Here is a 116,694-nt window from a genome sequence, read left to right as displayed (position 1 = left end):
TTCAGTTTGCAGATTTTAATACAGAGTGGTATACCTACTAATGACTTGGATTAGTAGGAAAGTTACGTAACGCGTTGATGTCTTTTATATGAAAGATATTTGGCAACATCCGCAATTATAAAACAATGAAACCGTTATACTCGTATGACTATAATATTATATTTTTTTTTGTGTCTTAATAGAAATATATATTTTTTTAATTTTAAGTCAATTCTTCTTCTATTTTTGATAATTAATTATTTGAGAACTGTGACCATCATGTACACGGTTTGCAAGGGTGTACCCTCTTTAGTACTGCCGACGATAATTTTAAATTGTGTTAGATTAATTGAAAATGTATAAATGATTAGTACAGTAAATGGTGACTTTAGCTATACTTGTATGTGGTGTGTGTTTGTTGCAGGTAGTATGGTGCGGGATCGCGCGGAGGCGGCGCGGCGGCGGGTGTGGGCGCGATGAGCGCGTTGTTCCCGCCGCACGCGCCGCCGCCGTCCGCCGCCGAGGCGCTGTCCTCGCTGCTGTGGCAGCCCTACGAGTGCCGCTCGCCGCCAGCACTCGCGCGCTCGCGCACGGATGGCGCGCTGGCGCCGCGCGGGGGCGGGGGGCAGCCGGCCGCGTGCGCCCCCCAGTCGCCGAACGGCGGTCGTCATGCGCGCGCGTCATACCGCGCGATCACTCCCCGCCACGAGATGCGGCTGCCCGTGCCGGCGCCCGCCCAGCTTCGCAAGTCGGACTCGGTCTCGGTGCGCGTGCCGGGCGAGCCGAGCCGACCGAACGTGTCCAGTGTGAACATAGTGCAGGTGCAAGATGCGCCCATCGGGCGTAACGTGAACAGTGCCGTGCAGACGGAGCGCGAGCGGAGTGTAGCGAGCGCAGAGTGCCAGACTGAGGAGCCACGGCGGCGGCGCGCGCGCCGGCCGCGGCGGCCCGAGCCGGCCGAGTGCGTGCCGCCGCCGCCGTACAGCACGCTGCCGCCGCCAGTACCGCACGCGCCGCCCGTGCTGGCGCCGCTGCCGCCGCTGCACCCGCACCCGCACCAGCCGCCGCACCCGCCGCCGCCCATCATCGCGCCGCAGCTGCCCGCGCCCAGGTTCCCCTTCCAGCCGATTCCGCTCAGGTGAGCGTCGCCATCATGCTCTAACACACCCAACACACAATACTTCAACGAGAAAATACAGCCGCTGCCCAGGTGCGCAAGCGAATGTAAACAAAGCTCCATATGTCAGCGATCGAAATAAAACGCAAACGATTAGGTTCCTCAGTCGGGCATGTTAACGACACTCGCGGATGTGGAGAAAGGCAGCTCGCTCCATTGTGAGATATTACCTACATACTACGATGCAGCGTCTAGTATACCTACCGTGACATATGAATACGACATAAATAGTGCCTCGCGAGTCGTAATGAGGCGTACAGCGGTATACTTCTCGTGCGATTTCGTGGCATCGCGCGTTTAAGTCTTTTGTTCGAGGGCTCCATTCTCCTGCAACTCGGGAGTTAATAAACTTTTGAATGGCCATTATACGCTCATGCATTGAAACAGTTACTGTCGTTGCATAATTGTTTCAATAAGCATATTTACTTCGTAACGTTACCATTCTCGTCATGAAGCATTCGTACAAGTAATTACCAGCTGACATAAATATTGTTGTTGAATATTTTTACGTGGAAAGTAATTGCTGGTTGTTGCTTCGAAATATGATAGCAGTAGATCCAACGATCTAAGTAGGAAACAGAAAGTAGTTGGTGAAAAGTGGAGCGGCAGCGTCGCGACCTTGGGAATGAAAGCTGCCGAATATCGTCATTTGAATGCCGAGTGGCGCCCGCGCTCGACACCGCACTGCTAACATCGTGATCTGATTATGCAAATTAACTCAATGTTTGGACTTCTTAAGCACAGATTTAAGATCCCGTACAAAGTGCACAGTTCTTTGTTCGTGTTATTTATGTTTACATTTCAGTTTCATACAATCTTCTGGTACTTATAATGGAGATTTGAATTAAAAATAGAAAACAAACTGACAATAATGGTGAACCCTACGTCTTTATCTCGATTGTTTTATTTATACTCAACTAGCAACTTCCCGCAATTTCATTCGTGATTATTTGATTTACCCCTTTCATTACATCGTAAAGAATATTTCATTTAATTATCAAGATGATTTAAGTAGTTACTTGACCAACCAGTGGCTCTATTGCAAAAACTGAGGGTCTATAAGGCAAAATTGAAGCAATTCGTCTACATAATAATAATGCATATATTTGACACTTGTGCATATAAAGTAAGTGCGCAATGTAAATCAAAAAGTATATTGCTGTTTTAGATGAAATGTTTCAATGTGATCTTTTAACCACCTAACCTTTAACATTTTTTTTATTATTGTCCACATAATAACATAATAACAGCCTCCGTGGTCTAGTGGTTAGAGCGTTAGGCTCACGATCTGGAGGTCCGGGTTCGATTCCCGATGGGGACATTGTCGAAATCACTTTGTGAGACTGTCCTTTGTTTGGTAAGGACTTTTCAGGCTTGAATCACCTGATTGTCCGAAAAAGTAAGATGATTCCGTGCTTCGGAGGGCACGTTAAGCCGTTGGTCCCGGCTAGTAGCCGTTAAAACACCTCCACCAACCCGCATTGGAGCAGCGTGGTGGAGTATGCTCCATACCCCCTCCGGTTGATTGAGGGGAGGCCTGTGCCCAGCAGTGGGACGTATATAGGCAGTTTTATGAGTTTATATAGGTACCTGCTAATAACTAATATAAGTTACAAAGTACGCAACGATGTTGAAGCTAGTTGACGATTGAATTATTTTTGCAATGATTATGGTCAATAATTGTTTCGGTCACGCCACAGTTGGCGTGTGGACGACCTTCTTATGTAAACGGATTGTCTTACATGTTACTGGCGAGGCCAACGGACGCATCTCAATACATTAATTGCTCGGCTCTTTCGTGTACGTACCGCACGTGCTAAACATTGGATAACGAGGTACATTGGTCTCAGTAATTGGAAGTTGAAGGTTTAACTTATCATTATCGTCAGAATTGCGTGATTTAAAAAGCAATATGTAACAATTTGTTTATAACCATTTCATAAAAAATACTTATCCTTTCAACAATCTGTTCAGCAGAATGATATGAATCTTATGGTTACTTTAAAAAAATCTCTAAAAGGAATTTCTGTTATTCGGCATAAAAAAATTCTCGTTTAATTAGGACAGTTTACCGCTAAAAACTTAACAAGATACGAGAATCTTTAACAAGTGTACAAGTGGCGGTATAATTAAACGGGTTGAGTAAATACTCTAATCGCTAGACAGGTCGCCAGTAGGGTTGTGGGTGCGACTGGTTGCCGTCTGTCGGCTCTGCGGTTGAAAGTGGTGGCGCGGACTGGTTTACAAATCACAACCTCTCTACTCCTATGCAACATACACCATATACCTACACCATCTATATGCCAAGTAATCAGCTTTCGAGATGCTCGTGTTACCAAGCTTGAAACTGGCAGCTTAGATTATAACTACCTAGACTCAATTTGCTGCTTTCCTTTTGCTTTCGAACAAAACTAAAATAAATTGATTAATAATTTAGTTTATTTTCATGACTTTCCGAAACAAAACTTGGAATGTTGGCCATTAGGGACATGTTTTTGTAAACAATTTGAAATGTTTTATAAAAAGAAATTGGAGTTGTGTATCAATGGAAACTGGTTAATGTAAACTATTAAATTCTTATCGAAATCCGATTGCCGAAAATATTTATAAATCGAAGCAGACGAAAGCGAAAGCCATCGCCAAAACTGGCTTTCATGCGCACCTTAATCCGAAGAGGACGATCGTAACATGCAAATGAAGGAGTAAAGAGTTCACAACTTTAGAATAGAGAAACAGTAAATAGAGGAAAGTTGCAAAACACACACACAAACAATGTAACAATAAGGTAACAGAGTATAATTACGGCCCGCGCGCAGCCCAGATCTCCCTTTTTTAAACGTGTCACGTCCATACTCTTAGAAACTGTTTATTGAAAAACAATGTTACTGATACAAATACAACTACTATAGACTTTTAACGAGTTTTATATTGTTGGCTAAGTACGGGTTGGTTGCGTAGGTCGATAATATTGATCTGCACAGATGCTCATTGACCTGTGGGTTGAAAGATAGTGCATTTTGCACAATACGTAAGTACAATATACTATACTAGATTTTTTAAATCAATACTTAGAGAAAACCAGTCTGTGATTTGGAGTCCCTTAGGTAGATCGACAGACTTTGAAAGATAAATGATATACGTAAATAGTATGAAATAAATTTAAAAAAAAATGCAAGTTCTCGGCAATGGTTGAATGTATCTACTGCTATTAGGCTACGATAGGAAGATTTCAACACAAAAGAGTATTATGGATAGCAATATAACAATGCTCATTTTAGGATGAAATGTGCAGTTAAAGCAACTCCATAACCTTGGTCAAATCACATTAATGCAAAGTGGGTGCTTCGGTTCATCGTAAAACGGCGGTCTTATATAAAATTGTGAGAAAATTGTCTTCCAACAGGTTCGCCACGCCTGCATTTTTAAACATTAATTACTTTCCATTAGGTTTTATTTTTCATGTTCATTGCCATTATTTGCTTTAGTATAGTGCGTGATTAATATTTAATATACATGGTAATATTCCCATACAAGTATTTTAATTTCACGCCATTTACTTTCTCTATTTCTATGCTATAACTTCACGTAGCGGTTATTAAAGCCAATCAAAACTTTGTATACATTTTCTCATGAGGTCGGTATAGCACGTTTCACATTAGAGTATTGTGGTGCAACCGAAATTAGCCAAGTGCTGTAAACAGAGTTGTCCTTCAAACGGTTGTCGGTCAATACCGCTGGCTTGCGAAACGCTGCGTGTGCGCCGAGCTGCCGACGACGTGCGGTGAGAATTGTGCCTCGGCGCATCCGCGCTACATGCCGCGTTATTTAGAACTTGGCCTGGAATAAGGACTGTAACTAGATTACACGCTTACATCGCCTAGAACTGTGTTTAATGTTCTACATATATGTAATGGGTACGTGAGTTGTCCAACGAGTAACGAAGTAATACGAAAACAAACTTGCTTGCCACTTGTTACTGATTAGTTGAAAGTTTACAATTATATTTCTGTCTCGTCATCATGTATATTGACATCATTTTCAGAAATATATATATATATATTAGCAACATATATATTGTAAATACATTCAATAGGGAGACCAAATAATATATTAGCAACATATATATTATATGAGTAATCAAAACTTAAAACCGGTTAAATATTATTTTCTTGCCACTGAACTTACTTTGTTATACCCAGCATTTTATTCAGAAGTTCAGTGCCCTTTGGTCCCAATCACATTGTTGCTGTACCAAATTCGATGTTACAAAGTTAATGAACGTTTCAATCTGGCTGTCGAACAATCGCCATTGAACTTCTAAACAACATAACTTATTTATTGAGGGCAGCGATACGGAAGTTCTATTCCAAGATTCCACACTTCCTTGAATGTTAAGCTTACAAATATACTTGCACCTCGCGTGGTTGGCGCTCTGCCAACATCCTAATGGCCCGGGACTAGCGCCAAAGCCGCCAGAAAATGCTCCGGTCTTCGCCATTGGAAACTAAAGTTGTAGCACGAAGTGGATTGACTTAATCTTCACTTTCAGTATTCAATAACATCGGGCCATTGTGAATGTTAAACGATTTTCATGATTTATAGTTGTAGAAAGGCGTTTGAGGTCATATGTGAGAATGCTCGCTTGGAGCAATCGATTATAATGTCGCTTTAAATATGTTGCGATTTCTTATGTTGAAATTGTTGTTCATCATATTCTATTAAAGTTTTTTAATAAAAATGTATTAAGCACTATTCCATTTTGGCATCCAACAGACTGACAAATCAACTTTATACCTCTTAGAGACAGTATTACGAGGGCCAACTTTCCCTCAAAAACATCGTCGACAACAAAACATTTTGAAGTCTGGTCGCGGTTTGCTCCCAGTTCAAGATGCTCGGCTGAAGCCTGAGAGCCAATTTACGACCTTGCTGCGGATCCAATTTGTGAGTGCATTGTCCGCTAGTACTCGCCTTTAAGCCTTTTTCATCTGTTCACAAATGCCACTAAATGTTGTGCTTTTGTATTGTAAAAGTTGATAAATAAAACAAGAATTTCCTGTTAGAGATGAACTCGACCTGTAGTAAAAAGAAATCAAATGCTACACATAAATGACAAACACAAATACAGGCTATAGTTCACACTTCTACAAATCTATTATATTATGTAAAGTTGTAAAACTCATAACTTAAGTGCTTTTGAATAAGCCTAGACTTCACGTAGTAAATAATAAAACAAAGTTCAAGACACAGCGCACAGGCACAAACCCTCCAAGGAATTCACCTCAAACTTGTACATTATTAATTGCCGATATCGATTACGACTTTATAGGTCACCATCTACAACAAAACGTGAGAAGACTCGGAAAAAAATCAAATAATTAATACAGTTACTGAAACGGTATCTACTTTCCGTATTTTAATTCAGGTTTTTCTTCGAACGAGTTTATTACTCGACTTGTTTTAAATCGGTCATAGGTACGCGAAAAATCAGTTCATATTCAGTAGGGTACTTAACGGATTTCTGAGTCCAGTTTAATATTAATGGGGTATACCAGTTCATACATTAACACAGGCCTGCCATCCGTGTTATCGCAGATGGTAGAGCACCACGTCGTCAGAAAATATCTTGCAGAAGTAGCCATAGGTACGTCCTTTAGACTGGGCTCCCCTTATTAATAGGAGGGTTTGAAGCATACTCCAGTTTTATTTTTGTCCCAGTCCACGCTTGACACACAGTACTTCATAACACACACATATACGGGGTAAGCAGAGGCTATGGAATTCCATTGGCTTCATCTTCACACACTTCTCTTGCTTCCTCCTCATTCATCAATCGTACTGAACCTTTACTGCTTACTTTACTTATTTTTGTTAGTACTTCATAACAACGAATGAAAACTGTATGCATTGTATGTAGGTATACTTTGATTAATAGAGAGGCTAGATTGAAAGTTATTTGGCCTCAGGTTGTCGAAACTCAGCTTTGTTGTGGCTGCGGCCGCTTGCGAAATCCTGACATAAATATTGAATTGTTATTAGGGTATTCGGTCTATTTCATAGTTCTGTCTCCGGTAATAATAGTAGTGATTGAATTCCAAAATGATTGGAAGATTTGACTCACAGAATTGTTTCTTTAGCATCTGTTTTAGAGAAGTGTGTTTATAATTTTGTGTATTAGTGATGTCAATGTTTTTATTTTCTAATGCCAATTAATCTATTATTCGTGCATTTGATAAGTTACTATAAAAACTTATCGTAAACGAAAAATGGGTGCGATCAAAATATTCCTTTCTTTCTTGAAAATACTAGTAAAAATGAGTTTCAAAAGAAATAAAAATGTACTTACAAAGTTACAATAAGTAAGATTCCGAAAATCCATTTAAGCGTAAACTTTTATAGCTGGAGCGAAATGCTAGCAGGTTAGAGTATTCTCGATTGTGTCGAGCGGAGTGAAAGTGTTGACTGTCGCAACACCTTCAATAGCCAAGGCGAGTAAGTAAGCCAGCTTTACGCTTTGTCAACTGTAATTGAATTTACTGTCTGAAATCTATGTGAGAAAGAATAAGTAAGGTACCTACATACTTTTTGCAATAATACTCTACATTCGATTTTTGGTTTTTCTTTTATTTTGACTACGAAACCTGAGAGTCAGTGATTTATTATAGTAGGCGCAGAAATATGATATTAGACTCATTTTTAATTAGATAAAAGATAAGTTTTTGGACGGTCATCGGTCAGGACCCTTGGGCATATTGCAAACGATTATGACAGCTGATAAAACCTTATGTTTTCTAATGTCAGTCTCATGCATTTTTATCACGGTCACTGTTGATTGTCATAATCGTTAATAACTTAGGACCACCTAATAACTTATTTACCTTTTTGTCAATATTTATTCATCATCATCAATTTAAGAGCCACGCTCTTGACGCTGTAGCATTTTTCATTCCAGTCTATCAAAGGCCAATTCCTTGACTTCCCAATAAGACACGACGTTAAGCTTTTCTTTAATCTGTTCCATGTAAGCTCTTCTTGGTCTTCCTCTTCCTCTCTTTCCTTCCTCCTCCAACACCACATTTCAAAGGCCTCGAGTCTCTCTCTGTACTTCTGTGTCAGTGTCCAAGTTTCACATCCATAGAGGGATATACCCCATACGAAGGTTTTGACACATCTTTTTTTGATTGCTTTGGCAATTTTGGACTTGAAATATTACTAGGTGATATTTATTACTAGGTTTGAAATCAAAAGGAAGAAAAATAACAGAATTAACTCATCGTCTGCAATAAGTACTAAACATGGAATGAACCCTTTTAATCCTGTATTATATAAAACAACAGGAAAGCCAATTAGTTCGTAGAATAAGGGGAAGGAAAATGTTCGACCATTATCAAACATTTACCAATAAACAACTATATGAAGTGTTTGTGGTTATTAAAATTATACAAAATATTAATTCCTGAAAGTTATAAGCGTTCATTACTGTGTAGATACAATTTCGAACAGGGTGGGATCGCAATTGTGGTTCGACAACAAACCTCTCTTAATTATTGAAAGGCTTTGTATCGAATTAATTGGACGAGGGATACTATTTCCCAAAACGGAATGGTTGTATTAGAGGAATGTGGTAATGACGCTTATGAGCATTTCGTCAGTATAATAGTAGTAGACACACACGGCGTGTTCGTTTCATTGCAAGCTTAATTGGATATTCCGTATTGCCCAGGGTTGATAGACCATTGGACAACACAATGCACAATTCGCGACGAGATTTTTCCGATAACATTACCGTATTTGTCACGTTTGCCTTACAGAATATGATTTTGAAAAGTAATATAATGATATCTTCTGATAAGACTTGTGACAATGGAGATGAAACGATGTTTGGAACATAATATAACAAAAATACTTTATTGCACACACAGGAAATACAAAAGAAAAGAAAAATAGAAAAAGTACAACAAATAGCCTTATTGCTAAGTAGCAATCTCTTCCAAGCAACCTTTGAATGTAGGAGATATTTAATATTAAGTATATGATAATGTTTATATGCATTTCTAAGTGTTTGAGCTTGTATTATGATATGAAAAAAAATTATTTCGTTTTATTGGAACGCACTAAAAATGAGCTATCGAAGGAATATTTGTGCTTTCTTCGTGACAGCCCTATAGGTGCGACCATCGCACGCAATGTGGACATTCACATGAAAACCAAATGAAGCGGCTGTAAGTTGTCACAGCTCATCAACCTTTATATCATTACCTTTGATTTCTATTTACATTATTTGTGTCGTCAAATATTTGATAGCATTCGGCAGGCTCAGTTGTTTTTGGTTGTTTCCATAGTAACGTGGCAATGCTTTGTATTATAAATAATAATGGATATTATAATTTACATTTTCCCTGCCTGTGATTCCAGTAAAGGATAACACAGTAATATTTTGTAGATGTCATAAAAACAATTATTTTTACTAGAACGAGCTTTGTGTTTCATGTAACGATTACCAACCTACTCATACATATTATACAGCGTGTTAGTTACATCTTAACGAATATTAATGGGGATGATTCCGTTGATGATTCTTCTTCTTTGCGAATCGATGGCGATCGATACTATATTTTTGCTGACCAATAGTTGGCCACGCTTATGGCATTGTCAGTGGCTTCGTGAAGGTCTTTAATAGTGCAGGTGTTAGGGCACTTTGGACAGCACAAAAGGTGAGCCATAGTTTGTGGTGATACTCCACACTCGCACTCATCGCAACCATTCAAAAGGAAATTCCACATGATATGAATTCAGAATCATCCCTTTCAGTTTTCATTACGATGTCACTTACACCCCGTACAAGTACGCACAGGTAACCATACAACTAGGTATGGTTGTTAGTAACACCGTAACGAATACTGATGGAGATGATTCAGACTATATGATTTTGAGTTGATATCAAGTGAAATTTCCTTTTGGAAAATTCATGAAAATTTTAGTGCTTTTTTAATTATTTTCAGTTCCATACTTTTGCGACGGAAAAATCCACTTTATATCAACTCAGAATTATGGTCTGAATCATCCCTCAACGTTTTCGTTACGATGTTACTTACACGTATTAAGTTTATTATGTGGAATACCCATAATTAAAAGAAAATGACTTCATTGTTCAACACACTAATATTATAGTGCGTGTATATACACTGTACTCGGATTTGCCTCATAAAGCAAACATTAAATCGCTGAGTATAACTGTAATTGTCTGTGTTTCATGAACAATGCAATCGAGCTAGTTAAATTCTATTGCAAATCTATCGATATTTGCTTCCGGGTTAACATAATATATCTGTGCGTTTTATATGTACACACGGAAGTTATTTGGCTACTAAGCAACAATTATGTAAAGTATAATTACGTATATTTTATGCGGTGCTGGAACTATCAAAATGTTACTTATCAAAACATTCGGCGATATATCTACTCTAGCCGGCTTTGTTAAAATTGAATAAGACAATGATATTCGAATGTTACAGAATTACGCAACAGCATGTAGGTACACTGCATAGATACGATCCATACGTGCCACGTAATCCATCGCTTTTAGTATTATCCAGCCTGTTACATTACACAATAGACATTAAACACTTTCATTTATGTTATCTAAGTACTTCGTTAACACAAAAACCTAAGGGATTGTGACACGAATTTTAACAGACTAATGTAAGCTCGTTTTTGAAATAAGTAGGCTGTGTGACGTGTTACGAAACAGTTTCAACTCTTTGTTATTATTGTAAAAGCGAGGGAATTTTGTTCGATATCTTTCACTTGGATTCACTCGGGCCATTATGTAAATTACCAGCGTCCGCGATGGTAATGATGGGTCAGCGATGGAATCACGCGTCCGACCAAATTGACACAGCTATCATATAATGACGGCGTGAACTTTGCTCGCAGGAATGCCATCTACTGACAGATATTGCGTTCTGTAACTTCTCCACGTAATTCTATTGTTAAGAGTGATGAAGAAATCATAGCAAATTACACTTTCGAAATACCATTTCACTGTTACAAACGGAACGTCTCAATGAATTACCTACTATTATCGATGTATAGGAACTTGTTCCGAGCACGACCGTTGATAAAATGCATTGCTTATCAAAACCACATTTTAAACGATATTGAATGTTTGCGATAATGCTCGAATAAATTATTCGGTTCGACAGTGAAACGGATCTCGGCTGACATTTCGTTTAGTGGCCTCGTATTGCTGACCCGCGTGCTGTACATCAAACTTATCCATGCGGCTACAAAGACTCTTATTTGCTGCACAATAGCAACTATTATAGGTCAGTTTGGAGGCTAAATGCAAGTGTAGGCGCGCCTAGTGCCGATCGCCACAAACCGTGTGCAATTTGTGTCTATGACGAAATACACGCCTGCTGTTGTTCTAGGTCTTCAGTGCTACACGACCGGTGACTAAATACTCGTAATTTTAAGATTGTTATCATTAGGAATTAAGCCACCTTTAAGTAATTTTATACTCTATTAATTTTATATTTATAATAAAAAATATAACTTGTAATAATTTCATATATAATGATAATTTGAAGGTTGGTACCATTTATAAGGATTGGGAAAGGCGAGGTGTGATACTCGACGTATACTTGCTAAGTAATATTAGAATAGTACTTGCACAGTTAGCGGTTAACCAATTGTGTTGCATGGTTTCCATCTCTATTCACATTCTACGCTTTTGATAACCACACAGAACATATCCGCTATAAAACTTTATTACTCATACGTCTTTGTAGTATAATTTGTATTTTTTTTATGGAACAGTATACAGGGTGTTAGTGACGTCGTAACGAAAACTTTGAGGGTTGATTCAGGCCATGATTCTGAGTTGATATCAAGTGGAATTTTCCGTCGCAAAATTCATGAAATTTTGAGTTTTGTTTTTAATTATTTTCAATTCCATACTGTGCTTTAAGCTGCATAGAACCCAAATTTCAATAAAAAAAACAATAATGACAAATTTTTGAAAATTTTCAATGTAATGGAGACAACAATTTTGCAGTATCCGTAATCAGCTGCTCGAACGGGCCAACGGCCACAAGCACCGCGCGCCGTGCGCCCCGCTCCGTACGCCCCACTCCGCACGCCCCGCTCCGCACTCCGGCAGCGGCGCGGCGGCGGCGCAGCGGCGGCGCAGCCTACAAAGTAGGCACTACGAACCGATCCTATTTCTTTCTCTGTCTATCGTAAATTATAAATTTATTTTATTCTTATTCTTAAATGGACGGATAATCGACAGGCATAAAATTCACACAACACGTCAATTTTAAGCAGAAACCTAAAACAACCGACAGAATTAAGTTGACAGCACACGTCAAACGGTTTGCATACCAGCGAGATACCTTTTTGATTCGGCCGGGTTATTCATTCATTTACTCATAGGAATCGGGGCCATTATCTACCTAAAACAGTTGAAACAGTAAATAATTGTATTCTTTGTTGTCATTAGAATACCTAACAACCAACTAACACAACCACCACAGATTAGGTAATTAGTTACTTACTACGTCAATCATCCACCAACTCAGTATGTAAGTACCTACGCAAAACCTCGCTACACAATAATCGAGCGAGGTCGCGTCTAGAATTGGGCGGACACTCCGCCAGAGTGTTGCCTATCGATATTCTATCGATAGGTACCTAGTTAAAAAAAAAACAATAGTAGGTACCTATCGATAGATCTCTTATATCAATACCTACCATTATTGTTACAAAGCAAGACTATCGACTATCGCTAGTATCGATCTAAATGTACTATCACTACTTTCGATAGTTTAGACAATTTTCAAGTTCAACAATTGATAATCTACCTATCGATAGTTCGGCAACTCCGCCGCGTAGGCAATGTCGGCATGTTCAAAGAAAAAAATTGTCCAAGAGGAGTGACCTTATTTTTTCTTGTTACATGTTGGTACCGAGGTAAATAAGTACTAAGTTATTCGTGGTTTTAAATCTCATTGTTAAATCATCAGTAAAGAACTAATTAAACCTATCCTGTTCTGTGTACAATACCTATTCATGTAACAGCTACGTACCTACTTACATAAGTAGTAGACGGGAGCAATGGCTTAACGTGCCTTCCGAAGCACAAATCATTTTACTTTCGGACAATCAGGTGATCAACCTGTAACGTCCTAACCAACGGCCTTATAAACAGATTTTTATGATATGTCCCCACCGGAATAGGAACCCGGACCCTCCACATCATGAGCCCATCGCTCAACCACTGGACCACATAGGCCAAGAAGGTTCTAAGACATAATTAAAGGATCCTGGGACGCAAGACCTCCGAGTTAGGGCTTGTTTGATCTATCTTGATGAATACTCGGCCGTGAATAGCCGCACGGATCAAGGGCAACGCGCGCCAATAAAGTAGGCATTACGAACAGATACTAGGTATTTCTTTGAGTTGATAGGTATCAAGTAGAATTTCCTGTCGCAAAATTCATAAAAATTTTAGATATTTTCAGTCCCATATTGTGTTTTAAGCTGCATAGAACCCACACTTAAAATAAACAAATAAAAATTACTAATTATTAAATTTTATCAATGTCATCAATAATAATAATAACGTATCTACAACTTCAGCTATGCACAGGTGAATAGCCGGCGCACGGGTCAAGGGCAACGCGCGCCAATAAAGTAGGCATTCCGAACAGATACTATTTCTTTCTCTGTCACTTGCGCCATAAACATACTTCTCTCTCTCTTTCTAGTCGTCGGCTCGACTCGGCCGCGGCCGGCGCGTCGTCGGCGCCTTTGATGCTTTGCGCTAACGCCGCGCGCTTCCGTTCAGTCGAATACTAACCTAGACCCGAATCGCGTGATGTTTTTCGAGGATATTTTTTTTCGTGGTTGTGAGTGTTTTGTGTTTGTTTTATTCTGTAAATGAGTAGTGCCGACTATGATGATGGATCACCATTTACTGCGCAAAAGTATGGAAGATTGTTGATGTGTTATTAAAGAGCAAGGTTTTGTGTTTGTGAGTGCGTGTGATACCTACCTACCGCGGAGGAAACGCGATGTTGCATACCTACGTGACGTGATATGTTCTAGGGTAGGTACCTACCTAGATACTTCATCCGAAGGAATAACAATTAAGGTAAGGTAAGAGTAGGGTTTTTATTGTTAATAAGTTAGGAACATTTTAATAACTGGTAGGTAGGTACCATGTGTGAAAAATCGTGGTAGTAGGTGTTCTACTTCAACAAACTCAACAATTTTTAAACGTTGAACCACTAAACATCTAAATACAAGAGAATGAAAACTCCTACCTAGATATCAACATCGTATTACGCACGCGTAACGTAGCCGCGCGTAGGTTTAGCGTCTGTGTGGCGCGTTGTTCGACTTACATTGCGGCACAGTAAAAATTGAAAATCTTAATTAGACATTTGCGACAAGAAAAACACCCACCATCGTTTTTAGTACAATCAAATAGGCGTTCCATTTTTTTTTTCGTTACGATGTCACTAACACCCTGTATAATTTATATTTTTTTATGTATGGCTATCGAGGCTACGCAAATATATCGTAAACGGAAATAAAGCGTTATAAAGCGATACGATTCAAAAGACATTATTTAATATCGAGAGAGGATTTTGAAATAAAAACGGTGAAGTATAATTTAGCTATATGTATATAAATTATATTCATCGATACAGTAGTATTACGTAATATATAATCCATACAAGTGGAAACTTTTTGAATAAAGATAAACGTGCAGCTACTTTTGGTGGTCCTTGCAATAAAAATGTTAACAAATCTGAAATTCTTGGTGGACTACTTCGACTTTCCCAGTAAATAAAATTTTAATTTAGAACCGTCTTCTCTGGTAATGTATGGACCTAATAAATGCATTTAGAGTAGCTAAATTATTATAATTGAAATTCCCCGTGGAACTAATGAGTATTACGTGTACAAATCCGATAGTATAATTGACGTCAGTTCGCTGTTACCGCGCCGAAATTGTCAAATTCTTGCAGTAAACCCGTAACCAATTATTTAGTCACAATGGTAATTCTGCTATTCTGAAATCAAGAGTAAGTTGACGAGTACGCGAACAAAGAAAACGGAACACTTGGGTAGCTACAAAATACAATGCAATAACTTAAAAGGAATAAAAACGCAGCTGCCTCATTCCAATCAGTCATAACTGAAGCAGTGTCGGGTTGTGATGTTTGATTTTTGTTGCTTCCCATTAGCATGGCGATCCTTTGAGGAACAAAGAGGCTATTAGCCGGTGCTGTTGAAAGATAAACAATCCAAGTCTCAGAATGACTAAGCATTGATATACCACGCCAGTTAGATAGCAACTGCTGACAACGTGCCTGTCAGGAATCTCAGAATGGAGTCTGAACTAAAAATTGTATTGCCTGATTATGTATTGCGTGCAGAAACAGCGAAATCTGTTATATATACACTAGCTTGAATTCTGTAACAGAATTATGGTTCATTCGATTTTAAATTTGAAATATAGTGTTTGAAAATAAATATAAATTTTATTGTTCCTATTACATAATACGTACTTCCCAGATATATGTATAATGAGGTCTATCGTGATCACAAACCACGTGTGAGAAGCAGATTGTATAATACCAGCAGAATGGTGATGCAGTTGTTGTGCGCTTAAGCTTCAGCCGGGCCGAAATAAGTACCTTACATGAGAATACGTAATATTAATCTGGCCCTCTTCATTAATTAATCAAGAACGGAAATCCATTGCTGTATGATTATATATACAGAACGTTCATTTTTCTGAAACCCTGGGAAGAACTGCGCGATAAGTTCTACATGAAAAGTTCGTATAAGATAAAAATCAATAGATGGCGGTACGAAATAATTATTGACAAGCAAACGTGAAGTTGGTGAATAATTGCACTAATTACTATCTGATATTACTTTAATAACACAATTTATTACAAGTACATTGTATTCAGCATTTCATTTGCTGTATAACTCGATTGAATATTAAATGAGACCATTTATACTGTGGGAACTGAGGCTATAGAAGACGAAGATTAGCTTTGACGTCCGGGCTTGGCATTGATGGGTCAGATTTGTAAGTTATTACTGGTTTGATTGGAAATATAGTTTCTATTAATGACTGCGGGGAATTAGTTCGAATTACTTCAGCTCAAAACGTTCATGTAACGAAATAATTTAGTTCGAACATATTTTTTGATAAGTCACGCAATTATGTACTCGTTCGATTTTTGTGATTACGTTACTGGTAATTTATTATAATTACCATTTACGTTAATTAACTAAATAGTTATTATTTCAAATTATATTGAAAACGTAATTAAATGTCTTTTATGAAGTTAACTACATGTCAATAATTTTGTGGAAATTAATTTATATAATGTAAATCCATATTATTATCTCGTATCATGTTTTGATGTTGATGTTTTTAACTGAATAGGTATCTTTATTATCCGATTTTAAAATATACTTCGTAAATGTAATACGTTAAGGTATTGTACCAGGAATATTAGAGAAGTTGCAGTCAGTTTTGGTCTTTTGAATATTTAAATTAATTACCTAAGGGTTTTTAGCGAAAGTTGATGCCAGAGAAAGACCGAGAAGGACTTACGATGACCAAATTGGAGATGTCCTTAGAAAAGGTTTAGTACGATCTACTCTGAACCGGCGTGCGTGTATGAAGCATTTGATGAATGTGGAGGAAGCAAGAGAAGTGTGTCAGGACCGAAGCAAATGGAATTCTATAGTCTCTGCTTACCCCGGTGGGAAATAGGCGTGAGTTTATGTATGTATGTACGGGTTTTTAAGTATAAACCGTATAGTTAAGAGAAGTTTACCTCATTTTTCAGGAAAACGACTATTATCCTGTGGTCAAAAGTCACGCTACATTGTATGTTACTATGTGACAATGTGTCATTGTTTGTAAAAATATGTCTATTTTCCTTTCTGGAAATACTAAAGAATTAAATATAACTTTATAATATATAGGTTCTAATGTTCATTTATATATTATTATCAAATTCCCTGAAATAGCCTGACGACGTGAAGCTTTACCACATACAGGGTGTTAGTGACATCATAACGAATACTAAAGGGGATGACTCAGACCATATCGCCGCCTATAAAGTGACCTAAGAAGCTAGTAAACAGCTTAATCGCGACGACAGAACAGTTATGATAACAATTATGCACTTACTAGACTTTCATGTTGATTATGATATCTTCATTCATCTGTTCCCAGTTCAGTCAGGTTAACATAGATTCTGCTTCGCTTATCGGTCTGATATCGTTACCTGTTAACATAAATTATAATATGATTCCTTCTGCATGGAATCACCAAGTACCTCTGTCTATCTTGAGAAACACAATAATTATAAGTTACTTTGTCTATCTTGCAATTCGTGGTCACCACATAGCGTGGTATGTCTAACACAATGTAGACTGGCTTCGGGCAACACCCACTCCACCTGATATATCAATATCGGCGGACAATGCCATGACCCGGTCGAACAGAAACCGCAATGGAGTCCATATTGAACAACTTACAATAGATCCAAAGGCTCACCTGTATAACACCAACACCACATGTGAGATACAAGTTGGCTGTATACCACGTTACAGCCTGAGACAGTCATCTTCCCCGGGGGAAACCCAATGATGAACATTGGGTGAACCACATTTATAATAAGCATTGCAAATAAGTCCTGCATATAAGCACCGACAGATCCATACATCTACCTCCAGTGTATGTCTCTTAGACAAAGTAACATCTAGGGATATAGCACCAATAAGAACCATGGAGTAATAAACTACTAAGAAACTATTCTAAGGTACTTAGCTTTCAATACATATCTGGACTCCCTCTTTCAACACATATTAATTTCACATCTCAAAATTATATCTTCACGTGGGAAGTTTGAACTTGTGAAAAACAGTTAGGTAACCATAGCAACTAGATAACGATATCAGAGACAACTTACCATAGACTAATCAGTATTGCTATATTACAATATGTACATCTCGCGGAAACGCCGCGACACTCCCGCCGGGAACAATTAGAGTTGTAAGGTAATCATTAAATTGCGTGTCCATTCCCTTATCTTTTGAAGGGCTCGAACCGCTGCAGTCCGTCTTGGTCTATTTATTTCAGGTTGTTGTTCCAATGATTCATTGTCCATTATTTTATCATCATCATTTATTAACTCATTAAGTCTGTTATCATTCTCATTTTCATTCTCAGTCACTGCCGTTTTATTTGTCACATTCAAAATATCATAAGTTCTTTCTATGTCTTCAGCATTTGTAGTTTTATTGTTGTTGCATGTATCTATATGTATATCATCTACGTCTTCTGTCGCAACATCAGGTGTATTCACTGACTGATCCGAAGGCAACCAAAGGGGTTCTGAATTCTTGGTAGTATCTTGAGGTACTGGATCATATTGTTCCTCATCTTCGGCTTCCAGAGGATACAAGTGCGCAATAGATCGCGTAAAGATAGAGTTTCCTACTTTAACTTGAGCTACTCTAACCAATCCATCAGAGCCTTTGATCAAAGAGATAATTTTCCCGACTTTCCAACCTTCACGGTTTTTATCTCCTTTGATTTGAACTATCTGGCCTTCTTGCGGATTTAACTTAGAAGTCACACGTGGTTGTTTAAGCGAGTGATTATATCTCTCACGTAGACTTGGTAAGTAGCGATTTTGAAACATTTCTTCGAACTCTTGTAGTATTGTACGAGCCTTCTTCCATCCTTTAATTAAGTTGGTCTTCGTTGATGTACCTTGTATTGGTAGTCCATTCTGCGCGGTCTCCATTATGAGACATCTCCCAGGTTGAAGAAAATCAGATGGTTTCAAAATAAACTCTAGTTCTGCATCAACAGAGGTTAAAGGTCGCGTGTTTAATACAGCTTCTATTTCTTTTACTATCGTTAACAGTTGACTATCATTCAATAGGTGTTTTTGTAGTGTTCTACGCATACAATGTTTCACTAGTCCTACTAGTCGTTCATAGAAAGCTCCAAACCAAGGCGCAAGTTCGGGTATAAATCGCCATTTTATCTTATTTTGAACACAGTATGGTTTAGACACTATGTCAGATATCAATTTGAAGTGTAAGGCATTGTCAGAAGTAATAAGTTCTGGTACTCCTCTAGTAGAACACATTCGCCTAAAAGCGGATAGTCCTTCTTCAGCTGATAAATCTTGCACAACTTCTAAGTGTATAGCTCTAACTGCAAGGCATGTAAATAGACATATCCATCTTTTGCTGGTACCTGTCTCTGTTTTGACCAATACAGGTCCTAGATAATCTACTCCAGTAAACGTAAAGGCTTTGCTATAATTAACCCTTTCATATGGCAACGCAGGTGTGGGTGGTAGTTTGAAGGGTCCACCGCCATGCTTCGAACAACGTGGACATTTCTTTAAGATCTTCAAAACTTGTCTCTTGCCTTGCGGTATCCAGTAGGTTTGCCGAATTATACTTAGTGTATGACTAGCACCAACGTGGTAGTTCCTTTCATGTGTATCTTTGATTACTTTATTGGTAAAGTTACAATCCTTAGGTATTATCATAGGATACCTCTTATCAAATGACCAGTTGGCATTCCTAAACCTGCCCTTGCATCGTAAGATACCATCTACATCCTTGAACAATCCAAGGTTACGACTGAGACTTGTTTCTTTACCATTCACTTCCTCTTTAAAATATTCTGACTGTATTTTTCTAATTTCTTCCAGTGTATTATGTGAGTCAGTTTCTATTCCTCGTTCCATTAACTGGTGGTCGTCATGAGAGTTATCTTCATTCTCTACAACAATTGACTCAGGGATCTTATCTTGTACATCATCAGTACTCGTCAGATCCTCCCCAATCAAAAAAATTGTATCACTCCTTGTATGTGTAGGCCAAGTATTCGGATCTTGAAGTAGAAAGTCTGGTCCTGTCAACCACTTTCTTCCGTCTTCGATAGAATTCGTTGGTCTAGTAGCTGCATCAGCTGGATTAAGTTCTGACGGTACGTATCTGACAATCAAGTTTTTATTACGTTTTATCTCTTCGATCCTCCTTGACACAAATGGAGTCAATAGCTTATTCGAGTTGAACCAATCAATGACAATCTGACTATCAGTCCATAGCACTTGCTTGCTTACATTCAAATTAATGAATTTAGTTACATATTGTATCAGACGACTTCCAATTAATGCTCCAAGTAACTCCAGACGTGGTATTTTCAAATGTTCTTGATCTTTGATTGGTACGAGACGAGATTTGCCAATCACAAAACTCTTCTCATCTTCTCCAACTACATAAACCACTGCTGCATAAGCTCTGGTTGAAGAGTCCGTAAAGCAATGTATTTCACAGTCGTTACTCTGCGCATTTTTCAGGTAACATCTATCTAGACTTACTTCCTCAATTTCATTCAAATGTTGTTTGATGTCAACCCATTTATCAACAATATCTTTGGGTAATGGTGAGTCCCATTTTATTTTCATTTTCCATAAATCTTGTAAAAGTAATTTTGCTGATAGAAGTGCTGGTACGGCATAGCCACATGGATCATACACAGATGCAACGCTTTTTAGGATACCTCTCTTAGTATTTGTGTTATCCTTTGCACATGTTTTGATGTGAAGTGTATCATCTTCTAGGTGCCAGTTTGAACCCAGTATTTTAACTATTTGATTTGAAGAAATATCTGGAACTTGTCGCATAAAATCTTTTGAATTAGAACTCCAATCTCTCAAGTTCATAGAAATCTGTTGAAATGTTTCCTTAGAGACACGATATAGTTCCAAAGCCTTTTCTGTATCATTTGTTCCGGTAATGACATTATCCACATATATGTGATCTGCTAGATTTCTTACATTCTCGTTGTCAGAGCTTGACAAATGGTGTTTTATAGTGGCATTTAGTATAAATGGACTTGAAATAACTCCAAACGGAACTCTACAAAATCTATACTGTATTATATTGTCATCGGTTGGTTCTTTGTTAGGGTCTTTGATCCACAGGAATCTGGTTACGTCTCTATCTTCTGCTTGAAGGCCTACTTGAAGAAAGGCCTTTTCAACATCAGCCGACATAGCCACCTTGTTTGACCTGAAGCTAATGATCAAACCAGTGAGGTCTCCTATCATTGATGGTCCTCTGTACAAACACTCGTTCAAGCTCTTTTCGCCATTAATTTTTGCGGAGGCGTCGTAGACTACGCGGCCTCGTTTTCCGTTTTGGTGTACCATATGATGTGGTAAATAATGTACAGGATGAGTTGTTTTATTAGAAGCTAAAGGTTCGACAGCTTCTATAACTTTGGCATCCAACTGCTCTTTGAGGATCTCATAGTAGGTATCGAGGGTCTCAGTATCCGATCGTTTCAATAAACTTTTTAATCTACCAATTGCGAGACCATAATTCGATGGAAGTTCGGGAGGGTAGTGCATCCAAGGCCATTTTACTTGGTATCTCCCATCTTCAAACTGGGCAGTTTTATTGAAATGATGAACTGCTTCCTCTTCCAGTGTGGACTTTGGTGAATCGGTAATCCCTATCGACTCTAAATCCCATAAGAGTTTTATGTTTCCACTTTCTAACGGTAGATCAGGTGGATCCAGTTTAACTTCACACGAAGATTGGAAATATGTCAGTACCGACAGTTGTTCACTTAACTTGTTCGGTATTTTACCAGAAAGAATCCAACCAAATTCAGAATCAACCAAGTACAAGCCTTCCTTGATGCACATCTTCTTTGTAGATATGATGGTGAAATAGTAGTCATTTCCGAGTAGAATGTCGATGCGGTCTGATAATGAACCATCATCAGCGAGTGGATATTTTTCTTGGGTACTCGAGTCCAGTAATTCCTTGTCAGGCTGTGAAACTCCGTGCGATATTGAAGGTACAACATTGGCGTAAAAGGTTTTAATTGATTTGTCTCGTGTAACGATTGCCAATTTAACTAGAGGGCTTTCCAGTTCGTGAGGTTTCTGAGATCCAAATGTAAATATCGCCAAATTATTTTCCTCTACAACTTGAAGATTCAGCTCTTCAGCGATCCCTCGAGTGACGTAACTTCGTTGGCTACCACAATCGAGCAAAATCCGACAGGTCTTAAGAATATCACGACCTTGAACCGCAGCTACCGCTGTCTGCAATACCGTAGATCCATCTCTCATATGCAGTACGCTCGTATTCTCTTTTACTTTGTATTGAAGTCTCTTCGGACATAATGCTTTATTATGGAAACCAAACCGTCCACAATATTGGCAATTTTTCTTTTTATTGCAGTCACGTACTAAGTGACCAGTTTTAAAACAGCTAAAACATCTATTTCTGGCTTTTAATTTTGCTTTCCTTTCATCAATTGCAGTAACTTTATTACATTCACCTTTGTGATCTCCATCACAAAATACACATGACCATTTCTCCTTTTTGCCTCCATGAAATTTATTATTTCTTTCTCCATTAGAATCGAATTTCCTTTTAGTTGGTTTATTATTTGGTCTTGAATTCCAAGAAGACGAACTAGGATTCGCAGTGTTCCATTGCCTCTTATAGTGATTTGTTCCATTAGAGTTATAATTTGTTCTTGGATTATTGGCCTCGTTCACATGTAATGTTTCCACCGTATATGGTGATGTCTCGTTTGAAGTATTCACTTGAGTAACTCTGTTCGCTTCTTCCTTCGCTGATATTACTATGGAGAGTTGTTTTAATATCTCTTCTATCGAGTTTGTTGCCTCAGCATCCAATCTCATTTTGATTTCGTAAATAATATCAGTAGGAAATTTTTCCATAATAAGGTATTGAATCTGATTGGTATTAGTATTTTCCTTCATAGACTGAAGTATTCTAAGGTGCCTTGAGACTTCGTCTAAGGTTTGTCGACTCTCTTGTATATTTCCAGCTCTTTTAATCATGGTAAGTGCCTTATGGTGAGCATATATGATCTCACTGTCTTTCCCATATCTTGCTTTTAAGGTATCAACTGCAAGTTTATAACTACGGTTTGTTGTATCAAATCCATCTACAAGTCTTGCCGCATCTCCCTTGAGTGAGCTCTTGAGATAAAGCAGCTTGTCCACATCATTTAAATTTCTTCGTCTTATATTAGACGTGAACTGATCCCAAAATGAATGCCATTCGAGCAGATTTCCGCTGAATTCGGGTAATTTCAAATCCGGTAACTTGCTATAACTTGATGATTTATTAACTTCTGTCGAGGTTGAAGGTTGATCCGCTTGAATTTTCAGCTTGGCGTCCAACTCTGCCAAGACTTCTTCTCCTTGTAGTTGATAAGTAGTGAAATCTGATATCTCATCAGGGTCAGGGTTATTGCATATTTTGAAATAGTTATATAGTTCACATGTAAAGCGTGACAATATGGCTGTAAGTTTAGTTTTTATAATTTGTGCCTTTTCTAGATTATGCTGATCTATTGAGATCTTACAAAAGCAGTGACCTTGATCAGTTAAGTTCCTTATTTCTTGGACAAATTTGGATAACCTGTTTATCAGTATTTCTTCCATTATTAGACATGAATTCCTGAAAACAAGTTCAACAGTGCACCAATGTACAGAACATATTATACATTGATGTAATGTACAAACACATACACAAAGGAAAAACCTATAAGGTAATTATTTAATTAAATATCTATACTGTCACATAAACATCAATAACAAATTATAGTATTCAATAGTATTTAACTTTAAAGTACTCTTATCAGTAGATAAGATTAAAGTATTAATAAGAAGTATTTGCTAATAACTTCCCCTTAACATGAACGAATCCATACATTTACATACATTCTAAAGTTTGGTAGGTATTTCACTTTAAAACATTTACTTCATACTCTGCCTACCCTCTTAGGAATACATCACGTAATGTATATAGAATAGCGTCATAAAATTACTATCCCACTGATACATACATAAAGTTAACTTTTCGTGTGCGTTCGAGATGTTTCTGCCATATTAGAAACAATGTTTCACATACCTTATATTCGTTTTGGTAACAATCAGTAGGTAGGTAGGTATATTTGCCGCGTACCCACAGCTGCAATCGAACTGGATCAGTATTCGACTATCCACTCATAACCGCTTATTATAAGTTTCCAATAAACTGCGGTGTTCACCTGTTAATAATAACGTAAAACATTGTAGACTATGACCGTTTTTCTTACAAAGATTCCCGACAAAATCATAATTATTTCAGTCGATTCTGTATAACTTGTTTACACTGAACGGAATCAAGTCAACTAGAAATCTAATTCAATACATACTTATTGAATATACACAACTTATCGAAATTACACTATTATCTTCAAACTAAAAGATATTTCTTTTCACGTAGATCGACCTAAACTTTCAATTGTTTTTCAAAACAAATGAAGTTAGCTTTGTTCGTAAGTATCAAGACTTCGTTATCATATAAGAAAAGTAAAAAATCTCAAAATTAGCAAGCGAAAACTAATAAAATTATTTACAATAATACTCACCAGTGTATGACACACAAAATTAATCACTTTAAATAAGTTGACACTAATTATTAACAAATTTTATAGAATTTTTCACTTCCAACACCTCCGTATAGAAACCACAAAGGGCAAAAATAAAAATGTCCGCCATTGCTCTTATGTTGGTAAACCTGCGGTCAGCCGAGAAAATGTCTGATGGATATTTTCTTTTTAAATATTACTTACGTTACAAACACGTAATAATCTTAAACTTAAATTAGCTTAAAATTAATAACAATATTTACTCTTAATAATAGATGCTTATTTCAGAGATAAAGATATTCATAGTCGTACATACTTTCAGTGGAACATTCGCCATGTTGGTAATAAGCACGTTCCCGCAAACCGTTCTTATTCCGGTACATTTTGATTTCTGACAAATATTTGGAATTAAATATATATGTGTGACTTAATTCCAAACATAGTATAAAAATACTAATAACAATATTAACATCAAGCATATCATGGGACGGACCTTATTTACTAGTTAGCTAAGAAATAGTTGTTCACGTACTATTCAGTTTGTTTAGTTACTTGACCTGGCAACAGATGGCGTTATGAGTCACAACTTTCAATTATTTTATAAAAAATTTAAAGTTTTCAGTAATGTCAGTGCATAATTGTATCATATTCATTTCGGATTCAACCCAATATATCTAAACATAAACTATCCCAGCATCTCCACCAAATATCGCCGCCTATAAAGTGACCTAAGAAGCTAGTAAACAGCTTAATCGCGACGACAGAACAGTTATGATAACAATTATGCACTTACTAGACTTTCATGTTGATTATGATATCTTCATTCATCTGTTCCCAGTTCAGTCAGGTTAACATAGATTCTGCTTCGCTTATCGGTCTGATATCGTTACCTGTTAACATAAATTATAATATGATTCCTTCTGCATGGAATCACCAAGTACCTCTGTCTATCTTGAGAAACACAATAATTATAAGTTACTTTGTCTATCTTGCAATTCGTGGTCACCACATAGCGTGGTATGTCTAACACAATGTAGACTGGCTTCGGGCAACACCCACTCCACCTGATATATCAATATCGGCGGACAATGCCATGACCCGGTCGAACAGAAACCGCAATGGAGTCCATATTGAACAACTTACAATAGATCCAAAGGCTCACCTGTATAACACCAACACCACATGTGAGATACAAGTTGGCTGTATACCACGTTACAGCCTGAGACAGTCATCTTCCCCGGGGGAAACCCAATGATGAACATTGGGTGAACCACATTTATAATAAGCATTGCAAATAAGTCCTGCATATAAGCACCGACAGATCCATACATCTACCTCCAGTGTATGTCTCTTAGACAAAGTAACATCTAGGGATATAGCACCAATAAGAACCATGGAGTAATAAACTACTAAGAAACTATTCTAAGGTACTTAGCTTTCAATACATATCTGGACTCCCTCTTTCAACACATATTAATTTCACATCTCAAAATTATATCTTCACGTGGGAAGTTTGAACTTGTGAAAAACAGTTAGGTAACCATAGCAACTAGATAACGATATCAGAGACAACTTACCATAGACTAATCAGTATTGCTATATTACAATATGTACATCTCGCGGAAACGCCGCGACAGACCATGATTCTGAGTTGATATCAAGTGGAATTTTCCGTCGCAAAAGTATGGAACGGAAAATAATAAAAAAAACACTAAAATTATTAGATATGAACTCAGAATCATGGTCTGTAGGATCCCCTTCGTTTTTGTTACGATGTCACTATATCTATTTGTATGGCTACTTGTATGTACTTGTACAGGGTGTAACTGACATAGTAACCAATACGGAGAGGGATTATTCAGCTCATTATTCTGAGTTAATTATCAAGTGGAAGCCTATTGTAAAAGTATAGAATTGAAAATAATTAAAAAAAAAACGCAGAGAAAAAGAAAATAATTGTGCGATGGAAAATTCCACTTGTCATTAATTCAGAATCATGGTCATCATCCCTCTCAGTATTCGTTACGATGTGATTAACAGCCTGTATAGGTAGTATTCTATACTAAATTAAAATAATTAAATAAAAAAAAAATGCCTAATTTTAATCAGTGTATCTTACAGGGTCGTTAGAGTCATAAACGTTGAACCTTGCATGCTTCCTTTGTCTAATCTAAGTTCTACATCTCCTTCACACATGCATTTTATTTTGATACAGGAAAAATTAAAACAGTCGAATAACATTATTACATACATATATAAACTCACGCCTATTTCCCACCGGGGTAAGCAGAGACTACAGAATTCCATTTGCTTCGATCCTAACACATTTCTCTTGCTTCCTGCACATTCATCAATCGCTTCATACACGCACGTCGGTTCAGAGTAAAACGTACTGAACCTTTTCTAAGGACATCATTACTAACATTATTTTACTTTTGTAATTTATTTCTATTGTAATAGAGTGACATGATAAGGCACCCAACTATCGCTTATTACTTAACAGATACCTTAATATTACCTAACATAACACACATTACACTAAGACAAAATATATATTTTCAATATTAATTCAACGCATCGATTTACTAAGTATTTGCAAGATATTAGTAAAGTTCACTAACATTTCAATAACTTGGGAAATTGTGGCTACATTTCTCATTGAACAATACATTTCGCCCCGATTGTGGCGTCAAATGATTTATGCTTATATTAATTGAGGGGGTTGCCTATCTGGCCATGTTGGGGGATTTAAAATTATTTCATTGTCTTCTAACGACTGGTATTCTGAGTGTCAGGGCTTGTCGAACTTCCCACAGGGTTCGTGTCGATGTTCTTTGTTGTCGGCATTGTAATACAATAAAATTTTTAACAAAAAAAAACCGACTTCAAACGCAAAACTAAAAAGCAATAAATAAATTTACTTCGCACAAAGTAATTAGTACGTATTTTCAATTAGTTAATTAGTTTTATAAATTTGAAGCCGGTGCCAAGGAAATGCTACAACGAAGTACCGATTCTTATATTTTTCAATACTGATTGTTTTGTAATTTTTTGTTTGACATTGTTTTGTAATTGCTTTGATATAGGTATTAAACAATATTGTGTACATTGTAATTTGATATTGTAGTAGGGTTGTTGTAGCATTTACTTGGCACCGACTTCAGATTTATAAAATTAATTAACTAATTGAAAATACGTACTAATTACTTTGTGCGAAGTAAATTTATTTATTGCTTTTTAGTTTTGCGTTTGAAGTCGGTTTTTTTTTGTTAAAAATTTTATTTTATTTTACGATTTTAAGTGATGGTTAGACTGAGCAAGGATGCAGACAGACAGATTTTCTGATTTATATTGATATATAATAATATATGATTAGTAGTGATCACAATTATTATTGATGAACATGTTTACACACACACACACACACACTCACACACGCGCACACGCACACGAGCACACGCGCACGTACACACGCACACACACAGACACACGCACACACACACACACACACACACACACACACACACACACACACACGCACGCACACACACACACGCACACACACACACACACATACACACATGTGGTTGTCAGTGGAAGCTGCTATCATACACACTCACGCACACATATAGATACAGTAGATTTCGCGTGGTTCGCTCGCTGCTAAAGCAGCTCGCGTGTCCTGTTTATTCGAAACTGTCCCTCTTCGTATGGCGGCCATCTTGTTTTTCCGCCATTTTGTTTTTTTTCACCGGCGACAGAATTTGACCAAGATTTAAATGGGTGTCGTGGAAACAAACAAAATCCAGGTGCAATAGGTTTGCCAGGCCGTAGGATGTCTCCCTGATTGGGAGCAGTTTTCAAAGATGACGTTCCGATCACACCCCTATACATCATTTTTACCCCCAAGACATTTTCTGGAAAAACAAAATTTTGTATGGCGGCCATCTTGTTTTTTCGCCATTTTGTATTTTTTTCACCGGCCATTAAATTCGACCAAGATTTAAATAGGTTTCGTGAAAGAAAAATTGGTTCAGGTGTGATAGTTTCGCCAGGCCGTAGGGTGTCACCCTGATGCGGAGCAGTTTTCGAAAATCGGGAAGTATTTCCATACTTAACATGACGATCCGATCACAACCCCGATATATATTTTATATCGCGAGACATTTTCTGAAAAAACAAAATTGTGTATGGCGGCCATCTTGTTTTTCCGCCATTTTGTTTTTTTTTTACGCGCTATGGAATTTGACCAAGATTTAAATAAGTGCTCTGAAAGAAATATTGGTTCACGTGCGATAGTTTTGCCAGGCCGTAGAGTATCTCTCTGATGCGGAGCAGTTTTTGGTGACCAGAAAGTATTTCCGTAGTCTACATGACGTTTTGAGTAAGCGCCCCATACATTATTTTTACCCAAACGGGCTTCTTCCAAAATCGACAAAATTTTGTATGGCGGCCATCTTTTTTTTCCGCCATTTTGTTTTTTTGCACCGGCGATTGAATTTGATCAAGATTTAAATACGTTTCGTGAAAGAAAAATTGCTCCAGGTTGTATAGTTTTGCCAGGCCATAGGGTATCTCCCTGATGCTGACCAGTTTTCGAAGGTCGGGAAGTTTTTCCGAAGCCTAAAGATCGATCCGATCAATATGACTTTACAAACGCACTAGTCGCTCCTACGATTTTTGAAAATTCCCCTCGATTTCTCTGGTCTTCCATCATCAGATCCTGACTTCCTTGACATGGGACCCCCTTGGGTATATCTCCTTTCAAACAAAAAAAGAATTATCAAAATCGGTTCATATACGACGAAGATATGCCCGAACAAACATAAAAAAAAAAAAAAAAAAAAAAAAAAAAAAAATATACGGTCGAATTGAGAACCTCCTCCTTTTTTGAAGTCGGTAAAAACATCGTATTGATTATATTCTCTTTGTACAAAACTAATAAATTATGTCAAAGGGTGGAAGAAGTGCGTTGTCTTTTTAATTGGACTGTCATCTTCAAAAAAGTTTCTTTAATTTATAAAAGCCTAGCGTCTCTTTACAAATAATAAAAAATCTAAAACTCGGTCACTATCTTATTATGCGTCTGTGTCATGAACTTTCAGCTTAGAGAAGGCATAACGTGTATAAACTCTATTTCTTATACCTATATACAGTAACCACACTATTATAATTCCCTCCTACAGTAGCAGCAAGTAATAAAAGGAACTCTGTAACCTACGTACGTGCGCGAGAGCTCAAATTAATTAACATTTGTGGTCTCCAAAATGAGGTCGAGTATTCACTCGAAGTTTAGAATTCCATTAACAAGTCAGTTTTTCGTGAATTTTGAATTGCATTTCCGAGCATAAAAGAGAATGAACTTGTACAAAATATTTATATTCATTTACATGTTTTATATTGCGATGATGATTTTCTTTTAATTTAATATTATGATTAAGTATAGGAATTCTTGGTCAAAATACAATAATTTTATATTATGTTGTTTACCCAATTTGCCCACCCACGGTTCATTGGTAGCTACTTCGAGCTTTGAGCGAAAGTAGTACATTCACGTCATTAGAAGCTACTGGTACAAGTTTCTTGACATCGTAATTTTAGCAAACACATAACTGTAAATGTACGTCTCAATAAAATAAAATATTTTTCTGAAAATGAAGTTACATTTTTCGAATAGATTTTGCTGAGGAGAAATCTATGAAAGTGATACAGGCAAAAAGTTCTCTCATCTTTTTGTGGACTTGAGTATTCTGCAATAAATAACGTTGCGGGTTCCGTCGTCGTCGGCCCGGCTGAGCATAATAATTCCAAGAAGACGTTCGCTAGTTTTTCGTCTCTCAACCGTATATAGGCCAAATACAATCGCGCTTTGAAAGAGTACACAATAAATCCTCGAGCTCAGTCACATAGTGGAAATGTAGCGGGCAGACTCTAGAGATGTGAAGAAAAATCTTAAGCCGTACTTTCTTGCGGTAAGTATAGTAATTTAAAACTATTAGTCCACTAGTGGTCATCATACGTAATCTCTTTGTTCAAAGTTTACTCTCCGGTTTATACATAATCTATAAGGGTCCCAAGTACCCCTCATATATTTCATCTCACGGGATCTTGTATCAATGGGCCTTAATGGTATGGACACGGGCTTTTGTGCAGGCTCCCCCGTCCCACCCCAGCCCAATTTTAGCAAAGTCAATGTCCCTTATCTCACACCTCACCATCCCGATACTAAAGCAAGGGAACACAACGTGGTTAAGAGAAACAATTAAGTTCGGGTTCTACCATATTGAATATTATTCGTGGTAAATACCAAATAGGGTTGCGAGTATTGTATCCTTGTTTTGACCCTTTGTTTAGTTCGGGGTGATGTCGTTAATCATCTTTTATGTGAAACGATACATATTTGTGAATGAAATGAGACGAATTTCTAGAGCATGTATAAATCGCGTGCCTTATGAAATGGGTAGTTTCCTAAGTCAAAGATAAATTATGAAATTCTGATTACTAAATAAACACAAAGGTGACAAATGACGTGTTTTTTCTAGTTAACTTATTTATGAATTTTAATACAGAAAAATGTAATAATAAGTACGACATTTTGTCACGTTTTTCTATGACGTTACAGGTTGCTTTTTCATACGAATACCACAGGTACTTAAGTAGTAATTTCATGTCTTGACGTTTAGTAAAAAGTAACTGATTTGACTAGTTGGAAACTACCCTATTGTACCTACAGTGAAAAAAGTTGTAGGTGTAAGCAAAAAATGTAGTACCTTTATAATATGAACATCCTTCGCGCCCTCGGGTCTCGCTTGCGGCCATTTTTCCAGGTTGAATGTGATCAAATCTTGTTACGATCCGAGGGATCCCAAATTTCCGACACAGGAAAATGTACCTACATTTCATAGACGGGTTATTTACAATCCGAATGTTCGTATCAAATGCGAGTTTTATTCCCTTGTCCGCTATTAAACGGTTGAACAATACTTCTATTATTCCTTATTCTACGCTTCTAATACGAGTATTATATATTTTTCTATTTATTTTTAAGAATTGGGTAGTTTCCTAGGTCAAAGAAAAAATACGAAATTCTGATCACTAAATAAAGACAGATCTAAAGGTGTCAAAAAGGTTTCTTTCTGCGAATTATAATAAAGAAAAATGAGTGCAACATTTTGTCACGTTTTTCTATGACGTCGCAGGTAGCGTTTTCATACAAATTCCATAAAATAATTTCGCGTTTTGACGTTTAGTAAAAAGTGACTGATTTTGACTAGTTGAAAACTGCCCTATTGTAAGATTCGAGGTTGCACGCTTTTTCTACATCATATAGATGATTATTTGATGGAAGAGAATGTCGAACAAGATCTAAAATGTCAGTGTTGTCTTCGAGCTGTAATATTAATTAAAATCGACCTTTACGTTGCACAATGTGGCCCCAAATGCACGGTGCATAGAGATTACTACTTTCATAAGCAAGCACAGTAGATACGATACGAAACAATAATTCAGACAAATACTTGGGATAAAACATTTTTATTGTTTATAAGAAATTCGAATAAATTGTTTAGGGAAATAATTAGAAAGAAACAAAAAAGATTTATTCATTAGTAAGTACCTACTTGCCAGATGAGAAAAGAAAAACTATCTTCATTATTAATATTCTCGTTAAAATAATACATCTTTGCAGAAAGCTAAGTTCGGTACTATAACTAAGTAAGTAGGTAAGAACCTAGTATTAGAGTAGCTTGTATGATTGTAGTATGGAACTTGTTTCTGTGAACCACTTAGTGGGTTGAGTTAAACTGATTAATACAATGCAATATAGATGAACTGGTGAGTGGAAGCAATACGATTTCAATAATTAACTTACTAGGTAATTGAAGCTTTCGATAATGGTGGCCATAAATTTCGGTTTAATTGTCTGTTACGTAAATGATTTCGCGTGCTGCATTTGTTTCATGGTCATTGAAATGATTATGATAATTTGGTGCTGATTCCAGTACACACCCTCTAATTTTATTTCAAGTTATGCCTGTCATTTTCTTATCCGTCAAAAAGGAAAGGGACAGGTAATCGACAGGTATAAAATTTATGTAAAACACGTCAATTTTCAATCTCCTGTCCTTTTCCTTTTCGGTGGGTAAAAATAAAATTAGGAGGTATCTGTAGGAATCGGGGCTAATATATTATAATGCATCAATATTAATATGTGTGTATAGTGACGCGTTTCTGTTACTTGTGTTGATAGTGCAAGTTAAGCAACAACGTCGTCAGCGGCTCTTTCATCAGCAGTGCACGCGACAAAAAGCTCTGAAAACTCAGTAGGGTAAACATAGTAAAATCACGTGGTTCGCCGCACCAACCGGTAGAAAGTAGCTTACCTCCTGAGCCACTCTTCATTCAGCCACATCAGACAGGTTTCAACTCGTTCAACGCACACCAACACAGCCTACCAGGCCAAACAAATGACAATTTTAGCAAGACCTCTGACATTCTCATGTTGTTTTCTTCATAAGTCGAATACGATGAAAACCCCAAGGAGGAAGTAAGATGTCTCGGCTCTTGTAATGCTGGTGTTTGGTATAAACAACGTTCACGCCGCTCAAACCAACTTAGACAAGGTAGTGGTCATATACCACGTAATGTTGAAACTAAACTTTAAGATTATACAAAGTCTTTGTTACATTTGCAACGAAACAAAAGATGAAATCCACAAATAGGATACTTTCATCTCGTTTCTAGACTTAGAAGTAGAAATAACATTATGCAAGTTTTTCTAATGTTTGCTTTACGAATAACAAAGAATATTCTATCCAGCTACACACGTTTAGTTCGTGTTTACTAAAAGAAGGAAAAAGTCGTGGATTTCATTTTATAGCACATTGTCTTGTCTACTTTTGTATTAAATAACTGTCTTTTAAATGTTAACTAAACGTAGAAATTATTTTTCCTGGCACAACGTGGGAATAAATAACTATCTTCTGATTATGATTTAAAATCGAAGTGTTCTATGTTGTACCACACGTTTATTTAACTTTAAATAGGGTGATAGAGGTATGGTTTTTTACCACATGGATTCGTTTTTATGTTTATCCAACATTATTTACAAAAGGTGCAAAAGTCCAATCAGTTTCTTGCAAAGTAATAAATTAACTGGTTGCACTTAAGACCTTCTAGTTACATGTCTCTGTAATAGACCAAAAGCCACCAAATTATGACAACTAATGGTTCATAATATCACAACTGTTTACAAGTAATTCGCTGGATTCAGTGACTGCACTTTTACTCTTTGATTGTACGTACAACACAAGATAATTAATATGTATGTATGTATTAGAGTGCCTTTTGAGAAAAAATATATAATAACCATCGTAAAAAATACAACGTACTTAATCAATGGGCGCCGTGTCATAAAAACTGCACAATATTTTACCTCTATATCTAAAAAAATATCAAAAAATGCTTAACCGGAAACCTAGTGTAATATTTATCATTATGTTTGTGACGTAGTGTCTGTACGATTCCCGATCCTCGTTGCGGGTGCGCAGGTCAGCGTTTTTTTTATGCCGAACTGGTTTCTGTATTGATAAAAGCATGAGTCAGGCGCGTCTGCGATCAAAAGATGTTCTACGTATTTGTTTACGACTTACATAATGAATTCAGCTTTGGAGACGGTTCCGAGAAACGATTAGAAAGTATTTTTTTCGGGCAAATATTTTGGTCAATCTCATTCAGAGCGTTTTGAAATGTTTGCGAATGTTGTAGTACAACTTATTTTTGATTTTTCATAGAATTAAAGGTGTTGATTCCTGTACACAATCTAATTTTATTTTTAGTTAAACCTGTCAGTTTCTTATCCACCGAAAAGGAAAGGATCTATCGAATCGGGGCCACTATCTATTTTTTAAACCCTACTAAGTCCTAAACTTAACTAAATTGATTTAAAATTAAACATGTTTGAAACATTCACTTACATACAGGTAGAGCATTATATAACGATACTTAAATCCGTATAAAGACGGTATAAACACAATACGTTTGTAATTAAAATCAATAAACTGGAGGTACAACTCCCGTTTAATTATACCGAAATACTCGAACAATGCTGTAATAGGTAGTATGCAATTTATCTGGCTGTAACATTTAAGAGTAAGAGAAAGGAAACAAATATTGAGAGTTACTGGGGACAGAAGAGGCAAGATGATTGGCCACTTAATAAGACAGGATGAATTTATTTAAAACATCATAGAAGGAAAGAGAGGAAGGGGAAGACCAAAAAGAGCTTTGATAGACAAGAATGAAGATTGCTACGCAGATAAGAGCGTGGCTCTTAAATTAATGTTCATTCGTTCATGCAAACCTTGACGACATTGAAGCTGAGAGCAGCTATATTGTTTGGTGAACGTAGCCTAGAAAGTCCTTCATTTATATCCGCAACCTAAATCCTACTTAATAAATTACTATTAGATATAAATACATGTTATTACTAGAGACTCTTGCCTGCAGACAAACTGTTTAAACAGTTTTGCAGGGCATTGATAAATTGTATATTATCTAGTATTAAGATTTAATAAATAAATAATAAATATCTTATTTTTTAATTTACTTGGATAATACCTTCACGTATATCAGAAAAACTAAATTGCTCTCTTAGTTGGCTGGTATTGTTGTTCCCCAGGATAACCGACTGTCACGTTGCATGGGGGTTTTGATATATCGTTTAAGCACACGTGTATGGTTGGGCCGCCTACCCGTAGGCCATAGGAGATCATTTGACGAGGGATGTCTACCTGCTATAGAAACTCGCTGCCCCTGCGCCGTTCCTCGGACAAGATCAGAATGCGAACAATGAGGTTATTCAATCAAAAATTCGCTATTGATGTTACGATGTAGGTATCTACGCCTGATCAGCTCAATGCGATGCTTACATAATGGTCAGAAGATTGTCCAACAAGTTTGCTTAGAGATTGCAAGGTCAGTGTTGATTTATTGTCAATAATAATAACAATAGTGACTTCAGAATTTCGCATATTGATACATTTGGGTGATCGAAATTATTATATAGATTACTAATGTATTTATGTTTTACGCTATACGTACGCCATCTAGGTAATGAATTAGAACTGGCTAGGATCCCAACACTGTTAACTTAAAAAAAAACTATGTAAATACAGTGATAGATAATGTTCGCAGATTTCTTACGTCACTCACATTCAAACATTGCTATTCAAAAGATACAAAACTGTGTTCTTATAGTATAGTAACATCATCATCCCCAGCGTTATCCCGTTTTACACAGGGTCCGCCTACCTAACCTGAAGATATGACAGGTCCTGTTTTTTACAGAAGTAACCTGTCTGTCCTTCCAACCCGCGAAGGGAAAACCAGCCCAATACAGGTTAGATGTTATAATATTTATACATTAATGAAGACAGTACTTAGAATTTTCATCATCCTCTTACTCTTACTAGTGTGTGGTCGGCAGAACATGTATTCCTTCCTCTTCCATTCATCTCTGTCAATCGTCATGTCAGTATACTGATGACGACATTTTTTTTTATTTCCTCCATAGCAAGTAGGTGCTTCGAAATGAATACCAAGCAAACCGAATAAACCCATATGTGTACCTAACGTTTCTTTTATCGTTTTGTGTAATTCGTTTGTTGCAGTTGTTTTATGGACACTGTCTTTCATTCCTCCAATACGGTTTATTGTGGTTGGTTTATTACCTAAATACCTATTTGCAGGGCAGACACTCAGTTACTGTCTTTGTAGAGAAGTTGCAAATTATATAAACGTACATAAACAGCCTATACTCACTGGCCTCCCCTCAATTAACCGAAGGGGGTATGGACCATACTCCACCACGCTGCTTTACGTGCTTTTCGAAGCACGTAATCATCTTACTTTTTCAAACAGTTGTGATTCAGGTTACAATGTCCTAGCCAAATAAAGAACAGTCTCACAAAGTGATTTTAACAATGCCCTCATAGGGAATCAAACCCGGACCTCCAGATCGTGCGCCCAACCGCCCAACGCTCTAACCACTAGACCAAGGAGGCTGGTATCAGCGTATAAATAAGAGTTCTTATGCCCGACTAGCTGTACATTCAGATTCGCTTATACGTTCGAAGTGGTTTGATCTGTGGTTATAGAGATACACAATTTACCGAAAGCTCGTATCGCTATTACACAAACACAATGGTCTTCTACCTGCTCCGTGCACGCTTGTCCCCCAGCAAACAATCTCAGGTGATTGTCGTCTTCGCAACGAGACCCTTTATAAATGGTTGTTCCCATAATTTATTGTAAAGTACTTACTCAGCTTATTTCCTCTATGTACACACAGATTTGGGGACAAAGCAAGATAATTCTTTTAGTGCTTATTCACAAGCTCCAAGGATAAAACCCTCAGTCAAGGCAGCAACAAGTGTCATTAAAATAAGACAATATCATCAAGTTAAACACAAACAACGTGAGAAGAATCTAAACAACACTTTTTTGTTGGCATTATAATTAGAAGAACGTGGAATAGCGCAGATTGCTGCTCTATTGAACTTTTTATTACTCTTCAAAGTAGAGCATTTAATTGAACTTTAATACCGAACGCTTCTTGTAAGCCTTGACTTAATTTCTCGCCGTTAAAAACCTGCTCCTTCAGGATGCCTTTCTCTACTCGTTCTGTCATTTTGTCCTTTTCACAAGTATTTAGACGTGCAATGTTGAAACGAGACGGAGCATGTGTGACTACGCCGCGTGCATCGTGGGAACTCGGAGTGAAACAAGGTTTCTGTCCTTCCTTTCGCTTTACTGACTATAAGATTGGCCATTGTTCTCCATACGATGTGCAAGTTTTTATCGTCATTTTTGAAGAATTTCAAATTGAATTTACTCTTTCTTTTTGCGAATGCATCGATGTCTTTATTAGCACGTCGACCGCCCTTAATTAATCGAGAGAGATCTCGTGACGTACGCACGTGATAATTTAATTCGTAATACAGAAGATCTTTGTTTATTCATAAGTTTGCTATTATTTACTCATTAACATTGTGATATAACATGTAATGGATCTGTAACGTTATGTAAATACTTTTCTCAGCTGATTTCGTAACAGCTGTGCGGCGAATAGCTCGGAGCAAGCTTGTGGAACGATCACGCGTCGCTAGCTCAGGCCATTTCACGACGCGCCTCCTGCGCAGGGGCATGCCCGCCTGCGCCTGCCGAAATGAGATTTCAATGCGGCATAACACCGTCAATAGACACTGTTAAAAATCTTACGTAAATCAAAATATTATTCCTAAAAATATGCAAACGCCTCTCTGACATCATTCTATGAAACAATTCGTATTTCATCCAAAATATACATTACCGTGTTGGACAGACATCTGTTTGGATTTATCCCGAACAAACAAACCGTGTTTATTTAAACAATTGCTATGCTTTTGTGGAATAGGCAGAAATAAATAACGAAGTCGGCTATTTCAAATGGAACTCTATCGACGTGTGTTCGATAAACATTATTGTGATTCGACAAAAACAATGGACTTTATTAGCTATGTTAAACAAATTGTAGTACACTGGCGAATCAGTCATCCGTTTGTACGATAACAGTTATAGAAACAATAGTATGGAATAGTAGTGAAACCTTTCCAGTGAATTGTTTGTATAGTCACGTAAACAATAGAAGTGGAGCGAGCGTGTTAGCGAGATGTGCAGCACGAGTTGCTTTGGCAAGCTTCCGAAGGTTTTAACAAGATACTACTACGTTTTTTATGATACAATAAGCTTGTATGTGACAATCGATAAGCCGTAGATTGACAGCTGACAGCTATCTCTTATACATACATACATACACATACATAAACTCACACCTATTTCCCACCGGGGTAAGCAGAGACCTATCGGGGTATGAGAGCTATCTCTTATAGGGGCCGATAATATGAGCGTGATAATCTAATGTGCCTCTAAAATCACGATTCAGACTTTTTTGTGTACTTTTCTAATTGAATAATTATATTTCATGGTTAACTACTTACATGGATTTTAGGACTCACTAACTTTCTACTATCCACTAATTTGTTGCTGGTTTGCGACTATATAATAATATAACCCTTGGGTTGAGAAGTTAACTACTCAATATAATAAATAAATCTTTATTTCAAGTAACCATTGACTCATATGTGTTAGTAAATGACTTATTTCTAATGTTAGTATAAAATAAAAATAACACACAATATCAAAAGCTTATAATACATTTGGGCGCGTACAGCCCACTGCAGCGACGCAAATAGGGGCTCTCATCCCCAATCGAACAGAGAGCTAGGTTGGTTGGTATATATCTTTGCCACATTATTTCAGAAGTTAAATACATAATGAAATAATGGTATCTTAAATCATAGTGTAAAAAAATGGGTAAATAAAATACGATGGGGTAACTGGAGCTATGGTGAATGCGCGCGCGCATGCAGCGTGCTGCAAACCGGTACCGAGGTCGACGCTCGCCTGCCAGATGTCGCGCCGATTGTGTCGTAGAACACCTGAATGAGACCTGGATTCGCAGACACACATAAACTCACGCCCGTTATCCCTAATGGGGTGAAATCAGAAGATAATTATCAGCTACTTTTGATACGAAGTCCTAAGATGGATATCATGAACCGCATGGTACTAACAGCTGATTAGCTTTTCTGCATATAACTAAGGACGGGTGAAGGATGCGGTATTCAATTCTTCTATTGGCCCGGGAAGATAAACAACTGAACGCGTTCTATATTTTTTATTCGCTCCCGATCCAATATAGAAGCATACACATACTAAAGTCCAGAATGTTCTAAAACTACAGGCGAAACACAAACTTACCCACCGTTCAACCAAGATTCAAAACTTGTGGTAGGTATTGCTTGCAGAACATGCTAACTGGACTTGTATACTGTGTACCATATGTCCATAGTGTTTGACAGGATGTGAGACTATTACCCGACTACTTCGTGTACCAGTTTCTGGGGTGACAATGTTGTCTTTAAATCCTGGACCACGTCCAATTAAATTCGCTTCAAAAGCTTAACAAAAGAACGTATTATTTTGATAAAAGTTACGTAGGTAATGATTTCTTTTTGTTCTCGTCATGTTACATACGTGATAGATAATACATACTTACGTATACAAAATGAATAGAAGGCAATTTTCGAACAAAAGAGAAACTGTATAGAAAACTCAATTCATGCGACATAAATTGCCTCGCATATTCATTGTATAGAGGATACTGGCGACTAGTAATAGGAAACTTCATTTCCTGCAACACTTATTTATGTTTTCTCACTACGTAATAATATATTATAAACTTACTCAAATAACATTAAAATATTTTATTGTAAGATAGAGTGAGACTATTTTCGGCAGGCAGTAGAACAGTGAGCTAACTTTAGTCGCTACACCATTATTATTGTCAGAGAGAATTAAAACCATAGATAAGTGAAGATGACATCAAACTTTGCTATTTAACTTAAAACCGCAGAGATATAGAGGTGTCACAATGTCAAATGTCTTGAAATTCTTAAGCCGGCATTGTTTCTCATCGATTTCTTATCGTCGATTTTGCGATCTCCCATATACAGACAAAATGACATAAGAATGGCACTTCTTGCATGGTTATTGCTCTGTTTTTGCCACTTGCATTTTGTGCGACGATCCGTCACTTGTTTGATTGTCGCTCAGAACTCAGAACTGTCCCGCGTACGATGTCATTGAACTCTTTCTTTCTCTGCTTTTGCAATTAGTTACTTCCTTTCGAGACGTCTCTTTGATAGGGGGACAGTTCTAATTTTACATTATTTATTCCGTCTGACATTCTAATAGAGTAAGATATTCTTAATATGATCGGGAGTTTGAAATCTTCATTTTAGAGTTACAATGTTTTCGCTCACATGTATGACTTTGTAAATATGATTGTATGTATACGAGTAAGTTCTAGATTACCAGGTAACATTGTCGTAAAGTTGGAAATTGTGTGCATCGATAATTCAAATTGACGTGTGTGAATTTAAAGCGAAATCTGAATTGACGTAAAGAAGTTCATGAAGTTTTGTTTTATAGTCAGTAGATTTGCCGTACAGCGGCAGAGGCGGAGATGGGAGCCAACTGACGGCAATGCAGGACGGAAGAGGCGAGTCATAGGGACCGTAACCTGGATCTTGACGGAGAGCAGCAGTAACTGTCAGTACTATTCAGAGGCAGAGGACAGGAGTCCTAGTACGGATTTGAAATAGACTACTCTGGGCGCCATCCCACTCACGTCAGACAAAGTACTGCGGGGCGCAGACAAAGTAATGGTGATAATGAGATATGTATGCCGTATTTTTTTGGGTTTAGTAATAGTTTAGCGCTGTGAGTTATATATTGCAAGTTGTGCGGCTATCCATCTACACCCGACGTCACTGAACTACCTTCCACCTTTGTGTCTTCTTTCTCTGCTTTAGCAATCTGGTATGTAAGGGAATAAAAAGTTACGCTAATTCTAAAACCATTTCTAACTAAGTAGTCAAATCAGTTAGTTTTTGCTAAACGTCAAAACACGAAATTACTAAGGAATTTGTATGAAAAAGCCTGAGACGTTATTATTACATTTTTCTTTATTAAAATTCATAAATTAGTTAAATAGAAAAAGAAACACGTTTTTGTCACCTTTAGATCAGTCTTTATTTAGTGATCAGAATTTCATAATTTATATTTGACCTAGGAAACTATCGTTGCCAAATGCTGTTTATATTAAATAAAATTGAATATAATCTGTGGTCATCACTAAAGTAAGGTGTCCTACGAGTGTGCGGTTAACAAACTTACTTAATGAAATAACTTTAATAATAATGACGATCATTAACCCCCATCGAGTTTATGAGAAGCATACACTATACAAACTTAATTAAATAATTGAAAAATTATCAAAATATTATTCATATCTATCTTATTGGACCTGAGTACTCTTAGGGACCGCCCTAACAAAATGTCAATATTAAAATTTTAATACAAACTAAGTAAAGGCAAAGATATAAACGTCTATCATCCTACTTTAGGAGATATTTAAAAAAATTATAAATAGCAACGCATGAAAAATAAAACCATTCAAATTAGTTATTTTTATAATAAAACACTCTTACAACTTCCTTTTGACGCCTCTCTTTTCTTATTCGTATTTTATTTTTAGAGAAATAATCAACAATGGAAACGTTTAGCAATCAGATTTAATTACAAATTTGATTCCAGCAACATTTTTTGAAACGGTTGTTGAAATTATGCTTCCTTATTTTACGTAACAATTTTTGTTTACGTTTTACTGTAAAACCAATTCGCACTGTTATCCTTACTAACTGTTTAATTATTCAGTATTTTGTTCAGAAATGCAGGCTATAATTTTATTTAAAATTGCATAAGTATTTCTATGTAAGCGAATAAAAAGTCGAAGTACTAAAGTCTTAAGATATATTAATTTACGTAGAAAAGTTCTATAGACATATTTCTTGGAACCAATTACGTGTATTTCCATTAATATTTTGCTCGTTTTCTTGCTTGCTTGCAATTCGATTACCGGAAAATGTACTTCAGTATCATCATCAATTTAAGAGCCACGCTCTTGTCGGTGTAGCATTTTCCATTCCAGTCTATCAAAGGCCAATTCCTTGACTTCCAATCATCTTGCCTCTTCTGTCCTCAATAATTCTCAGTATTTGTCTCTTTTCCCTTACTCTTACTAGCACTTCCTCATTTGTAACCCTTTCTGTCCAACTTATTCTTTCCATCCTCCTCCAACACCACATTTCAAAGGCCTCGAGTCTCTCTCTGTCCTTCTGTGTCAGTGTCCAAGTTTCACATCCATAGAGGGCTATACTCCATACGAAGGTTTTGACACATCTTTTTCTGATAGATTTGGCAATCTTAGCCTTGAATATGCACCCTTTGTTATGGAAAGCTTGTTTTGCCATTGCTATTCTGGTTTTAACGTCTAAAGTACATCTTGAGTCATTCGTTATTATGCTGCCTAGATACTTAAAGTTCTTTACATTTTCAATCGGGATATTATTTAACTTAATTATTTGGCTGTCTATTTTTGGAGTTTTGGAAATTGTTAGAATTTTGGTTTTACATATATTAATTTTAAGGTCGTATTTTTCAAAAACTGTGTTCATTGTGTTAAGTAGGGTTTCTAGGTCTTCTTTATTACTGGCCAGTGCCGCAATATCGTCTGCAAATCTGATACTAATTATATTCTGTCCATTTATTGTTATTCCGTTACTGATTTTAGCTATTTCCTTCATGGCACCCTCTATGAAAATGTTAAATATTAGTGGAGATAAGGAACAGCCCTGTCTTACACCTTGCCGTACTCTAGCTTTTCTCTTCACTTCTCCTATTTCTACGACAGTTTCCTGGTGTTTATATAGTTCGTATATTATCCTTCGGTCTCTATAATCCATTCCTACTTCCTTCAACCCCCTCATCATTTTCCTCCAGTTTACCTTGTCAAAAGCCTTTTCAAGGTCTATAAAAGCCACGCTGGTATCCATGCTTAAATCCAATCTCCTGTCAATTATCAGTCTTAAAGCTAATATTGCTTCTCTTGTACCTTTCTTTTCCCTGAACCCATACTGGTCATCTCCCAGACATCCCTCAGCTTTAGGTCTCAGTCGGTTTTGAATGATTTTAAGTAAAATTTTTGAAGCCTGTGATATTATGCTCAGTGTCCGGTGTTCTTCGCATTTCAAAGTATTTGGTTTTTTTGGTAATGCCAAAGTTTTACTAACTTGAAAGTCTGTTGGTATTTTGCCAGTTGTATACATTAGATTGATTAATTCGTAAATTTCGTTCAAAACTAAGGGGTTTGCAGATTTTAGCAATTCTATAAACAACTTGTCGTCTCCGGCAGCTTTTTTATTTTTTAAACTGTTTAAAGCTTTATCAAATTCCTCTCTCAAGATGTCCGGGCCACGATCATCCTCTTCCACCTCTTGTTCATCTTCTATATCGTCCTCGGTTAGTCCATCTCCCTGATATAATCCTTCTATGTATCTCTTCCATCTGTTAGCTATATCCTCATTATCAATCAAAATCTTTCCCTCTTCATCTAGTATTGCTGTACTTCTTGTCTTTTTCTTCCTGTTTAAACTTTTTATTATGTTATATGCTAGATCCATTTTACCTGCTTTCATATAATGCTCAACGAGATCACAATCCTTTTCTAAGTCTTTTTCTTTACGGTTCCTACATTGTGTTGTTATTTTGTTAGTAAGTTTTCTATATTCAACAATACTGGCGTCATCCGACTTATTTCTTAACGTTCTCCTTTTTATCATAATATCAATAATATCTTGGCTTAGCCATTTCTTCCTTGGGACTAACTTTTCGCTTTCTAAGCATTCTTCTGCGGTACTTTTAATTATATCTCTAACCTTATTATACTTCTCTTCTATACTATTTACCTCTAAATCACAATTTTTCTTATATTCTAAATATTTATCTTTCAATTTATTACTATATTGCACTTGATATTTGGTATACTTTAATTTATTGAGATCAATATTCTTATATTTGTGTGTCCTTTTGGTCCTTTTTAATCCTAAATTAAACTTGCTCAGGAGAAGATTGTGATCCGTATTTAGATCAGCTCCTGGGTAGGCTTTGCATGAAGTGACTAGGTTCCTATTTTCCATTCTAACTATTATGTAGTCTAATTGGTATCGTCCAATGTCTCCTGGCATTTTCCAGGTATAGAGCCTTCTTTTTGGCAGCTGAAATTGCGTATTGCAAATAGTCATGTTATTTTCTTTGCAGAACTGTACCAATCTATCTCCTCTGTCATTTCTTTTTCCTAGGCCAAACCTACCCACAATATTTTCATCCTTCCCTTCCCCCACTACAGCATTAAAATCGCCTATTATAATTAAATTATCATTTTTCTTTACAGCATCTATTATTGAGTCGAGCTGTTCATACATAATTTCAACTTCTTCGTCATATTTACGATCTCCTGTTGGCATGTACACTTGAATTATAACAAGATCTTTAGGTTCTGCTTTGATTTTAATCGCTGTAATTCTATCACTGTGATGAATAGTATTTTCCACTTTATTTCCCCATTTTTTGTTCAAGATTATTGCTGTTCCATTACTTCCCTGTTTTATATCACCTGTGTAAATTATTCTAAAGTTATCACTCCAGTAGTCACCGCTGCCTTCCCACCTCATTTCACTAAGTCCCAAAATATCAATTCTCATTCTTTCCATTTCCAACTTCACTTCTTCCATCTTTCCATCTTCTAACATTGTTCGCACATTCCATGTGCCAATAGAGCAAGGGTTTCGCATGCTGACGACCGAGGTAGCCTTGCTATTACTACCCCTGCCGGACTCAGACCGCCACGGGATGTGACATCGTGGAAGCCCGTTGTCAAGAACGTTTCTTTTCTGTAAAATACTCTCCATGCTACTTTTTTAGGGAAAAATAGGGCAGTGGTTTCCCTCTTGCCTTCCGCCCCGCAGTACTCTGTCTGACGCGGGTGGGATGGCGCCCAGAGTAGTCTATTACAAAGCCAGACTAGGACTCCTGTCCTCTGCCTCTGAATAGTACTGACAGTTACTGCTGCCCTCTGTCAGGTTCCAGGTTACAGTCCCTGTGACATGCCCCTTCCGTCCTGCATTGCCGTACCGATGGCTCCCATCTCCGCCTCTGCAGCCGTTGAGGTCTTCACCCGTATCCCTGGGCAAGGGTTCTACGTTATACCCCGTAGATCTGGGTCCCTATTCGAACTCAGCCACCATCTCACTCCTGCCTACTGAAGTAAGAGGCGCCCACCCCCGCGGCAAGGACGCGCCGAACAGGAATTGCCCCAGTGGAGGGCAGAGAAGATGACTCTGTCCCCCCTGGGGCCGGGTTAATGGTCTTGTATGGAACCAAGACCAAAGGCTTCAGTATATTAGTTACAAAACAAATGTGTTGTTCTGTATTATTATAAGATGTAACCAGCTTTTCCTACTACAAAACGCGTCACATTAAACTGTTTACGAATAATAAATACATTTATATTAAATCTTTTCAAATGAAAATTTTTGCTTTAGATTTTCCTTCTAGGATGTAAATTTAACACTACAGCAGAACAGTCAGAGTCGTTTATGGTAACAGAATGTAACGCAGCAGGCGATGCGCGACGTGGGTCGTCGACGCCAACCCGAAATCGTGAGAAAGTGCTCGACTCGCGGAGAATACAGAAGCGAGAAAATTGGGATCGACCCATCACGTTCCGTTTGAACCTATATTTAGCAAAACATAATGACCAAATGCTACCAAAAAATTTTAAAATCGCTCACGAATTAACCGTGTGCAGTTCCAAATTCGTATTATTTTGAATAATTTTACGAGGACTCGGCAGTTTCGAATACGTTTAAGCAAGCGCCCAAATTGCCGTTTAGTGGGACTGGAAATTAACCTATAATTTTGTTATTTGGCTAACAAGGAATCTTTTAGACGTTTAGCACTTATGAAATTAGCTGCGACTTGTTTCCAAACCTACAATGTAGGTATGATTGGATAACATAATATTATGTCTACTTACAAAAAATAATGTTTTCCTCTATTTGTTTCAGGTTCGTATCCAGAACGTCCACTTAAAATACAAAAGCAAAAATGTGAGTAACATTGATAACTTACGAAAACCGAAAATCCCAAAAGAGGCGACTAGTGAAAATGTAGTTGCATTTCCGACTTTTTCGTTGGCCTGTCCATAATAGTACTAGAAACTGGGCAAAGGCCGCTGTATGCACTGACTTCGTTTGCTCCACAAAGGCCGGAAGCCTATGCTTTTAGAAATATTGAGTGGCAAGTTTATCAACTAAACGTAGCTACGTTTAGTTAGTCACGTAAGCGAGGTTTTTATGCGGACAAACGATTTGGGGTGAATGCTAAAATGTAGTGGTTTATTATTTTGCGACTCTACCACACGTTAACGTAACTTAACATAAATAGCCTATATATATATGCTGGGCACTCAATCAACCAGAGCGGGTATGGAGCATACTCCACCACGCTGCTCCACTGCGGGTTGGGCATCACACATTATAGAAGTTTTTTCAAATTGCATACATTTTCTTTCTTAGACTAGATGTGAATATACATATTTAATAATATTGCGAAAGCGGTATATAAAGCGAAAGTTGATGGTTGGGCTGTCAGAGGAAGACCTAGAAGGAGTTACATTGACCAAATTGGAGACGTCGTGAGTTTATGTATGTATGTAATAAGACTTTTTTATAATACTTTGGTTTACGAATTATCGCTCGCACCAGAAACTATTAGTAAAGTAAAAAAATCGAACTATGAAGTAACGTTAGTGAACGATTGATAACATCAAGACGGACAGGGGTTTATTATTCCCTAAGCACTCACACACACATACACACAACGTTACTGTGTAGGTGGTGAATGAATTATACTACTTCCACAATAAATACATAACTTATAAGTACAGTTATACATAGAGACATACATAGAGTTATACATAGTTATTATCTGTCTCTAAATATTTCTTCCCATTCCTCAACTTTCTACTCCAAGTCTTTCACGGTGCAAGCTGTCCGATTGTGGAATTCTCTGCCTGAAAGCATTAGGAGAGCTTCGTCATTGGAGTCCTTTAAACGGCAAGTCAAGGCGCATTTCCTTACCTCTATTTCCTCTTCATCTTCATAATCTATCTACTCCTTTTCTTCCATAGTATATGTAGTAGTTTAAGTAGTGATATTTATTTATTATAACAATTATAATTATGTGTATTATTATTATGTAGTTTATGTAGTCAAAAGTGTATTTATTTTTATATGCACAAGTATTCCCATGCTGCACTATCCCGCTATATTACCTAATATTCAATATCTCCTATACTTAAAGGTTGCCTGGAAGAGATTGCTACTTAGCAATAAGGCCGCCTATTGTACTAATTCTATTTCTCTTTTTGTATTTTGTTTTTTCCTGTTTGTGCAATAAAGTATTTGTTATGTTATGTTATGTTATGTTAGAGGAATTCGTTGGTTGTAATTGGTAATTACAATCATCATTAGCTTTGCAGTCTTATTGTCTCTAAGTAGTTTAATCTACCCTGCTGTGAGATATGGACATGGGAGTGTACGCTGTACAACATTACACAAAAAAAAAAAAAATAATGCTAATGTCACAGGGTTCAATCGTGGAATTAAAATATTTAAAAAGTTGTATACGTATATAATACCAGCGTATTATACAGGGCGTTAGTGACATGGTAACGAAAACTTTCAGCAATGATTCAGACTATTTCAGACCATGATTCTGAGTTGATATCAAGTGGAATTTTCCGTCGCATAAAACGCACCCTTATAAATACATTTTTTATTTCACTCATTAAATTCAATTTTATGTTATTATCATAAAATCTCAAACTGGAACTGTTATTTATTATTTACTCATGCGACTATTACATACCTATACAAGTATCCCAAGTTTATTTCATTATGTTTAGACGCGAAATGTATCGCTATTCGCAATTAGTTAGGCTCAATTGTTTGTTTATCTAATACAGCGCAACATACGCTCTTTAATTATGTGCGCCTTGTGCGCGTAATAATATTCAAGTTACATAATTACGCATGTTAAGGTGATTCGTTTTCCATACAAAAGTTGATGCAGTGCTACAGGAAAACGGATAGAGGAATATTGTTATAAAACCGATAAATAGTAATATTTTGGTGTATTATTTTCGCAAACTAACAAAAATTTAGGGTCCGAATACGAGAAGTACCATATTTCAGACCCTCAATTTTGATCAATTATACATTTGTAGTGGTGCAGATTACAGTGTATTTGCTGAGCGTGTAGAGGTGTCAATGTTAGTTTGTGTGCGTGATAGTTTTTTTTTTTTCTAAAGGCTTTGACAACTTGACAAGTGTAATAGAATGTCAGTGACAATTTATAAAGAGATTTTGTATGAAGAGAATAAATATAAATAAAAAACTAAAAATACTACAATCTGAGAAAAGGAATATTGGAAAAATATTTTTGTAATAACGTATATTATTTAAACATTTTTAAATAATGGGTAAATACAGTGTTTTAAAAGAGGACATATATTATAATAAAAAATCAATACATAAAATGAAATGGCTGTATGGGCATAGTTCCCTTTGCCTTACCCTTCGGGGAAAACCAAATCAAAAAAGAAGTTGTTGCATTTGCCGGCCTAAATAGTAGTCATTTATAATTAATTGTTTTTCCATCCAACATACAGATTTATTTATATTCTCTTTGCCGCGGACTTTTTGGTGGGACCGGGAACAGGAAGGTTGTTTTCTTCATTGAATAATCTAAATAATCAATACGAAGTGGTGTTTTGTGGTTAATGATCACATTAGTCGGAAAACATTCCCGATAGTATTATTAAATCGGAATATTCAATAAACAAAGTGTACCTATCTATTTTCGCTTTGCGCCAACAAGCCGCTTACTTCGTTTGGGGTTCGGAGTAGGAGTCTGCTCCGAGGGTGGGGGCTTAGGTTTCATCATTTCATTAATCATCATCAAGAAAAAAAAACACAAGACATGGCTGTATGGGCATAGTTCCCTTTGCCTTGCCCTTTGGGAAAAAAATAAGATAAATTTTGAAATTCTTATGTATAATAAACAAACATCACAGACATCATGACAGATCTAAAACTAAATAAAATCTTTTTTCTTTTTTCTATTTGACTTATTTATGAATTTTAATCAAGAAAACGTGATAATAAGTTCGACAGCAACCAGTTCAGGTCCCCGAAACAGCCCATTTCAGGCCGCGTATATATGGAAATACTACTTCAATACGTCCCAGCCTCGTCTTTTTTTAACGTCCTCGTTATAAAAAGACGTCCTAACCTGAACTAACTAACCTAACAATAAACACCACGCGTAAATATATGTCCAGAAATGCGCTGTGAGTCGTCTGGACTGGGCGCGAAAACAACATAGAATTCGATTAGCTGCTAAGTGTCCCGCATGCTATCACCAGCTGTCACTGACATACGTATGAAGTCCCGCGGATTTTATTGGAACTAAATGACAAGTCATAATAATTATATGCGGATACTGCAACATCAGCGCCGTGCTTGCGGGACGTCCTGAAGCGCTATTACATCTTTCAAACGCGATGCGACAAAGTTTGAACCTACGCAATTTAGGAAAAATCTACCTTATTATTACTGTACTGTGATCGTTATTTGTAAAATCATACAATACATATACACAATTCTTTATACACAATATAATTATTATGACATATTGTGGACTTTTCGGTATACCTACAAAAAAGGAACAATTCAACCATACGTTGTTTTGTTATATCTCAATGGGCTCAGGCAGCGTTTTCGCCGAAAGCTCCAAGTCGGCTATATTTGTAACGATAATTATGTTTGACATTCATCATCATTTTTGAACCATTTTATACAAAAAAAATACTTGTATAAATTATAAACCCTAAAGCACGCCCATGAATCACTCTACTCATTGGTGAAAACCGTATGAAAATCCGTTCAGTAGTTTTTAGTTAGCCGCATGTTCACTGATGCGATTAATGCCTGTTAGAATTTTACAAAATAAAAAATACGGAAATTACGGAAGGTACTTTAGTGCAAAGTAAATTATTGTATACTTAATTATAATATTATTGGTAAAAGTGATACTTTTTGATAATACCGTAACAAATAGATGGGTTCGCCAAATTCAATTGTAAAAAAAATACAAAAAGTAAAAACAATTAAAACATGCAGTTGCGTTTGAACCGTGAACCTTAAGAATGGCGGCTACTGCTTTACCAAATGCGCCATTTAGAAGTTAGAAGTATACTCCAAATTATGCATCTCTTTTAATAGCTAACCTAGTTCGCATGTGTGTGTGACAGCTTCGTGTTTGTACACAAATTGAAATGACACCAACTTTTGATGCAATGTTTCAATATGATATCTTCAGTAAATACTTCAAAATTGTAGCTTAACTTAAAGATAATGTATGTAAGATTTCGCCACCTAACATTTCACTGGGTCAGAACTCAACACTAAACGAATAAATGGAAAAAAATACGAAAACTGCAGAAGTAACGCCATCTACTGACGCAGCGTTACCTAGCTGACTGAAACGTATCACCTTAAGGCAACGTTGCGTAAAACTAGAAAACATCTTTTGATGATATATTTTTTTTAAATCCATACTTATACTTATAGTCATGTGTAAAAAGGATTTTTTAAAATCTCAGATATTGTTTAAGTATTTCAGTAATGGTTTTGCTACATGTTAACAGTGCAAGGAGTGTTTCCAATTTGCATGATATTTCTAACGCCAAAAACCTTACTTATATATATTTGTATGTAGTCTTTCAAATAAGTTTTACTTATATTGAGTTGTTTTCTAACTTCATAAACCGCTGAGCCTTAAGCTACGACTACCTAACTGTAGGAAGCGGATGGGTGTGCGTAAGGAAGGATGCTTTGTTACCACGCGCATACGTGCGTATACGCAGTATGTAAACGATGTTTTTGTACGCAACCCTGTTATGGTTTACGCGTAAACATATTTTTTTATGCCAGCCTCATATGGTTCGAGTCGACAATTGACAGTTGTCACTAATAAGCGGAAGTCTGTAGGTTGTGTGCTGATGTTTTGGTACTGCGTGTGTGTACGTCGATATATATACAGGTATTTATTCAAAACTGATACTCATTTGTTTAGAATGCAACGTATTACATAAGTAACCAAGAACGCTTTAAAAAGAATGTTTATGAGTCTAAGTTTAAATAATTTAAATTTTTTTAAGCTAGCAAACTTGCTAGCGGTTTCGGTTTGTTAACTAACAAACCGAAATAAATGTCCTTTTCTCCAATCTTTCCTCCAACTATCTTCTAAACCGTAAGATTTTCTTGTTCTTGTTACGCTTTTCTAACGTATATGAAGGAGAAAATATAAGCGAAAGTCTGTGGTAATATTTCTATATGCAGTATTACTGCGAGAGATTTCCGACCCTAGGAATGTTATCATGAGAGCACAAAGCTTCCAGATGGCTGAGGCCTCAAGCGGAGTCACGTACACGTTGACGGTTTATCCCACTTTCCAGTCCTCATCGGCGAATAATAAATAATAAAGTACGAGTACGATCTGCTCTTCAACTTGCTTCTATCTCAACCGCGAGGTACTTGTAAGTGCTGAGTTTTTCCTTTATTTCCGACGCAGCCTCATACATTTTTGAGTTAAATGAGATATTTCAGATTCGACCCTAGCTCATAAAAGGAACGGTACTCTTTGGAAAGTTAGGGTACACATTTTAGTAACAAGTTCGTAAGTATTATACTTATTTGATGAAAGGGAAGAAGATATAGTGCGTGGCGCATTTCTCCTATGACAGATTATTAGATAAAGTATAATCGTTATATCATATTTTACATTAAATTGGCAAAATACGAAAAAAATAATCGGAAATACGTTTTCATACTGGCCGATATAACCTAAAAAAGTAATAACCGTTCGTAAGCCCCCCTCAATTTCGAAAAGAGGATGTTATTTCGCCAAACAGGCGTATAAACTCCCAATCTTCTCGAAGCTCTGCCTAATCAGTTTGGCGTGAGGACAGAAAAAGGCTGCCTCATGTGCGTCATTAAAGGCAATCGGGCCGCGTTGGGATTCCGAATGCGTGGCCCGCGGGAGGGGCCCAATTACTTGGTCGCCTTCCCTACCTGTGAATGGGGGTCGCTCCCGAGGAATCGGGCTTCAAATTTTAAATGAATTGTCATGAGGGGGAGCAGAATGTCCTTTTTGATGACGGGTTGAAAAAAGTGTGTACTGTTTTTACATTATTATATTCGTTTCAGTTTATCGGTATACATAAACTGCATATAAGCAATATGTGAGAAGACTAGATGTTTTACCTCTTCAAACCACAAAAAGGCCACATTGAAGCAATTCATCTAAAAAAAAGCAAATTTGACATTTGTGCATATAAAAGTAAGTGCTCAATGCTAACAAATGTCAAATAGCAATATTGCTTTTTTAGATGAATTGGTTCAATGTGGCCTTTTTAACCCCCATAATTTTAATAAATTCTTATATATATATATTATTCTTTTCGGTATACAAATAAATATCTCCCGAATTGAGAACCAGGCTTTTTTAAAGTTGGTTAAAAATTACTGTAACCACACTTAGGCAGCCCCGATATAACTTTTAACGAAAATATTTCATCACTGCAGAAGGGATTAACTCCTACAGAAATGCACGCTGAGAATCGCATTCTCACACGGTTGCTAATTTGTGCTAATAGCTGAAACCCATCAGACTTCCCAAGGGAGTATTCTACGAACACTCTTTGTGAGCGCAGGCTCTCAAGACCTGACTAATCGTAACTTATTGCCCATTGTACTACACTATCTACATTTCCTAGTCATAACGAAGCATAAAGCATCCTTCTATTAGCTTTTGAATATATCAGTGCTGTTTATATACTCGTCCGTTATAATATCACAAATTTTATGAAAGCTTTCATTAGTAGAAACAAAGAACTATTCCATCGGAATTCCATTTGTGTTATTAGTCTGTTTGTGTGCATATGTATGCACATGAAACAGATTTTATTATGTTTGTATTCACTGGCTTTATACTTACTTCATGTAAATGTATAGGTGTACAGTTTTTATATACTGGTTATTGTTCGTGTGTTTATTTCATAGAGGAAAGAAACGTAGAGACATCATTAATGCATTTAATGGTTTAATGCTTTGTATGACTACTTCTTAGCTACGATACGCATCGAAATGAATATAGTGTGTACACGTAAAACATATGCCTTACTATCCCGAACCCTACGTCAACCCGCATGGAACACTGTAGAGGTCGGTGAAAGGTCAATACTTTTCCATTTCCGATATCCACGTTTACCAACATACGTCGAAGTTGCGACCCTCTTGAATTTATATGAGAATTTACACTTCCTTGCAATGTTGTGAATAGAAAACTGCACCCGCGCTAAGCCATGTGGTGTGTAAGCTTAGCCGGTAGGCGGGTACAAGCCGACGGATAAATTGGATCCCTCGGGATTTGCCACCGCCTTTACGCGCCCCATGCGTCACCCCAGACATCTACACCGATCCATCGTCTCAAATATTTATCGCTTTCCTTCAACTTTGTAGTTCGCAATACCTGTACGTGTATCTCCTTAATTTTTATGTCGATTCCTAGTCAGTCTTTTGTTTATTCTAAAACAATTCATAGCGAAATATTTGACAAAGCGATACTGATGGTGTAGGGGTTGTAGCTAAAAATAGACGAATGCGAAACTATTCGGTGTACAATTTTTGGACTTTTTTAATTCTCCCGCAAAACGTTCGCCAGATACCCTTTTATTTAATGTAAAAGCAAACAATGGCGCGGCCATACACTGAAAGGTTTTTCAATTCATAAACACGGATGTTTCCAAATCGACAGCTGTTTAAATAACATCGGAAACGGCATTATTGTTGCCTCTGCATCAAATTACTCTGGGTTGATAGAAATCTAAGCCGTCGCCTCTATTATGTACATAAATTTTCCGTATTTGATCATTATATAGATATGTATTTTATTGCGGCTGCATACAAGAAATTACTAAACAAATCACCATACTTTTTTGTTCTTTCCGTCCAGCTAGGATGCGTTTTTAGTTCTGGTCGTAAAAAAGCAATAAAGATTGTATAATTAATAGTTACGGCATCAACTGGCCTTCATATACCTAGGGATGGCGTTGTATTGTAATCTAATTGACTTTTAATCTCTAAAAGTTACATATGCAATTAAACACAGGTGATGCTCCGTGCTTTGGAAGGCACGTTAAGCCGTTGGTCCCGGCTGCATTAGCAGTCGTTAATAACCACCAATCCGCACGGGGCCCGCGTGTTGGTTTTAGGCCCGATCTCCCTATCCATCCATCCATAGGGAAGGCCCGTGTCCCAGTAGTGGGGACGTTAATGGGCTGGTGATGATGATGATGATGCTTAAGTACTGTAATCTGACAGATTGCAGCAGTAACTGTCAGTACTCTTCAGAGGTGGAGGACAGGAGTCCTAGTACGGCTATGAAATAGACTACTCTGAGCGTCATCCCACTCGCGTCAGGGAGAGTACTGCGGAGCGGAAAGCAAGTGGGAAACCACTGCCCTATTTTTCCCTAAAAAGTAGCATGGAGAATACTACACCGACAAGAGCGTGCCTCTTAAATTAGTGTGTGTAATGCTTAAGTAGGTAATGAGTTTTAAAAATAGACGCAGAAAGACATACAGATTCGCCGTGAATACGAAAGAAGATAGTGGTGCTAATTCCAGAACACACCATCAAATTTTATTTTAAGTTATATCTATCATTTTCTTAAAAAGAAAAAGAAAAGGGCGGGTAATCGACAGGCATAAAATTTACGGAACACACGTCAATTTTAGTCAGCAATCTAAAACAACCCTCTAAAAATGTTACATCGGCCAATAACCCGACATATTTAAGTTGACAGCACACGTCAAACGGGTTGCATACCAGCGAGATAACTATTTGATTCGCTCGGGTTATTCATTCATTACCTCATTCGGTCCTTTCCCAAGTATTACTTAAAATAAAATTAGGTGTCTGCAGGAATCGGGGCCAGTACTTAGCTAACCAATAGGCTTATAAAAGACCGCTTAGTATTCTAATACTGTGACATCAATACATAATCACGTAAATTGATGCGACGCTCTCAGGTTTCAATAGCTCTAATATTTCCGGTGCACGACTCCATTACATTGACTAATATAGTTCTAATGTCCATCCGTGCTAGGGGAACCATTTAAAGATTAAACCTAACTAAGCACACTTTGTGAACGTTCCATAAACATAGACATCATTTATTGATAAAAAAACATCAACAAACAAAGTAAACATATAACAGGGGGATTAAAATGGCCACATCGAAGCAATTCATCTAAGAAAGCTATTTGCCATTTGACATTTGTTTGCATTTTGCACTTACATTTATATGCTAATTTGCAATATTGCTTTCTTAGACGAATTGCTTCGATGTGGCCATTTTAACCCCCCAGTAACAAACAAACATATTAATATTTCAGCATGATCTTTCGACGACTATCGGTGGCTGTGTGCTTTGTCTAATTGACTTGTGGCCCTGTTCACCCATCAGAGATTACGGGCATCATGTTATCATATGTATTATATGTATGTAGATGTACTAAAAGATATGAAAAAGAGAAAAAAAGCACGTGTTTTGTGTAGCATTGCATCTGGTAAGCCACGCGTTCACAGCTGGCACGCCCTCTGGTTATTAAATAACATACTCTTACTAATGGCAGAATAAAACCACGTATAACGTATTCTCTTTGAACCACGTGACCATTTCTGCTTTTGTTATGCTGTGTCCTGCTTTCTTTTTTGCACATAGGTTTATTTGCAATATTTTATCTCTTTCTGTTTCTGGTTTCATGAGAAATGTAATGAATGTTTGATTTCATCTTATATTGGGATAATAATAATAAAGAATGAGTTAAGTAGACCTTATTATTATTTAGTGTAGGTCTAGATAAATATAAGTTGTATAAGTATATATATAAGTTGGACAGAAAGGGTTACAAATGAGGAAGTGCTAGTAAGAGTAAGGGAAAAGAGACAAATACTGAGAATTATTGAGGACAGAAGAGGCAAGATGATTGGACACCTAATAAGACACGACGAATTCATTAAAAACATCATAGAAGGAAAGCTAGAAGGAAAGAGAGGAAGGGGAAGACCAAGAAGAGCTTACATGGAACAGATTAAAGAAAAGGTTAACGTCGTGTCTTATAGGGAAGTCAAGGAATTGGCCTTTGATAGACTGGAATGGAAAATGCTACACCGACAAGAGCGTGGCTCTTAAATTGATGAAGTAGATAAATACATAAAATCACCCGAAATGCCTAATGGGGTGGACAGAGAACATGAAAACTTGCAGATACTTTTGATTCTTATATGGATCTGCTTTAATGGTATAGAAGATACTGGTACTGTCGTTTTTTACGACTTGACAAGGAAGATACGAGAGTAATTCGCTTATTCAGCGTAGTAGCAAGTGGGCAGACATTAATTTTACTACATATTTAGTAGCCATATTTTAACGATTTTTTAAATAAAATATTTTTTTTAATTTAGCTGTAAATATTAATATAACAATACGTCACAAAAACAAACTTAAAAACTAGTCATTAAATAACCCGCCCCTCACTGTTCCCGGAGCAAAGGTGCCCACAACACTAGCCGCATTACCGCGTTGAATGGCAATGGCCAGCCTTTGGACCAGGAACGAGCCGGAGCGGGAGTTACCTATTTTTTGTAAATTAAGTTTTTAGGGAAAGTCGTAGTCGGGTTGTAGTAAGTGCCATTCCGTGGTCTCTATTCCTACGGAAAATATGGTCCTATATGTGTGTATTTTTTAACTAATTCTGTCTGTTGTGGCCCTTTACGACTGTAGCAGATGATTTAAACACCATCTGCAATATCTTTTCACAATGGCTGCGTATATATAAGCCAATACGGTTGTGACAATGTCGTCCGCTCACTCGACAGGTGTATATTATTATCCGAATCCTGGTAGTGACAGGAACTAGAAGTAAATGCTTATTCAGCCTGCGTTTGAAGATCTCAGGATATAACGGTATAAAATGATACCGTGTTTTTCGCAGACGTAATGTAATCGTTCGCTATGTCTGTCGTACTATAATCATTTACATAAACAGCCTATATACGTCCCACTGCTGGGCACAGGCCTTCCCTCAATCAACCGGAGGGGGTATGGAGCATACTCCACCACGCTGCTCCAATGCGGGTTGGTGGAGGTGTTTTTACGGCTAATAGCCGGGACCAACGGCTTAACGTGCCCTCCGAAGCACGGAAACATCTTACTTTTTCGGACAATCAGGTGATTCAAGCCTCAAAAGTCCTTACCAAACAAAGGACAGTCTCACAAAATGATTTCAACAATGTCCCCATCGGGAATCGAACCCGGACCTCCAGATCGTGAGCCCAACGCTCTAACCACTAGACCACGGAGGCTGTTACTGCTTAGTAATAGAACCGTGTATAGAACAAAAAACGATTGTCATTAAAAAAATCTCATTTCTAAAAAATGATGTACTTAAGAATAAAAGACACATACATACACACAATAAACCACTCAAACATCAATCTAATGCAAAGGTTAGATCAAGCCAAGAGGTCCTTTTTGGCCGATATATTATGTTTAAATAATTTGCAAAACTAAATGGCAATAAATATGATAGTCCAAATCCTTATCGTGAATAAATAAGTATTATAATCTACCTTACTTATATGAAAAGGCTCCTTACGTTGTTTTTGAAATATCTGTGTAAAGAAATTATGACATGACATAAGCGCCAGCATCGATAAACCCTTTTGATTTGGGTTTAGTATCATAAATAATAGAATAAGAGGTTGTTTTTAATTTTTAAAGAGGATTATTTGTTACATAGGTCTTATTAATGCCACTTGCACACGTTACGTTTATTTATGTATGTGTCGAAACTTACACAGAATTTTATGTTATATTATTATGGGTATAAAGTTAAATGAACATTAATCAAATAATGTCTAATAACTTCTTATAATTGACTAATAGCAATTATTAACAATAACTTTAATTTATAGGGTTATTTTGAATGACAGCTAAGTGGCGGTATGGTCATTAAACTAAATTCTATCGCCTTTTAATACTCTGCGTAGCAACAAAGTGCTGAAGTGGTCGACCTGACTCTGAACTATAAACAGTATAACAATATTACGAAGTGAAAGGCAAAACCTGTACCCACGAACCCGTACCGTGGCTTAGACTTTACGACTTTCATTACAGAGCTTATTATTTCAAAGCAAACTCTTGCTCTTGAAGACTACATAGAGTGTTCTTTTATCCGTCAAAAATCCTTTGTTAAAGAGAAATTAATTGAAAAGCATTTTCTCATACAATATCTAGGTCACATATCAAGTATAAATAATAACTAAAGGGCGCCTTATGTTTCGTTAGCACGCGTTATTAAATTCTGCGCACCCGAATAAAGCCCGTGTTAACGACCTCTACTTTATTGGATCGTTGCTTCTACATAAAATTTACTACAGTGATTAAACATACGTATAGGTACATATATTGTATTGGCTCACGCACGTAATCAAAATTGGTGTAGATAAACATGTAGTATCGAATGGTTGGTATTTACCACCACACGTGTATTGGTGGTAAATACCTATCGTATTTTGGGATGTTGAACTACTTATACAGGATGTTAGGTTAGACAACGTGATTCTGAGTTTTGATATCAAGTGGAATTTACCTTCGCAAAAGTATGGAACTGAAAATAAGTAAAAAAACATAAAAAATGTCATGAATTTTCCGAAAGAAAATTCCACTTGATATCAACACAGAATGATGGTCTGAACCATGCCCCTCAGTATTCGTCACTAACACCCATACCTACTTGTATGGCTACCTGTATGTACTTGTATAGTAACACCTTATTGTACATAGATCGATCAAATTAGATACGACGAGTTGTATTCTGTCGCAGGCCTGAAATGTTAAACAGTATAGAGCAGGTAGAATACTACATTTCGTATTAATACAAAATTCGATCGAGCGGAATCGCGCTTCTGAACATCTATCTATAACTTTCCAATTAACATATTCTAAGAAACAATGAGGAATCGCTTCACCCAGACTATTTTATACGAGACATAAATTACTTAAGTCCGTTACGTTAATTTGGTAATATTAAGCCGAGATGGCGCAATTTAAATTTAAAACGAATAACTCTCACAGTGCGATCACGCGAAACAATTTGTAAGCAAAAACCGTGAAATTGTAATTTTTGGTCCCAGCGGAGTAAAACGAGAACCGCAGGCCTTTGGATAACTGTCCGGAGACAATGTCGTGACGGAACGGACTGAGTGCCAAGTTTACTGTGGAACTTTTTAAAAACATATTTTACCGGTAATACCGGCAGGGACGCTGAGATGATGTAGTGCCAATTTCTGGACACCCCAAACTTCGAAGTCGAGGAAGGAAGTCCCTCTTTTAATGTTTTCCTTCACGGAAAGGCATTAGGAACATTAAAATTTTTACTTAGACAAATATATCCGGCATAAATTTACTCTGATTAGGTTCGGAATTCAAAAATATTAGTATGTACTCGTTACCTCGGTTAGCTGTGGTTTATAATTTTACCACTGCGTTTTTTGTGTGATAGATATTTATGTTCGGTAGCACCAAAGACATTGCAGTCACGGTCGTCGGATTCATGCGTTAATGTACAATATTCAGTACATTGTGTGGTAGCACATGATAATAGTAATATTAACCACGGTCTACTAACTTCCATGACACTGACCGAGTCGGAATCTTTGGATCTATTGCAATGATTTGTTGCTCCGGCCCACACAATACTGTTTCTTTTGTAACTCGCTTCGTAATTCACAAAAGTATTTCTCGACGAGCATTGCTATAGAGGAACTTTTAGCGGAAAATACGAGCCAAGTTTCCTTCTTTGCCTTACCTTTGGCTGGTAAAAAATCAGAGCCGGGTCCCGGCGGGCGGCCGTTCTCAGACACGATAAAATTTACATGTTTCGTTTTCTGTATTTTATTTTAAAGGGTGAAATAAGGTATTACGCAAAGAGAATATTCAATTAGAGCCTACTCTTGGATTTATGCACGCGGAGGGCGTCGCGTCGTTCGAACTTATTTTTTCTTAGAGTGCTTTTTGAAATTTCCATTTATACCACCAACCCTTTTGTTTATGGAAGGCTTTATCTGCACTCTGGGTCGCTTTATTTCACTTTTTATTATTACTAGCAATATTCTTTTCAAGCTCTCTTGGTGCTGTTTTCTATTAAAGTGTATTATTAAAATTCCTTGCATTCTTATCTAGGAAATGGGCAAATAAATTTATACTTAAAGTTATAATGAAGGGACTCTTAACCCAAATTGATGAGTGGTTCGTTCGTTTTTGATGTCGCTGGGGTAACCTGTTAAATCTTTTATCGGCAGTTAAGGTTAGGGCGAGAGGTTAAGTGGCTCGTTAATATTTACCTAGCCGCAGTTGTGGAAAATTTGCCCACTCATCATCATCCTGAGATTTAAATAAAGCTTAAGAAATAATAATTAGATTTATTATTTTTTTATAACACGTATGATGAGTCTCAAATGGGAGCGTGTAAAAGCCATAGCAAATTGCATCATGACCTATATTGGAGAACGCGAAGTCAAAAGAGTAAATGCGAAGGGTAAAATAAAGAAATATAACATTCTTAGACCTTCTTGTAATATAGACGCTAAAAAAGCAATTAAAATGAGTATTATTTCCAATCAAGATTAATTACGAAACATTTCAGAAAGTTTGTAGTCACAAATTGAAACTCGTATGATTGTTAAACGTGAAACATTTTATTTGCATCTATGGGCCTGTTCACACTAGCGATTTGTCTGGCGATTTTTCAGGTATTTCACGACGAGGCGAGATAGTCGCGATTTACTCATCGCCGCGTGCCCGCGGCGAGCACACCACGATCTTGCCGTTGTCACCGTCACGGGCTTTCTTCATTCACAAAATGGACCTCGACGAGGAGATATTTCTAGCTGTTTTACTTAGAAGACGATTAAATCGAACACGAAAACAGAAACATCGTAAATGGGAGGATCTCGCATGGAGTAACCGTTCATCTGAAAGTGACTATTTTGTGCACACAAATAAAGTGTGTAATGTAATTTTCGAAATGAATTAATAAGTAAGTAAATAAAAGACTGCAGAACGGTAGCGAAATGTGGGTAGTTCACTATTAAAAAATAATCGTGGCGATGTCACCGCGTGTACGCCGCGATCTCGCCTCGCTGTGAAATCGCTGAAAAATCGCTGAAAAATCGCCGGATAAATCGTTAGTGTGAACAGGCCCTATTTTGGCCCTTCTGATTTTTTGTATTTTGGTCCGTTACATCACATAAATAATTTGACAAGTGAGTGACAACGCTTGTCAGAAGTTGCGTTACGTTTGAGATTTTTGATAAATTCCTCGAGTGTATCGCATCGTGCCAACAAGTAGCTATGAGTGTATCACAGACTTATAATATTATGTATTGATACAAGTACGAAAGATTAAAAGTAAAGCCCTGTACGTGATTATAATATGCAAGTGGTCTTCTCTTGTAGTTATACCATGTTTAAAGCAATGTCTAGCTCCATATTTATCAATAAAATTCTAAACGATCATCTCTGGAATCCGTAATATCACGACTACAAAAAAGGGTAGGTAGTTATAAGTAAAATAGTCATCGCTCTAAGCCATAGCTAAAGTACGACATTCTTAATCCAACTCGATCTTATAAAAGTTCAGTTTCATTTTATTTTGTTTTCTAAATTCGTCTACAATTTTCACTCTGTCTTAGCTGTCTTAACGTAGATTATCTGTTGAAAGAAACATGGTAGGAAATAGTTACATATATATACAGGCAGGACGGAAATAATACTGAAAAGGCGCTGAAGTGTATAATAGTGAAGTGGAAATCAAATAAATGGTGTTGGCAATGTGAGGCCGTTAAGAAGTTCCCTCGAATGAAATTTCTTTCGTTTCTGTATTGGAGTTTTTTGCTTCTAGGTATTTTTGTTACTTTTTCAATTTACCTTTTCTGTTTCTTTCATTAGACTACGTATTAAAATACCAGGTACTCATAAATAGTCGTAATCCAAGGGTTGCGAGTATTGACCCCTTAATCACGAACTTATTCCATCACACGGTAGCTTATTATGAGTACTTTAATAAAGTATCCTGTTTCATTTAAAAATTATAGACGACGTTAAAGAGGTTTTTATTTTCGTCCAGTTTATTAGAAGCAGATGCGCGCCGGCAACTGTTCAAATAAGTGAGTTTTATTGAGCTCCTTTGATGTCTGCACGAGCAATTTTCCCGTGTTTATGTTCTTAACATAGAATATGTTTTTAAAGGAGTATAAACAAATTCCTTCGCCATATTCGCAATTTTAGCTTACTTTTCTTGGTACCTATATGCGTAGGCACGAGCGAACATTTCGAGTAAAGACTTTCTTGAATTCGGAATACCCTTAGGTATCTGCAAAATATAAATTACACTTTTGGCAAACATTAAGGAAAAGTGAGCACAATATTAGGGCTATTTAGAAGTTCGCTAAACTGATAAGATTTATGAAGATAAATTCGACCGAGACTAGCGATATGATGGACGGAATTATTACATCTGTCTAACGCAGGCAAAGATTTACTTTAAGATTTATCTTAATGACGTCTGCGGGAGGATGCCTTGTAAATCGTGTCGGTTGATCCCCAAGTATAAATATTATGGAGCGATGTATAAACACGCCAGGCAGCGAGGTAGCGCGCAAACAAATTATTACCGACAGCGCCTCTCAAACTTCTAATCGTAATATTTGCTTCAATCTCGTGTTTGTTTTAATGTTCAAGTTAGCCTGATGGAGACGACGAGATTTATACGGGTGTTTCTGTTTATTTTCACATATCATGTGCTCTGTTTCGATAAGACAGAGGTAATTGAATCGTGCATGAACATTTGTGTACTTTCCAAATAAACTTCTGAATAAACTCTACCTATCTTGCCAAATTACTGGGTAACTGGAGAGCAAATTAATATATATTGCACACGTCCCCTTGTCTGACTATATAAAGAATGTGCGTATAGTTTAAAAATCTTGACTAAGCTATATTATTATTATAAGAAATTTTCACGCACCTACGATAAGTGATGGCATTCTTTATTGTGACATAATTGGGTCGCGAGCGGAATTCATTTGGAGAGAGTGAAATATCACATCCCCTTCCTAATGAAATAACCAGCCCGTCTACGAGGTTTTTAATTTAAATAACTCAAGATACGCAGGAATCTTCATTATTAAAAATACGGAGTCTTTGAACTACCTTTTGTTTATGAAGACCTTGTTTTGTGAAATACCGAAATACCTAATATAAATGATAACAATTTAGAAAATTAAATTTTGTACGCCCACTTCAAACGATATGTTCGGTGCCTTAACCCCATTCTAGCCACTACAATTAAGTTGACGCTATTTTGGGAAGCGGTGGCTGTGAGACGCGAGGTGACGTCTAGCACATGTGGTTTTAATGGGGTGCACTCTAATGCAGTGCTGCTCTATTTCTTCTTTATAAGCTCATTCGGGTAAATAACCTTGAGAAATACTGGTGCACACGCGACGATAGAAACTCGACAGAGACATTGTGTTTCCCACCAACTTTTTGTACTGACAACTGATTTGGGTTGTAAGGAGTTTTTTAGAGAAACATTGCTGTCTGCCGAAAGAGGATGCGGATAAAAGCAGTTTGTATAATGGCACAAAAAGGCTGTTACGTAACGCTTGCTATAAAATACTGGACAGGTTGAAAAACTACGTGACACCTCGATCGGTGCACGGAGTACAGGACGCAAAGCGGAAAAATAGAGCGTCCGAAACTAATCTAGCCTCACGAGTCTCTCGCCTGGCTCCCCAGTGGTAAACGTAGTATTTTAATCAGACATTCCTAAACGGATTTTTTTATTGAGTGCCGGCGCTGAGCGGAATCGTTCCTTTTAATTTTTTACGGCGCGCCACGAGTTAGCGTAACAACTATACCTGTAGATTCCACCTGGCATTCCATTATATTAATTATGCGCGGATGCACAACTTCTACATCATTGTCTTTGTTTATGATATCCGAGAATGTGTAGGAGTGTCTTTATTACGTTACGTTAAGTAAAGTGTAAGTAACTAAAGTGTCTTGAATTATTTGTCTGTTCAATCAGAATTAATTACTCTAACTACTCTTAATACTAATGTTACTATTTCTGCTAAGGAATTAAATATTTCAGTCTCAATTTCGCAAGTCTCGAACCTTAGGAAGTTATCTTCGCTTTGCTTTCCCTTTGGGACGTTTCCCAAAATAGTAATAACTGTTTGTTGAGCCATCGCTGCGCTTATCTGTGCACGCTTCATTGACTTGATTGCAGCGCTAAACGTTTATAATGGTACGTAATGATAACTCCAATTGCCCATTCCGAGCCATCCATTGTTCACAGTTACGCTAGATTTGATAATTTGTAAATAACAGTTACTTGTTTGGCTTAATTGTACTGAAAATTCATTTGAGTTTACATCAGACGTTATCGAAATGCTGACCTCATTTCATTCAATTATAAGAAATTACATACTCTTATAAGGAAGTGTCCACAGACAAATATAACTCTTTCAAAGAAAACTTTCATCGTACCGTAGAAAGATACAAACTGGCGACTAATTTTAATATACGAACGTCTAACGGCTGGATATTTTTGGTTGACGCTATTTGGGCGCCACTAAAAAGATACACCAACACCTAAAATTTATGGTCCCCCTACTTTATCTCCTCACTAAATTATGTGATTTTAAATTAATTCCTGTTTCTCCTATTCTTGTATCGCTGACGGTTAATTTGTATGGCTCTAATCTTCAGGATTATAAAGTGAGTTCCATATTTTAGTTCAACTAATATTATATCACGAGAACATAATCTACATAAGTGGACTTAACGAGCATTAGAATTTAGTGCAAACTGGGTTAACGTCTTTATATATTATTGTATTATTATGAGTGCACAATAATAACCTTATTGCTTTATTTCTGTCTAATTAAGAACTTATGACTTAAGAAGTCACTGAGATTATTTTTGTTGTAATGCATTTATCATGTCCTAGATTTCAAGTCATTTGACAACGCCAGAATGTGGGTTAATATGTTAAATAATTAGATATTAATTTTAAAACATGACTACAATCGTAGTGTTACTACAAACATGTTTGTGTTGTTTGTTTATACAAAATCTACTTCCGGTGTATATAATTCCATGTGTGTTGTGGCGGGTTAAGTAGGTCATTACCATCTGTGTCCCAGGTTCAAATCTTTACCGAGTCAATTTAAAAAAACAAACTTCCGTAGGTAAGTCAACTAAACCTAAAAGTATGGCCGCTTGGCGGGGTATTCTCGAAACCTCTTTCTACGAATGTGACTGACCAACGTATGTGTTGTAACATAGAACTAACCTTTAAGAAATCTATATTTACTTTGTAATGTGAGACGTTAACATACGATTTATGATGACGTAGAGCAAAGAATAACACTCTTGCAACAACTGAACAAAATAAAAGTCACTAAGTTACTCAAACAAAATACGGAACAATATGACAGTGAAGGCGAACCCTTACAATATTCCCGTTGGAGGCAAATAACTTGCTCGTGTGGCGAGGAGTGTATGATAAATAGCAAGTATAGGTACAAACAAAGCCTAAATGTACACTTGGAGTTGCCTAATTGAACAGCTGAATGACAGGTTGGTATCACTCGCATCCAGCTTGAAGCTTCGCCTCATTAAATATTTAAGCTGCAAAAGTAAAAAATAACAGACCCATTTTTCCATCCCTTTCACTTTGGCCAAAAAGTGGATTTGTATATGGTTGGTAGTACATGTATTCCATTTGCACTGGGGATTTAGCTACTGTGTTCGTTTCCTGTTTGTTATTTTTATCTCAACATTGGAGAAGGGGGCTTTATAATGGTTTATTGAACACGGAAAGAGTAAATAGAGAATTTTCGTCGTCGCGTGTGGAGGTAAAACAAGGAGGCTTTAGATACACGTGCCAGAGTTGCGGTTTGACTTGCTCCTGTGTCGAGCTTGATAGCCTTGTGCGGTGATGCCTTTTAAGACATGTCTAAACCACTTAGGATATATATCTTACTTAGCGGCAAGCTACACTACAGTTAATACCTGTGCTGCTTCTGGCCCGCTTAAATATTATCTGAAGTTTACAAGACTGACTCGTGCGAAGCTTTGATCTTTTGTTGATTCCACGTTGATCGATGAAAAAAATATCTCAAAGATATTTGTTTACCATTTATTTATTTATTTATTTATTTATTACCATACTTGTACCATATTTTTTCCAATATATAGACAAATAATTATAACAATATATAGGTAATATATAGTTACAGTAGGTGAATTAATTTTAATACAGTTCATTGTTCAGATGTTTATGTTCTGCTAATAGAAAAGAATGCAATAACTTTAAGCTCCAAATGTAAATGTATTTCTATTTTTAAAACCCAATTCATCAGGAAACCGCTAGCCCTGTATACACAACAAATTAGCACTTCGTTAACTGGATACAGAGTAATTAACTGCGAAGAGTTCCCACAAGGCCGCAGCGAAGTTTCTTAGGGAACTGGAGAATTTATGGCTCTCACTCTTTTTTAATTTTATACTGGGTAAAAAATAAACAATCTTCTTTGACTGTTAAACGATATTTTCATATTCTTGTGTGCTCTCTGATGACTGATGTAATAAATTTTAGAAGTATGAAGTCAAGCTTGATAAAGTAATTCTTAGGTATAAAAGCGTTCAAAAGTAGCTCTGTAGCTTACGTCTATCAATTCTATCATAGTTCAATTACAAACATTGACATCCAAAAAGTGCTTGAACAAGATCGATGGCTATTATTCAAACATGTTCCTATTACTTCGGCCACCAAACTCCCAAATCAAGGGTGTTCCTAACTAGCTAATCGCAGAAGTTGAACAAAAAGGACACATGTCCGAAGTAAGCCGGGATAATGGTGTAAGTTCTGTAAATGGAAGTAATAACTTGCGGTCGTGATCGGTCCAGCCGTACTCGGAATATGTGTCACGGCGACTCTCGAGGTCCACTACTACGACGGATGATTGTAATTCTAATATGTCTCTATTATAAATACATTACTCTGTACTGGACTGCGGTTGGCAAACCGCACGACGCGTTTGCGTTCAGATTTAATGTATAGTATAGATAGTATTATATAATTAATAATGTTTTTATACATTCGTATAGTCGAATTTCCCAAAAACTCTTCTGAGTGGTTGATAATATTATGAAAGGAAGTTTCGTGTAAAATTTTAATAAAAAAATTGTCCTGTCGCACCGTTTTTACATCCATAATAGTAAAATCTCATCCGTAATACAAAAAGAAAGAAGTTGGAGGTATTGAATTATTTAACTTTTAAGTTATTAAGTAATACGGTAATGTGATGAGATTGTAAATCTTAGAAACAAGAAACAATAAAAAAGCATTACTTAGTGATTCGAGAAAAAAAACTCTGACCCAGAAACACAACAACGCAAGAAGGATAAAGAAACTGCCAGGTTGCAGTTCCACTATAAATAAAACAAACCCCTTTTTAAATAAAGTTAAAATAATTTTAAAAGCCGGACTTGCGGACGACGCTCCGTGAATCCAGGTCATGAGTTGCACGTTGCACCTGTATGCTACTATACTGGCCCGCTTCGCCTTCCGACAGGCCCGTTACCCAGCGATTGTAATTTCTAGAATAACACACCTGCTCTTGAGGAATAAAATAGAATAAAGCCGATCGCAAACGGCAGAAAAACTGTAATGATTACCTATTTTGTTTTATGCAACATCGGAATACTAGAAAATATGCTCTTTCGCATTGGCACGATTGTTTTGCAGAACATTATAGCTATTTCAGATTTAATTAAAATATCTTTACTTATGACTGAACATTACTTAATAAAGTAAATTACTTAATAGAAATAAAAGACAGATCACGCATTTGCACTTTTAATGACTTTTTATTTTTGTCAGTCTCATACTTGATTAATAATCGTAATTTGTTAAATAATTCTTTTTAAAAAACCTGTTGTTTTCGACAATATTGTTTTGATTTTTAGTGAAGGTAAAGCTTGTTATAATCTCCTCCAAGAATTACATAGTCATAAATAAGAATGGTTTAAGTGGCCATTATAAATAGCCTATTAATTTTCGCTACTGGTTAAGTAGCTTGTTGCTTCTAAAAGAGCTTGCTTACAATATGATCCCTAATAAACTTTGCTGCTACTGTTGTTAATATTCCAAATTTGGAATTACTGAAACAGACAATATTGAAATGCGTGTAAACACCGTTCATAACTAATCGATCGATCGCGTTTATAAGCGTAGAGTAAACATTGAGAAATGGAAGTAACAAAAAATATTTCAAAAGCCCGATAGTTGCAGCAGAATGGAAAAATAGCGTGAGTAGACTCGTTTCGCCTTTTGACTCGGACAATAAAAAAATGGAATGAAATAAAATACCTTAAAATCACAAGCTTTTATAAAAAAATATTAAAACAACTGATAAAACAAATCTTCCTCAGGAATTTAGGTTGAGACTTATTAAAGCGTACAATTAACACGTATTGAAAACGTAATCATATGCTTTATATTTTCTGGACCTAAGACATTACCCAGCCAGCGAAGGGGAATGGCCTACGTCGTACTATGTACTACGTAATACGTTTAAATAAATTCCTGAACATAATGTAGATGTAAACGTATCCAGCACTGAAAAGATGTCGCGGAGCCACTTTATAAAATATCCATTTTTGGGTAAAAAAGGCGTACTTAGACCCATGATGGTGGCAAATCCTTAAAACAGGGTCCCTTATTTGGTTGAGATCTTTTTCATATGTCATATTTATGGTAATTTACCTACTTATTAATACAAAAGTCAAGTGACGGTGCTGCGAATAAAGTAGATCGTAAGTATGTTTCCTTTTATGGGACCGGTCGAGCAAGTTGCATGGTACTTCAATTGTTCCCAATAATTGTTCGCTCACACGATGGTTTTCTATATCTTATAAGGCCATTAATCGTCAAGGTCGGGGAATTTTCAACAGTATATCAAAGGCGCAAGATCTATTTATTGTTTATCTTTGTGTAAATACACTGGAGCTCGGTGGCGCAGCGGTAAACGCGCTCGGTCTGCGATTGTTGAAGTTAAGCAACTTTCGCAAAGGCCGGTCATAGGATGGGTGACCACAAAAAGAAAGTTTTCATCTTGAGCTCCTCCGTGCTTCGGAAGGCACGTTAAGCCGTTGGTCCCGGCTGCATTAGCAGTCGTTAATAACCATCAATTCGCACTGGGCCCGCGTGATGGTTTAAGGCCCGATCTCCCTATCCATCCATAGGGAAGGCCCGTGCCCCAGCAGTGGGGACTTTAATGGGCTGATGATGATGATGATGTGTAAATACAAAAAGTGTAGTACTTTTTTAGTTTTTTACAGAGTTCTTAAAGATTTTACTCAGTGTTCTTTTTGAAAACGAACCTAGACTAAGCTTTTACAAATCTATCGCCTAAGTATAATATCTGCGTGTAGTGTTTCTTGAGTGACGTGACTTTATTATCTTTGTATTTACAAAGGTCAAGGATTTTTGTAACAGCAAGATAAGTAATGCAATAGGCTCTATGCATTTTACAGTATAATATAACCTATATACTGTTGGACACAGGTCTCCCCTTAATCGACCGGAGGGTGTATGAAGCATATTTCACTACGCTGGCTGCTCCACTGCGGCTTGGTGGATATTTTGTCAGTTTTTGATCGCAGCTTTAAGGAATCCTAAATAAACATAATAAACTCTGTCCTAAAATCAATACTATTCCTTAAGATATTTGTTTAAACAACACTTATCTGTTTGCTCTTTAACAATCAAACCATGTGTGGTCAGTTATATTACAGTGTTTATGGTGTCTTCGAATTTAAACATTCACACGTACTTGTTACATTTAAGAAATTGTAGTCGAGAAAGTTATAATGAGGTTTGGTTATTATCACCGAATAAGGGCAGAATATATATAAGTAAATTATATTCGAGTCTATAAGTAATCCTATTAGGGATGGTACACTTTTAGCCAAATACAAGAGAGTAAAGTAAGCGCCTAAGATTACGCAGAGTTCGTATTTCGAATTATTATTATTTTCGAGCTTCTCATCCGTCATTACGTGAATGATCCTTTCTATTTATTGATAGGTTTGAGTGAACCAACTTAAAAAATCTACTTTTTTCCCTTCAGTCATTTGAAACAAGCGGATGAACGTGAGGGAAGGGCTGGCGGGTCGTCACGGATTCGGGACAATGCGAAGTACGCCACGAAATGTGATTTCCTGCGAAATGCGAATGCGAATTGTGACCCAGTTTAAACAAATACATAGATGAGACGATTTGGTATGGTGTGTATTATATACCATCTACTTGATGCGAAAAGTTGTGAATTACAGAAGACAGTTGAATAATGGTTCTTGCTTTGTTTTGCTTATGTCATTTTTGTCAAGGTTTTAGTTTTTGTTCAATTTATTTTGGTGGTGATTATTTGTTATAAGAAGCTAATTAGAGTAGCTGATAGATTGAGTCTAATTAAGGACATATTGATTACCTGTAGATTATTGTTAATAAGAGCCAGATTTGTGTCTAATTGAAAGCTTTCTTTGTTTGCGATTTTGACTTGAAAATACGTATCTTACGTGAACAATATGCCTAATTAGCAGTCTGCAGAACAATTTAATTACTTTAGCAAGTTATATTCGTGCCTAAAATCCTAATTCTGTTGGGAGATGTAAGGATGGAAAACTTCTTAAGATTTCTCCCAAAAATAAACCAACTTTGTAGGTACTTACATCCTTTTTTGGCATTGTATAGGGTTCTCTTAAAGGTTGAGAAATACAATGCAGGAACATTGTAATAGAAAATTAAATTACAGACTTTTTACCTAATAGCTTTTTGGTTTGGTATATATATGTTACGAGTTACGGCTAATACCCGAAGTGCGGCTGCACCTAGTTTTAGCCGTTTAGAACTAGGTGTAGCCATTTACTCTTGGTTAAACCGCCGATTGTTTTCGGGTAAAACTAGGTCTAGCCTTCATCATGCCGGCTACAACAAGTATACACTATATTACAGTAGTGTCAAGAAGACTCAAATTACTTTAGATAGAAACAAACATTTTTTTTAATGTTTAGGGTGGCTTGCGTAAGGGTCTTTAAACATGTTTAGTGGCCTACTAAACATGTTTAAAGACCCTTACGCAAGCCACCCTTAGACTCGGAATCTTAAACGTATTACCTAATTAAAAGATATTTATGTTAGTAACAGTGCACACTTAATAAATTAATAAATAAATATGCTTCCTCTAAGGGGTATATGAATTAAAGCTATCACAGCTACGCCATATATAAAAAAGAACAGATACGTCGTTTAGTATTAGTGACTAATTGTCTGAATTACCATATGTGAGCTTTAGCGCGAATACAATCCAGAGCAAGCAACCAAGTCTCCTCGTTCGTCGCAAACTATACTTAGAAATTATTCTCGTAGCGTAGAGATTTGATTTGCGCAAACTTAATAAATTCAATTCAATAATGCGATATTCTACCTGTCTACTAAATCATGGTTTTTGATTTACGTGCCGGCACAATATTAAAGCAAAATTTTATTTGAGATGTTTTTTAGTAATTCATTCGAGAGTGGAGTTTGGTTTTTGCCACTCGGACGAATAAAGTTTCAAAAATGGTATACTTACATATTTTCGTAATGAACTTTTATTTGTAAATATCAACGGTCAATGATATTTCTTATTTTGATTCCATTCTCGATTAAATAAGGATTTTATTTATTTATTTATTTTATTTTTACAGTTTTACATTCAGCCATTACAGATTACGGATACACAATAAATTACAGAACTTCTTATCAATCGTCGCAGCAAGTTGACTTCTATTGACTTATATCTTTGCCCACCCCATTAGCGCACAGTATATATATTTACATATATTTTATTATATATATTATGTATGATACATGCTATATAATAAAATGGATAAACTTCATAATGAAATTTGAATATTCTATGCATTTTATATGCATAAGGTTAAGACACACTTTCACAAGTTTATTGAAAAGTCTATTTAAATAGCGAGCATTGAAAAATGTCTATAGAAATGAAATTTTATATAAAAGTTTCTATTGCAAGTCACGGCTGTCGATTGGTCGACGGAACAGTTCAGGAGGTTAACTCGTCTGGTTCCAGTGTAAAGTTGTTTATGTAATTGCGTGTACCGTATTCTGCACTTAACCCGGATTCATCTCACATCCAATGTTCTATCTACGTGTATCTACGTGATTTACTTACGAAACGCTCTAATGTTTGCGGTCGCTTTTGTTGTACAAAAAAAGGAATTTCGACATCAAACTTTCTTTTAGATTCGACGATTTCGATGCACGTAACAGTGCCACGTTTGGCGTCATATTTTGGTCACAGATAACATACTTATGGAGAAAATATTTGTTCAACTGCCTTTTAGGGAGGTATTTTTCGTTATTAATATATATATATATTTGACCATTTGTGGAACCCTTGCCCAGGGATACGGGTGGATGGATACCTTAACGGTTGCAGAGGCGGAGATGGGAGCCATCGGACGGAAGGGGCAAGTCACAGCGACTGTAACCTGTAACCTGAAGAGGGCAGCAGTAACTGTCAGTACTATTCAGAGGCGAAGGACAGGAGTCTTAGTACGGCTTTGAAATAGACAACTCTGGGCGTCATCCCACTCACGTCAGATAGAGTAAGTAACGGAAGGCAATAGGGAAACCATTGCTCTATGTTTCCCTAGAAAACTATCATAGAGAATGTTACACCGACAAGAGCGTGGCTCTTAAATTAGTGATGATGATATTTGACCATACATTTTACTAATACCGAAAAATGAATGAAGTATAATGTAATATGTATGTTATGAAATGTATATGGAGTGTACTATCTTAACAATTGTTTTACTTGTGTGGAAACAAAAAGAAAAGCTTGATTTAAAATTAGAAACAGCTATTATTACATTAGTAAATGTAATTTATTTATTAAGCCATTAGACGCAAGAACTCACGAAGCCCATTAGGATAAGGTCAAGCGTTCACACAGGATAATTAGCCAACTAACAATGTACCAAACAATCAATCTACGGGACAGGTATAAAACAATTCAAATAGTCCTTTTGTTGTGCCTGTCACGTTTGTAGTACGTGTGATGCATACATTCATATGAAGCAGGCAATCAGTCGGCGATAATATGCAAGGCTAACGCAGACCACACACTGGGAATGTCTATTGTTAAAGGGTTTTGATTTGTAATCTTCATTTTTAATTTAATTTTTTAAATTACGTTCTATTAACAAAGGATGATAGCGGTATTAGTCCGTTCCGCATATTATCATGTGTATGTTGACTAAAGGTGTTATTGTGTAAAAAATGATAGGTGTTATATAGGTGGTTATAGGCTATGGATTTGTAGGTAGGTACATCATCTTAGGTATATTACTGTTCTTTACCTTAAGCCAGATATAATTTTACTACCTACACACATTACGAGGCATGTTCCCCGCACGCCGTATGCCGCACGGCTTGCTATGTGCTACACGTGCGTTGCTCATGTGTCATTACAAATATATACATACCTACAGATATAGCGAAGCATGCGGTGCATAGCGTGCGGGCACATGCCTTGCAATGTCTATTTCATCCCTTAGATAGACGTATATGAATTTATAAAAATCCCTATTCTTTCTGATGAATTTGTTCACTCCAATATGGAATGAGTGCATGATTTTCTAAATATAACCCACTACAATAAGCTATAGTAGATAAATACATCTTATACAGCCGCTAAGAAAATGATGAATATAATAATTGTCAACTGTTTTTGTAGTTAGTTCCGAAGGCAAACTACGACAATCTAATGTGTATTGAATTCTAGACAAGTTAGACAAGTTTATAGCGTATTTTGTAATTCTATTTTCCTTATATGTACAGCTGAGACAATGTTTACTGCACCTGAAAACTAACTCAAGTATAATGTAGAGTATATGACATAGATTCAATAAAAAAACAAATGAGCAGCATATAGTTTATCCGTATGGTCATTCTGCGTCAATGTAAATTGTATATATCTTAACTAGAAGATAAATTATCTCTCTGAAGAAAAAAAAGACAAAAAAGCGTATCTATGCGAACATCTTGGAGTTCGTACTTATGTAATGTATTACCAACATTAAAATGTTTGCGTCCGTGGATTATTGTGTGATTATTTGTGCAAAGTGCGTTTAGCGTGGTCATTCATTGTTTGGATGGTAATCGCGCGTACTATTGCGTAAATATAAACCTACACTAAGTACTTTATCTTTGATTAGTTTATCGCGCAAATAAAATAAGCACGTATGCATACAAGTATTTAAACTTGAAGGTACTTCTCTAATGACAACTACGTTTTCACTAAATAAACGAATTCTACCTTAGGTCATACCTAAGAAATTGCTAATTATCGACAAGAACTGTAATTTTCACTGTTGTTCGTATGTTTTATTTAATCACAATGACATCCTTTGCATTGTTAGCTCTGTGAACAGCTTAATTATCTATGTAAAGCGTAATATCCAATTTGTATGATACAGGTGTGAATCCCAGTGGGACCATAACTTTGAATATTTATTTGTTATCGAATTACAGTAAATTTAGAGCACAGATAAAATATATTGTATTTAGGATGCTAACCTGTAGCTAGTTGGTTACGTGGACCATATCGTTGAAACGTCCCTTCCGTGCACTTTCATAACTAAGTTTTGTTTATTTCAATCAACGTTTGGCCATATCGTTAATGTACGCGGTGTCCATGCTATGTGGTGTAATAAAAATGCGAATAGGCGACTAATTTCTTAGGTTCAAAATTATTTACCTAAATTGTACAATTACATTGATTCGTATAATATCAATCAAGTTACACTACCGATGGATAATGTTACGATATGATTGGTAACGTTTGACGATATCATGAAGTACCTAATCAAGCATTTAGTTGCTCATGTCGTTAAACGTTTTGTGTTCATTGATCTGGCAAAACTACATTATGATGTGGCCAACGAGTGATATTCTATTTCATGAAATATGAACGTTTCATGAAATGATCGAGCACATCATGAAATTATCAATTCTAAGATCTGGCCACGACATATACATCTTAGGCTACCATTTAGATTAGATTACATTACATATGGTTGTGAAGCCAGTTTGACCAGAGATGTATTGCGGTTTCTATGGCATCTAGTCCTTTGGGTACATCTAGGTCCCCATCTAGGTCAAAAGCTTAACAGCCGTAATTTTAAATATCGTACGATAATGTCCCCAGGCTAATTGCCTAGTTAGATACTAGAATGTTCGATATCGAGAAATACAATGATATTAGGTTAACTAGCTATTATAATATGAAATAACCTACAACACGCTCAATTGCTTACCTAGTTCACCACACAACATAAAATAAGCTCCCGACCATATCCCAATTGGGGTAGTCAGAGGTACAATCAAAGAGCAATAAATCATTTGTCTTAATTATAAAACTTATATTTTTGTAGGTGTTTTTGGTCTATTACAGAAACGACATGTAACCAGGAGGTCTTAAGTGCAACCAGTTAATTTATTACTTTGCAAGAAACTGACTGGACTTTTGCACCTTATCGTACATCCATGACATGATGAACTAAGTACCTACACCTCACCGAACTTTTAGTTAGTCCAACGTGATAGGTGGTGAGTCGTTTCGCGAACTCAACTGTGTAAACGTCTAGTTCGGTACAAATTAATATTTAATATTTCAATATAAATATACTTTTACAGTAGTCTCAAGGCGTGGTTAGATCTGTTAAGGCGCAAAAGCTAGTGCTGTGACGATTCGGCCGATCGCTTCTTTTCTATTTAACACTACATTTGCACAAGCTATAAATCTATGGATCGGGTAGTAATGCTAAGTTTAATAAGAAATCAATATAAAAACAATCACACACTAAGTAATGTAAATAAGCTGTAACACTATAATGTCTCTTTTGTCCGCTTGGGAATCAATCTCCATGTACCTATAGCACACGCAAATATTAAGCTTACAGAGCAAAGTTTCAATTCCTCCCGTTTATCTGTAATTTCAGCGGCATGGTGAATTTAAGTAATTTACGCAATAACATAGATACCACATCCACACATATAGGTATATCCATATATATGTTTTGTTAATTTCCATATCCACTGTGTACATATTTGAACTGTCATGTCAACTGAACTGATGGCGTGATAAATTGAGACATTTTACTGCCCCAATTACGCGTGTTATCTAAAGCTCGTCGTAAAGAATGACGTCGTAAACGTTACCAGCGCTTACGATTGACGTACAGCTTTCCTTTTATTGCCGATATTACATGTGTAATAACATTTATTTTATTCTTCCAGGTAATAACAACGACTGTATTGTTTACCTGACAAGTGTAAGTAGACGGAACACTTTACCAACGTAAGTCGCTTTATGGATAAAAGCTCTACTAAGGAGTCGCACAAACTTAGATACTTACTTTTGTTACCAACCCTGGACATCACCATAGGGAAACCGCAATTACTGTGCGTGCATTGCGCAGGTAGATATTGATTTCATACTGATTGTATTGGCTTTGTAAGCCCCACAAGACCTTTAGTCCTGGCTAGGTTGTAGCCTAGGAGAATTTGTTGTTTGGAAACAATCTTTAAAGTTCAAGGCACACACACACACACTTTGAATCGTTATTTTTTACATAACGAACGGAAAAGAAGTTGCAAGAAAAATCTCGGCACAGGTTAAAAGGTACTATTATACAATTTAGTAATTTCGCTGCCTAATATCAGTTCCCAGACAGTCCCATGCATTCATATTTTCTAGATAATCACTATTTTATAATAACCTTTTTGCCATACATATTATACTGACATCCGATGCTTCGGCCCGATGGATCGGGTAGTGTAGTAAGGCCTTTTAGGATTGGCAGGTGCAGTAATGGTCATGGAATAAATTTAGTTTTTTGCATTTGATAATGTTATTATGTCTGGTTACGTCTTGTTACATTAGATATGCCGAAATATGTCGTGGTCCCCTGAATACGACATTATATTTCCAATTCATTAGACCCCATGGTCTATAAAGGCTGCAATAATTCATCTAAAAAGAAAAGTTGCAATTTGACATTTACGCACATAAAATTAAGTGAGCTCTGTCAACAAATGTCAAATAGCAATATTGCTTTTTAGATGAGGTTTTATTAACCCCTCTGTAATCGGTACACTGTAGTGAAACGTAATTTTGTTTATGTTCGCGCCTATGTAACAAATTATAACATCTTTTCTTGTAAGGTTATTAAGCAAATAAATATAAATACTATTATTATCTTCACATCGATATCCTCGAATGAGAAATGATCCAAAAAGAAACGTCTTATAAATAACTAATAGGTTTCCGGGGAATGATAGATGGTGATGCATTAATAAATATAAAACTGAAACTATCCCAGTATCGGCTATGAGGAAGTAAGTAGATCAATGGATATAAATACCTAATGGTTTTGTAAGTATTATTATAATATTCTATAAGTTTATCGTCATACTTGTATTTATTTTCAGAAACGGAAAACGTCTATAGACGTTATTATTATGTCTTGTTCCATTAGGTATGCCGAAATATGTCGTGTTCCCTGAACGCGACATTATATTTCCAATTTATTAGACCCTATGGTCTATAAAATCTGCAACAATTCATCTAAAAAGCAATGTTGCACTTTGACATTTACGCATATAAAAGTAAGTGAATAACCTATAGATAGGTTATTCGAACAAAAATAAATGTTATGACATTTGTGTTAGTTGCTACTTTTCAAATTTAAAAAACAAACGTAAATTAACATTCATATTTAGAATCGAAAATTTTGAAACAAAATAAGTAACGTCGGGAAAACAAAATTAATAAGGTAATTGTTTTTTACATTATTCAACATTGAGCACATATCGACCAGTTAAAAATAGTTCACTACACAAAGTACACAGCCCGCAGTGGAGCAGCGTGGTGGAGTATGCTCCATACCCCCTCCGGTTGATAGAAGGGAGGCCTGTGCCCAGCAGTGGGACATATATAGGCTATTTATGTTTATGTTTTTTATGTTTTACACAAAGTAAGCTTCAAAATGTTGTTATTTTTTTGTTTAACAATAATAATTGAAGTTAGTGAGAGTAATATTTTATCTAAATTGATTTATATTTTTGTCATTGAAAACAGATAAAGCTTTAAAAATAACTTAAAACAAATATATGACTGAAAATGCTAACGTTACAGTGAAACCTGTGTGTTCAGATTTGTTTTCAGTGTTATCGTTTTACGCAGGCTGTTGCGGTCCAAAGCTGTTTTATTTTGTAGAGTTGTGAGATGGGAACTATATCACGATATGTTTGTTTACCACTGCTAGTTGGTCTTCTTCTCTCATGTGGGTTGTGAGGTGGAATACCAACCTAAGCGGAGAAACCGATAGATGTACCTTTGACTACCCGAAATGGGAATATAGTCGTAAGATAGATAGATAGATAGATAGATAAAATAAAGCTTATATAAGCTTATAAGCTTTTATAAGCTTATATTATGTTAAAAAACTTATTTGAAATTAAAAAAGAAAGTCTAACATGTGTATTTCATTTCGCAGGTTTTACTATCGAAGGGCTAGCAACGATCGGGGGATTAAAAAGGCCACACCGAAGTATTTCACAAAAAAAATAATATTGCCCTTTGACATTTGTGCATATAAAAGTAAGTGCGCAAATGTCAAATAGCAATATAGCTTTTTTAGGTGAATTGTTTCGATGTAGCCTTTTTAACGCCCCTGTTCTATGTATTCGTTCAACCGTAGCGCGTAGCCATTACTGTAATTAAACATATAGACAATATATCACGCATCTACGATCTAATTTATATACTTATTGCACAATTGTTATAACACCAAGCCTTGCCCTGTATTCATCAAATTGATTTCATTGTACAGAATTATGATTCAGTTGACGTATCGTCCTAATAAGGAAGACGGCGAATGCTACTATAGGTTAAGGTCGACTAAAGTGGGCTACGCTTATTATTCTAATAGAGAAAAATGGCTTGTCTATTGCGTCTAACATGTCCAACCTCCGTGGTCCAGTCTCACGAGGCTCACGATCCTGAGGTCCCGGGTTCGATTCCCGGCGGGGACATATCACAAAAATTACTTTGTGGTCCCTAGTTTGATTAGGACATTACTGGCTGATCACTAGATTGTCCGAAAGTAAGATGACCCGTGCTTTGGAAGGCACGTTAAGCCGTTGGTCTCGGTTACTACTTACCAATGTAAGTAGTAGTAGTAGCCATGTCAGAGGCCTTTGGCGGCTCAGTAATAACCCTGACACCAGGGATATACCTACTTTTTGTTCCATTCAGTATCAAAAAAGAAAGGAAAGGCTTGAAATATCTATTGAAAATCATGCCACAATGATTCGAATTTCGTTACCTATATGGATTACATAAATTATGGTTCTATGATACACCGGCTTGCTTCTCAATCGGGAAGCGCCAGTTTGAACCCTAGTATCGAACTTGCACTAATGAGTTATTAATTTAACTTAAGTGCAGTTTTCACTAACACAGTTGGCTCGACCATTATAGATGGCGATGCGGCTCACCACCTATCACGTTGGTCTAACAGAAAGGTCGGTGAGGTGTGGGTACTTTCTTGCGATGGATGTACTTCTGACTTTTCCAGTTGGGATGTAGTCGTGAGCTTATGTTATGGTTTTCAAAGACGACGAAAGGGGGTCATTTTCCGTCCAAATAAGGATAGTGCGCACGCGTGCGAAGTATAAGTCAAGTCTATACTTATGTCACTTAGGAAACATGTCCAATAGCTGCGAAGTGTTCCGCCAGTGGTTGCGCAACGCCACCGGTCAAATCTGCTCTGTTACCGCTTACCGCAAACATGATAAACTTGGCAACGATCTCGTACTTTCTAAACTCCTTTCTAGCTGTAAAGCTACACGGTCATATCGGTTTCCTTCCTGCGTCGCTTTATACTCGAGATAGCCATGTAAAACAACCCATATGTATTTATCTAACGTTTTCTTTTTGCATATCTGGGTTACTGGGCACTTCCTAATCGGGCATAGTTTAGTAGGTAGGTACCGTATGGTAAAAAAATGTCTATTTTATTATATATTTCTTTAACAGTAACCTATTTCTTAAGCCGGACTCTATTAGTACCACTGTAGTTTATAGGATAAACTGACGACTAAACTTATTTTTTATTTTTTTAGTAACATTAGGCCAGGCGTGCACTACGAGTTTTTCGCCGCGCGGCGTAAAAATGCAGTGGCATAAAGTCGCACTGTAATTCTGTACCGAACAGTTTTAAATTGTATTGCGCGCACTTGACGGCAGAGCCGCCGCAGCGGCGCAGTATTACAGTGCGACATTATACCGCTGCTCTTTTCTGCTGCGCGGCAAAAAACTCGTAGTGCGCGGCGCGCCTGACCTTATGCACGAACGACACTTAATCTTAATATTTATAAAAAGCGTGTTAGTTTCTCACAAAGTTAGAATTTATTTGTGTTTACTAAAAAAAAGGCTAGATTGAATTAAAAGGAACAAAGCGAATATTCTAATTTCGTTACTCCCAAGTACAAATAACAAAAGAAGTCAAACATCCTTTGCTAACGTTGCAAAGCCAACGTCGGCGCAAAGTGAAGTCTAGTCTAGAATATTACTGCTATTCCACCTATTTGCTTAACACTCTGAGTAGCTTTCAGTATTTTCATAGGAAACTAAGTAGAAACATTGTTTTAAAAATTCAGTCTTTGTTTGCATTGCAGTTTTTGAAATCTTCTGGCTTAGCATCGCCTTTAGTCTTTTGTTGTCTCGCGTCTCAGTTGCTGTCAGCATCCGCAGAATTATTATAAAGTCAACTTCATGCCGTAAAAAAGTTTAAATCTGTGGATATTACGTTTGTATTTTTGTTTTATGATAACATGGAATTCATCTGTCACACCGTTGCATTTCAAAATACGATGAAGTTACATGTACGACGAAACTGTATTATAATTAATGGAATTTAAAGTCGATGCATCAAAACCAAACCAAAATACGAATAATTATTTGCTTTACAACATGTTATTGAATTCATTGGTCGTTATATCCTGGCTTGAATTTACGAATAAAAGTTTGTTATGAAAAACAAAATAGGATATTTATTACACGTCTCGTATTACATTTTATATATAAGTATATATACTGTACATAATAATAGGCTGGATTTCAGCCTAGGACATAGTAACATGGATACCTAGCGCAATCATTACCAGACCTTTTCACGGCATACAAGTAACTCTTAAGTAATAGGGTAAGTACTTAAGTAAATGCTGCGTCTGATTGTCGGTTTGTCAACTGAGCGTCGCAAGCGCAGGAATCACGCTTGCAGTGCAATTGCGAATTACTAAACAACTAATTATCTCATTAAACCGTTTAATGGATGTAATCGATACTTAAAACGTCTAATGGAGGTGCTTTAAATCAGTTCCGTAGTTTTTGCCCCAGTCCAAATGATTGTACACTTTTTAAACTGTGCGTAATAGGCTATTTTACCAAAATATCGTCTGTTACTTTAAAAAGTAAATGTTTACTTAATACCTACTTAAGTACCTACTTGCATAATGATTGCACAAATTAGTTCCTGGGAGGTTACAAAGGCCACATCGGAGCGATTTATCTAATAAAGCAATATTGCTATTTGACATTTGTTTACATTGCGCACTTAGTTTTATATGCGCAAATGTCCAATTGCAATTTTGCTTTTTAGATGAATTGCTTCGTTGTTTTCTTTTTAACTCCCTGTGTTATGGATGTTTTAAAGAGGTTTGGTTTTTCTAACAACGTAGACTTCGTCAGTTTAATATGTGATGGCTGACACAATGGAGAACACCATTATTATTATTTATAAAATTTAATAAGTATATTTACTTCAGTACTTACCGTAATTTTTAGTACTCGTAACTGTCAGTACTATTCAGAGGCAGAGGACAGGAGTCCCAGTACGGCTTTGAAATAGATTACTCTGGGCGCCATCCCACTCGCGTCAGACAGAGTACTGCGGAGCGGAAGACAAGAGCGAAACCACTGCTCTATTTTTTCCTAAACAGTAGCATGGAAGATGCTACACCGACAAGAGTGTGGCTCTTAAATTAGAGATGATGTTTTACTTCACGCCATGTGTCCCACCGATTGAGATAATGCAAAATGAATAAACATGACCCAAATCCGCCTTATGACATTAACACTCTTGGCCCACGCATATCTGTCCTGACCCTAGATTTCGTTCACACCCAGGTTTCAATTAAGATACAAATAGGCTCGTAATGAAAGTCTAGGCCTCCATATCTCGGTGAGGCAAGCGCACGCGCAGCTAGCAAGTCACGACCGTGTCGCAACCGCAGCGCTGCCGCCTCGCCTCGTCTCGCGCAATGCACCGTGCTCTATCGAGACCCCTCCTGAGATTTGGACGTTGCTCGTAGTAACGTACAAGTTTTAACTAAACAATTCATCGTGTAGCTTGTGCTACGCCAAAACACTAATGAGAGTGATGCAATTGACGTAAAACAGCCAGCTTGATGGTGCCGTTAACATCGTCGTGTCCGAAACTCACGACCTGAGCTATCACCAATTATTTCAGATTATAACGGGAATTGTCTTGACTTAAACTCGATTAGACGATACCAAAATCTCATTAGACAGGAAAATGAGAGCTGGCAGCCTGAATTCGTAAAATGGAATTGAGATTACAAGCGCTCTGCCTTGTAATAGGAGTCCATTTAATGATTCGATACTTATTCATTTTATTTACATTGTAAAGGGATACCCGTTTACGTATTTATTCACGTATTTGATTGTAAAGTCAATTTTACAGTTGAGTTACTGCAATGGGTAGCATTAAGTGGAGTGGCATTGTTACGAGGAGATACCAATAAAAAGCGTTTTAACGCAATGTGTTAAAGAAATTTCCTTTCACCCGAATTTTATGAAGTCGGTTTATATCTTCGACGGGTGCATTTACGGCGTCATACGTGAACATAAAATTTATGGTCTTCTGGACTGGTTTTTAATAGACTAGAAGGCTGGCCATTTGTGAATCGGCCATAACGTTTGTATGTTTTATAAATCGGAGCGTTTCCTTGTAGAATATAAAGTCTGATAGGATATTTATCACTGCTACTTGTCATTGATATGACGTCTGCTCTAAATACATCGTTTGTGATGCTTCCACAGAAATATTAGAACTGCAAATGCGTTTCCTGCATGATCCAATATGCTGTAGTGTAATATCATCCCGAGTATATCGTAAATGTCAACTGTGGAATCATAAATATCTATATAAGTACTTAATTTGATAGTCATATTAGGTAAATGAACGATGGGCTGACATCTGGGAAAAGCTTTCAACACTAAGCACACTAGGTAGTAGCAGTCTCTTCTATCGTGTAGGTTGTGAGGTGGATTACCAACCTCATCAACCCTGGTGTCAGGGTTATTATTGAGCCGCCAAAGCCGCCTGACGTGACTCATATAACGACTACATACTTACATCGGTAAGTAACCGGGACCAGCGGCTTAACGTGCCTTTCAAAGCTCGGATCATCTTACTTCCGGACAATCAGGTGATCAGCCTGTAATGTCCTAACCAAACTAGGGATCACAAAGTTTTTTTTTTGTATGTCCCCACCGGAATTCGAATCGGGACCTCCGGATCGTGAGCCCAACGCTCAACCACTGGAACACGGAGATCGTTCGTAGTGACCTCCCACGTTCGTAGAGTAGTAGTAGTAGTCATATGTTATATAAGCATCTTATTATCCAAAACAGTGCATCAATCAATATTTTTTTATTGCACAAAAACATAAACACAAGACATGTAAGAGTTCCTAGCAGCAGGAATTTGTTTTCAATTTATATAAAGCTTTGTCCATTTCGCTAGTAATTTATTGATTTAATATGACGTACGAACTTGTGCTATAAGTACTATGTATTAGGATGACTTATACCGCTAATTTCTTTGTATGAATGTTTCTCATTGCCCACTCAAACAGCAGATTCTTCAAATTATTCTAATTGATTTCTGATCAAGGTCAATTTTCGTGCGTGTGCGAGTTTATTAGCGTGCACATCAGACATCGTGCACTTATCGAACGTACCTAACTGTAGTTGCGGGTATTACATGCTATCCAGATGATTAATGACTATGATTGATGTGGAAATGATGAGCTCCGTAACAATGGAAGAAAAGATCATCATTATGAAGATGCTCGAATATTTTCGGCGATGATAAATTAGTACGTCAATAAGGACTCAAGTTTTAAAAGGCGTGTAATAATATTACGTAGGAGTAAAATTGAAGAAAAAAGAAGTTTCGAAAATTACGAAAGTCACAGGTGTTTCTTTAATACGTTACGTTTTCCGTCCAAAAATATTTATATTATTTCGGGTTTGGGTTCGTTTGGACCAGGTCAGATTCAAAACACTTAAACGCCTAGTTGAACGTGACTAAGTTACGTATGTTTCTGATTCTCTACATAGTTTACTTTTTAATTTCGAAATTGTAATGTGTCTTAATAGAAAAAACATTTGATTATTTATATTATTTTAAATGTTATTATTATAAATATAAATATTAAGCTAACCAAATAAGTAGGAATTCGGGTAAGTATTACAGAAACATTTATTTCTTCTTACGCGTTGCGTAGGTAGAGGTAGGTTAGTAGGTAGATTTATTTTGAATTTTTGAGTTTGAATTGAAGTCTTGTTTATTTTGTTAAAGATTTTCGAGCTTATATTCTATTATACGAAGAGGTAAGTAGGTAATTAAATAAAGTACGTGATCAAGCAAGAAGAACAAACAAAATAATATTTGCTTTACCTTGCTATGAAGGGCTTTATAAAGTTCCTCATATAATGAACTTTGTGTATCTTTGCATGTCTGTGTATGTAAATATGACACGCAAACGATTTGAGGGCCACTATACGTACCAATAGTTGCTTTAAATTAAAAAAATAGCATTCTTAGGTCAGGCATTTTGTACCATGAAGTTAAACAAATGATCATAGTTATATGTATTAGGCGTCGTCTTGTTAGCAAAAATCGAACATGCATAAAAATATCACTGTGAAACCTGTCACTGTGAAACCTGTCACTGTGAAACCTGTCACTGTGAAATCCGTTACTATGAAATCTATCACTACGCAGTGTTATGTATGATACGACGTACAAATACGCAAAGTAACTACAAGTTACTCCGTGGTCCAGTGGTTGAGCGTTGGGCTCACGATCCGGAGGTCCTGGGTTCGATTCCCGGTTGGGACATATCACAAAAATTACTTTGTGGTCTCTAGTTTGGTCAGGACATTACAGGTTGATCACCTGATTGCCCGAACGTAAGACGATCCGTGCTTCGGAAGCCACGTTAAGCCGGTTACTATTTATTGATGTAAGTAGTCGTTACATGAGTCATGTCAGGGGCCATTGGCAGCTCAATAGTAATCCTGACACCACGGTTGATGAGGTTGGGGTTGGTACTCCACTCCACAACCCACACGATAGAAGAAGAAGAAGACTGCAAGCGTAGTTTGATTTACCCGCTACATTGCGTGAGTTTAAGATTATAACGATACCTAAGACACCTAAGCTTGAATATCTAAGAATTATTAATAGATATTCTTTTGCATGTATGATTCTATTTAGAGTACCAAATGCGTAGTAAAACAACACGCGAACAAAGACTCATTGCAGGAGTGGTGATTTGTGGAATAATAATTGTGCTCTACCTACTTTACTTAAGTTTTTGTTGGCCTTCGTGTGTATCTACGGCTTAGATCTTTTGGTAAATATCGTGAGGTCAATATTCCCATTTAGTACCTATTAAGTATAGTACTCGGTTCAAAATAGGTATGCTTACTATTATTTTAAAATAATTATACCTGTACATAAAATCTGACTGATTTACTACTATTATTTGAACTGTATAAAATTATTTTAATAAGCACATCACCTGCTTTTCGATGACGCCCTGAGCCGAGGTTAACTGGACACCCTCAGGCCTGTTGTCTTAAACGTTGTACCGGGTGAGAGCCTCCAGTGCTCCCCATTTGTCCGGCCAAGTAGTTAATATCATCTGCGGAAAATCTACAATAAGTCACGGCAAAAAAAAGGATTCAACTTGATTTATGGTTCATAGAAAAATAGAGCATTACGCACGTTTTTGTTGGAAAAATGCGTTATACCTATAATATATATGTGACGTAATAAATTACTAACTGAAAGAACATAGCAAATAATCTTTACTCTGTACACCATCAGTAAGTTGTTACTTTCACCATCATTAAAATATTGAATTGGCTGAAGATAATGTTATTTTATGATAAACAACCAGTTAAGAGGCGTGGGTTAGGTTTTTAATTTATGTGGGCGGCTATTAAACTCTAGAATTGATATAATAATAATATTTATACGTAATTAGTTTATGTAGGTACTTACTAATGTTGTCTGAAGTTTATCTTCAAGTTAAATATGTTATTATTATCTTCGGAATGGTTATTGTATTTTTCGTGAATAATTTATCATTTAAAGTTTAATTATAATCGATGCAAGTCTTAAATTTATTTGTTGATTTTTCATTAACTTTGTATTTATTTGCAATGATCTTTTTGCTTCAATGTTATGTGTAAAAACAAAAAGAAAGCATGCTCACTGTCCCTATATACAATTTAAATCAAATCAATCAGTTGTAATTTGGATCTTGCCTACGATCTACGGTTTAAAAGTTCTACTAAAACCTGTACTTATTTAGATTACTGTCCTAAAACATTATAATTAGTCTAGAATCATGACTCACGGTACTTCAAAGAGGAAAACCAGACAATTATTGTGTGCGAAGTATAAAAGCAAGGTCACAATGTTCGCACGCCGAGATGTTAAACAAGTCGACGACGACGACTGGCATAGAGCATGGGAAACTTACCAGTGCAGGAGTTACATGATTCCACACGTTAGTCAAACCGGAATAAAGTTTCAATTACTTTTGCATATCTTTTTAATGACACATAGAACCACACATAGTAGAGTGGGCAGAGCCATGTAGAAAGAAAGTTACATTAGCAAACATTTTCTTAGTTACCACTAATTTATTAAATCACCTTGTTTCAGTAAGTAAATAAACAAGAAATTCCGGGCACTAAGGCAAAATGAGGATAAAACAAAGTTAAATTAAGCTGAATACGTAATGAATACGCCCTAAATTGGTTTTAAAATTTGTTTTATGTCGGGGTACATTTATAATGTCTTTGGAACTAGAATTTCTTTGGAAAAATGCTTTGAATTACGAATAAACATTGTGATATTAGATATTGTCTATCTCTTTGAGACAAATAGTTAAAACGAATTTCCCAATGGATTACGGGAAGAGGAAATCAAACATAAGTATTTAGCTCCAGGCAGAAATATGATTGATCGGAAGTCTTATTCGATGTAAAGTCAACCTACGCCTTAAATGTCAACAATGAACGTCCAATCTATATTTTTTTTATAATATATCACAGCGGTCTGACATAATAATGTAAGTTACGCCACTCGGACACGACTTATTACCTTTTTGTAAGGATAAAAAGTCGTCCATTTGACAAAACCCGCGTTACAAAAAACGTTGGGAAAAAATATCAAGATCACTGTCAATGGCGAACGTGGAATCTGTGGCGATGCGACGACGAGGTTGAGTCACACAGCGACTAGTTTGACTTTGAGACATAAAGACCAATCCACATAGTCAGTACCGGGAGCGTTCAGGAGCTGGAAGTGGGCGTTTATAAGAAAACAAACCGCGTGAACGCCAAATCTTGTCAACGGGTCTTGTCAATCTTGTCAAAATCTTATCATCTGAAGCATTACATGCATTCCCATTCCAAGAGCACGCATAAGCTGCACGAGTTATATAGGGCTTTGACGAATAAACGCAGCGAATGCTATCTATGTGGATAAAGATCGTACGGCTATTGGTTGAATCTCTTCATATAAATCGCACCACGCGCGGTGCGGAACCCGTGTCCATGACGCGGATACCGCCGCCGTTCGTAAGTCATGACAATTATTTGATAGCGATTTTGAAGTTACTGTTTTATAAACTTATAATGATAAAGTCGAATGTAAATAAATACGAAGCTTTATTGCGGCTAATATATAATAAATAGGGAATACACTTGGACAGATATGGCGTTACTGAAATGAGTACTCGAGGAAAAGGCGGACGCCTGAAGTATTTATCTTTTATTTTTTAAGACGATGCCTTTAGAGAAGTTTTAAATAAATGCATAACATAACTGACGCCTAGAGACTATGGAATTCAATTTGCATTAGAACAATAAATAAATAAATAAATAAACAAGCAGTTTTAAACAGTACACAACGCAGCAACATAAAAATCATATCTACATTAGGTTGCGGTAGGTACCTCCAAAAATGGAAGCTACTTTTAATTAGATACACAATAATAAGCTTTTAAATATTGTTGTTATTCCCTGAGGTCACTAGCCAAGCAAATGTAAGTAATTCATGTTTTAACTTTGTAGTCGACTTTAGCCATGACCGTGATAAATGATGAACAATAGTTAGCATCAATATTATGCATGGAATGCATGGTTCCAACAAAAAATCCCGGATATTCGATTCAAAAATAATAAAAATTGTTAAGACATCTAGCCAACAAGGTCTTAGACTGCGACTTTGTAATGCATAATGCAAACAAGTCTGAAAGCAAAATTAGTTGCGCTGTCAAATTATATTTATGTCCGTTGTGAAACAGTTCTACCAGTTGAACACTTCCGCACGTGTTTGCCTAAACTAATGCAGGCTATTTGTCAGGATGAAGCTTGAGACCACCTTACATTATCCCAAAACAGGGTGACGTCTATAAATCCATCCTGTCGAACAATATAGATATGGACAATAGAATATCGGTGTCAAGATCGGTAGCTTTTGTCTTCTCGTGACGGCCAAATGTCAACCACATGCCATTCAAATTTTTAACTGTAGTACAAAGACGCGGACGCCGTTGTTGTATTTGCTGTATATTCCAAGGGCTTCAAGATTACGTCGAAAAGCGAAAAAACACTCATTTAAATAGAACGAAATGTTCAATAACATTATGCAAATCACAATAACCAACATTTAAGTAATAATCTCTTTCTACCTGCCCTAAATACTGAAATCCATTTCGTAATGGATTGTACAGAAATAAAAACGCTACGTTAGAATTTTAAATCTTCGGAGGCCATTCCACATTTAAAAATTAAAAGCATATTTTATACAATTTTAATTCTGCACAGAGGTGAAGTCAGGTTGAGATCCGCGTGGCCATGTGTCGGGAAGTGGCGCCCCAGTTGCCGCGGCCATGTAGCGACCGCAGGATGTCATTGAAGAGCCCGGCCGCAATGAGCGGGATGCGCCATTTTCCCAACAACGGCCCTGGCCTATTGGAAGGCCCAGAGAAAATTGATCACTGGCCACTGACAATAAATATAAAATAAACTAAGCTATTCGAAAATTGAAATACTGGCTCCTAATAAATCAAATGTAAACGAAAGGCGTCGTTTAAATAAAACAAAGAAGGTCAAACGACAAAAATGGTTTTACATGTGTAGATATGTAAATGTAGGTGAGTCAGTAAATATTAAATTAGGCATCGTAATCGAGTGCAAGGAAGTGCACACCTATTGTGAAACTGACCTTGTTTCCTTTTGTAATTGATAAGAAGTTTGCTCGTTTGTGGAATGTTGAAAATTAGGTAAGTACTTATGTTTGGATTACCTACTTAGTGAGTATAGTTTACAGAGCACCGTCACTATTGTAGATAGATAGAGGTCACGCATGTAGCTTACTTGCTGGGTATAAAATAGCTCTTATAAATATTTATAATAAACGGGTTGAACTGAACGTCGATATTATAAATAGGTGGCATCATTTTATCCCTGGAACGTGGACTTTGTTAAATATTCCATAAAGGTCGAGACCCACGAGCTAAGGTTGCTCCTTCTATTTACGGATGGTCTTTATAAAATTACCTTTACTTTTTATTTAGTACCTTAATATATTTTTATTTGCTTATATCATGGTATAAGACACAGTTATCTCTTTATTGATCAAGTAAGTTATAAAAAATCTCTAGAATCTCTTTCAATAAACCGCGTGTTTTTTTCTTTTTTTTTCTCTTTCTTTTAGAATTTCTTTTTATTTTGGTGCAATAAAGTGTATTTGTATTGTATTGTAGAATCCTGAAATCAAGTTCAAATAAGAATACGAAACTTTTTACCGTCCATTGTTTAACTTTAGCATATGTCATAGTTATTTCAACACCCCCGTAAAAATAAAATGTTTAAAGTGTAAGTATCTACTCAAATCAAAACTGTGGAGGTAATGATACTTCACATACGAGTATGGGAAGGAAAAGTGCTTACAAAATCTGATACGTGCTTCAACTTACTCTCAGGAAGGTCGTAATAAGTCTCGCAGAGCGTAATGGTCTCCGATATGAGTTTTGTTTCGCTCGTAACGTATAATGTTCTTCGTAATGACCACCTGTTTACGTGCACGCAATTAACACTCATTTAGGACGTTCGCATAATTCTTTTTGAGGTTATGAAGCTATTATGTCCTATGTCAGTGGTTCCCAACTAGTGGTCCGTGGAACACTGGTGGTTCATAAAAGCTAGAATGTCGTCCGTAAAAATTTTTAAATTTTGTACAAACGCGAGTGCGACTCGTGGTTTACCGAACAAGTGTCTGACAAAATAATATGGCACGTGACAGTCAGTATTCGTACGTCTTATTGATTTTTGTGTTAGTGATTCGAGCTGGTTTGTGGTTTGATCACAAAAACTGTATGTTAAATATTATTATCTATGTTTTAACCTTGTGGTGCCTGGTAATGAAAATGGTCCCTAGTCAAAAGAAGGTTGAGAACCACTGCTATGTTAATGCAAGATCTTGTGTGTTATGATTCTGATTATTCGTTTCTTGATTTGTTTTATAAAGTACACATGCATACGTTTTATATTAGTCCTGTATATATAATTATATCGTTACTCTTTTTTTAACGGTTTTTTTTTGCAACAGCCTCGATTGTTTTTTTGTGAATGTTATTCTTTTTTTGTCCGGGTTGTTTTAAATGAATGTCCGAATGGTTTTAGAAGCTAATCCTCTTTGATACATAATTAGTAACTACCGTCAAAATACATTAATGTATACTTACTGTACGAGTACAAATACGTAAGTAAGTATCGATAAGAATTAAACTGATGTTTCCATAGTAATGTTGTACTTTCTCACATTTGTTCTGCAGATTGTGTTGATCTTTTCAATCTTATATTTATTTGTATCCCAAATAAATATTGGTTTTCTACAAAGATTTCGTAGATATTGGATGTTTCAGACATTATTGAAAATATAAAAACATTTTCATTGTCTTGACTTGTGATTTTGGAGAAATCTATTTTTGATGCGTCGGTACGTACTTAATATAAACAAAAAAAAACACTTTACAAGATCTCATTAAGCTATCCAGAAAACTCCTCATATTAACTATCCTGCTGAAAGGGAATACCTACTTGGAAAATCTTTTAAAGAAACTGTATGTAGAGAAATAAAGCTGAAACTTCATTAAGAATGCAGAAGCGCATAAAATTATGCGACTTAGCAGGTTATAAAAAGATGTGCGCTTACCTTTAGTGGATTATAATCTAATTACTAGAGGATTACGCGTAGGTACCTACAGTATAGTAGTGGAATCGTAATCCCGGGATTACAGACAGATTACAGACTAAACCTTCCTAGTGCTGAAGCGTCAATAGCGGGCTGGATGATTAATAGCCCAGCCGTAATCCCTCGGGCGCAGCTTTCCTTTTGCTCGGTGCTCCTAGCTCCCAAGCCTGCTGTCCTCATTTCGGATGGCTTGTGTGACCAAGCCAGATACTCCATCAGTCAGATACATCGACCCATATGGAATACTGCAATGAAGACACAAGATATAGGTGTCTTGTGTCGTTATATAGTTTCGTTTGAGTCTGTATTCACATGAATGCAGATTGAGTACAGATTTTGTACAATTTGTACTCCATAAATTTATAATCATCTTGACGATATGATTCATTTTGCATGCCGTAATTTGATTGACATTTTGTCATATACCAAAATACCCATACTTATTTGAGGTAGGTACCAGATAATAGCGTCATACAAGCACAAACGGATGTAACCCGTAAAACAACAGCCAATTAATTCCATGTCGCGAATTCCTTCGCTTGAACAATAAAATTCTTAGAATAATATGGAGTCACAATGGAGATATGTTAACAATTTGTACTCATTGTCACCCTCTTCCACAGCTGTAATCGTATTGAGTTATCGACAGTTATACAGTAATCTCGGAATCGGTGCATCAATTATTCTGTCCCCTGTCATCGCTCTGATTTGGGGCTGGTATCTTCAGAGTCAGCCCTATTTTGATTTGCCTAAGGATGAGGTTCCTAATTGCTGAAGGGTTTCGTTTCACGAGCGGTTGATTATTCCCTTTATTTGGCCTCTTCTGTATGTTTGGAATAGGTTACTATAGATATGTAAAAAAGTATAGTTTTGAGCGCATTGGTAGCTTAAAGAAATCTTTTAAGTGAAATCATGCGGGCTTACGCACATTTTGTTAGCAAATATCACTTGTAAATTAAGCCTGTTGATATAACGAAACGGTGCTTTCATTGGGGACTTCTCCCGTCATCCTACTTAGGGGGGCAACAAAACTCAATAGAGAGAAACAATTTCGTCATAATTAAATTGATGAGCCTCGTGACAACGGTATTCTCTTCATAATTTGAAAGGGAAATTTTTCATCGCCCTGAAGTATTACGGGAAATTGAATTGAGAGCCGCGAATACTTAAGCCGTCCTGTCGCAAACCCTGGCTTAATAAACCTCTGAAATTATCTTATGGGAGTCACACTCTCTCACACTTGGGTAAATTTATTTTTAAAAATGTTCATCAAAAGTACCTACTTAAATAAGCTCACACCCGTAATTTCTGAAGGGGAAAACAGAACCACAAATCTACGAAGTATCAATATATAGGTATATGGTAGGTACCTAAATGCTCAACGTAGGTATCGAATTTGTAATGGAATTGAAAATTATTCCATTGAGTGTTTATTGACTAAACAAGTAATATTAGCTTTCAATCATTGCGAATTAAATATTAATTTGAAGTGCGTGGAATGTAACAGCTATAAATTTTCAGTACACTAATAATAGGTACAAAAACGCTATCTATTATCACATACGGTTATTTTTTCAGATTTAATTGTAGTTTGTCCAATTATTATTTTTTTGTTTGCAATCGTGGTTATCATCTTTAGTAGTTACTTTTTTTTCTATAAAAAATGTGTAAGCGTAGTAAAAAGTAACTCATTTGACTAGTTGGAAATTACTCTATTGTGTCTTACAAAGTGAACAATCAAATATTAAACAATACTGACGATAGAAACTATGTTGTAAGCAATTCTATTCTCAACTAATTCAGTACTGTCAGCGTACATTACGCTAGATTCAGCACTGAGACAGGTTTGGTGATCGCCTGTCAGCACCAATTTATCGTCGCAAACATCTAATGCTGCCAGAGTTACATTAAATAAACATTCAAGTAGCACATACACACTCAAGTAGCAAATATTATTCTATGCCGATTGTTTATTTCGCGTCCAGCAGACAACATGTTTATGTTATACTTCAATCGAGAAAATGTGACTGTATGAAGTGTATCATGCGGGGATTGTTTAGCGTCACCATCATTTATTTACTTATAAATAACGCCAACAGTCGTCAGGTTTTCACTATTAGCGTCTAACTTCTTACGATTGTCTTGGCCTACCTGGCTGGTATGAAAATTCTCATCATCATCATCATCACACTTCTATTAATACCCCTTCAGGCCGTCATGGTACCTAATACGTAGTTACCTATAAGATTATGTTAGGTGATGATCATATTTTAATTTTTAATTACAATAATTTATTTTTTCAGATAATTATTTTTTTGTTCCTAATATAAATAAATAAAGAAAGATTTTGTGAGTTTTTAGTTTTTATTATTAGCAAATGGAATCCTGTAGTCTCTGTTTACCCCGGTGGGAAATAGGCGTGAGTTTATGTATGTAGTTTGTATTGATTCTAATCCGATCAACAATTCTACATTTATTTTTGTTGCTTTGGAGACAAAATTGACACTAAATCCAGCCTTATCAGCCATTCTGGTTTGTCTTCGAAAATCAAAATTACCGGGATGTTTTACAGAAATACAAATTCAGGTGAGAAATTGGGTGAAGCCGGAATGTGAAAGGAATTCCAATGAATTTATTATCAGGTTCTGATGACAGGCATCGATGCTTCCGAATGGTTAAGTAAAGCCATCAATCCACATCCACCCACTTCCAAATGCGGTTGTATATTCGAGAAAAGTTAATCTATTTTAATTTTGACAGTCCATTTGTCTGCAAAAATATATCAATCTTCTATTCGATAATTCTATTTGGCTTAGTCGAGCGTGTGCTTTGGCTTTTTCGTTGATGAACAATTTTAATGACATTATAATTTAATATTACCTATTAAATTTATAACCATCTGAGATTAAAAATGCTAAAACTAAATATCTTTAAAAAGGTATTAAAAGCCCACATTCTTAAATATTATTAATGGTTTTAATCGTAGTGTGGATCTTGTGTTGGTGGTGGATAGAACAATGAAAGTGTCAACCGTGTCAACGCATATAGAACACAGGTACTTCACAAACTTATTAGTATAGTAAGTCTCGGAATGTTATTTAAGTACCTACCTACCTTAGTCCAATTCCAATGTTGTTTAAAACTACTATACGAAATTGATTGTTTCTCAGTAAGCGAATCAAATGTATTTTTTTGAGAAATAAAGTATCTTAAACCTTAACCTTAAACCATGAATTCTTTAAAATATTCCAGTTATTAAATTACAAGTCACAGGCAAGTCTCAGGGAATAGTCCCTGTCTGAGATCACTGTCCCATTCAGCTGACCCTGATCAGCCATGTTTCCACTCGTTTGGCATTACGGCGGTCTGTGAGATGAGGGTACCTCATTCACCGTCGTTTATACGGTCGAACCGTCCGATATGTAATTTACTTACTACTAACTACTCTGGGTAAAAGGATAATGCCATCTCTTTCCGGTCTTATTACCTTTTATTGACTCCATCTCTTTCAGAAAAAAAGAGCCAAATATTTTTTGTAGGTTACCGAGTACGGATAATTATTGCTTGCGTTTTCCATGATGTAAATAAATAAGATCTATTTGAAGCCGATCTTTTTCGCATTTTATTTCAGAGGATATTCAGATTTAAATCTAAACTGGGTTACGTATTCATCTTACTTCAAAATTGATTCGTACGCTGAACACATCTGGTTACTCACATCTGCTTCGAAAAAGATCCAGAGATTGTCAATAGCAACCCTTAGGGGATGAAACACAGTGGAGACAATCTTTTGTTAGCTATTTCTGCGCCCACAAGATGTAAAAGATTTTTACCTGAGGAATGACAAAAAAACGCAAACGAAACGAAATGCTTTTGAAATAGCGCAATTTGTGCGTAACGATATATTATTATTTATGCTATTGAGTACAGTTTGCTATGCCATAGTATTGGTTCAGTAGATAGGCATCTTTTACACATAAACGTAGATATAAACAGCCTCAAATATAGCAGTCGATATATATTTTTGGTATTAAATGTAAAACGCCATTAGGACTCTACTTATCTAGGCGACTTTATTGCTAAGTTGAAGGTTCTGGATAGCCGAGTAGATTGATACAGGATACGAAGCTTGACAGTTCAAGACCATCACCAAGTTTTACTAGTCTTTATAACGGCCTCTGTGGTCCAGTGGTTGAGCGTTGGGCTCACGATCCGGAGGTCCTGGGTTCAATTCCCGGTGGGGACATATCACAAAAATTACTTTGTGGTCCCTAGTTTGGTTCGGACATTATAGGCTGATCACCTACCTGACTGTTCGAAAGTAAGACGATCCGTGCTTCGGAAGGCAAGTTAAGCTGTCGGTCCCGGTTACTACTTACTGATGTAAGTACGTAGTCGTTATATGAGTCATGTCTGGGGCCTTTGGCGGCTCAATAGTAACTGTTGGCGTCAGATCTGGCAACCCCCGTTGCCTAGGTATTGTTGATTGTATGGCGCTTAGCAACGGGGGTGTAAGTTAGGTTTTTTACATTATTATAATTTTGTGATCTTTTACTCTTTATTATACATTAATACTGAGTTGGTCATCTTTCATTTCGCTCGCTAATAGTAACCCTGCCACCAGGGTTGATGAGGTTGGTAATTCACTTCACAACCCACACGATAGAAGAAGACTAGTCTTTATAATGAAAGTATGATTCAGAAGTAGGTAACTGGGTACTGGGCTTTGACATTTAATATACTACTACATACACATACATTAGTTCATAAACATGATTATTATTTTCTCAGAAAACAGTACAATAACAGCCTGTTTTGCAGAATACAGCGTGTTTTTCAGAATAAAATTGTTATGTAAATGTTAGTGCCCGGTGTGTAGTAAGGTAGTGAACCCCGCTTGTTTGTAAAACATCCCCAGTGATTCGAAAAGTAAAATAGAGAAAACAAAATATTCGTATCAATAGAATATTTCCCATAAGAAATTCAAACGCGCTTTACCCTGTTTCCTATGGAAATCGCTATGAATGAATAAAGAATCGCCTTTAGATTTTTCTCCGGTAAAAGTTTCCTTTGTCAGCTTTACGTCGTTTAAAAGTTTTATGAGTTTAGAATTGATATAAAATAAGGATTTTAAGCAATAAAATAGTTTAATTTCATGGAATGTCATATTTTCAATTAAGTAGTTCTTCTTTTAAAAAAACTTTTATTGGCACGACAAAAGATTACAAATTTACTCTTGCGCGGTGATGCCAACATCACCGTAATCGTTAGTTCGAATGGACAATAATGGTTATATATTTGCTGCGTAATATTTTTCACAATAACAGATTCAAGTCATATTTACTTAACGCGACTGTTTGTTCACACTTTGTATAGCATGCTGAAATGTTATTACGTGAACGAATATAACATTAGTTCCGTATTTTTGTAATTATTACGTTTAATAATGGTTTCCGCATTTTCACTTGCGTGTTCACCATTTTTTCCGCACCTCAATGGCTATCTGTACATCACTGTCTTTTCTCAAGAAATTTTATGTAGTACGATAACAGTCATTAGTCTAACAAGCAGTTCGTAAGATCTCTCGATTCCTGTGTTTATGTAACAAAATCGTGAAATAGTAAGAAAATAATAGCACATTCCCTGTATCGTAGGACCCAAGTATACATAATACAATATGAATAAATACTTGTTTATAAACAAAAGTTTGCTGAGTTGGAATCAAACTAGGTATCAATGATCGAATTAAGTCAATTCATATACAATTCGCTTTATACCTATATTACAGGCTCCTTGACTAAAAGTCAAAGGGTTCAAAAATAAATTTGATTGGCGTCTAACGTAGTTTCAGTCATACTAAAAACATACCTAACATTCGTATTGGTAACCCAATTTGGCATAGCATACGGTCGACCGTCAGGCGCTCGACTCGTCAACAGTAATCCACTCCCGCTCACGTAATGGATGGTAAACTGCACTATCTGGTAAAATCACTTACGCCAACGGTGGAGGTAAACATAAACAATCACACGTAAACACACCTAACTAATTGTGCTCGCGAGTGGAGAACGGGGAGAAAACAGATGGCCACATTTATCTACATATTGTTTATAATATTTCACGTGGCCCACAGTGTATTGTACAACAAATATCCTTCTCTACATATCTGCGGTTTTCAATGTCAAGACCTGTATCCATCCATGTGTTTCGGTATTTTTATACGAAGAAGTAAAATAAGTAAATCCTTCATTTTCCAGGAATAAACCTTGAATTATTATATTTCCCAAAGTTTGTTTGTTGAACATCAGAACTGTAATTAATTAGAAGAATTAAAAAACAATCAGAAACGTACCTAGCAAACGTACTCGGGAACTAATCATGCAAAATTTGATTTTACCTTATTTGACGTTATAGTGCAAATGTTTGAAAGGGTAGATAATATTAGTAGGACGTGTGAAGAACTTGTAAATTTTTGACACCGTCGCGCCACCCTGCCTTTTCATTGGATTTGGAAAACCCCACAAACAAAGGCTGGATTACCATACTATTTGGATTGTTTTGTTCTTTCTCTGTCAAAAAAGTAGTAAAACATACTTGATAAATTGCGGATTGCAAGATACACAAGTTTTAGTTACACTGTGTGATATCAAATTGAGCATCTTAAACAAGACTTAGTTTAGGATGCTCAACTTGATATCACACAGTGTAACTAAAACTTGTGTATCTTGTAATTTTGATATCAAGTTGAGCATCCTAAACTAAATGTTGTTTATTGAAAACAAGTTCCGTCCAGTCGATTTCACACTAGTGAGACCTGAGTATGTTGATGTATCGTATGCCATGTTACGCGTACGAGCAATATGTACAGTAAAGCTCAGCTCGTTGTATTTGCCTGGAGGGTGTTCCACCGTGTACTAGGGTCCTTATTTAACATGTAAAGTGTTACAAAATGCCAGCGTGGCACCATCACGGTGACGTGAGCCATCGTTTTTCATGCCCTAATCCGAAGACAGGACTCGTCAAAGGGAGCGCTTATCGTGACTCACAATTTATTTCCCGAGGATTTCAACGTGATATTGTCATAGAACTGCAATTTCCAACGGTTCAACCACGGTGGGTTTTTGGGTATTATATTTCACGGAAACTATTTGTCTTGGAATATGCGTCTTATGTAGTAATATTAAGAAGTAGGAGGGTACCGAGGGTATCTAGGTATATTATTAAAATAGTAAATATAAGTAGGTGCACACAGTTGATTGTAATAGCCTCCTAAGGTCGAGATTTACAAACACAATAGTTCAGCAATGGGATTTGGATTTTGAAAGGACATTCGGAATTTAATACGCTGCAACATTTTAACAATATCTATTCGTTATTTTCCTATTGCGATATTTCATTAAAATCCGAAATAAACTTTTATATTTTATAATAACCATTTCGGTTCGGAATCTCTTTTTCGCGTTCAACGCTGAATGTTGTAGCGAAATTCATTTGTAAATTTTTAATCTAGACTTTTTCGCTCAGCGTAAACGTAAATCACTCGTACCTAGGTACTTTCTATGTGGATATTGGAACATTAAAGTACTTTGATGCGAATTTTATGAATCTGATAGGATGTGTGGGTATCACACGTATAGTATTAATCTGAAAGTTACACACTCGTAATAGATAACACAAACATAAACAAGGTAAATGTCCGAATAAACCTACACAACTTAATTCTTCTACAGTTTATTACTCTTTTTTTCATTAGGTATAAGGTAATAATGAAATTAAATTTACTCATTTGTATGAAACTAGGATTCAATCTAACTAGTCCGTGTTCCAGCAAATTGAGAAAAATAATGAGTTTTCTCAATATTTTTCATTTGTGGACGAAATAGGTTTTTGATTTCATTTCAAGATCTTTCGATCTTTGCTTCTCGTAGTTTCGAAGAAGCACTTTGTTGACGGGAAATTGGAAATGTTTTTCTTGAAAATTGATTTTAAGTCATTTTAGTAGGTAAACACACAACACAATCTTGTTTTACAAACGATTAATACAAAATGACGTGGTAAAAACAATATTAGATTTCTCCATATGATAACGGCAACAAGAAGTCGTGTAAATTATTGGTCTCTGACAATGAGTCGTCACTAATGGAGCGCGCACGCGTGTGAACCTGCGTAAGCGAGCGTTGCTCCGTCTCCGTCGTGATCACACGCTTCCTCTTCCTCGTGGTTACCATTACTCGCCTACGCCTTACTAGAACAAAAAGCGCCCTTCGTGGCCTTCGACTTATACCGTGCGAAATAATATCTCACGGATATGGTACTCAGCACTGTTCTTGCGCTGTCTACACTTGTAATCTCTAGTTGCTAATAGACGCGGTGAGAGCCAAGCGTGGTCGCTCGATTCCCACTTTAGATTTTCTTGTAGTATCTTATGAACCATTAATCATAAACCCCTCAAAATAACTGCTGACATACTTTAGAAACAGTACTATTCAAAGACACTTACTCTCTAAGTCAAATTTAATCTGACTTGGAAACTCCCATCAGTTTTCACAAAGACGTCCTCACATGAAAGGTTTGATGCAGATCGTTTCCAAGTCAGAAATTGGAGTTACACGTAGTAGGTATTCTCTCGAGCATTGTCTCAAAGTGTCGGCAGTCGATATTGTCGGTGTGGTGCACGGATTCTGAGGCATACATTTGTAATCAGAGGAAATCAATGCCTACGTGTTCGAGGCTTTATGTTGGTACATTTGAAACGTAATACCGGAGTAGGATTAGATGCTTCCATTGTGATATATGCGATGGAATGTGTTTCTGGATGAATGGTTCTTGTTTTTCAATCATCTCCCTTTAGAACCGTTCGGTTCATACATTAGCATTTATTTGTTTTGATCGCTCCGTCTGACTTTTCTATTTCCACGAACACTTTTTCAGGCTGTGTATTTGAATATAGGGTAGTATTACGTTGTTTGTCTGTCTAGGTTTTTATAGACTTAGTTGGGCTGATATATTTCTTTGTAAAAATAATGGTAATATTTGAAACCGTATTTTACCGCTATTTTGTTATTTTTGTTTAGTGACGTCACATAAATAAAAACAAACTGTTGTTAACATAGGTAAGTGAAATGTCAAATCGGTGACAGAGTGCTATGGGGTAGTGTATGAGCAAGCCCAAACCACCCGACAGAGTGTTGGGACGGGAACTGACAGGGCTTGTGATAGGATACGAAGTACGGACTAAGTTTGCTAGTCGGCTTTTACTGAACAGACACGCCTAGAAGTGACTTGAGCTTTATTTTTATAAAGCACTTTTGCGCTGCTCTTAAAATTAGAGGCCAGTGTTAGTACTACTACTAGTTATGTCTAAGAGTTAGTGACTCTTATACTTATTGTTTGATAAAAATATCAAAGCTGCAGTTCAGAGCCCTTCACATCAAAGGACCTAAGCAAAAACTGTTCTCCCTCAATCGTTAAAAAACTCCCTAGTAAGTAGGTAGCTAACAGGCATGATTGAATTTTTTCACAAGCGCCCGACCACTTTTTCTATATCAGTGACTATGGGCTTTATTCTCCGTTCATGGCTTGTGGCTGGCTGAGCACGGGCCACGCTTGTTTGTTCACGGAATTGCCATTTTTATAGCAGTCCCCTTATATGCCATTAAGTTTGCCATCGCGTCACTTTGCAATGGCTAAGATGCAGTTATGTTACGACGTTCAATCGCGTGTGTCACTGCAGCACTTTTAGTTTTACTGCACATTTTATTCGAGCGCTTCAAAGAGAAAATTTAAAAACGGAAACAAGCACTTTTCTGCACAAACAGTATTGTTGTATTAAAACTGAACATTTTAAAATAGGTAAAATATTTTCTAATGTGAGTAAATAATACGTTTTATTGTCTAAAACGGAATTCTTTTGATAAATGAAGGGTGGAATTCAAATTACGTTCGTACAAAGTACTTGTTACTGTTCAAAGCTTAGCTGCGTTGATTAACAACTTGAAACTCAAAGTTCGTCACGCGATATCTTGTTCATCATATCGTGATGCAGAACTTGTACGACCTACGTGCCGTTAGCTAAGAGGTTATTAAACTGTCAATGGGTCATAATATTGCGTGCGCCGGAGTACCGCAATATGGGGCGCATATATGGGCCACATAATATGGGGCTACATAAATCAGCTAATTAACCCTCGGGGCCCTTATTAATGACATAAATTTTCTGCGTCGCTGCACACCACTCGAGATCTGATGGGGGTATAATATGCGCACTTCAGCGAGGATAAGCTCTGAGAAGACAGTACACAGCACTCCGCCCTAATACAGTTGTACCGGGTTTAGTACATGATAATGTTAATCTATGCGGTGCCCTGTCAGTTAGTATGTATAAATATTCATATACATATTGTGTAAATACACAACATGTGAAAGAAGATTCCGCAAGTCACATTGTTAGCAGCTTTAAGCATTTGTTATGGGTATAGTTATTACTTCCTTTAAAGTAAAACATTTTTAGGTCAAATCGTTTGACACGTTTTAGTCGACATTTCTCGTAAATGATCGCAATTAGTAGCAACAATTTGGTCCCATCTAGGCATATCTATTTTTTCCTGTCATCCAAATTACGACCATAAAACGTAAAGCGTTTTGGGTTGCGATAACGCACAAGGATCGCATGGCTGGAGCCATTACCGAACACATTTGAGTGCAATAAGTGACTCATCCCTTAATGTCCCATCCCCTATCGCACAGATGGTGTCCACTGCACTAATTTTATTACTGTACTTTTATTTCACGCCTGTCTGTAGAAAAACGAAACAAATTAGACACCGTTACTACGTGATAATGGATTTGAACGTTTGTTGAAGAGTCATGACTGCATTTGATGAATAAACATTACAAAGCAATTGATAAAGCATGATGTAACCTTGACTAGTTTCTGAATAAACTTGCATAACAATCAGCAACCTTTGTAAAAACTCGCTTCCTTCAATAACTCCGGTAATTGATAGTGACAAGAACACTGCCGCTTAAAAAACCGAGTCATTGAGACCGTTCCTCTACATCGCACCTTTGTCGCATGAATTATTGCTTCTTCGCTGTGCTCGTAATATGACTTTGAGAGCATAACAACAAAAACTCGATCATTACGTAAGTCTTGTCCAGTGAAGTAGAAACGAAAAGCGTATTTTTCATCGAAGTTAGAGCCGCGAGGTCGGCATGACTCGTCAAATTGAAAACAGAAGAGGCGAGCTCGCCAACGAAATGAATGTTATTGTACCGATAGTAATTTATCAAAATGTCCGACCATTCCGACTGAAGACCAGTGCCGCTTTATACGAATCTCTCGAGGCTAGGAATTGTTCAACAGGACTGACTATTCATGTACAGCCTGGCATCAGAATTACATTTTAATTACTACGAGTAAATACGGGGCTACGAATTAAAAAATAAATAATTGCTTTCGTAGCTCCGTTAAATCATCATCATCACCAGCCCATTAACGTCCCCACTGCTGGGGCACGGGCCTTCCCTATGGATGGATAGGGAGATCGGGCCTTAAACCACCACGCGGGCCCAGTGCGGATTGGTGGTTATTAACGACTGCTAATGCAGCCGGGACCAACGGCTTAACGTGCCTTCCGAAGCACGGAGGAGCTCGAGATGAAAACTTTTTTTTTGTGGTCACCCATCCTATGACCGGCCTTTGCGAAAGCTCCGTTAAATATTTATTAATATTAATGTCGAAACCAAATTATGTTATAGACACTTTATTATAAGCTAAATATCTATGCCTGAAGAGGCAGTAATTAGCTAATTCGTATCGAGGTCAAATGTCGGTCCAAATAGTCGGTAAGTAGTATTTGACCAAAACGACGTCCTCAACGAGGCGGTTCCGTCCTTCTCGAGTGTTCGAAACTTATCCAATGAGAACACTCAGTCTTATTGCCTTTACACTTGAGATACAGATCTATTAGGAGCGGTGCATTAGAAAGATAAGACGTCTCTCTTGTGACAGCTCGGCTCTCGTGGATCAACTGAATCCGTGGAAAAACAAAACTAAATGGTCCATCGAAAATGGGCTGACTCAAGTAACTTTCTATTGTAGTACTTGTTGGATTACACCACTCTGTACATTAAAGAAACTACGTGAAGCGTTCTCGACGAAACTTTTCAAATAGCTATGAGTTGGTTGTGCAACTTAGGATGACAAGTCTCTTAAAATTCACGGCACTCCTCGTTTTAGTGACCTATAGCACCCAGAGGTTTAATCCAGTCTGTATAAACACACAATTTACTTTTGAACGTGACGATTTTTTTTTGATAAAAAATATCTTCCATTTGAACCCTATCTCAAGATTTTTACGACCATTATAGAATAAAAGCACTTCGCCAGAATACTAATGTTGACTTTCTTAAAGTGCTTCTGTTGTGGCCCCAATTATACGTTACGAATAGAAACTAATGCTTTTCATGCAGTCTTTGTTGAAAGACGAAAATCACAATACTGAATAGGTTATAATGAATGCTTTGAAACGCTCGGTCGTCAAGCGTGACAGAGATAAAGGGATATTACGTTATATGCGTAGGTGTGTGCTCGATGCTATCCATTAACTATCAACATTAAGAACCCTCTTCCTTTGGGGGTCAGATGATAGGGTCGATAAACTCAGGCGCATTCAGCCGTGCCCCGGATCCAATGTCGGGGCTCATTACATATACATGTAACAAAAGAAGGATTTGAAGCTCGATTGACATAAAGTTCTACACATTCATTAGATACGAGTATGTCATAGGTGGTAAGGCGATATATTTCTTTGAATCCATTGACGCATTTGTATTGTAATAGATCTATAGAAAAGCTATATAGATATTTACTGCTAGACACAGAAATTTCTTACATTTAGACATGTCATCTCCAAAGTAGGTTAGGTTAACATAACTCTTGGATATACCAGCTAGCTTTCTAAAGTAATTCCTACTATTATGAAGCTAAAAGCTGGCAAACAGCTCTTTCCTGGGAGTGTCTTCACCTGTAAAAGAACTGAGAATCGTGACGTTAACAGAGCAAAAATGTCAGGAACACAGGAACGCTATTAGAGGTGGAAAATTGTATGAATTCCAGCACTAATTGGGGAAGATCTGTATTATGCATACGTTGTGGCAGGGCTGACTGGCACAGATAAGACAGACGGCGTCCAAATTATAAGCTTCTTAAGTATATGTAAATTGATATAGGTCCGTACAATAAACCTATGCAAGTGTTTTGGGGTTTGTTTCGGTAAATGTGGTATCGAAAGGTCGAAATTTTTAATTACAATTTTAGTTTATACTTATTACTTTTATCACGGATTGGAAAGTCAGACAGGCAGCTGCTTTTGTATACAACCGGACCTGTCAAATCTTCAGGCTAGATAAGCGGACCCTGTGAAAAATTGGATAATGCTAGGAAGATGATGATGATGATGAGTCTATACGTATAGTTATACTACAGTAATTAAAAGTTGTTAAGGATTATACAAGCCACATTATATATTTAACAAATTCTTATAACATTCTGACGTTAATTTACCTTCATTGTTTTATGCGCTTCATTGAAAACAATATTTTTTTATTAGACATCACTTTATCTTGCGTTGTCGCATAGGAATTAGAGAGTTACGGAGTTCAATGTGTGCAATGCGTTATCGTGCCTAAGTCGTCATTGGGTTAATAGGTACGTAAGTGCTATAACTGGTATAAGCTGCATATCGTGTGGAAACACGGGCTCAGTTGCACGTACGGGTATGCATAATGCAATGCGTTGTAACCAGGACCCGAGTCTTAATACACGCCAGTTGAGAACCAGCTTATTTTAGCCCCGAGTTGATTGAAGTATTTTGAGCGGAATGGAGAATTTTAGTACTTACTAAGTTATAAATAGGTGCGCGACGTGCATATATTATTCTGTACGCTTTAAGGTTTACGGTAAACTGAGTGAGAGATTAGTTCTGAACTTTATTGTTTTAGAATACGAATTAATCTGTTCGAATTATACTTTAATGGCTAGTATACATGTACTTACCATAATACTTATTTCTTCCTATAGAATATGTCCGTTTACAAGTGTCTATCTAACAGGGAAAAAACTTATTTAGCCGTAGCTCGTACCTTTTGTATTTTCACGTTTGATGGATGTACTTACTTTCATTATTTTGACCCCTAATCCAAGATAATTCAATTATATTTATATCACAACATCTTTTACAAGAATAGGTAAAGACTAACAACAATATAAAAAGAAGCCATTCGATACGATGGCTTAATTTACTTTTTCCGGCTATAATTGCATAACATTTGCACCGAAGTGCGGCGCAGAGCCATTTGCAGAGGCATGAAGTTAAAGAGGCTGCATGTTAACGACGAGATAAAGGCACAAACAGCCAGAGCCTTTATAGGCCTATTCTGAGGTTGTCTCTGGGCTGGGCTGTGCTTCAACTTTAAATAGATCGAAAAAGTACAATAATATGAAGTGCTGCCTTTGGTTTAAAGCAAAGCAAAGCAAGACAATGTTAAAATGTTCAAGAAAGACTTCAGTTCTGCATAAAGTATTCTAATTAGATATTATTAATAAGTAATATCTCCCGGCATGATTTAATATTATTATATTGGATATTATAAGCTTTTCAAAGAGAAAATTAAAACGAAAAAGTCTGACTCGGTCTTTGTGAGAGTTTTCCTAAGAACGAGTGAGTGCTATAAAAACAAAATTATTTTTCAAATTACTTATATAAATTAATGTTTTCAGATATTTTACCGTGAAAAAGGAGCTATTCTTGCCGCAGAACATTGCAACAGTCAATTTGTCTTTTTTAAACATTTACGGCCTTAGAAATAAACCTGGTGTAACTTTTTATACCGATCATAACCTAAAAATAAGCACAATCTACAAGTAGACTCGGAATAACCTATACCTTAGTGTAACGTCTCATACTATCGCTAAACCAACCCTCACCCTAGTTTAAGTTCGTAATACCTAAAACTGACTGACATTGACAGATGTGATTTTTTGGTAATTTGTTGGTTTCTACTCGGATTTTTTAAATTATCTCTTTATTATCGGCTTATACCAGGTTTAACTATTCCTAGTATAATCCTGAAATAAGGATGGAATTTTTATTTGCAAGGCCAACAAAGTATTCAATGAGCCCCAGCCCCTTAGCGATCTTAATCGATTGCTGTTCTCTTCTATAGTTTCTTCGGAATACCATCTGGAATGCTTCCCTGTTTCATGCTGTAGCACGCCCCACTTACACAGCCCGTCTTGAACGTATTGTTGCATACATGGGATATTTTAGGCCATTGTTTTCCTTTCCAAGCCCATTATAACCAAAGCACCTTTGTAACGTATAGGAACAAATCAATCTTGACTCTGGGTTTATATACTTTCTTTGACGCAGTATAGTTGTAGTGATTGATTAAAAAGGCACATTGAGGCAATCATTTAAAAAGCAATATTGCTATTTGACATCTGTTGACATTGCGGTGTTAATTTTATATAAGCCAATGATAATTGCACTATTGCTTTTTTAGATGAATTGCTTCAATGTGGGCTTTTTTAGACACCCTGATATCACGTATTTGACTAATATGGATAACACTGTTGTATTGGTAAAACTTAGGTACATTGACAAGAACCAATACCTCAAAATAATAATTTGTTTTATGTAACCCAACAATGTTTTAAGCCATTGTAACGTTTGATTCGACTCGGGATTTATATTGATAAGGTTAAGTATGAAAATAAATTGTTTTACTAAGAAGCCGCTGCCATACTTTCATATCATTTATTATTCGGCAAATAAGCGCCCCAATATCCGATCACTGGTTATAATTCTTAAAGGACTTAAATAGGCAATCATGGTTGGTTACAGATTTTATTTGCATTTTTACCGGATGCGGTGTTAAGTTGAAACTTTCGCGATTTTTATGTTCTTTTAATAGTGTTGGAAGTCGTGTGGGAAATTTGACACCTGCGCCTGCGACCGGATTAATTGAACGAATTGAAAATCTGGTTTTCTTTCGTGTGAACTAGTTTTGTTTATGCTCATTTATTTGCAAACTTTCGTTCTTTGTTCACTATATGGATATATTCTCTTCACAGTTTTGTTCATGTAAAGTGTTGAGTTTTAATAAGTAAACAATCTGAACCATTTTCTTTACATTTTTTCCGATTAATTACTGCGATGACGATTATTAATATGAATAATACGATCAATTATTTTTTAAAACTTCCTAGTGAATAGTAACAACACAAACACCCTACATAAGTCCCGCTGCTAGGCACAGACCTCCCTTAATCAACCGGAGGTGGTATGGAGCATACTCCACCACGCTGCTCCAGTTCGAGTTGGTGGTATTTTTATGGCTAATAGCCGGGACTAACGGCATAACGTGCCCTCCAAAACACTGTAATATCATATATATTTAATGTCGTTGTCATTTCTTGTATCGTGACTTCACAGCCAATATTTTTATAGATCAATGTTAATATTGGCTAAGTATTAATTTTTTTTTTCTTTACAGATCAGGCAGAGGCGCAGCGTATGCGTGTTCAGAGGGCGAAGGCAACGCCCCAAAGTCCTGTTGTGGGAGGCCCCCACTCCGACTGTGTGTGCTTTTTCTGGGCGTCGTCGGCGCATGTTTGGTGGCCGCCGGCGCAGTACTGGGGGCCCTGAGGCCACATCCGAGGGCCCCACTCACACTACTCCTACTTATGATAGGTAAGCATTATTTTTCTCAGGTGTTATAGAGCAAGTTCTTCTTCTACTATCGTGTGGGTTGTGAGGTGGAATACCAACCTCATCAACCCTGATGTTAGGGTTATTACTGAGCCGCCAAAGGTACATCAGTAAGTAGTAACCGAGACCAACGGCTTAACGTGCCTTCTGAAGCACGGATCATCTTACTTTCGGAGAATCAGGTGATCAGCCTGTAATGTCCTAACCAAACTAGGGATCCCAAAGTGATTTTTGTGATATGTCCCTATCGGGATTCAAACCCGGGGCCTCCGGATCGTGAGCCCAATTGGACCACAGAGGCCGTTGCCTATTTTCAGTGTTGTTGTTATTGAACACAACACTGAAAATAGTGTCTCTTTTTTAATTTTTATAACTGGCGTGTTCCTACTTACTCTAGGGTCAAGAGTTGCAAAAAAAAAATACGATCAAGGGCTCGAACTATATAAGGAATACGATAAGGACCGAGAATATTATTCTCTAAATAATTTCTGATAGTAACAGTCTTTTTTACAACTCGTACAATCATGAATGGTCATGTAATCGTAATCTGACAAAAGAATGCTAAAAAATAAAGTCGTTTAGGTAAATCCAACGCTACAACCACTGTGTTACGTAAAAATTGAAGTTATCTAACAATAATGAGTTAGAAGGTATTCGTAACCACGTGTAACGTACAACAAACGTGAAAATAGAAGCTAAGCAAGTGTATTTTTATTGTTTCTAACAAAATATAGCAGTATATAAAGCGAAGGGTGCTGGTAGGGCTGGCAGAGGAGGATCTAGAAAGCTTCTGTGCGATCTACTCTGAACCGGCGTGCGTGTATGAAACGATTGATGAATGTGGATGAAGCAAAAGAAGTGTGTCAGGATCGAAGCAAATGGAATTCCATAGTCTCTGCTTACCCCGGTGGGAAATGGGCGTGAGTTTATATATGTATGTTCTAACTAAACGTAGGCGTCTAATCATTTAACATTTCGTGTCATATCAATTAAAACTTTCCTGCGATAAGACTTTCTAAATTACTTTTTAAAATACCTTGTGAAACTTTTCAGAGGATAAGGTGAAAAATTGTTTGAATTAAACCCTTAAGAGTGAAGACTTTGATCATTTAACAGTTCGCAACTCATTTCATGCTTAGCTTTTTTTGTTTATAGTTGACCAAAGTTATCCGGTCCAATGAACTGCTTAGTAAAATGAAAGTAGGCGGAATTCCGGTAGCAATCTTCAAACAGTTGTGCATAAAATTTAATGTCTACGATCTAATATTCATAAATTCAACCAAAATGGCTTTACACGTCCGAAGTAACAAATGGCCGTAATTAACCGTGAAACAATCTGGGGAGCTCATTGAGTATTCGCTATGCATATGACAATAACAAGTCCCGGCAAATCTCATTATATCATTCACAGAGTCTCGTCGGCCCTCCATCGGCGAAGTTTTCAATTAAACTTCAAATGAGTTTCGGAGCAGAATTAATTGGATTTTCATTAGCGTTAGGGACAAATGATGGCGTTGTTACAGGCGGGCGATCTATTGTTGTGTCGTGTGGGTAATTTGTACGCGTCACTCGCCGTCGCGAGCGTCAACATCAAATATTGCGGTTCGACGCGTGAACTCGCTGCCGACACCAAATAGGCTGCAGCCTACAGTACCACGTCACCCCCCGCCTCTTCGCCGGACTCCCGGATTACACCGGAACACATTGTTTGTGATCACGAGCTCGTAAACAATTACCGACAGTTGCTAAAGTTGCGCCAGCTGTTGTTAATTTTTGTGGAAAATTGATGCGAGTTTATTATCACGTTCCTTTGTGGGCAACTCGTTTGAATGCAGACTAAAATTTAATTAAACTCGCGTATTATAAACATAATGGCTTTTCGTACGGAAATGAGCATAAAATAAAATGAGGTGAAAAAATGTGCTGTTAAATAAAAACCATATTCTTTTTGGTTTTTATTATTTTTGAATGCAATGGAGCGTAAAACGTTTCTAGGTCTCGTACTATTTTTGTAAGTTAGTTGTCGCGTTTGTGTGGAAGTAGTCTTCATCGCCGAGACTTTCCATTCCTTCGCGAGTTTCTCTACAAGTGACGCAGATTGTTAGGCTACCTATTGTTTCGAAACGTAATAAGATATTTCATTCGCCAGACATCAAAATTAAGGCTAGATTTAGAGATATACGTATATTTCTAGAAAGGCAATGTTTGTTTCACTTCGTATTAGTAATGAAACGACAACTTAGCTATAGGTATAACTGGAAGGCACTATAAAGTCCTGGTTCCACCTGGTTTGTAGCTTTTGAACCACTTAACGAACATAATCTAAGCTATCTCGGCTTAAAGCAAAGGCCCGCAACACAGGGCCCTTGTTCATACATTGCACTCATTAGCCAGTTCCTTTGTGTGCCTAGCCAGTTCATACAGCTTCATTCAGGTAAAATTTGAAATTCCAATGTATTGCGGTCGTCATACAACTGCGGTAGGCAAGAGAACCTGAAAAGACTCGGGTAGCCTTCATGATGGCAATAGCATAAAACGTGTCGTTTAATCTGATGGACCCAGTTTTCAATCCCGATGTGCAGTTTCGAATCCGAATTTGTTATAGAATTCCCGTACTCCGTTCAGTTGAAGAAGGGCCTGGACTAATAGTGGGACGTATAAAACTTTATCTTTTATCACTTTGAAATTGAAGTAACCTACTTAGTTTATAGGTTAATGATTGGCTAGAATAACGGGATATAATAAGTGGAATCTCTCGGTACAAATACGACAGCGAACTATCTGATTAACTAGTTTTTTTCTGCCATATTGTCGTAATATCAATGACCAGTTGGTCCAGACCAGAACTAATCAAAGTCTGATAAAAATGAAACGTAAAGGAAAGTACTTTTTTATGGCATTGGCAGTCAAGGCTGCACCAAATCACAAGTGTTACGATTTTAGTACTAAAAGTTGATTGCCAGAACAAAACCAATACAAAATGGCCAACAAAACGCAGTAAACTGACAAAAATTTATGCTCCACCCTTTTTGTTAACTTTATTATAACAGCGTTGTGCTGAAAAGGAATTTCCCGTAATCATTTCCCAAAGTCGACGTGTTTAAGCACCTTTTAAGCAGTATTTGATTCCTGTTTTAGGTACTTTGCGAAATTCGCTCAGATCAAACGTGTCCCTATGAACGCTCTGCGGAATTGAGTTTTGGTTTATATGCTCTATTTCTGATCGATGAGGGAATTCTGGACTGTGACTATATTAGCTCTATTTAATGTTGGTAAAATCGAGTAGGAAAATGATGAATGTAGATTTATGATATGTGAGGGAAGAAAACAAACACACTGCGAGTGTGATTAAGACGATGGATGCCAGCGAGTAAGGACAGAAAGATAATGGCCTCGATTCCTGCAGACACCTCCTAATTTTACTTTAAGTTATACCTGTCATTTTCTTATCCGCCGAAAAGGAAAGGGAGGGATGATTGACAGCTCTTAATTTTAGGAAGAATGAGTAAATGAATGAATAACCCGGGCGAATCAAAAAGTAAGCTGCCTGCCAACCCCATTAAGGATGATGAGCGAGAGTTTGTGTATGTCCATATGCTATCACTATAATAGCATGTATACATTATCCTAGCGTTATTCCATTTCTCCCGCTTACCTAGCCTGCATGTACCTATGTATGATAATTAAAATCGTTGTTTCTATTCCAGGTATAGGCGTGGTGTTGGTGACAGCGGCAGGTCTGGCCTGGCGGCTGGGAGCCCGCGACGCGCCCTGCGCCCTGCTAGGCCTCCGTCGAGCATCGTGCCGCCGCCTTGTGCCGCGGCTCCCACCGAGTTATGCCAGGCCACATCATCCGTACGCCGCCATGCTGTACCCAGAGTTCCACTATCGGCCGCCGCCGCCGACCTACCAAGCTTCCATGCAAGAGTATAGGCTCAGGTAAGATTTTGACGTAAATATAAGTTTAAAAAGGTGCAAATCGAGTCGTCCAATTAGTTAAAATCTAAAAAAATATTTCAAGAAACAAGGAAATGTATGAGAAAATCATCTTACTTAAATAAGAGAAGGAAAAGTGTGTCAGGATCGAGGCAAATGCAATTCCATAGTCTCTGCTGACCCCGGTAGGAAATAAGCGTAAGTTTATGTATGTACAGCACTACGCTATTTTAATAATAATAGTTCCTGAATGTAGCATTTTTATACATTTTAAGTATTTAGAACTATGGAAAGAGGAAGGGAGGCCTTTGCCCCGTAGTGGTATCTTGTAAGCTAAATTAGATTAGATTTGGAACTGAGTAGGTCAATAGAGTTATAGTTGTCGTTAAAATAAACACCCGTTACGATATATTGAATCCAAATAAATACGATATGTAGGAGGGGATGTACTTTCAACCATTTAATATGGAATGTACATAATTACACATGCCAAGTATGCACAGTTTTCACATAACGCATGTGTAGGCTATATAATATGCTTAGCGAGTTAGTTCTGTAATGTATCTCAGCAGTTCTGACCACTTACTCGACTGTTTGGTATTCCGAAGCTTCTCCGTGCTCACAGAGCCGGACACGGACAGTTCTAGGTTTGAAACAATGCCAACTGCTCTTTAGGTAGTCCTCCCGTTTATTTAGTTCTTACTAGATTACGAAACCAAGACTACGGAGCGGTGTTTAGAATAATATCCGGACTGGACTTGGAAATAATTCCTACAATACTCAATTCTTTCATTGCATTCCATGCACTACAATGGGTTAAGCTTAAGATATCGTAACGTTTGGACCTTTTGGAACGGTCTCCGTGGTCCAGTGGTTGAGCGTTGGGCTCACGATCCGGAGGTCCCGGGCTCGAATCCCGTTGGGGACAAACCACATAAATCACTTTGTGATCCCTAGTTTGGTTAGGACACTACAGGCTGATCACCTGATTGTCCAAAAAGTAAGATGATCTGTGGTTCGGAAGGCACGTTAAGCTGTTGGTCCCGGTTACTACTTACTGATGTAAGTAAGTAGTCGTTACATGAGCTATGTCAGGGGCCTTTGGCGGCTCAATAATAACCCTGACACCACACGATAAGAAGAAAACGCTTTGAAGATGAGAGAAATAGAAATTGCGAAGTCTGCTACGTTATTTGACACCTAATGTTATGTAGGCACACTACCTTACTACTTATTACTTACGTGTACAAATTTATTACTAGTATGTTGTATGTTGATTTGTTTATTTCCAGGTTACTTCTCCTAGACAGAAGTGTGCCAGCGGTGTCCCCGCCCCCCACGTACAGATCGAACTCCGCCAGTCTAGTCAGGTACGTTCCACTACCTGCAAGCTTCACCAACTACTAATCTCGCTTACAACTCGGGCTTACCAAAACAATCAGATGCTTTGCAACAGACTCGCGTGCATCAGTTGTTAAGCTGCCGTTGTTTAGTTTCTTCTACTTAACACATCTTAAGATCCAGAAGTTGCAATTAAAAGAGGATTTATTTACACGCGACAGATTTGATGACTTAATGTGGGTTGTCTGAATACACGAGCCCTGAAATTCTCCCCGTCACTTATTAAAAATATGTTCATTTCTGAATATGACAAGAGAGATTACGGTTATTGTTTTGGGTTCTTTAATCCCCGTCTTTTGTTCCAGGGGATCAACCGGTGCTGCGTGGTGCGGCTCCGAGTACAGTGGGCCGCCGTCGTACCGCGCGCCGCGCTCCGACCCGCCCGTCACTGTCACAGACACCCTCCCCTCCCTCACACCCCTCGACCTCAAGTACGCCGACGACGCCATAGAAGCACACAACAAAACAGAACAAGAAAAAGACCCAGACGAACACCTCGTCACAATAGTCCACACGGACAACCAACCCGTCATAGTGACTGTGTCCGGATCAACCGCACTCAATGATTCGCAGATAGCACAAACACCCTCCGAAATAGATATACTGGCACACTTATAACGAACCTAGTATTTGATGTAACTAGTGTAATAAGGACGAGCGATACGAAGAGACTCGAAGGCTTGTGATATGAAGCAACGATTTGAAACGAAATATCAGGTGTTGTACATGTGTACAGTGTTGAAGTGAAGTGATTTAATAAAGTGAAATATGAACTGTTAATTATGTATAGAAGGTGCAATGTATAAAAGGAAAATGGCGGTGCAAAGAGAATGACTGAATTTTATTTGGAACAGTAAATACAATTCTGTGCTCAGCATTCAAGCTCCGTAAAAAGCAGGGTATTGGTTAACTATAAAAGGTTCGTAAACTCCGAACGTAGCTAGAATTTTAAGCCAAAACCTGCATTTTATTTTGGAGAATAAACTCATATCGAGGTTTAGGTTGATTGTGCGCAGAAATCGTTTCGGTCATACTCTTTGTGTATATTATTGTGTTCTAAAACTGTAATACTTAGTTTCAAGTACCTTATTTTATTGTAGATAAGTTTCTTGTAAATATTAAAAAGCACTGACGTTTGAGTTTCGTTTGCTTAGTGTTATTTAACAAAATATGTGCCGTGTATATACGAATGATACAAAATATATTTAGCAGTAAAATATTTGAGTAGAGAAGCAACGATTAATTATTTAAACCAAATCATTCACCGTGATGTACAACGTATGAACTTGTTATTATTAGTACTGAGTGCCAATGGATAATGTTTTGTTATGTTATTCGGTACTGTTGAATTAATTTACGGAATGCTGCATGACGCTGCACGTTTCTAGTTTCTATCACTTATTCTTTAAAATTTAATCATTTACTTTGTGAATTTATTGACTGTCTGTCTTGATATCTGTTAAAAAATATTAATGTGGATTACCAAAAACAGACTTATTTGAGACATTCTTAAAAGTACCTAACCTTGTAGGGGAAACTACATTAAATATGAGTGAACTGGTAGCTCGGCGGTCGCAAGAAACACAGCGAACTAAAGGCACTTAGGAAGAAATAACAACGATCTCGAAAGCAACTTGGATACGAGTATTATGTAAAAGCAAGTAACAACTTCTACGGAATACTTGTACTTAAAAAACATTTGAAGCGGTGGAAATATTCGAGTATTCCCGAGTGGCATAAATTTTAGTGTGGTTTCCCTAATGAGAGTTATACAGAGAAATGCACATTGTGCTAACATTTCGCTTCAAAAGCGCCAGAACCAGACTCGCATGTGTACTATCATAGACGACTTCCTTACCCGAGTATTGTGTAACATAACTATTGTAAGATTGTAACAATTATGTAATTAATACGCTGTACATAACGTTATTTGTAATATAAGAAGTAAATAAAGATCTTTAGTGAAACCATACATGTGTTTTGACAATTCCCCGCTGACTAAACAATTAACCTCAGTTTTAGCAACATAAATGGGAATTTCAAATCTCGGTAGATTTGGAATTTGCATAAACGGATTCGTGAACTGCTGCCGCGGACAATTTGTGCTGCTATCGCACATTTTCACCCTGCAATAAGCTGAATATTCGAAAATTAACGAAGTTTTCCGATTTAGAAATGTA

The 116,694-nt window shown here is 36.9% G+C and overlaps 1 protein-coding gene across 1 annotated transcript; it reads left to right on the top strand.

Annotated features, from left to right (window-relative positions):
• The first annotated feature begins 455 nt into the window (after positions 1-455).
• LOC126369130 (uncharacterized) lies at positions 456-116,484 on the top strand. Its single transcript, XM_050013423.1, has 5 exons — positions 456-1,117; positions 108,963-109,159; positions 112,885-113,116; positions 114,406-114,483; positions 114,820-116,484. Exons 1-5 carry the CDS (start codon positions 456-458, stop codon positions 115,130-115,132), a joined length of 1,482 nt encoding a protein of 493 aa, XP_049869380.1. The 3' UTR covers positions 115,133-116,484.
• The last annotated feature ends 210 nt before the right edge of the window (positions 116,485-116,694 follow it).

This window comes from Pectinophora gossypiella, chromosome 8 (genome assembly GCF_024362695.1).
Source record: "Pectinophora gossypiella chromosome 8, ilPecGoss1.1, whole genome shotgun sequence".
Taxonomy (NCBI): domain Eukaryota; kingdom Metazoa; phylum Arthropoda; class Insecta; order Lepidoptera; family Gelechiidae; genus Pectinophora; species Pectinophora gossypiella.
This window is presented reverse-complemented; position numbering and strand designations above follow the sequence as displayed.

Bases quoted from the DNA above. Each gene is read 5' to 3' on its own strand.
- LOC126369130 (XM_050013423.1), top strand. From the start codon at position 456: ATGAGCGCGTTGTTCCCGCCGCACGCGCCGCCGCCGTCCGCCGCCGAG. The intron at 113,117-114,405 runs GTAAGATTTTGA...GTTTATTTCCAG, and splicing joins ATGCAAGAGTATAGGCTCAG to GTTACTTCTCCTAGACAGAA. The intron at 114,484-114,819 runs GTACGTTCCACT...CTTTTGTTCCAG, and splicing joins AACTCCGCCAGTCTAGTCAG to GGGATCAACCGGTGCTGCGT.